At 38.8% G+C, this 139538-nt stretch overlaps 2 protein-coding genes across 2 annotated transcripts; one reads left to right on the top strand and one right to left on the bottom strand.

The window, feature by feature from the left end:
* The first annotated feature begins 4813 nt into the window (after positions 1-4813).
* Positions 4814-12856, top strand: dclre1b (DNA cross-link repair 1B). Its single transcript, XM_017468972.3, has 4 exons — positions 4814-5595; positions 7992-8157; positions 8305-8487; positions 10986-12856. Exons 1-4 carry the CDS (start codon positions 5404-5406, stop codon positions 12209-12211), a joined length of 1767 nt encoding a protein of 588 aa, XP_017324461.1. The 5' UTR covers positions 4814-5403; the 3' UTR covers positions 12212-12856.
* A 14724-nt stretch (positions 12857-27580) lies between these two features.
* cpne5a (copine Va) lies at positions 27581-126567 on the bottom strand. The gene is made up of 21 exons (XM_017467157.3): positions 126163-126567; positions 108299-108339; positions 107731-107777; positions 95933-96036; positions 94292-94331; positions 93346-93360; positions 93105-93181; positions 77997-78060; positions 69495-69598; positions 68721-68825; positions 61184-61225; positions 60997-61072; positions 52801-52854; positions 46653-46714; positions 41434-41480; positions 40587-40768; positions 39901-40028; positions 38685-38787; positions 33990-34047; positions 33554-33627; positions 27581-30709 (listed from the first exon to the last, which is right to left on the bottom strand). Exons 1-21 carry the CDS (start codon positions 126270-126272, stop codon positions 30521-30523), a joined length of 1722 nt encoding a protein of 573 aa, XP_017322646.1. The 5' UTR covers positions 126273-126567; the 3' UTR covers positions 27581-30520.
* Positions 126568-139538: the final 12971 nt, after the last annotated feature.

Genomic DNA, 139538 nt, shown 5'->3' with positions numbered 1-139538 from the left:
GTGACTGTAAGTGTTTATTTCTTTGCAAAAAAACAAAACAACAAAAAAAACATATATAATAAATATAAAGGAACATTAATACAAAAAGGCAAAATTGCAACAATTTCTTGTAATTTCTAAAATAAAAAATAAAAAATGTTGTTTCAGATGGCCCCCTTGGTATTTGTTCAAATCGAGCACCAGTACATCTTATTCACCATAATAGAAACTGGGTATGTAAAAAACAGAAAATCCAGTGAAACAGCTAAAAAAAAATATCTGATGAATGATAGCTGAAGGTAATTATGAAATCTAGTTAAATGCATTCTAAGCATCTGGCATCAATGTTCATGCTTCAGCTGTGAGCAGACGTCTTAGATAAATTATTTTGGAGGACAGTTTGCGCTAAATCTTTGGCAGAAAGGCACTGCAAAGTTTCATGCAGCAATTGTGATATTAGGCATTATTATGCATGTTAGAAGGACATGTAGGTGTTAGTGTAAGGCTGCATGTCTATAGGTTTGTATGAAGCACATTGACAGCCTGTCATGGTTTGGGGTATATTTTAGTTAATAATGTACAGGGCCTGGTTTAAAAAAAAAAAGTTGAATGTTCACAAAGGAAATCCAATTTTGACTCGGTATAATGTATGTTTGGCAAAACAACAGAGTTGTAAAAGCTCTCACCATGATAATGACTCCACACCACAAACACAATTAGGACCTACTTACAGCAGTAAGTCAGATAAGACAATTAGAGAGAGAAAAAAAAAAATAGGTATAACAACCCCTTAAGGAGGCTTGGAAATACTTTGCACTGTGCTAACTACTGTGCATTTAATTATAACACATATATCATAATATAAAGGAGGGGAAAAAAACAATGTTACACTTTCTTTTCTCAGGTTGCAAGAATACTGCATATTCTGGGAGGGCATAGGATTTTTAAAAAATCTGGAGGGAGAGAGAAATGGGAAAGGCACTTAACCAGGTTTTCTTTTCAGTCTCTCTGTAGTTACTCAATATTTTATAGTTGTTGCTTAAAATATTTTAAAGAGGCAGGAATTAAAGGTTATATAAGGTCTATAAGACAGCAGGGTCATTGGTCATTTATTTGCAAAATTTATACCCATTTAATTTAAGGTTTAAGGTTCCTCCAAACCAGTATTGTGTATATACACTGTATTATCCATTATTATAAAGGGAAACCTGGAGCCATGCATTCATCGGGTGATATTTTAAACCTTTTCTGTGCTATTTTTCGCATACATTGTACAAATCTCTTTTGTAAACATAAATTACAGTGTTTAATAGTGTTACTCACATGACTGTATGTGATGAGACATTTGCAAAAAAAACGAATAAAATAATCGCTTCTGTACAACTCATGTTTCAAATTAATCACATGTAGGACTGTAATTGTTTGAAAGCAATGGTCAAACTACCAATCATCTGTATATAATTTCTCTTGCTGCATAAATGGGAATTTTAATATTATTTATTATTTAAAATCTTTATTATTCTTTATATATATATTTCTATATAACAAAAAGAAATGTGTGTTGTTTTTTTTTATAAACATTGAAACAGACATTTAATCAAAATTGCCACATAATATTTTTCAATTAAAGTAGAGGTCCCATGATTAGTATGTTAGACTATAACAACATAAAGTTGAGGTAGCACACTTTGGGTCAGTGACAGTTCAATACAATATAAAAATGACCCTTAAAGAACAGAAAAAAGTGCATGTTAACAACATAAATAATAATTTTTTTTTTTTTTTTAAATTGGTTGTACAAGTGATATTTAACTGTGATCTACATAAACGCTTTGATTTACTTTGAGCCGACATGCATGGATGAGTCTCTTTTTTTTTTGTAGAGGGCTTTACGCTTGCAGTGTAATTTAAGCAAAATTATTCAATGGAAAACTCTTTTCTCCATCTGTTTTACTCTGTGTGAATGCGGCAGCAGGACAGGGAGCATATGCCTCTTCTAATATACTTGCCTACTGTATGTAGTGAACTGTAATAATGAGGTATATCATAAAAGGAAATGAATTTTCTTAATGAAGCACAGACACCACAGGGCACAAAGACATGAATGCATGGATGCTAAAAAGGGATAGTTCACTCGAAAATGTAAATTCTGTCATCAGTTACTTTCCTTCAAGTCATTCCAAACTCATAAGACTTCCGTTCATCTTTGGAACACAAATGAGGAGATTTGTAATGAAACCTGGAAGATTTCTGTTACAATCCAGTAACCAAAACATTCAAGTTCCAAAAAGTTAATAAATGCATCATAAAAGTAATCCATGTTACTCCAGTGGTTTAATCCTAATTTAATGAAGTGATAAAATTGTGTGCGCAAAAAAATTAAAATGAAGTCTTTATTCACAAAATATCTTCCCTTCCGCAAAGATCTCCGCTCTCGTGTTACAACCAGACCTGGAAGTCATTGCACTGTTTACAGCAGAGGAAGAGGGACACTGTACACAAACTGAATCACATAGAACAATCTTTGTAACAACAATGTCTGCAGATTTATCAACCGAGCCTGTGTGAAAATGTATTTGCCCCCGTAGTTACCAATTCCCCAGATCTATGAAACTGCATTCATAATGGGGTTCAGCTGGACTATACGCAGCCAGGCCTGATTACTGCAAACCCTGTTCGAGAAATTATGAAGGAGAAGGTGATTGAAATACATCAGTCTGGGAAGGGTTACAAAGCTATTTCAAAGGCTCTGGGACTCCAAAGAACCACAGTGAGAGCCATTATCTCCAAATGGAAAAAAAACAACCTCGGCATAGTAGTGAACCTTTCTAGAAGAGGCCGACCTTCCAAAGTTCCTCCAAGGCACAGCAACTACTCATCCAGGAAGTCACAAAAGAGCCAAGGGCAGCATCAAAAAACCTACAGGCCTCTCTTGCATCAATAAAGGTCACTGTTCATGAGTCAGCTAAAAAAAAAACACTGGGCAAAGAATGACATCCATGAACAAGTGACAAGGTGAAAACCACTGCTAACCCAGAAGAACATTAAGGCTCATCTGAATTTTTCCAAAACACACCTTGATGATCCTCAAACCTTTTGGGAGAATGTTCTTTGGATAGAGGAGTCAAAAGTGGAACTGTTTGGAAGACAGGTCCCGTTACATCTGGTGTAAAATAAACACCGAATTCCACAAAATGAACATCAAACCTACAGTCAAGTATGGTGGTGGAAGTGTTATGGTGTGGGGATGCTTTGCTGCTTCAGGGTCTGGGCAACTTGTAATAATTGAGGCAAACATGAATTCTGCTCTCTACCAGAAAATCCTAAAATAGAATATCTGGACTTCAGTCCATAAGTTGAAATTCAAGCGCAAGTGGATTGTGCAGCAACACAATGATCCAAAGCATAAGAGTAAATCCTAATCCTAGACGTAAGTGAAAGACTGATATCCAGTTATCAAAAGCATTGGGTTTTAGTTATTGCTGCTAAAAGTGACACAACCAGATTTTATATTTAAGGGTGCAATTAGTTTTTCACGAGTGATAACTTATTTTACTTCAATAATAAAAAAAAACTGTATTGTGTGTTTATTCAGGTTGCCTTTGTTTTATGTTGTCTTTCGTTTGAAGATCTAAAACTATTTAATATGAGATATACACAAAAACAGAAGAAACCAGTATGGGACAAATACTTTTTCACAGAACTGTATATCATATGTACAAAAAAAAAAGCTTGATTCCTGGAGACTTACTGATATGCCTTCATTAGTACACAAACCTTAAAGCACAGTCTTCAAAAAATATTTTGGCGAGTTACTATCCTGACATCAGATAACATACCGTATGTTGAAATGACACAACACCACTTCCATCGCAACTTGCAGTTCTTATGGAAAGTTATGCAATCATATTCTCATTACCACACCATTTATATATATATATATATATATATATATATATATATATATATATATATATATATATATATATATATATATATATATATATATATATATGTGTGGTAATGAGAATATGATTGCATAACTTTCCATAAGAACTGCAAGTTGCGATGGAAGTGGTGTTGTGTCATTTCAACATACGGTATGTTATCTGATGTATTAATTTGATTGGCGAAAAATTCAGCTGTGTTTGCCAGTCATGTGCCAGAAACGCCCAGGTCAAAGTCAACCAACTGACAGAAGGTGACCTTTTCCTAACCCCAACTGCATTCAGTTAACAATATGTCCCTATTACAGTGTCATTGTGGCAGAGATACAAATGTCTCCATACTCCCTATTTATAATTACACCACATAAGGTATAAAATAACAACGTTTACACCTTAATTAGTGCACTATACTGTATATACACCAAATCACCAAATAGAGTCATTTGGAAGGAAGCATTCGGCGCCGCTGTTATGTCTTGTCGCCCTCTTGTGGTTACTGCGAGGATTACCATACTGCAACATAAATATCAGATATAATTTGGTAATTGGTTTATATATATATATATATATATATATATATATATATATATATATATATATATATATATATATATATATATATATATATATATATAGGCCAGTTGTGTTTTACAATGTGAGTTTATTGTCAGTGGAATGCATGAAGTATATCATTATAAAACGTCTCATATTGTTTTGTTTTCCAGCTGTCACACACTGCCTTAACAATTCAATAACAAACAGTTTTATTAAAAATTAAGTCAGTAAATAATCAAATGTAACGAATTATTTAATGGCTCAGCTTCTATGTTACCACTGTGGACTTTTAGTGATGATGTGCCTTTAAGGGCTGCATCAGCCAACGGGAAATGTTTCATTTTTTTCTTGGCGGCCCAAGCAAATCAGTAACGCAGTGAAGCGATGTATTTAGTGCTTCTTATGCACCGGGATTGTGGTTTGTTTTAAATAAAACACTGTAACGATAACCGGATGCTTCAAACGTTAGACTGCGAATGCATGCTTATTGTAGCTGGCTAGTTTAAACCCGATAGACAAAGCTGGATTGTCACCGTACTGCAATGCTAAGCTAGTTAGCACAGCAGCACCTTGTTCTGTTCAATGTCATAACTTAAAAATGCGGTACTAAAAACACATAATATTCAGGCGTCACACATTTTTTGTTGTAAGTTTGTAAATAAATACACAGAATGGCACACAGTTAGCCTTCGCTAACTACAGCTAATGAGAAATGGTTGATGTTGACTAACTGAACGGCAAACCCTGTATACACTGGAGGGTTAAGTCTATATCTTTCTATGACAACGCTAGAGAAGTTTCTATCTGGTATAATCATTGAGATAACTAAACGGCTGCTGCAAATGCTTGAGTAAATGCTCTCTACTCAGCAGCACAAAATTGCCCTTTTGAAAGTCTTGGGGTTTCCCCAGCAGAAGAAGAGATGAATGGTAAAATCATTCCTCACACCCCTCTGGCTGTGGACTGCTGGCAGCTTAGAAAGTGCAGCCATGTCCGGCTTTTCTTCCTCTCACACATGCACTCAGATCACACCTGTGGCCTCACATCAACCTGGAGCCACCGGCCCATATACTGCTCTCCTCTCACCGCCAAGCTCCTCAAACTCAAACTACAGGTGAGTCCTGAGTTTCTGCATAGGGTATACTCTCAGACCTGAAAAGTCCAGTTTAGTCCTCTATCAAATACAGACCGAGCTGTCAGACGGGTAGGCCATCTTTGCCAGCTGGTATGTGCTTGTAGAAGAGAAACAGATTTGAATTACAGTTGCTACCGCCACGTCATGTACTCACTTTAATAAGAACACCTGTACTCCTGCTCATTCAGACAACTATCCAGAACTGTACAGTTGAAGACTGGATAAAGACCAGAGGACGTTTTTTTGATCTTCCACTGGCTGACGTCCACCTCAAGGTTCAACATGCTGTGCATTCTGAGATGATTTTCTGCTCACCACAGTTGTAAAGAGTGGTTATTTGTAGAGATGCACCGATACAAAATCTCTCAGCCGATAGTTCTGTCTTTTATGCCTTCTTTTAAATTAATAATAATTAATTCCACAATTCTGAAGGAAATGCAAATAAAAACTTCATTCTCTCCATTTCAACAAGTTGTTTCACAGTAACTGGTCTCATAAACAGAAAACACATTACTCAAATTAACATTAACATATTAACTAAATTCTGAAGATTAAAGTAAGATTTCTTAATTTATTGAATGTTAATAATTCATATTAATATTGACTGAATTCTAAAAAAAAAAAAAAACTGATAGTCTTCACATTCACTCACCACAAACAAAAGCATTTCTACTTAATCATTGAACATCAAACTGGTAATATGAACTTTTTTAAAATGATATTAACTCATATTAACATAAACTCAGTGAATGAAGTTTTTATTTATTTATTTTATTTATTTTAATTTAATTTCCTTGAGAATTGTGGAATTAATTATTATTAATTTAAAAGAAGTCATAAAAGGCAGAGGTATCGGTCGATATCACTCTCAATAATCGGTTATCGGTATCGGCTGAGAAATTTAGTATCGGTGCAACTTTAATGAAAACTCCATGACTTAAGCAGCGTCTGAAATACTCAAACTCAAAACAGTGATTGATTGATTGATTAATTGGAAGAAGAAGAAAAAAACTGCGTGAATGTGCTGGTGTTCCTAATAAAGTGGATGAAGAAAATGTAAGAAAATAACATTAAGGCGATTAGAAAATCTCAAACGTGTATTGATTTCTTTAATCAAATTAAAAGGAAGCTACAAAATAACATGGTCTACCAGTTTGTCCAACTCAGTCTGTGTTTTAGCAGCTGGCACCTGGTGAGACTAGGTTGGATTTTTCCGCAGGGTTATGAATCCACTGTGGGATTTTTCATATATGATATTATATTCTCTATATTTCTATAGTTCTCCACTCAGTCCTGTAGGTCCCCTTCTATGTACTGTACATTATCAAGTTTTTTCTGCTTTCAAGATCTTTTCCTGAGTTGACACTAGCACTGTTTCAGTTTAAAAATTTTACAGTACGATAACCTAGTCTAAAAATGTCATGGAATCAATTGACCTTTAAAAATACAGTAAAAAAAGGAATTTATTACAAATTCATGGATATAAACAACAAATGAAGAATCCAATCCCCTAATTGTTCTTCTTTCTTAGAAAAGATATTACTGTGAACAGATTTTCCATCAAATCTCTTACATGGTCAGTATTTATCACATTGTTATTACCAGTGGAAAGAGAAAGTGGCTGCATGGAAAGACGGTGTGCTGAGGTCAGAGGAAATTGATTGGCCAGATTGGTTCGAGCTGCCAGGAAAGATACAGCAACTCAAATAATCACTCTTTACAACTGTGGTGAGCAGAAAAGCATCTCAGTATGCACAAGACATCGAACCTTGTGGATGAGCTACAGCAGCAGAAGACCACACTGGGTTCCACTCCAGTCAGAGAAAAGAAATCTGAGGCTATCATGCAGACTCACAGAAACTAGACAGTTGAAGAAAAAGAATCACCTGGTCTTTTTCCAGTCTTCAACTGTCCCATGTCAGTGAGTCTGCATGATAGCCTGAGATTTCTTTTCTCTGACTGGAGTGGAACCTAATGTGGTCTTCTGCTGTTGTAGCTCATCCACCTCATGTTTTGATGTGTTGTGTGTTCTGAGATGCTTTTCTGCTCACCACGGTTGTAAAGAGTGCTTATTTGAGCTACTATAGACTTTCTGTCAGCTCGAACCAGTCTGGTCATTCTTCTCAGATCTCTTTCATCAGCAAGATTTTTCAGCCTGCAGAGCCTGTGAAGGGTCACAGGATGTTTTTGTTTGTTTGTTTTTCACGCCATTCTGCTCCTTTGTGCTGCTGCCACATGTTAGGCTGATTAAATAACAGCATGAATGTACAGTTGTTCTTAATAAAGTGGATGGTGAGTGTATAAACATACAGTGTTGTTTCTTCTGATTTAAGTTTTCCACAGTGTTGTTGCATTTGATGTTCTCTGTTATGCAGGTGAACGAAAAATGGATCCGGCCTCTGGAGGTTGGTGAGCCGCACCTGTTGCCCCTGGATGACATTGGGAAAGAAAAATTGACCGTTACCCTTATTGATGCCAACCACTGTCCTGGGGCTGTTATGTTTTTTTTCGAGGGCTACTTTGGCACTATTCTTTACACTGGTACACTTTAGTTTATGTTTAATTGAACACTTGAATTGTTGAATTGTTTATGTGAGAATTGTTGAATTGTTTATGTGAGTAAAGCAGTCTGTAAAACAGAAAGCTTATTTGTACTCGGTTCTTAACCATTTTTCCACTTTTTAACAGGTGACTTTCGGTACACTCCATCAATGCTGCGTGAGCCGTGTCTCAGAAATAATACTACTATTGATGTGCTTTATTTGGACAACACTAACTGTGACCCCACACGTTTGATTCCTACTCGCCAGCGAGCCTGTCAACAGATGAAGGAGATCATACGAGACCATCCAAACTACACTGTGGTCATCGGTGAGATTTAAAATGTGTCACATGCCGAGTTCATGCTGAGTTGCACCTTTTAAAGCTTCATTAGTTAGGAGCTTGGAAGAAAAAGAATAAGATTATAGGAAAATGCAAAAAAATAAAATAAATAAAATGCAATATATTATATACACACCATGCACTTAAATAGGAACACCTTTCACCTTTGCTCATTTATGCAGTTATCCAGTCAGCCAGTCATGTGGCAGCAGCACAATGCATAAAATCATGCAGATACAGGTCAAGAGCTTCAGTTAATGTTCACATCAGAGTGAGGAAAAAGTCTGATATCTGTGACTTTAACTGAGGCATGATTGTTGGTAACAGGTGGGTAGAGTATTTCAGATACTTCCGATCTCCTGGGATTTTCACACATAACAGTTTACACAGTCTGCATCAGAGTTTACACAGAATAGTGCGAAAAACAAAAACCATTGAGTGAGCGACAGTTCTGTGGGTGGAAACACCTTGTTAGAAAATGGCCATATTGGATCAAGCTGCCAGGTAGGATATAGTGATTTCATAAGAAATTAAATCTTTAAATGTCTAGAATCTTTAAATACAGTTTCTCCCTTTCCACTTTTGGGGGTAGCTAGATTTTAAAACTATAACATAATGAGATACATGTACAAGTATCTCATTACATACATGCAAAAGAAAAACCTGTACTTTTTAAATTGTTTTACATATAGAAGAAAATAGCTACATTTGATCAGGTGAAGGGGTTTTCCAGGCCACCACATTATCTTGTTGTTGGAAAGTCTGTGATGAATAATACATGTTACAGTGAGGGAAAAAAGTATTTGATCCCCTGCTGATTTTGTACGTTTGCCCACTGACAAAGAAATGATCAGTCTATAATTTTAATGGTAGATTTATTTGAACAGTGAGAGACAGAATAACAACAAAAAAATCCAGAAAAACGCATGTCGAAAATGTTATAAATTGATTTGCATTTTAATGAGGGAAATATGTATTTGACCCCTCTGCAAAACATGACTTAGTACTTGGTGGCAAAACCCTTGTTGGCAATCACAGAGGTCAGACGTTTCTTGTAGTTGGCCACCAGGTTTGCACACATCTCAGGAGGGATTTTGTCCCACTCCTCTTTGCAGATCTTCTCCAAGTCATTAAGGTTTTGAGGCTGACGTTTGGCAGCTCGAACCTTCAGCTCCCTCCACAGATTTTCTATGGTATTAAGGTCTGGAGACTGGCTAGGCCACTCCAGGACCTTAATGTGCTTCTTCTTGAGCCACTCCTTTGTTGCCTTGGCTGTGTGTTTTGGGTCATTGTCATGCTGGAATACCCATCCACGACCCATTTTCAATGCCCTGGCTGAGGGATGGAGGTTCTAACCCAAGATTTGACGGTACATGGCCCCGTCCATCGTCCCTTTGATGCGGTGAAGTTGTCCTGTCCCCTTAGCAGAAAAATACCCCCAAAGCATAATGTTTCCACCTCCATGTTTGACGGTGGGGATGGTGTTCTTGGGGTCATAGGCAGCATTCCTCCTCCTCCAAACACGGCGAGTTGAGTTGATGCCAAAGAGCTCCATTTTGGTCTCATCTGACCACAACACTTTCACCCAGTTGTCCTCTGAATCATTCAGATGTTCATTGACAAACTTCAGACGGGCATGTATATGTGCTTTCTTGAGCAGGGGGACCTTGCGGCCGCTGCAGGATTTCAGTCCTTCATGGCGTAGTGTGTTACCAATTGTTTTCTTGGTGACTATGGTCCCAGCTGCCTTGAGATCATTGATTCCTCACTGTTCTCATGATCATTGCAACTCCACGAGGTGAGATCTTGCATGGAGCCCCAGGCCGAGGGAGATTGACAGTTCTTTTGTGTTTCTTCCATTTGCGAATAATCGCACCAACTGTTGTCACCTTCTCACTAAGCTGCTTGGCAATGGTCTTGTAGCCCATTCCAGACTTGTGTAGGTCTCCAATCTTGTCCCTGACATCCTTGGAGAGCTCTTTGGTCTTGGCCCTGGTGGAGAGTTCGGAATCTGATTGATTGATTGCTTCTGTGGACAGGTGTCTTTTATACAGGTAACAAGCTGAGATTAGGAGCACTCCCTTTAAGAGTGTGCTCCTAATCTCAGCTCGTTACCTGTATAAAAGACACCTGGGAGCCAGAAATCTTTCTAATTGAGAGGGGGTCAAATACTTATTTCCCTCATATAAATGCAAATCAATTTATAACATTTTTGACATGCGTTTTTCTGGATTTTCTTGTTGTTTTTCTGTCTCTCATTGTTCAAATAAATCTACCATTAAAATTATAGACTGATCATTTCTTTGTCAGTGGGCAAACGTACAAAATCAGCAGGGGATCAAATACTTCTTTCCCTCACTGTATGAATAATACAATTTTATGCTCCAGCTGGGAGTTCATTTCTCAGGTGGATACAGGCTGAGGTTAAGCAGTGTAACAATTTTTAATGTATAAAATATGAATATAGTATTTTTTTTTGCACATAGGCATGTATGCTCTGGGGAAAGAGTCTCTGCTTGTAGAGTTGGCGAGGGAGTTTAAGACCTGGGTGGAGGTAGACGTGGAGCGTCTGGAGACCCTGCGGGTGCTAGAGCTGCCCGATGTGTTCTGCACAAAGCCAGGCTCGGGGCGTCTTCGTGCCGTTGCTCAGTCTGAGGTCACTGCATCCAACTTGTTGGCCTGGAATAAGGAGCGGCCTACCATCGCCATACTGCCCACCAGCCGCCCAGTGGTTTCCTACCATCCTAACGTCCATGTAGTGCCCTACTCAGACCACTCTTCCTACCAACAGCTGGAGGAATTTGTTTCAGCTTTGCGTCCTTTGTCCCTGGTGCCAATCGTGGGCAGCTGCATGCCGAACTTCTCCTCTCTTCTGTGCCAACGCAGGAATCGACACGAGGTGGTGATACCCGAGTCAGTACAACGCTACATGATGGCAAAGCCTAATGTTCAGCCTTTTACTTTCACACGAAATATTCTTCATCGTTCTTTGCACACAGTGCCTCGAGGGGTTGTGTTCGAATCACCTGGAAAGAATCCCAGACTCCCTAGCCATAATGATGTTGAAGATTCAGATGCTGTGGAGGCAGAAGATGATGTAGTGGAAGTCGATTCTGAACTGGATGGAGACTCTCATTGCATTCTGTTAGACATGAACACAGCCCTAACACATGATGTTAACACTCAACACCCTAAGAGTCTAAATCTGATTCGGGTCACATTGGAGGATGCAATCATGATTGACAGTCTCCCTCGAGATGAGACTGATTCCCTCATTGCCCTTGAAGGATCACGGTCGCCTGATGTTAATGGCACAAGAAAAATCACACCTTCACCCTGTGATGGCATTACTGCTGTGACCCATAACAAAAATCCCAGGAAGAGGAGCCCCCAGATGGGAAACATTAACTCCAGAGTGATGTGCTCATCAATGGACAGCATTAGTCTCCATGACAGGAGCTGTGTAATGGCTTTGGCAGCTTTAACACCATCTGAAACAGATCCTGATTCATCTGATGCATTTGATACAGTTGAGAGAGAGGAGACAGAGCAGTGGCTACTCAACAACTTCACTATTCCAGAGGAAGAACTCGCATGTCAATACGGAGTCATTCAAAGTCTACACAAGGTGTATCCACTCGCGCCAATCAATATGCCAAAAGCCGAGGGTGATCCGTTTGAGGCTGCAATACAGAGATTCAAATCCAAATAGGTATTGAAAACATTTAGGACAATGACAAAACCAAGACATATACTGCCCGTCATCATTACGAGTAACAGAAATTGTCAAATAGTGTACAAGACATTCATAGTGAAAATGTGATGTAAATGTATTCTAGTAATTATTCGCACTGTTTACCTTCTTCGATTCAGTTCTGGAGAAAGCTAGGGTGGCAGAACTTCTTTCTTCTGGCTTAATCTAAGCCTTTGTGTTGATTTTGCCACAATAACAACCACTACACACTCAAAAGCTCTCTAATACAACTTGCTTAATGTATAGCAGTTTTTACATGAAGTGTTAAAACTCTTCTGTGGTGTGTTCCGTATTTTTCAACTTATTATGACGTAGCATGATGTAGCACATTTTAGACTGTTCTTTCCTACTGCAACATCATGATTTAAATTGGGTTCTTATTGTACTTATTGTCAAACCAAATCCAGTATGTGTCTTGTTATTGTACCTAAATGGGTGTTAACCGATTGTCTTTTCAACAGTATGGAAACCATTATGGTATTAGCATGTTATGCTTTTGCTCTTTTCTAAGTTACTTACTATATATAATGTTGAAATTGTATGCACACAACGTTTTTTCCCCCAAAAACCTTCAGATTGAATTGTAATAAAATGTCTTATGTTTTCAGTTGTCATTTCATCATTACCATTGGTCACATGGTCAACATCAGAGGAATATTATGTTGATTGTGTGTATTGTGTTGTATGTTATATTAACTCAGTCATTTACAACAAATGAACATAAGGTGCAAAACTATAACTTGTTTTAAGATGTGAATTTCTAAGAGGTGAATTTCAAATTTCTTTAAGAGCATGGCATTTTTAATTCTAGTTCAGATTCTAGTGAATTTAATTTTACCCTATCATAGACATGGAAAGGGAAGTTATTTCATTCATTCATTCATCTTCAGTAACCGATCAAGGTCATGGCCTATCCGAAGTCTGTCCTTACATAGTAAAATCCCTAGTGTTGAATTAACACCCAGAGTGTTATTTGAGTCCAATGGACTTATATAAACACTATAGGGTGTGAATTCAGCACTGTGGGTGTTAAACCAACACTGATGATTTTGCTGTGTATAACACTGGGTACAAGGCTGACAGGACACCAGTCTATCACAGAGACATTCACTCCTAGTGGCAATTTTGCATAGCCAATCCACCTAACTACATGTTTGTGGACAGTATGAGGAAACCCACACGAACATGGGGAGAACATGCAGCACTACACACAGACAGTAACCCACACTCAGGATCAAACTGGGAACACTGGAGCTGTGAAGCTGCAATGCTAACCACTGTGCTGCCCTAGGGATGTTGTTTATTTATGTAAATTGAGTTATGCATTTATCTGGAAAAGTGCAACAAACTTGAATTTAAATCAGAGGTTTCTCAATTCCAGTACTGCAGAGTTTTTTTGGTGAAGGGTTACAAGCAAAGGGGCAAAGTGCGTGTGTTTTTTTTCTATGCACTGTTACTTTTTTTTCCAATTTAGTTGAAAAATCACTCAGGAGGTTTTTAGTGTCGCATGTTATAAAATAAAAACAAAAAATAAAATGGATTAACGGACAAGAAATATATGGTAATGCTTACTTAGAATTGGATTTAAATCAGTTATTAACAGCCCTGTTGCATAACTGTGCCAAGTATAAGCTGGGGGTGGATTATAGAAATGTACTAAATGTATAGCATATTTTTTTAAAAAAAGTCAGATTAACACTAGTTAAGTACCTTTTTATGAGTTAAAATTATAGAACAAGCAAGAGAAGGCTGGCCAGATTTGAATAGTAGGGAGAAAATTGAATCTTCTAAATATTCTCAATATTTTACATTTGAATTAACATCATTTTCCATGATTTTCAACTTTTGCAGCCAGCAACTTTTCTTTTTTTTTTTTTTTTTTTTTTGGCTTGAAAATCTGTAAGTGTAATGGTTTGTCAGTAGATGGCAGTAAATAACAGGCAATGTCATGATTTAGTCACCCTTTTCAGTCTCTTTTCCCCTTCTACAAAGAATAGACAAGTGTCTACATATTCTGTTCACCCCTTAATTATTTGTCTGCACATTTCACACAAGCATGTGAATGGTTTTTGGACACTAATTCCTAATTAGTGAAAAATAACTGTATTTATCTGTATTAGCTGTATTTGACTAGGAGGACAGACAGCAGGACAGACAGTTTATAAGCACTCCATAGAAACACCCCCTCTTTTTTTCCTGGCTTTCTAATGGATGTTTCATAATGCGTTCATTTAGCACAAGGCTCATTTACAGTTGTGCAGTGCTTTTGACTTCTAACAACATCAGACACTAATTAGTCTTTAGCACAACAGGACAACAAGCTCTGCAGAAGTAGTCCAAAATAACACCACTTATCTTTGGGGTTTTTTTTGTTTTTGTTTTTTGTTTTGTCTCTTGTCTGTCTCTTATCAGCACATAACTAGAAGTAGTGTGTAGTACTTTCAGACTATGCAAACGCTAACGAGGAGCTTTGTACTATAATTTTTCTTGTCCAACGAATATACAATACCATTTGTTTATTACTGTATTGTGCTGTATGTTTGTGTTGTAAATTATATGCAGTTATGCATATACTTGATCAGGGATTAGAAGTAGACTATATTTGTCCATCATTGGCATTCTGAGTTAAAATACACCATCCAGTGTTTTAATATAGCATCAATAATACATTTACAGTTTTTCCTGCTGAAGATATTTTAACTTGGCTGGCTTAAAATTTCACATGCAGACAGACTTTAGTTCAGAGTTTGTCGACTTGTCCCTCATTCCCATGCATTTTATATGCGCTGCTTATAAGGCCCCAGCACAGTCCCCCTGTGCTCATAAAGAATGAATGTGCTGATTCTGTCTTGGAAACTCTTTGCATTCTCTGTGAAGTTGCTTTCAGATTAACACACAGACCATACTTTGTGAGATAAGCTCATATATACATTGATATGCAGGGTCCATTTTATGATAATGTATTCTACTTGTGACACAGTATACGATTATCTTTTACTATTACCAAATGTGTACATACAGTAAAATAAGCATATTCAAATTTAAGTTTAAAATATACAATCACTGGCCACTTTATTAGGTTATGTAATAATCTAATAATCCTAATTACTTGGCAGTAGCACAATTCACACAATCCTGCAGATACAGATCAAGGGTTTCAGTTAATGTTCACATCAAACACCATGGGGAAATGGGGAAAATGTTATCTCAATGACTGTCTGGTGCCAGACAGGACTTTGTAAGTACTTCAGAAACTGCCGATCTCCTGTAATTCCGTTGAAACTGGACATCTTCAACTGTCCAGCTGCTGTGAGCCTGTACACTCTACTCTCCACAGTAGCACACTAGATTCCTGTTGTTGGCAGGCAAGTGTGATGTGGTTTTCTAATGTTGTAGCCCATTTGCCTCAAGGTTTTTACATGATGTGCTTTCTGAGATGCTTTTCTGCTCACCATGGTTGTACCATGGATTTGCACCATTCTGCAGACTATCGTGTGCGAAAATCCCAGTTGAGCAACAGAAAACCAGTCTGTCTGGCACCAACAGCCATGCCACAGTCAGAGTCAGTCAATGATATAATATGACAACCCATGCAAGTTCTCCCATATCATCACAATGCACCAAACTGGACCAGTCCCCACTGGAGCACCATGTTCTTCCCAAGCCTGTAGGATGGCTCAACTTGACACATTCCTCAAGGTACAAGGAAGACCAAACAGACTCACTGGTGTCATCAAACAAAGATGGAAGACCTACATCTTCATGAAGCAGTTAAATGAGCACAAATTTTTTTAAAAATAATAATAATTGAACCAATTTAAAAGCTAATTACAAGAATCTTTGGCTTATCGTATCTCTTCTCACTAAAAGGGTTTAGATTGATAGTATTAGGTTATGAAGTTATGCTTTTGATGGCCTCAGTATAAGGCCAGCTGCTAAATAATACAAAGGTCACTAATCATAAAGTTATGTCAGTTTTCTGAAAGAACTTATGTAGGTTTCATGTAGCTCTATGAATGCTGTCCTTAAGTGAAGTGTTACCCCTTTTTCTATTTTGTGTACAGTATGCACAGAAAGACCAGTCTGGAATACTTCAATCCATGGAGGACTAGATCTTAAGATAGTATAGTATTATGAGAAAAGATCAAATATCTCAAATTGTAAATTTTGGCTTAATAGTTTTGTTGCTTATTGAGAATAGTTGCTTTCAAACTACTAGAGTAGTATTTTAAAAAGTTCATCAGCACATACTGTCTTACTGTTGCTGTTTATTATATATTATATTGACAAACAATTAAATGGTATTGTTATTAAAGATTGTTTAAAAAAAACACCTAACATTCACCAGGAACCATTATAAATTTGTAATCTTTTGCAGAGTGTTTTTCATCACTTGTACTACACTGTTCGGAAGCCTACAGCTGTGTTTCAGCCACAGCATAACTCAATTCCACAATGATTGCTTTCTAGGCAGAGTTAGACATCTAAAGGTGTATTGGAGAAGTGGAAGATAAATGATGGCAAACTGCAGATATGGCTTTTATCCACAGCAGGGCAGCAGGGTGAAACCTAATGGCTTTGTTTCAAACCATTTTACTTTTCCCTTATTTTCATAGGCTGAGGGCCCAGCAGTCTGAATGCTTTGGGCAAGTGTGTGCCAGGGGAGGAATCCTTGCTAAATTTCAACCAAGCAAAATTAGCCACCAGAAAAATCTGATATTTGCTGAATATGCTGCGGATATGCTGCATTCAAATGATGTCTCCTGCTCCTGTAATAAAATTTCCATCTGAATTATGAATCCAGACTTCAGTATTCAAATATTTTTTTAATTAAATTTTTATATGATGATGCAGCAGAAATATAACAGCATCCAAAAGTATTTTTGCAGACTGAATTCCTCAGTATTATTCTGCCTATGAGTATGCTTCAATACTTTACATTGCATATTTAGAACAATAATTCTACCAACACTGCAGCACTGACAGTCTTTATCTGTACAGGGACCTCTGTCTGATCTCTAATTAGAAAATAATTTCAAGTGTCAGAATAACACATCAGCAGTGCTCATCCATGCATCGTCTCCCACCCCTCCTCTTTGCTTTGACAGGCACAGCGGCACCATTATCACACCCGGAGGTATGCAACTCAAGCCTTCTTCTGAAAATAGAACATCTTACAAAGCTAAAGTTGGGAGTGTGTTTATGGGCATATCAATAAGGCATAGAGCAGTGGCTCACTTCACTGCAAAGCCCTACGATATGCTGTATACTAGGGGTTTCTACATAGCATAAATTAAGACATAATACATAATGAGCAAGGATGCAAGGAATGAAAGGGGGGGAGAGAGAGAGAGAGAGAGAGAGAGAGAGAGAGAGAGAGAGAGAGATGCAAACGTGCTGCCCAGAAAAAAGCCTTTGAATGAGAAAAATGAAGACATTTATGCACTCATTATTAATGGCATTATTAAGGTCAGCATATGTTGGCACATTCTTTCTACTAACATTATTTATTAAGCAGTGTTGGGTAAGTTACTCAAAAAAAGTGATCCACTAAAGATGACTAATTACCAATTTAAAATTGTAATTTGATTACATTACTGATTATTGCATGTAAAAAAAGTAATCAGATTACTAATTACTTTACTTTCATGTTACATTCAAAACCTATCAAACCTACAAAAACACTACAAAGTGAAACTCATAGTTCTTTCAGTAATTTTAGCATGTATCAATGTACAACATGATCAGAAAAAGTTGGATTTATCAAAAAACTCGCCTTGGGTGTTGTCACTGTTTGTAGAAGTACCAGACTGACAAAATATAAAACTTTTCTAAAACTAGGCTATTTGGTGTCGCTAGCCAAAGGGAGGCACAGCTAAGCTATGGGTTTAGCTGCTACAGTGCTATGCAAAGCTCTGCTCATATCATATTCACATAAACTGGAACTCAAACAGACATTTACCTTGTTTTCCTGCTCAGCATCAGATGATGTTACTGTTTCAGTTTCAACCCCTTTACTTTTAAAAAAAAAAAAAAAAAAAAAAAACAAACATATATCCATTTTTCCTGACACTGACTGTGAGCTAGCATTTGTCTGAAATTGAGAGCTGTCAGCCAATAAGACACGAGTGTTTCAACGTATTTTCCTGTAAACCTTGTCTGATTGGTCTCACCTCTGTTCACTGAAGATATACACAGTGACAAACCGCTCCAAGTGGAGAATTATTCAAGGCTAATGAATCTTCGACTATCATCTTCTTTGAGGCTACAGCCCCCAATGGCGAGGCCAGGTTATGCCCCTAGCAGCCAGGCAAAACATCATTTATTTTAAAAATGCGTTTTACTTAATATTGTTTTCTTAACAATACATTCGTAATGCAAGTAATGTAATTTTACTGACATAAGTAACTGTAATCAAATTACATAAATTTAAAATGTAATGCATTACATTTACTGGGTTATGATGAAACGTAATTAGATCACAGTAACAGTTACTTTGTAACACATTATACCCAACTCTGTTAATAACTCCAGTGAAACTAATAAGTAAAGTGTGGTGTTACATTGGTGACTCACGCAAAAAGGTTTAATTTATAATTTAAATAAACAATATTCTAATTATATATAAATTTCTAATTTCAAATGTACTTTTCAGTAACTTTACTTCTAAGTATAAATTTACTGCTCAAACTCCAGCTGGACAAGAATTGTTGAGTTATGTATCTTGCTCAAGTGTATGGTTACAGTACCATGCACCTGTAGGTGCATTATACATTATCTAAATTTACATCTAAATTGGTGCTACCTCCAGGATTTGTATTAGCAACTTGGCAAATTTCAATATCTACATCAGCAGCACACTACAGCACAGCTTTGATGTAATCTCCTGCAAGCTCAACAAGTTTTACAACATTTCTATTCCCCAGACAGACTGCAATATCATAACAACATTGGGTGGTCCTCACCAACTTCTATAATCAAACAAATAACTTCAGGCAACAAAAAAACACAACAGATTTTAATATGTAGTCATTTCCCCCCAAATTTGAAATTCACCATTCTACAGTGAGAAGGATTGATTACAAATGGAGAGCCATTAAGAGAGTTGCCAGTCTTCTCAGGAGTGAGTTTCCCAGCAAATTCAGTCCAAGGTCAGACCAATTAATGCTCAAAGATATAAAGAACAACTCAAGAGCTACATCATGTAACCTACAGGCCTCTGAAAACACACTGAATGTTAATGTTCATGAAAGCATAATCAGAAAAACATGGAACAAGCCTGGCTTTCATTTAAGAGTGTGTTGGAAAAAGTCCTTTCTTTTCAAAAAGAATATAGGGCATGACTTAGGTTTGCAAAATCACGGCAGGAAAAAAATTCGGACTTAGAAAAATAACGGACAAAAGATAACCCGTCCTCCGGGAGGGCCACGAGAGACAGACACAGAAGCCGCCTTCACGGACTCGTCTCCCGGCCTCCTACTCACTCCCCTTGACGTTACCACCAGTGAGGACTTTGAAAAATGGGAGAGAAAAAAATCGGAAAAACGGTGAAAATTAAAAAAATCAGAAGCTCCAGGGGTATCCGAGCACCAGAGAAAGACACAGAAGCCGCCTCGGGTGTCTCTTCAATATCTCTCCAATATCCTTTGTACTGATGAGAACAATGTGTAGAGTTTTGTTTATGCACAGCGCCATGTTTGGCGAAAACCAAACACAGCATATCACCACAAACACCTCATACCAGCTGTCAAGCATGGTGGAGGTCGGGTGATGATTTGGGCTTGTTTTGCAGCCACAGGACCTGGGAAACTTGCAGTCATTGAGACACTTTATTCCAGAATATTCTTGAGACAAATGTGAGGTCATCTGTCCAGCAGCTTAAGCTGGGCTGAAATTGGGACATGCAACAGGACAATGATCCCAAGCACACCAGCAAATCAACATCTGAATGGCTAAAGGAGAACAAAATCAAGGTGTTGGAATGGCCAGTCCAGACTTGTTTATACGAGTTGGTGAGGACCACATAATTGTTATTTAGGCCCTGATAAATAAAAACAGAACTGAAGGAGGGTGTGCTTTCTTTTTCTCATACTTTCAAAATGAAGTACAAAATTATTTTTGTTTGTTTGTTTGTTTGTTTTGTTGATGATTCTATAATTTTTTCCTCAATATTGAGTGATTCCCTATCTGGAAAAAATATACCATTAATTAAAAGTATATAATTTAATTAGTTTGAGGTATGTTTCATGAAGCCATAATGTTCATATATTTGAAAAATTGTTTTGCATCATATCTGTGATTTCTTTCTTTGCTACAAAGTAAAAAAGCCAGGTGAGCATCCTTTATGTGTGGTGATTCCATAATTTTTGCCCAGCATGAAATTTGTAGACATATCATGTCTTTATGCTTAATACAAACTTTGCTAGCTAACTTTACTAACCTTACATAAATGCTGAATCTGTCCATCATTGTCATGAGAATCTGGGGTGGTTACTAATTCTTTTATGGAAAATTTACTAAATTGTTTACCAATTTATCAATTGTGTAGTTTGGATTGCATCATTCATACAACTGCCAAACAAGCAATTATGCAGGAATAACAGAATAATTTGTTACATAATATAATGAACTAGTAAAATAATATTCCCTAGTGAAATATCTGTGTCAATAATATTCAATTCAATTCAATTCAATTTTATTTGTATAGCGCTTTTTACAATAGACATTGTCTCAAAGCAGCTTTACAGAAATATCAACACGGTATACAGATATTAAAGGTGTGAATTTATCCCAACTGAGCAAGCCACTGAGTGGCGACGGTGGCAAGGAAAAACTCCCTAAGATGTTTTAAGAGGAAGAAACCTTGAGAGGAACCCGACTCAGAAGGGAACCCATCCTCATCTGGGTAACAACAGATATTGTGAAAAAGTTCATTATGGATTTATATGAAGTCTGTATGGTGTTAAGAGCAGCCGTAGTCCCAGCAGTCTGGAATTAAAGAAGATTTGAGCTCCATCCAGAGGCAGAAAGGATCTGGATCTCTAGTATCTCCATAAATTCGTGTGGGGCTCGGCGAAAGGAGAGAGGGAGAAAGTAGAACAGAATCTAGTCAGGGTAGGCTTGAGTAAACAAATACGTTTTAAGCTTAGACTTAAACACTGAGACTGTGTCTGAGTCCCGAACACTAATAGGAAGACTGTTCCATAACTGTGGGGCCCTATAAGAGAAAGCTCTTCCCCCTGCTGTAGCCTTCACTATTCGAGGTACCGTCAGATAGCCTGCATCTTTTGATCTAAGTAGGCGTGGCGGATCATATAAAACCAAAAGGTCGCTTAGATATTGTGGCGCGAGACCGTTTAGTGCTTTATAGGTTAATAAGAGTATTTTATAATTAATGCGAGATTTTTAATATGAACCCTTGATATCGGTAATAAAGAGTTTTTGTTGTTGTAGATAGCACTATGAAATGGTCATCTGTCTATGAGGCAGAGCCAGACCTTATTGATATTTTCAAATATAAAATGTATTCAGATTGCAAAGCTAAGCCACAGCAATGTTTTTGATTTAACAAAGCTTCTTTATTCTTATGTTTTAATGTCAAGGGTTATTCACAATGTCTGAAAGGTACTTAACAATCCAATATCTTCATTTTATGAAGATTCATATCTGTCAAAATTCATATTCATATCTTTCAAAATATCAGTATCAAATAAATTCAAATAAAAACACTGATTAACAACTACTGTTAATGTTCCAGCTGTACCATCTTCTAAACAACACTACCATGATCTCAGTTTCACTAATTACAGTTGACTTAATGGACTCTTTCAGAGTGTAGCATACAGTATATTCATGTAGTTTATGTTAGACTATGAAATCAGCACTCTCACATGCCCACATACTGCATCATTAGATTTATCATTATTCATAGACCTGACAGTGGCACTGCATTGCACAAAATGTATTTGTCTCTAGACATCATTATTTATTATTTAGATGACTTCTTATTACATTTTCTTATCATTGAAATTAAATGGATTTTAGCACCTATATTTTGAACTGTTTTGCGCTAAAACATTATCTGATTATATGTAATGTATTGATGTGCACTAGCCATACTTCTACAAAGCATAGTTGTCCACTTTCACATTATTAAACATATTCTAGGTACTGTTATTGTTCACATTTATTTAACCCATATCGATCGTGTACACCTTATTGTTATTCAGGTCACCTCTTGTCATTTTATACCCTATTACACAATGAAATTGGTATCTGAATTAGAGTAATTCTTCTGTGGGTTGCAGAAAATGAGTGTGCTGCTGGGCCCCATACAAAGGTATTGCATATCCAAACCCATCAGCATACACAAAAAAAAAGCAAAAAAAAAAAAAAAACAAAAAAAAAACCCACGTGTGAAAGATGTCACCTGATCTTCAATAGCGGGAGGCTGATTATCAACTCAAACCCACTCCACTGGCAGATAAAAGGTACTTATAGGAACAGTACCCGTTTGGATGGAAAGAAAGAGTCAACAGATGTTCTCCAGAGCATCACTGTCTCACATTTTAGCCACCGGATTTCATTTTCATCAAGCAACACCACCCAGAGCCTGTCTGTCTGTCTCTCTCTTGCCTCCTGCTACAAGATGCATAGGGTTAACACATCAGGCAACATCACAATTTTAAAAAATTAGACAAAGGGAGACCTTTGAATCACAAGGTACTATTTGACTAGTATTATGTACATGGTACTCAATTTATATATATATATATATATATATATATATATATATATATATATATATATATATATATATATATATATATATATATATATATATATTAAGCAAAAAACTGCTTAAGTATAATAAATATATATAAATATATATAAAAGTTTATATGTTGCAGTTTATATATACTTTTAAGTTTTATTAAGAGTCACATTATCATGGCTTAGTATCTTAAAATCACAGATATCTCAGATATAACCTTATAGAACTTAAAGGTTTTGAGTTATCTGCTTAGTAGTCTTGCAATTGAATTGTCAGATAAATCCATCCACCCATTTTCTGTACCGCTTATCCTACACAGGGTTGCAGAGGAGCCTGGAGCCTATCCCAGGTAACTCAGGGCACAAGGATGGGGTGCCAACCCATCACAAGGCACAATCGTATATATATTCACACACCCATTTACACACTACAGACTATTTGGAAATGCCAATCAGCCAGCAACACAACACATGTCTTTGGACCAGGGGAGGAAATTGCAGAACCCGGAGGAAAGCCGCAAAGCACGAGGAGATCATGCAAACTCCACGCACACAGGGTGGAGGCAGGATTAAAAACTCCAACCCCAGAGGTGTGAGGCAAGAGTGCTAACGAAGAGTGCCCCCTTGTCAGAAAAATCTCTTCAGTTAATTTTGAAATTGTGTCACTATAATCATCATTAATTCTGATTATATTATCTTTCTGTATCACATACATCTTATCCTTCAAATTTTTCAGAACATACTTTCCACTTTTTAAACAACAACAACAACAACAACAACAATGCAACAGAATAACAACTGAGCATAAACGTTGAGTTGATCAATGCAGACATTTAAACTGAGAGATATTTATGAGTACAGGAATGAGGTTTGACAACATGTATTACAGAGGGTTTAAGACATATCATTAATGTTTATTTTTAGAATTAGATTGCCCTAGATCCCAGTTTGCATTGGCCTGTTTCTTCCCTTCTCTATCTTTGAGTGCTTTTCTTTATTGTGCTTTAAAAGCACTAATGGCTCATGGGCATTTTGATAAGGAGCATTAGGGTTTTATGACATTGTGTATTGTTTGAAATTCTCCCCTTTAGTAAAACTAACTAACTGGGCCATGACACTACAAATATTACAGTCTTAAATAAATGTCAGTATTTCATATTTGCAAATACAGTGTTTATGTTTTGGTGTAGACAATATCACAGATCACAAATTAAATAAAAAACCAACATAAAGTATTTTAGGAAGGTGTTGAGACACTATGAGCCATTAGCAATTAGAAAACTTAATGCGCTGTGGGTTCTGAAACTGTTTTGGAGGGTCTAGCATGATTCTTCCTAAAGATATTCTCTCAAAGGTGGTGGAAAGAGCACTCAACAGCTTTGGTGTTTAATTGGATTGAGAACTGGTGGCTGTGAAAGATATGGCATATAATTTATACCAAACCATTTACTGAGCCACCATGTCCTGTAGATCTGGTTGCTGGGACTATGGTTGCTGCTATGGCCTTGGGACTGCAGTTACCACATGCAGTTTTGTACTCAGGTCTCCTTTGGTGAACAGAGGACTAGTTCAACAGACTTCATGTAAAACTCATAATGAACTTTCTTTTACTTTCACACCATCCGTTGTTACCCAGATGAGGATGGGTTCCCTTAGGTTCCCTTAGGTTTCCTTGCCACTGTTGCCACCGGCTTGCTCAATAGGGATAAATTCACACACTTAAAATCTGTATCCTAGTTTCTGTAAGGCTGCTTTGAGACAAAGTCCATTGTTAAAAGCGCTATAAAAATAAAATTTAATTGAATTGAACTGTAGATGCGGAAGGGGTCATGCTGCAAGAGCCCACTCCCATAAGGATAGACATGTTTCATCATAGTGTAAAGGTGATCAGTCATAATAACTTTGTGTTGATTTGCAATGACTCTTGCCTCTTATCTCTTGTTACCAAAAAATCTGCCCCCTACAGCATAATAGAACCTGCAGGTTTTATCTTGCGACTCATATATAGTATATGGGTTAATGGCTAACTGTTTATTATTTGCATAATTGATAATATGTAATCTATGCAATGTGGTTGTCATACAGTATCTCACAAAAGTGAGTACACCCCTCACATTTTTGTAAATATTTGATTATATCTTTTCATGTGACAGCACTAAAGAAATGACACTTTGCTATAATGTAAAGTAGTGAGTGTACATCTTGTATAACGGTGTAAATTTGCTGTCCCCTCAAAATAACTGAACACACAGACATTGATGTCTAAACTGCTGGCAACAAAAGTGAGTACACCCCTAAGGGAAAATGTCCAAATTGGGCCCAAAGTGTCAATATTTTGTGTGGCCACCATTATTTTCCAGCACTGCCTTAACCCTCTTGGGCATGGAGTTCACCAGAGCTTCACAGGTTGCCACTGGAGTCCTGTTCCACTCATCCATGACAACATCACAGAGCTGGTGGATGTTAGAGACCTTGTGCTCCTCCACCTTCCGTTTGAGGATGCCCACAGATGCTCAATAGCGTTTAGTCCATCACCTTCACCCTCAGCTTCTTTAGCAAGGCAGTGGTCATCTTGGAGGCATGTTTGGGGTCATTATCATGCTGGAATACTGCCCTGTGGCCCAGTCTCCGAAGAGAGGGGATCATGCTCTGCTTCAGTATGTCACTGTACATGTTGACATTCATGGTTCCCTCAATGAACTGTAGCTCCCCAGTGCCGGCAGCACTCATGCAGCCCCAGACACTCCGACCACAATGCTTGCCTGTAGGCAAGACAAACTTGTCTTTGTACTCCTCACCTGGTTGCCACCACACACGCATGACCCCAGCTGAACCAAATAAGTTTATCTTGGTCTCATCCGACCACAGGACATGGTTCCAGTAAAACATGTCCATAGTCTGCTTGTCTTCAGCAAACTGCGGGCTTTCTTGTGCATCATCTTTAGAAGAGGCTTCCTTCTGGGACGACAGCCATGCAGATCAATCTGATGCAGTGTGCGGCATATGGTCTGAGTACTGACAGGCTGACCCCTCACCCCTTCAACCTCTGCAGCAATGCTGGCAGCACTCATATTTCCCAAAGACAACCTCTGGATATGACGCTGAGCACGTGCACTCAACTTCTTTGGTCGACCATGGCGTGGCCTGTTCTGAGTAGAACCTGTCCTGTTAAACCGCTGTATGGGCTTGGCCACTGTGCTGCAGCTCAGTGTCAAGGTCTTGGCAATCTTCTTATAGCCTAGGCCATCTTTATATAGAACAACAATTCTTTTTTCAGATCCTCAGAGAGTTCTTTGCCATGAGGTGCCATGTTGAACTTCCAGTGACCAGTATGAGGGAGTGTGAGAGCGATGACACCAAATTTAACACACCTGCTCCCCATTCACACCTGAGACCTTGTATTACTAACAAGTCACATGACACTGGGGAGGGAAAATGGTTAATTGGGCCAAATTTTGACATTTTCCCTTAGGGGTGTACTCACTTTCATTGCCAGCGGTTTAGACATTAAAGGCTGTGTGTTGAGTTATTTTGAGGGGACAGCAAATTTACACTGTTACACAAGCTGTACACTCACTACTTTACATTGTAGCAAAGTGTCATTTCTTTTGTGTTGTCACATGAAAAGATATAATCAAATATTACAAAAATGTGAGGGGTGTACTCACTTTTGTGAGATACTGTATGTCTTCCCTCATTCTCATCAAGAGTTTATTCAACATTTTTCAGATGGACAAATCAACCTGGCAGCATTTCTCTCTTGCATATCAGGCTAAAGTTTCACAAAATGGTGTTGAAAAGGGATGCTTTTTGGAGCTTTTTCCGTGGATAAACAGTCGAGGTAATTATGCATGAATATCTGAAACTGCTTGGTTTTGACCTTTACACAATGCTAATCAAAAATCTTAGCCTTACACAGTATATCAACCACACTGTGAACAATAAAGTGTGATTTGGAAGAGCTTCTCAATACAGAACATCTGCAGAGAGACTGTGGACACCGAACTGGGATTTACTAACAATAAAGGCAGCTCACCATTCACTCAGACTCAGGGGTGTGTGTGTGTGTGCCCTGCGATGTATTGGCACCCTGTCCAGGGTGTACCCAACCTTGTGCCCGATGCTCCCTGGGATAGGCTCCAGGTTTCCCTGTGACCCTGAAAAGGATAAAGTGGTATAGAGGATGGATGGATGGATGGATGTATTTGGTGCAGCAGTGTTTTTTCTCTTACTTCTTCAGGTAAAGAGGCTGACATGAGAACTGAACCTTATTACATCCTGGAAGACAAGGAGATGATGTGGAGGAGGGGGCTCAGACTGAACAGGAAGATCACACTAACATGTTCTGAGGACACTACTTAACAATAATCACTGATATTAAACAAAAAGAAAAAAAATGCTAATAATAATAATTTATTATGCATTTCAAAAGTGGACCTAGTTTTGAACACTTCATTACATTTTAGAACATTGCTTCAAAAATTTCATTTGAAAAATGTTCAAAAGCATGGTAGTGGCATCAAGAAGCACTAGTGTTGTTTTGCAGAGCCCTTTTGTTAAAATGTCTTTTGATACCAAACAACTGGCACACCACATCTGAAAAACAGGCAATCCAATAAATAAGAATGAGACTATATTTATTTGGGAGACAGTGGTGTGATCCAATTTATGTTCATGTCTATGCATCAGCACAGTAGCTTTTCTCAATAAAAACTCAATTCTACAACTTAGCATGCTAATAAATGAAAATAGATTGAATGTATTGTACATGTGACACATTTATCTGAGCAGCTTAAGCAACTAAATATTGATTAGTATTGATTGTTGCTGTCTTATTAATGAACACACAACCAGTAATTATACCCTTGCAAAAGTTGCCACTTTTTTTTATTCCTTGTAAGGTAATCCATTACAAATTTCACAAAAACCATGGAAATGACAACAGCAATGCTTTAAGTTTGGAAAACTGTTCATCATGCATATTGACCGAAATCTAGAGAGGTGTAAAAGAGAAAAAAAGCACAGAAAAGGAAAATCAAGTCAAAACAATGAGTTGGGTCATGCTGAAAAGCTGCACTTTATGACCTCTCACTGTAATGCTGCACACGAGAAGGAATAAGCAGGTTTTACAAAATCCTTCAGATTTTTTAGTCCAACCATGCACATTTCATAAAACAAGCAATGGCACTTGATGGGTGGCACCTTGTCGAGGAAAAACTCTGGTACTAATTTGTCTCTACATGAAAAATCTCTTGTGTAAATTTTCAGTTCCTTATCTCCTCAAGCAGATGTTCTTGGTTTGAAAAGGATGTGACTAAGTTAGTATCTAGTGATGAAAGAATTGTTTGCTCTTATTAATTATGAACTGAATCTGGTATCAACCAGCATGTGAATTTATACAACAAAACTCATTAAAATCAAATTATAATACAACAAATTTGACAAAAAAAACCCCTCCAATAAGACTAAATTCGAAACAACCATAAATGAATCCAACAAAACAAACAAATGCACTGAAATGACTAACGATTCATTCATGCGTTTCCCATAGTAAAGGTTTACAAAAATAATGTGCATGACTGCTTAGTATCAGTTGGCCAGGTAAGTTAAAATACTATACATGCTCACTGTGACTGAAATGATACAAAATTGATTGCTGAAAAGGTACCCTCAAAAATAAACCTACCACTTTGATCAAACACACTTTCTGAAGTTTACCAGATCATTTTCAGGACTAGGCTAACTGCAAATAGTAACAACATAAGGCAATTTAACATGCATATCCTTAATAAACATTTATGAGACATCAATTATTGCACCCAATTTATATCAAAAGATCAATAAAGATCATCACATAGGGAGGGGGAAAAATCAGCCATTGGGTCAGGATCTCAAATGCACAGGTCACTCTATCAAGCAGACCTTTGATTTAATGGGCTAATTGCAGTCCATGAAATCAAAGGCCATGCTAAACCATATGAAGCCAGTGTTGAATGGAATTGGGAAAATTCCATGCAACTAATTAAATTATCATAATTTATGTTCACTAATAGATTGAGTCTAGCTTTCCATAAATCAAGAAAAGAGCCTCTGTCCAATCTCACAGTCTATCTCACAGATAACACCGAGGATTTTAATAGAAAAATAAGAGCTCAAAGTTTAAAATGCAAAAAAAATCAGGGGCAAAATTCCAGAATTGTTGGGGATGCACATCAGAATACGGCAGTGAAAGCGATTAAGCCCTGCTGTTCACCAAGAGTGTTGATGCACCAATAAGTCACCCAGTAAGCACCTATTCTAACTTAACACTGATACTGTATACTTAACTGTCAAAAACTAGAAATAAGAGTATTAACAATTATTACAGTTTGCCTAGTGAATTCAACATGGGCCTTTGAGTATCCTTAAATATTTTAGATGAAAATGGCCAAAGATACCCAGAACCTGCAAGATTTTAGTTAATCTGAACTAGCTGTGCCTCTTGAAGCATATTCTTTGATTTATAAGGTTATATGTATATACTTTATATTTATGTTGTATGTATATTTATGTTGCTTCAGACATTAAAAAAACAAAAACAAAAACAAAACAAAAAAAAAACACGTGCTTTTCATGCACTTGGGTTTATGGGTTTTGAAAAAAAGAGAGAGAGAGGTCAGGGAAGAGGGAAAACAAAGGAAAACTTCCAAAGCGGTTTTGTTAAATGATCTTTTGATACCTGAATGCATTTCCATATTTCTCAAAATTGTAAACTAAGTCTGCATTGAGATGGCACTTGGAACATTTTACTCATAATTTCCCAAATCTCAGAAACACCATTCCCCAAATGTATCTCCAAATTAACACAATGTGAACAATCTACTATATTGCAAGCCTATCTAGGGCATTGCACAATTAAAATAATCTGACATGACATCTTTTTGCAACCACTAGTGGTTATCTAAATTGTTCTCTTCATGGCATATATTTACAAATCCTATAGCTGGATGAAATGCCCTGGAACAGTGATATTGTAAACCTATCCTGATGCTGCTGTGATGTGCAAGCGAATAAATAAATAAATAAATAAAATAAAGAAACAAGGCAATTGTCTCTAGAGAGTGTCTCTTATTTAAGCTATACATACTCCTAAAAAGAAGTCTATAAGTCTCAAATTTTGTACAGGTAGTGAACAAGCTCTAAAATGACAAAGTAAACTACACTCAAAAGAATATCCAGGGCTTTGTCCAAGTATTGACATATTTTTAAAACCCAAAGGTGTTCTTACCACTGAAACAAATCTCATAAACTCAAATAGAGTGTCACTTGTTGTTGTTCAGACTCTGAAAGGAGTGTTAGCCATACCCTGTGGCCATTGCTTGATTGTTTGTGCTTTATAGCATGTTCACCTGTAGAGATACTGCTGAATTGGTTGTGAAAATATCCAGATGTGGAGAGGGAAGCCTGTGACTACAGCCTGTTTTCCCTGGTCTGAACTGAGCTAGTAGTATAAACTCAGATAGTAGAGGTTGGGCTAAGCACAGCAGGGCTACAGTCTGGTGGAGTCTGGTTGGGTTTGATGCCTCTTGATTTCATGTAAGAGATTAACTGATCGGGGATCTCCGCCAGGACATCTTTGGCTAGCCGCGCCATGCTGAGAACATGGTTCCCTGTCCGGTCCATGTAGTCCCGGAATGGCACAAACTGTTGTGACACAATAAACATTAAATGCAGTTTATTCCCACATCCCTGAATTCAAATGAGCAAGGGCAATGTGGATGGATTTTGTTCTGCGTCTCAATTCCCCTACTATTTATTCTAAATTGTAACCAAGATTAGAATTAATCCCAAATCGTATTATGTTGGAATGAGTATCCGAAAGGTACCTGGATTGTCTACTATTTCTGGTAGATTTTCAATGTGTGGCTCTGTGGACACTTTTTCAGCTAATATTGCTCACAACTCCATGTGTGACGGAAGGAGGAGGAATTTTTTGATGGTTTGCGTCACCGGATTCAAGGACGCATTTTAGAGAGGTATAAATGAAATGTGGAAAAATAAATCAAGGGAATGATACATTCAATTATAAAGTATAACTTTTATAATGAATAATGAATAATGAGGAGCTTGTTTACGGTGACAGTGGGCGTATCTAGGCAACAATGTTCTCATCCTTTACACAACATGTTAGTATGTCCCAGTACTTGCATACTCTTTTGCTACACACTCAAAAGTATGTACTTTTTCTTCACAAAAAGAGTACATACTTTTAGTGCATAGTATAAGTAGGCGAATTGAGATGCAACATAAATCTTAAGCAAATAACAGAATGCAAACCCCACCCCAGTAGCTGAAGGTATTTTTAATTGTTAAAGGCAGTGGGCACAAAAAACAAAACAAAAACAAAAAACTTCATTTGATGTTTCAAATGTTGTATGCCTAAGAGGCCCCATTTACACCTGGTCATTTGTATCCTGATTGTAACCACATGTATTTACACTTGTAGTCAAATGCATTTCTGGTCAGCTTGACTAAAATTCAACAGCTGTACATTATTTAGCATTGACATGCAAATGATGTCTTTATAATCTAACAGGTGGCATCACCTATTGTGAGGAGTCAAATGTCACTTGGAGATACATGGAGACAGATACAGTATAACGTGACTAAAATGCATCTCAGACCTCAAAGTGTGATCAGATTTAGATCTCTTTCAAATGCACTATGGGTGCATTTTCTCTTTCATTTTTATGTGGATATTCTCTATTCTGATATAATCTTGTTACTTAAGATGCAAGAAATCATCAGGTGTTAAATGAGACAAAGGCTTACACTTAGAAAACATTGTATAACCCTGCTGAAAGACACAATAGAAACTCTCATAAAACGTGTAATGGTTTTAATTATTATAATGGGAATTATATTGGTTTTAATGGAAAGTGTTACGGTCCCTGTGGGTCTGTACTGGTAATTTGTTGAATTCTATTGCTGGAATGTCTAGTTGATACTATTAAAGACCAATAATGGTAATGGTTTAAATGGTTAATAGCTGGTTTGTAATGGAAACGGAAATGGAAATGGAATTTGTAGTGGAAACCACTAGAATTTCATTTTGTTTCTGTTGTTTTTTTCAATAGGAAAGTTTCATAATGTCATCATGGTCGTGATAATTTCACTGGTGCAATTTGAGGGCTTAAGGATATGTGTGTGCATTCTGTGAATCTTAAAAATAAGAAAAAAAATGGGGGGGGGGGGTATTACTATTATTTTTTATTTTTTTTAACTTATTTTTAGACTTAAATACAGGTTCTCTGACAATTGACTGACAAGTGTAAAGTACACCTGAAGCTGTCATTTAAACTTTTAAAACCACCACATATTTAAATTATTACAATATTGTCTTAAGAAATGTTACAAGAAGGTACTAAATCCACATCTTTATCTTGTAAAATATAAGGATCTATGTATATGCATCAACATGCAAACTGGCAGCTTCCTTATGTCCTCTTTTTACAACAATTCCAGCCTACTAATATGATTGGTCGAGTTCCAAGATTGTCTATATTTCCTATAACCACACTGAGACATTTCGCTGTGTGTATCACTCCGCTCGTGTGCTCGCCATGTAAATTTCCACTTCAGTCATTGGACACGGCAAACAATACTTTTCAGGAATATAATTTTTGAGTTAAAATATGAACGCTCATCAGATGAAGATGAAAAGGAAGAAGGGACACCAATTTTGCCAGAAGCATCTTTAACGGGAATGTACAAATCAATGTGAGCTAGATAGCGAGCTAGCCAACATGGTATAAAGTAAGTGTGGCTTCTTCGGGATCTATTTCCACTAGTGGAGCAAAAATAAACATTTGGTCAAACTGTGTCTGAAATGTCACTTACTCGCACATACATTTTGGAAATGCCAATCAGCCTACAACATGTCTTTGGACTGGGGGAGGAAACCCCCGAAGCATTGGGAGACCATGCAAACTCCGCACACACAGGGAAGAGGTGGGATGCCAACCACCAACCCCGAGGTGCGAGGCAAACATGCTAACCACTGAGTCTCCATGCCCCCCTTCAACTTACATGTATCATAAGTGAAAATAAGTAAAGTTTCATTATCTGAATCCTAATTTTACATTGTCTCAGAAGTTTATATAATAATATCCAAAATCTTTATATAATGCCTGAACTGTTAATATTACCAATAGGTATGCAAACTAGCTTTTAAGAACATTTAAGAAGCTAAATTTTCCCAGTTACCATGGTGTTATCCTCTAGTAAGTATCGTATTTTACAAGGCATTGAACCTCTTTTGTGAAAACACAAACGCTCATATGCAGTTCTCCCTAATTAATTTTATATGGCAGTACTTAAAGTCAAAGTAAAATGAAAAATTTATGCTTCCTTTTTTTTTTTTTTTACACAAATAACTATCTATCTATATAGAGACAAAATAGCATCCAAGAGGAGTTAACAGGTTCAAAAAAGCATATTTTCAAGTGGCTTTATGTAGTAGAAACTACTGTATATGAGCAATGCTACCTGAACAATGTCCCTTTCTGCCAGCTTCCCTCTTGAAGATATTCGGATGTCATCACCATCCAATTCAACCATGGCTGAAAAGATAAGATTATTTGTTATCATATTACCATGTCAACATTATTCAAATTTAAAAAAGAAAAATGCATTTTTCTCCTGAATGTAATGAAAATGAGCACTGGAGGCAGATGGTGATCCATGCTCATTAGATTCAACATCTGTGAACAGCAGGTTGACATCTGCTTATTTCCCAAAACCCTCAAATCTCCACAATTAGTGGATATCTAACCCCCAAAATTCGTCTTTTTTTTTTTTTTTTGGCTACAATTGTGGGAGCATGACTGCAAATCTCAAGTTTTAGCTTGGAGTCCTAAACTTTTATGGAGACTAATGTCTGAAGTGACAAACTTTAAGGATGCAAAGGGATCTTCATTCTTACCATCAAACTCAGCCTGGCCAACTCCAACAATTATGATGGACATTGGGAGTTTAGCAGCCTGTAAGGGGAAAGAAATTAAGAGTGACAGAAATGTACCGGGCAAAAACGGTGATTTAAGGCAACAACTATATAAATGGTAATAATTTTAAAAAAGAAATAATCATTAGGAACATCCAATTGAATTCTAATATAAGAACACATTTTACGTTGGATATTTATTAAACAAATTGTTTAATCGGTAGTTGGTCAATGTCACAATCAGTGCACAAAATTTAGCATTGTAACTATAAAGTTGAGATGTGGATTAGAAAAGGTTGCCAGATTTTTCTTGAGTAGAAGGATCAGAAATGGGGTCTTTCAATAGCATCTAGACCACTGCATTTAAACACAAGCTCTGGCCTTTAAGCCCAAAATTTTTTGAGAGATAAAACTATTTCCAAATGTAATAAGATGTAACATAAATGCAAGAGACAAATTATAAATAAAAAAAGAAAAAAAGAACAATACAGTGATATATGAATGATAAGAAACAAAACATTGAAATAGCACCTAATAAGAGTCTAGGTTATTGCCAATATATTACTTCACAAATAGTTCTAGTTATATTTATGACATTAATAAGCTTACAAAAATCCAGCACATTGTATTATGTTGCATTTTAATTTTTTTTTATGTAAATAAGCTGCAAGATACGAAATCCAGTTATGAAATCGCAATGTGTACCTAGGCTATTTTATCATGCTTTTAATTCACTATTTTAGTTTTAATATTATAAAAACAATACCAATGTTTTGGTTAATTTGATGCATTCTCCTGTAAATAAAATGTGATTTGAATGATAAGCAGACCTATCATCTGCTATGCTTTCAGCTCACTTTAAGTATGGTTGTGCACCTTCTATCAACTGAGGAGAGCTGGAAAAATCTGGAAACTAGACACATAAAATCCATTAGCAATTTCCCCATTAGTATTGATTCTATTGGGGATTGGGGATTGGGGAAAATCCCATTAGGAGGTTTTTTTTTCAGAAGTATTGTCACTGATCACACCCGCGCTGGGCGCTCAGAGATCTCAGTAAATATACCATTGGCAAAAGACGAATGTATTGAAATAATTCTCATGGCTGGATTGGGAAGCTGTCTCAAGGTTGCGATGGACTTTAAAATGAAACATGGCAAGCACATCACACAAGACACTGTTGCCAAACTGGGAGCCAAAGTTGGGAGAGATGACTCAGTGTGGGTTTACAAAGACATGTCAACCATGTAGCAGATGTTTTGAAAATAAAGCTACATTTTGCTAAAAAAAAATGTTCAAGAGCTCTCATAATGTACAATTTTGTTATAAAGAATGAATAAAAAATCATTAATAAAGATTAAGAATAGCAGTGGTCATAGAACTGAACTGTAAAGCACACCATGTAATGTGTGCATGAATATTCGGCTGGGGGTTGTCATTATTAATATGTGCAATTTGCTCTCTATTAAATGTTGTTTATATTTATATATGACATACTATAAGTAACTATAAATACTAACCAGTAAATGTAATACTTCTTTTAATAATAATAATAATAATAATAATAATAATAATAATAATAATACAAATATTACTACTACTACTACTACTACTACTACTACTACTAATAATAATAATAATAATAATAATAATAATAAAAATAACAACAACAACAACAACGATACTACTACAACTACTACTACTAATAATAATAATATGAGGAAGAATAAATGTATAGGCCTATATAAATAAATGCTAACTGCATGAATTATAGTTTGAACTACACAAGAACTAATCTCAGTATATGCACAACAACAACAACAACAACGATACTACTACTACTACTACTACTACTACTACTACTAATAATAATAATAATAATAATAATAATAATAATAATAATAATAAGAGGAAGAATAAATGTATAGGCCTATATAAATAAATGCTAACTTCATGAATTATAGTTTGAACTACAGAAGAACTAATCTCAATATATGCAGAGCTGCAGAATTTTACAAGGTACAGGTGATTTCCAATTTCCAGACCTTTTCATATGAAATAAATATTATGCTTCTTCACAATTATGCTTGAAAGCTTGCAATTACTTCTAAAAATGATAATTGACGGCCAATAAAAGAGAAATTATACAAACCAAGTATATGACAGGTCATAAGAAAATTGAGATATATGCACAAGTTTTGGACTGGAGTTTTACAGACATTGCCAGAATACTTTTTGGCAAATGAAACAAGAAATTATGAGGGTTGAAGTAGGTCAGTGTTCTTGGAAAAGCTTTCAGGGGCTAGAGCTCAACACAGAGAGGAGAAAGCACGCACACACACACACACACACACACACACACACACACACACACACACACACACACACACACAAATAATCTTTTACTATGGCAATGCAACAAGCTTTTTCATTGCTCGAGCTATCTTTTTCTTGGTATTGAAATTCTGAATCTCACACAGTGAACTTTACACATCAAAGTTTCAATTCATTTACACCATTAGTACAATAAGCATAGAGTAATTAAAAAAAACCACATTCGAATCATGACCATGGTATTATAATGTATTAGAATTCATTCTTAATTCTTAACCCAGATAGAATCTTATAATACTAAGGTTACCAAATGTAAAATACTGACATGTACATGAGATACACAAAACCACGATTCTGCTTATTCATCTGATCAACTGCTCCAAGCTCATCAATAAGTGAGCACAATGGACAAATGACAGCAGAGCAATCCTTTTAAATAGGTTGTGAAGCAGCAAGGTTTTTCAATCTTAGGAATATAAATGAATCCTTGGAAGAGCGGTCTCTGTGACATGTGGGGCAGTGAGAAAAAGAATGAGAGAAGAAATAGGAGAAAAAGAGAGAGAGAAAAAGAGAGAGAGAGAGAGAGAGAGAGAGAGAGAGAGAGAGAGAGAGAGAGAGAGAGAGAGAGAGAGAGAGAGAGAGAGAGAGTTTCCAACTGGAACAAATGAATTAGGGTGCAGTCACTGATTCTGTCACCTCGGACTGTCAGGTCAGGAAATCCGTCTGCATAATTTAACCAACAGCTGTGGAGAAGAGAACAGCTTCACACAAAGTGCCCAATTTAATGTACGCTACATAAAAAAGACTTGTGAAAGGAAGAAGAAAAAGAAGACAAATTTTATTAAAAGCTTACATTCTTAAAAATAAAGGTTCCAATTAGAACTAAAAAAGGGTTTTTCAATCTGATGCCATAGGAGAATCCTTTTATGTTGCACAAAGATCCTTTTACTCTCAAGTTCTTCAGAGAACCATCTATTTACTGGTGCTTTAAAGAACCCAAAAATGGTTCTTCATAACATACATAATCATGTTGTCATATGTTCATATGTTCATATGTCATATGTTCTCTAAAAACCCTTATTTAATTAAATCCTTATTTAAGGAATCAAAATAAGGTTATAAAGAGATGTGCCAGGAGAATCTTTTCAAGTTACACAAACAACTCACTCAAAGGGTTCACTTTAACCTGTTAAGGTACAGTAAGATACCTTGAAGAACCAACACACTGCTCTGAAGAACCAATTTAAAAATCCCATAAAGAACTTCTTTAATCTCCAAAGAATCATATAACTCAAGAACCCTATACAAAGAAAAATGGTTCTTGACAAGAAGAAGGTTCTTTGCAGAAGAAGTGTTGTGATGGGGTATTGAAGAACCCTTATTTTTAAGAGTGTAACATATTCAGAATGTGATCTGCCCTGATCTAGGAACATTGAAGCTGTTTGTTATATAAATATAAATATAATCTAGTGGCCTAATTTAAACCACCAGGCAATTAATAAGGATTGCCACAGTTGCATGTTAATGAACACTATCTTTGTTCCACAAACATCATGCTTGAGCCTGCATCACAAGAAAATGAAACTATTGCTCCACTCGTGTGACTTTTTTGTTCCCACAGGATCTAGCCTTAAATTAAATTAAATTAAACCCTTAAAGTAAATTCCATTTCTAGCATGCTTTCTAAAATAAAAAAAAAAAATAGTTTGCCTACTATTTGCAGCTGTATTTGTGTTTGTTTAGGATGCATTAACTGTTCAATCCGAATAACATACTTGTCTCGGTTATATCCTTTATTGGAAATGTTCTTGCTCAAATATGAATATTTAATATGTTATTTAAAAAAAATCTGATTCACCATCTTTCAGATCTATAAACCTTAAAAATGCATGGATCTGTTCATCAAGGATGGTATTAAATTCCCTAGTCTTGCAGAAAAGCAAGGTTGATGGATGTGAAGAGAAAGAGCAGCAGACAAGATCTTAAAAGGAAGGTGTGGCTGTTCTAATGGTTTGACTAACAGTCGCAAATTCCCTTTAAATCCAGTCTGCTGGGTAACTGATGGTAGGGTAGCAGTTGTCATGGCAGATGAGCTTCTGAAGATGTAGAAGTTGAGAGAGATTTCGATCCTCCCAAAGATAATTTGGTGTAAAGGCCTTTTTTTAAAAAAACAAAAAAACAAAAAACAAAAACATAATGCAATAAACTCAGAAAACACTGACAGTTTGGTAAAGAAAGAGAAACAGACAGACAGAGGTGTGTGTGTGTGTGTGTGTGTGTGTGTGTGTGTGTGTGTGTGTGTGTAAGACGGAGATATACACATGTAATTAGAAAGATACTCACATTGACGATGGCTTCTTTGGTCTGAGCCATGTCTGATATAACTCCATCTGTGATGATTAGGAGCACAAAGTACTGTGAGCCATCTTCCACTACTGCTGCATATCTAATACACACACACACACACACACACACACGAAAACAAGCATCAGCACACTCCAAAGTATAGCAATCTACCACACCTAAAAAAAAAAGGAAAAAAAAAGTGAAAGACTTAAATTGCGTAACAAATGTGTTTAACACCCGAATGATTAACCATTAATAAATCACATGGACAAAAAAGGATCATGAAAGAAACCAATGAACAGGGTTATAATCTATTTTTGCAGGCAGCCTAAAACCCATGCATTTCCTCTTGGATGCTTGTTGATCTCAGACGCTGTATTGTTTTATTATCATCAAATTCTCTAAACCACTTTGTGATTCAAAACAGTTCGTGCAGATTACAAAAAAATAACGGATCATGCTGTAGATTAAACCTCTCTGGTGTCACAACTTATGGCAGTGATTTTGTCTTATGCGCTTAATGTAAAATCAAGCAGCTAGGTTTGATATGCATGCTGTCATTTGTTCCTTGAGCATTAAACTGAAACGAATGCAACTCAGAAATAATGTCAGCTTGTCTCATTAGTGTACAATAATGACCTTCAAAAAAATGGACACTGGGTCCCATCAAGTCCCATGGGGTAATATCTTTTCTGTCTTGTCAAGGACTGGCACATAATGGCATGTTTAATTAAAAGCTAGACAAGAGGATTAGGCACTCTCATTCCCTCACAAGCCTCTCTATTTTTCCCTCTTTGAAGGTAATTAGACATGCAGATTGTCAGGTTACAGAGAAAACGTGAATCTCAAAGTTCTCCATCCTGAAGGCTTTCCTGTGGAAAACTTAAACAAACAGCTTTACCTCTTATCTGACTGTTAGAAAGCACTGACACTGGAGAGCCCTTCCAAAAATCTCTTCAGAGAAAGCTGCACCATTTTACTGATTACATGCATTATTTCTTAACTATCTATGTGGTGCATCTACAATAAAAAGTCCCTCAGTAAGTGATTACAGAAAATGGAGCAATAATATATTCTTACTAGCGCATTAATTTAAACCTTGCAGCTGGAATTACTCTCAGAGATGCTGTTTTAGAAAATTAATCAGTCATAACCAAGCATTTAACAGCACTATGGTATAAATTGCTGTAACAGATTTTTTTTTTTAACTCACCTCGCTACATGATTGATGACTGGGGCAAAGTTAGTTGGTCCATAAAGCTGAACCGTCTTCAGACTCTGGTGGTATGCCTCTAGAATGCCCTCCATGCCATTACAGTATGGGTTATCTACATTACCGTTCTTTAATTAAAAACAAGAGATCAAACAATATCATAAACTGCATACTATGTAAATAATTTGGAAAGTGAGTTAGAATGTCAATCATTCAATCAGTCAAATCGTCAGAAGGCATAGGACAATAATAAAACAATCTGTCATAAGGCATAAGTTAAAAGTAGAGTAATGCACTGTGAGTGAATACAGATATGAGCATATTAAAAAGTGCCTGGAATGGAGCAAATGATGGTATAGTGAAAAGAGGGAGGGAGTGTATTAGTTCACAGATTTGAAGAATGCTGCATTGAGAGTACTATGCAATATACTGTAAGGGATTTTCACAGAACTGTACGCATACATTAAAGATAAACGAAGAAATGCAGTCCTGTAACGCAGTACATTAACATACATATTTAATAAACTGCAACCAAAATCTACAACATCAAACATTAAAAGATAACAATGGCATGGAAACGCGAAAATTAGACTAAATGTACAAAATATCGTAAAACTATGCAGGGCTGTAAACATTACATTTTAATACTATGGCCATAAAGTAATGATGAGCAGTGCAGCTCTTACCAGGGGGAATTCATGAGACACTCTGCCATCAGGAGGGAGTTTGGCTCCAAAACCCAATGCAGGGAACATCTTGTCACTGTCATAATCCTGGATGATCTCCCCGACAGCCTTTAGTGCCATAGCATAGGCGTTCATCTGGTATGGGTTCATATAATGCAGAGATGTGGACTGAGATGGGTTCCCTTAGAGGAGAGAAATGAGGGGATGTTCTGTTTTACAGAGAATAAAAACTTGCAGAAAATGGCAGAATACACACCCCAATAATAGTATTATTATTATTATTATTATTATTATTATTATTATTATGCAACTGTCTGCCAGTAATATGACATCTTTTTAGAATGGAGTCACAAAGAGCACACATCATTATAGAAAGAAGAACCGATAGAAACCAGTGAGATCAAGTAGCAGCCACATCTTTGCACAATTGTTTGATCCTTTGTAGGTTGTATGCATTTTCTATCCAAACTAAAATACCTTCATGCATATTTATTAACTAAATGAAAGTGACTAAGCTGTAACAAAGGGGAAATAATTCAGCATAAATCTTCTCAGACAGAGAAAAACCATTAATCATCCTTTCTTTAGTTAAATACAATGTATTACATCTAAATTTGCTCACATGCATTCTTTTGTTTTGTTTTTTTGTGGTGTAAGCCTGACTCAGCATCATTAACAGCGCTTAATTAACCATTCTAAGTGCTTGGTCATATACAGTAGATGCACATTTGCCTGAAGAAAATTACTTATTATCTATAAAGCTGCACGAGAGTTAATGAACACCATTAATAAGTAAATCTAGAAACAAGTAAGAAAATACTATAAAAACACAAGAAGATATTCTCACCATTGGAAGCTGTGAAATCAATAGCCACAGTGAAATGGATCTGAGTGCTAGAAAACAGGGAGCAAAAGTTGGATAAAAAAGAAAAGAAATTACCAGAAATAAAAAAGAGAGAAGAGTTCATAGTTAAAAAAACAAACAAAAAAAAAACAAAAAAAAAACCTTGAAAATGAGCATTAATATCAAGATCTTGCAGTCCAATTCCTCTGAAAGCATAAACTCTCCAGACATCTCTTCAGCACGGAGGCCATCTGATTGAGCAAACTAGTGCAATCAGAGGCTCCCTGTGGACCTACATTGTGTTAGTTTGTTCTCCCGCTGTGCATTCTCTCTTTGTTCATCTCTGTCCTCTCATCCTTCAGAATCTGCTTTGGATTTAGGACAGCTTTCCCAAACCAAACCATTATTTAAGCTGTTTTGATAGTGGCTGCACAATGGATTCTAACCAAATCAGCCTGCAAAGGGCAGTCTGTATCGACACCTGCAAAATCTTCCTCTTTCATTCCAGCCAGCAGGGCACCAGTGTCAGGTCAGCAGGAGCTACTGATTGCAGGTGCTTGTCCATCATTTATTCCCATCACCTGTCACAGCTAGCTGCCCACATACTCCTATAACAGGCCATTATAAATGTATGAGGATGTCAGAGCTCATGGAGACAGAATACTGCTGATGGCTGTTCAAAGTGCAAGCCAGTAGTGATTAGACCTGTAGAAAGAGTCCATGTACCTCATAAGTGCAGTGTTTTTATTTGTTGAGAAAATGTTTCTGACTACAAGATGGCTGCTATTTAGGTTTGTTAGGTCCATTTGTATAGACAGGAGTGTATCATATCAGAAACAACACAAGCATGTCTATTTGAAATTACTTAATACCTCAATACAGTTTGAGAGGAGTGTGTGATAATTTAGCCATGCTCTTTTCATGATGGTAAACCAGAGACTATAATCTTCTTCTCCTTGCTAGCTTTAATAGCCTTGTACATAGGGGTAACATCTGCTGAGGCATGGTGAGAACTATTTTCTGATATGCCCAGTTTTGTCCCCATGTGTTTTTTAAAATCTTTTATATAATAGGTTGGGAGTTCAATTCTGGCCTCCGCCCTGAGTACATGGAGATAGTATTTTCTCCCCATGCTTCAGGGTTTCCTCCAGGTACTCTGGTTTCCTTCTCCAGCCCAAAGACATGAACTGTAGGCTGATTGGCATTTCCAAATTGTCCATAGTGTGTGAATAGGTGTGTGCATGATTGTGCCCTGCGATGGATTAGCACCCCGTCCAGGGTGTCCATGTGCCAAAAGGTTCCTTGGGCTAGGCTCCAGGCTCCCCATGACTCTGTTTAGGATAAGTGGTACAGAAAATGCATGGATGGATGGATGGATGGATGGATGAATAAGTTCCAAACACATCATAAAAAAAATCACATCATAAAAAAAGAACTATTCATGTTTGTTTCTTACGGTGGTTTATATATAGTTCAATGTCTTCTCAGTAATAAAACTCACACAACTGGACAGCTTTAACACAAAAAAAATCAAGTTTCAAGATTCCTTTTCTGCAAGTCCACATATCTGTGTGATGTGATTGCTGTATCACATTTTGCAAAACAGTCAAATGGTATTGCAGCATATATAAACAAAATTAAAGTGAGGCTTTATACTGGCTGTAGCTCATTATACACAGTAAAATCCCTAGTGTTGAATTAACACCCAGAGTGTTCATTTGAGTGCAATGGACTTATATAAACACTGTAGGGTGTAAATTCAACACTCTGGGTGTTAAATCAACACTGGCGATTTTGCTGTGTACTGGGCTATTTAAGCATCCCATGCTCTTTACTTTCTTTTTTAATCTAACAGGCACATGTTAAGTTATGGAACTAGATAATCCACAGACCCTTCATTATGATCATGATCCAACTATTCAAATATGAGGCTCAAATTTGTTTATTAAACTTTAGTAACTGCAATTTGGATTAAACCCATTCAGTGACCAGACAAATAGGCTAATAAATAAACAAACTCAACAGTAAATATAATGACTTTGATAACGGTGGATTGATATTTCTACCACTGTAACAATTTTTTTTTAAATCGTGGAGCCTCTGGTTATGTTGGAAGTCACATGCTGCTGCTGAGGATGGCCCCACATGGTGCAGCCAGAGATCACCGAGATTACTGAGGGTTGTACAACTTAAAAACCATAAAGATGGCTTTGGACCTCAATTCAAATGAACCATTATGATATGATGGCTAGGACTACAATTGCTATGACAGCTTTAGGACTGCAATTACCACAAACAGTTTTGCACTCAAGTCTCCATCAGTGAACAGTGGATAAGTTCAACAAAATAGACTTCATGTAAAAACTGTAATGAATTTTCCTGGTTACATAACTGCACTATTTGACCCTATAGTATTGGCACATTTATAGAAGGGATTTATTTATTTATGTGTCACCCAGATGAGGATGGGTTCCCTTTTGAGTCTGGTTTCTCCTCATATCGTCTCAGGGAGTTTTTCCTTGCCAACGTCGCCTCTGGCTCACTCATTGGGATAATCTATATCCTGAATTTATATATAACTGTAGAGCTGCTTTGGGACAATGACCATTGTTAAAAGAGCTATACAAATAAACCTGTTAAAATGTTTCACCCATTTTACTTGGAGAATCATGGGTGTTGGTGTTGTAAAGCATATTTCAAAAGACATCTAAAGTATCCTTCAATTTCTGAGTGCCTTAAGTGCTTAAAAAGCTGGTGCGCATTTAAACACTGGTTGAAATTGAAGTTTTTTTTTTTTTCTTCATTAACCATAATTAATACAGATGACTAAAAAGTAATTGGCTCAGTATTTCATTGATCATTCAAGGTTTCCCATCATTGTTTCCTGTCAGCATTCCTGTCCCTAGCACATTTGAAAACAAAGTTACTATTGTGGAATTGTAGCACTTGTACAAAACAAAGATTTGGCTGATTGGCTATGTTTAGGATTAAAGGGTGGTTTATTTTGCCCCTTCCTCAATGCAAAGCAGTTAAGATGTGATGTTAGCAAAATGGTGTTTACTTATGGTATCTTTCTTACATACCTTCAATTCTAACACTCAGCCTGCTTCAAAGTTTTTGTGTTATTTTGAATTTATTACAACAGAGAGTTCACGCTTGTGTATTAATCTGTGTCATCTGCAGCTACCATCAAGCTGCTCTGAATGAAATGAATTGTTTTAGGACATGGCGCTACTAGAATCTTATTATGACATTTATTTCACTGGGATTATTTATGAATGTCACATTCTGTATAAGCTCTGCACCAGTTTAACACAGAGCTTATGACTGTGATGTTGGAACAGAGTAAAGTTTTATCTGTACAGAGCAGCCAGAGAGTTTTGGAAAAATGTACACAAGATAAATACGGGGATAAGGAATGACCTTGACTGCCTATTCGTCATCATTAACTGGAGGTTGAAGTTCTTATACATAACTCTCTCTCTCTCTCTCTCTCTCTCTCTCTCTCTCTATCTCTCACACACATACACACACACACACACACACACTTACAAACATACATAATACTCAATTGGTTCAGCTTTATTGTGCACTTGTCATCCATCCAGTTTGCTTTCTGAACGAATTAGGATGAATTATGAGTACAGATCACAGTACTCAACCTCCGTGTATGTGGTTTCTGAGCCCTTTTGACCTACATTTTACCCACCTCCTTTTCTCAATTTACTCTACCACCCGGTTGAATGAGAATTATTTTAACAAATTGCACTGGTTTGGGTAAAATCCAATATAAAAAGAAATTCAACAGCATTTTTAACACAAATATCAAAGGTCATGGGAATCAGAAAAAGGGGATACAGGGCAGGAAGTGGTTTACTAGCGGATTAGATCATGTTCAAACAATGCACGTGGGCGACGTCAGTCCGCAATGGATTGTTTGAGCCTGAAAGGTCAATCGTATCACTCACAGTCAAATTTCTTTCGTACTGTCACACATTTCTCAAAACTCCCTCCCACATCCCATTTTAAAATTGACTGAAAAAATGAGAGCACAATTCTGTCATTAGGTGAGGTATAACTCTGAAATAGCTCCAGACATGGTTATAGAAATCAGGACAACTGTTGATCATTAAGGAAACACATGCAGCACTGAGATAGCAGAACCATTATGGCACATTAGAGCTGTTATCAACTACAGTAATGTGAGGCCAGTCATCACCCGCACACTAATTAAGATAAGGTTGGTGTGTGGTTTGTGTACATGACTGTGTATAATTAATTTTCTTTGTTTGTTTTTATCACACACTGCAAAAAATCAATATAGTCAATATAGTCAAACTTTAGTATTTCCTATTATACGATTATTGTTAATATGAAGCAAATGTTGTTTTGGTATGTTGGCAGATTTTTTTTCTTTTCTTTTTTTCAACAGCATCTAAAAACAGGCTGAATAATCTTAAATTTGACTTATAATAGTCTCATAATAAGAAATATTAAATACATTTGCCCATACTGAAGCTATGTTCACTTGCTAAGATACCATTTTTGCAGTGCAATACCACTGGCAGGTGTAACAATTTCTAGCTCTTTTTAAAATCCTGCATATTACAAATAATACAATTTGATTATTCTTGCTTATTATTTATTCAGAAGGCACAGGTGAAGCTAGGCCATGGCATATTGTGAAACGAAAAATGACTACATTGCATTTTAATGTATTGTCTTGTTAATGTCTAGTAGAAAATGATGTTCTACATAACACTGAGCTGTAGGAAGGTGAAGGCGGGTAGAAAAAAAAGCAGCATAGCAAATAATAGCAATTTCACAGCACACCAGTGTGTTAGGAGGTGTGAGGCAAACCGATTAGTTTTCCTGTAATCAAGGCCTCTATTTTGAAAGTCTTTTCATCTTTTTATAAGGGCAAGATAAAGAAGACCTGGCAACACAAAATGATGATAACTGTACTAGTAGTAACAGTTCTGTTTGTTGTGTCTGGCCTTGCATAGTGTCTGCTCCTTATCAGGGATATCCACACAATGTCAGCTATGTCAGTGACCTTCAGCTATGGAACTACTGTATAAAAGTAGAAATTAATATTTTTGGGTTCTTTATATTCCACCATTAAAGGGTGGTCTTTTAAATGCTCAAACCTGTAAGAAGACAAAACTAAGGATTTTATTTCCTCAGTATGTGCATTTGTTCATGTGAGCATTTGTACTCACCCTGCTTTGATGTAATCTAGGAAAGTGTGTTCCGCCTCAACAGAGAATGAAAGCAACGTCACCTTGGGAATTAGAGAAATCAGAGCATTTACAAGACCTATGGATACCATATGTTCCACACGGCACACCTGCTTTATAACATGCCTTCAATCAGTAAACACACAGACACCTCTAACTATCACAGTAGTGCATTGTTGCTCATTAGTATAAGAGCTGCATAGTATATCTCTTTTTTTCTATCATTATTACAGAAGGCTGCAATGGCTAAATGAATCTCCTAGCACAGCTAACAAAAATATTTTCTGTGCTTTGAGAATTCTAATCAATCTCAAACAAAACAGATGCTAGCAAAATCCTGGCATTCACCTTATGATAGCAGATAATTTTGCTCAAAATAATCTTTAGCCATATCACATTATGGGTTCTCTCGTGTATTTTAAGGCATCTCATTCTCTATCAAGAAATGATAAAGTTGGATTTTTATTCATTTTGTGCAGCTTTAATTAGTATGGTCATGATTACAAAGGGAGCCACAAGGTTACTATGCTACTGTAAAGCCAGATGATGGATTACTCATGCGTATAATTATACAGTGGCTTTCCCTCTTTCAGATCAATGCAGGGATTCTAACTGGATTAACAGCCTAACCAGTGTAAACTAAAAAGAGATTTATTACCCATAATAAAGGGGTAGACAAATCACTAACCCAGGAGGGACTTTACGTCCAAGTGGAATTTATATCCAGGCTAGTAGTTTTTTTTATTTGTTGTTGCCTGACTGACAAATGGGATTAACAAAAAGAAAGAAAGAAAGAAAGAAAGAAAGAAAGAAAGAAAGAAAGAAAGAAAGACAAAATACTATTGACTTTCTTAGAACAAAATTTTTCAAACAAATTTTCATGTCTACATTTAAACTTAATTCATTTCATGGTGGTGTGACACACCTATGTGTATAGCTCATGCTACTGATTCCTAATCCCAAAGCCACTACACACATTGGCTAGCACATTCTGGTTGATGGCAGAGCTTTTTTTCAGTAGGTGGATTAATTAGCTTGCATGATGACAGATGACCTTTTCTGTATCAGGAACATGCAGATATGTCAAAACCATCACGAAACTGAGCAAAATAAAGTTGGATGCAAAGCAACCATATAAATCTAAACCTGCTTAAAACATGAAGTCACACTGTGCTTGAACATAGCAAAAGAAATTTAACATGCTACTTAGACTCGAATATCATTTACATGTGATTACAAGAGAGAATACCAGTTTTCAGAGCTAAAACCTTAGCCAATAACTTGATGTGCGACATTAGAAACTTTGTTAGACATGGATAATAATTGTACTGATTTGTTTCACTTTGTCTGTATTAATACAGTTAACAATAGTCTTGCTTGAAGTTTGTGAACCCTTTAGAATTTTCTATATTTCTGCATAAATATGGCCTAAAACATCAACAGATTTTCACATAACTCCTAAAAGTAGATGAAGAGAACCCAATTAAACAAATGAGACAAGAAAATATTATACTTGGTCATTTATTTAATAAGGAAAATGAGCCAATGTTGCCTATCTGTGAGCGTCAAGAGTATGTGAGGCTTTGCTTTCAGTATCTGGCGTGACACCAGATGATGTATCTATTGTGCAGCAATAACTGCAACTAAACGTTTCCAGTAACTGTTGATCAGTCCTGCACATCAGCTTGGAGGAATTTTAGCCCATTCTTCAGTACAGAACAGCTTCAACTCTGGGATGTTGGTGGGTTCCCTCACATGAACTGCTTGCTTCAGGTCCTTCCACAACATTTCTATTGGATTAAGGTCAGGACTTTGACTTGGTCATTCCAAAACATCAACTTTATACTTCTTTAACCATTCTTTTACCATTACTTGTGTGCTTAGGGTCTTGCTGCATGACCAACTTTCTCTTGAGATTCAGTTCATGAACAGATCTCTAGACATTTTCCTTTAGAATTCACTGGTATGATTCAGAATTCAATGTTCCATGATGGCAAGCTGTCCTGGCCCAGATGCAGCAAAACAGGCCCAAACCATGATACCACCACCACCATGTTTCACAGATGAGATAAGGTTCTCATGCTGGAATGCAGTGTTTTCCCTTCTCCAAACCTAACACTTCTCATTTAAACCAAAAATTCTATTTTGGTCTCATCCATTCAAAAAACATTTTTCCAATGACTTCTGGCTTGTCCATGTGATCTTTAGCAAACTGCAGAGGGCAGCAATGTTCTTTTTGGAGAGCAGTAGCTTTCTCCTTGCAACCCTGCCATGCACACCATTGTGGTTCTGTATTCTCCTGATGGTGGACTCATGAACATTACCACTAGCCAATGTGAGAGGGGCCTTTGGTTGCTTAGAAGTTACATTGAGTTCATTTGTCACCTCACAGACTATTACATGTTTTGCTCTTGGAGTGATCTTTGTTGGTCGACCATTCCTGGGAGGGTAACAGTGGTCTTGAATTTCTTCCATTTGTACACAATCTGTCTGACTGTGAATTGGTGGAGTCCAAACTCTTTAGAGATGGTTTTGTAAACTCTTCAAGCTTGATGACCACCAACAACTCAGAAATTGTCCTCAGAAATTGTGAGGTCCATAGAATTTGTGATACTCTTCCACAAACATGTGTTGTGAAGATCAGACTCTCATAGATCCCTGTTCTTTAAATAAAACAAGGTGCTCACTCACACCTGATTGTCATTCCACTGATTGAAAACACCTGACTCTAGTTTCACCTTTAAATTAATCCTAGAGATTCACATACAGTGCACAAAAAATTAAGGGAACACTTAATCATCACAGTATAACAACAAGTCAATTAAACTTCAGGGATATCATTCTGTCCAGTTAGGAAGCATAAGTGTTTGTGAATCAGTTTAACCTGCTTTGGTGCAAATAAAAGTTACAACAGTGCACTGGAGCGGCAACAGCAAGACAACCCCCAAAAAGGGAATGGTTTTGCATGTGGTGGCCATAGACAATTGCTCTCTCCTTATCTTTCCTGACTGATTTGTCTCTAGTTTTGTGTTTTGTTATGGTCCTTGTCACTACTTGTAGCTTGAGGCAGTACCTGCAATGCAATCAGTTTGTACAGGTAGTCCAGCTCCTCCAGGATGGCACATCTATACATGATATCGCAAGGAGGTTTGGTGTGTCTTCCAGCACAATTTCAAGAGCATGGGTGAGATACCGGGAGACGGGCCTTTACATTAGGAGAGCTGGACAGGGCCATAGAAGCGCAACAACCCAGCAGCAGGACCGGTATCTGCTCCATTGTGCAAAGAGGAACTGGAGGAGCACTGCCAGAGCCCTACAAAATGACCTCCAGCTGGCTGCTGGTGTGCATGTTTCCTACCACACTATCAAAAACAGACTCCAGGAGGGTGGCATGAGGTCCTGAGGTCCTCTAGTGGGACCTGTGCTCACAGCCTAGCACCGTGCAGCTTGATTGCCATTTGCCAGAGAACACAAGAATTGGCATGTCCACCATTAGTGCCCTGTTCTCTTCACGGATGAGAACAGGTCCACACTGAGCAGGTGACAGACGTGAAAGAGTCTGGAGATACCATGAAGAATGTTATGCTGCCTGCAATATCATCCAGCATGACCGGTTTGGCAGTGGGTCAGTGATGGTCTAGTGAGGAATATCCTTGGAGGGTCACACAGACCTCCACGTGCTAGCCAAAGGTACCCTTACTGCTCTTAGATACCAGGGTGAAATCCTCAGAGCCTTTGTCAGAGCCTTATGCTGGTCCAGTGGGCCCTGGGTTCCTCCTGGTACATGACAATGCCCGGCCTTAGGTGGCCAGAGTGTGTAGGCAGTTTCTGGACGACGAAGGCATTGATGCCATTTACTGGCCCTCATGTTCCCCAGACCTGAATCCAATTGAGAACCTCTGGGACATTACGTACCGGAGCATCCAAAGCTGCCAAGTAGCACCACAGACTGTCCAGTAGCTCACTGATGCCCTGATCCAGGTCTGGGAGGAGGAGGACACCATTCACCATCTCATCAGGAGCATTCCCAGATGCTGTCTGTAGTGCATACAGGCACATGGGGGCCATACACACTACTGATGACATTATGAGGTGCCTTGATGAAATTCATGCAAGTTGGATCAGCCTGTAATTGAAATTTTTTTACTTTGATTTTTGGTTTGATTTTGAATCTAGCCCACAATGTGTTGATGATTTGGGCTTCCATTGACCATTGTCACATCATATTGTTCTCAACGAATTACACGATGGATGTAAGTAAAGATTTTCAACTTGAATATTCCGTTCATCGAGATCTAATGTGTGATTTAGGTGTTTCCTTAGGTTTTTGAGCAGTATACTTTTGCCACTCACAGATCTGTATTACCGTAATTTTCGGACTATTGAGCGCACCTGAATATAAGCCGCACCTATTAACTTTAAAAAGAAATTTTTTTTTGTACATATATAGGCCGCACTCGTCTATAAGCCGCAGGTGTCCACGTTGTAACATGAGATATTTACACAGAAAGATGTTACACAAAGATTTTTTTTTTTACTTTTAATTAAATACGTACCGTAAATGCTTTTTTCCGAACAGTGCCTGTAACACGGCTGGTTAAAAAAATAAAAAATACAGTTGCCTACCAGGAAAAGTCATTGATCGCTACCTTCATCTTCCTCCTGCGCACTAAAACCACTAAAGGCGCCTTCTTCAGTGTCGGAATTGAACAGCCTCAGAATTACCGGTACTTCGTCACACACTTCCTCAATCTCTCTTTCGTTGTCGCTCTCAATGTCACTTACGTCTCGAGGCAAATTTGCCCTTGAGCTTGTGCTATCCTCTTCATCACGCAGCAGTCCAGCCTTTCGAAACCCGCTGGTGATGGTAGATTTTATGACACTGCTCGACGCTGTTAGGATCCACTGGCAGACTGGAGCAAAAGTTGCTCTTCGCATGCTATTTCCTTCTTCGACAGCCAGATCGATCGCCTTTAACTTGAAAGCTGCATCATATGCATTTCTTCGTGTGTTTTCCGTGATGAGGGGGTGTGCATGAAGCGCAAAATGACTGATCTGAAGAATTTAGTGTGAGTGCGTTTGATTTAATTTGAACCACTGAATCCACTGTGACCTGTTCGGTAATTTCATTGGTCTGATGTGACGAGGCTAAATGTTTTGGCAGCATGAAGCGCGTTAGCTTGTAAAAATCCATAAATTAGCCGCGTCATTGTTTAAGCCGCAGTGTTCAAAGCGTGTGAAAAAAGTAGCGGCTTATAGTCCGGAAATTACGGTATATAAGTAAAATATGTTATTATTATTATTATTATTATTATTATTATTATTGTTGTTGTTGTTCATTCAGGTTCATTTGGTATTATATCCATATACCATATATATATATATATAAGTATATACCATATACTTACCATTTTTTGCCTAGTCAGTTAGGTTTCCAGACAACCAAGGGCCCACCCATGTATAAAAATAAACATCACATCCTGGATATAAACAATTGTGAATACTCCATTCTCTAAACTGTAACACTGACAACGAATTGATGCAGGCCAATGCTGACAGTGACCATAAACCAATGTAGTTTTTTGTTTATGTGTCATATTTGCTTCCTTTTTCTATCTAGAAACACTGGATCTATTTAATGATGTTGGTCTTGTGTTTAGAGAGCAAAAGTATGGTTTCCTAAAAGTCTCCATACATAGAGGAAATTAACCCTTTTAAGCAAAACGTCTTCTAAAAATATTCATACTTAGTTTATATATAATTTTCAGATAGCCTTTAAAAATCCCATTGACAAAAAAAGAACATATTGAAATCATTCTCATGGCTGGATCAGGAAGCTGTCGTAAGGTCATGATTACACATGATGCTGTTGCCAATATTATTAACAAATTCAAAAAGATTGGAAGTGTTGTGGACGAACTGAGAATTCTCTGTCCACAAACATCCACTGACAAAGGCACAGCTGACGTGGTGCTGGTATACAGTCTCCTACTGTATGGAGACTTTTGAGACACCCTGTACAACAAGAATCAGCAGCTACCAAAATAAATGTATAGTTGTTGTAAGTAAGTATAAAGAAATGTAAGTATAAAGACAAGAATCTTTAGACATTTGCAGGCCAGAGACTCACTGTTCCAGAGTTTATGTATCTTCTCTTCTTTGTTTTCTTTTTGGCATTCACCACCTGAAATCCCCAAATTAAAAAAATTCAAAGTTATCATTGTTAACAAGAGATCAAACAAAATATATTACTGAATACAGCATGAAAACACAAATAATCTCTACAGAAAGAAAATCACAGATGTAAGACATGGCAGAGCTCAGAGTGTGTTGATCTCTCTGGTCCTGCTGGGACTGTCACACTCCATTACAATTGCTTTCACATCCAACATGGCCCCATAGGGATAATACTGTAGGACACCTACTACACATACTCACATGCTGCCTCTTTTTCGCCATCCTTGTGAACTGTTTCACTGTTTCAAATTCTGATATGCCCAGCCTTCAGTCTTACTTCCTGCATCCTTTTAAATGTATCTTTTCTGTATGCTTTCAGATAAGCTGGGAAAAATTCACCAGTTCTCTAGCTTGTAATAGTGTCTATGCTCTATTTGTTCTTATTCAGTAATTTTCTCTCTCAGGCCCTGTATTAAATGTTTGATTTTGTAAAAATATTAACAAACTTGATAACACCTGAAAAAAATTAGCAAGCTTAGTTACTAACAGGGTCTGCAGATGATTGTGTTTTTCACATAAACTAGCATGTCTCCAATTTTTATGCTTGCTTAATGATGTATTCTGGGGCATTTTAACCATAAAGCTGCAATACATAACTTTTTTTGGTTAAAAATGTACAAAAATCAATTATGTATCGATTATACATAAAAAATAAATAAATAAATAAATAATAAAAATCAGTGTTCGAAACTTAGCTTACCCTGATTCACAACAGTAAGCTTATAGTAATGATTTATAAATTTAACAGTCAGGTCAGATTTTGCGGGAAATGTCATTCGTCTTTGCATGGTTATGTCACATTCATAAACAGATAGAAGAAGAGCTGGTTACTATATCGCATGTGTGGGGGCTGAGGATGGCGGAGTGTTTGTAGCTTGCTTTTACAGTTGCTTAGAATTTAAACTGATGGCTAGATGGCTGCTTTAATCTGGATCATTCTAAATGCAATCATCACTGACATCTGGGGAATCAGCTTTTGGCTGTTGTGAAACCCAGGAACTTTGAAATATGAAGGGATTGAAGAAATGGCTTTTTTCTGCTGAACAGGTAAGATATTTCAGTGGCTCAATAGGTAGCTAGATAACATTAGCACACTTGTTTACTTGATTCAGCTAGGTATCGAGTTTCCTATGTCTTTTTTTGTTGTTGTTGTTTTGCTACGGTCAATGTGGTAAATTGCACTTATTTTTGCTAGCTATGAGAGAGAGCAACTCACCTCTACTCCAAGAAAACCGTATCCAACTCCAGCTCCGTTGTCAAGTATTGGAGCTAATATACACATACGAATACCTCAGTGTTGCCAAATCACGCAAGACAAATAAGCAACAGCTTCAATAACAAGCCCAAAATTATTATAGCCTGTTACGACCTCAGTGTAAACAGACTCAATAAATGAGCCTGCAACATATTAAACTGAACTTATTTTATTTTAAAAAATCATCGAACAGCAACAAAGCTTATAAGGAGGACAGACACATTTCACTCATCTTATATCACCTGCAGAATATGATTGGAGAGATGGAAAAGATTACATTAAAACCATAGCTACTATTAGTATATATGAGTATGTTATGTTTTTTTTTTTGCTGTTGTTATAATCTGTAATAAGTGTGAGGGGGAGAAATACAAAACAGCAGTGATATTATTGTGAGACTGTGAGCATAAATGTAAAAAAACAAACAAACAAACAAAAAACAATAAAGCAGCTTGTCAGATATTCCTAACAAGCAACCAAATTTTTTAAAACAAGCCCAAAAAACGGCAATTCGCGAGCCGTGATTTTTTCAAGCAACTTCAGAAAAAAAGAAGCCCAAAGTCGCTTATTATAAGAGGACTTGGCAACTCTGATGAGTATACCTCAAACCATAAGATTCATCCACACATACGAGTAGTATGTGTAATATGCTGAACCACAACCCACGTAAAAACCCACGTAATAATAACTCCGCAAGTAACTTGCAATTTTATGTTTCAAACAGAGATGGCGAGGGGGAGGCAAAAGTTCGGTACTGCAGCTTTAACCTTAACACTATTCATTTCAAGTGAAAAACATTTGGTATCAATGAGAATCTACTAACATTACACCCAAAATGCAATTTACTTAGCCTGAAAGTTACTTTGGTAACTGTATTTGTGTGTGCAAATTAAAATTTTTGAGCATATTTTTTAATTTGTGGAAAGGCCATTCCTGTTTGTGTGACAACCATTTACTAGGAATTTGATATAAATTATGGCATTTTAAAATAAACTGAGAGTGTCTCAAAATAATAACTTAATATTCCTATGGTGAAATTTGTTTATTAGATATTCACTGCACATTTGCACCTCTTTAAACAGAACCTTAGAAGTCTTCACTAACACATGCCTTATTAACATAATACACACTCATGTTGGCACTCTTTTATTCATTTATTCATACCATATTTTTAACAGGTTTTCAACCTGTCATTCTGCCTTAAGCTGGTCTTATACTTGAGTTTCAGTTTCAATTTACTTTTCAGTGAGCCTGCTTTACATTCTAGATATGCTTGAGGCCACACAGGCCTTGATTGTCACTTGTCCGGGCACAATGATGGTTAGAGTTTTTTTTTGTTTGTTTTTTTGTTTTTGCCTGACTTCAGCAAATTCCTCTGGTGTTAAGTGACCTCATCAAGGAGTTGAGAGAACAACAGATACAAGTGCAGAGTCCTCAAGGAAAAAAGTTCCTTTGACATCTTGCAGTGGTAGGAACAAAAGCAGGCAGAAGACACCACTGAGTAGTCCCACTGAAGAGAAGACAGTGCTTTTTGATGATTATAGGAGCTAGCAGTGGAGCCAAATGCAAGAGTTGTTAGCAGGAAAGCAACAGTGCATTGAAGTATGGAGCTCAATGGAGCCTAGTACAGCCTCCTCACATACAGAGATAGCCCCTGATTTGCTATAAGTGTGTCTCATTCTCTAAACTTAAGGCCCTTTTTGGCAGAGAGCGCTGATAGCTGGACAGCAGAGCAGACTGAAGATTGTAATGAAAGGCAAGAGCACAGCTCAGCATCAGCACTGAATGTGGTAAAGTCCAGATAAGTGCCTAATCCATTTTGTAGTACATCTGTAATACATATGGATGTGGCTGAGCGATTCCTTAATGCACTGAGTTCATTGATTAGCTCTATGCATACTGAAAAGGGCAGGCATACTGGCTGCAATGACAGATGCAGAAACACTAGGCTTGAATGCAGAAACACTACCCCAATTGCTATTTCACTTCCTCGGGGTCACGTACAGAGCTTGCCAAAATTGTAACAGAATATCAAATTCCTTTGCGTTTGCATTTCCCATGCCTTTCACAGAAACCTGCCAATCAGTGTTGGGGGTGGGAGTATACTATGGGGCGTGTTTGTATTTGGAAGTGTCGTCAGTTACAGTCGTACAGTGTACAGATGATTGTGCCAGTGCTTTATTTTAAGATAAAGAAGGATAAATCTATCATCATAAAACTAGAGATTTCAGCGGAACACTGTTCGCATAAAGTATTTCTAATAAGTTTACTGTTGCACCTGCGCTCTAAAAAATACACATTTCTTGAATATTGTATTGACGATTAATTACCCTTCAAAACTCAACATGTGTCACATCAACATTCTTATCTTTGGTAATTTTTTTGCAACTAAGGGAATCCCAAAAAAAAAATTTTAAATGAAAATTATATTCTTCTCAACACATTTTTTGTTAAATTTGGTCTAGTTTCTATGCAAAACATGCTGCTTATTCTACACAATACATCCGTGGGATGAAAAGTTGTGTTTAAAAGCCAACTTCCATGACCCTAAGGCCTGTTCCACACTGGATGTGTGAGCAGAGCAGAAGCAGCGTGCTTTTGTTTTGGCGCCTAAGGGTAATTGCTATTGCTATTTTGCTATGAAAGGATCATAAGACATGGGATGTGCAATTGCAAATGGATTTTATGTTTCCATTTGAAATTTGGCAGACACTGTACATTCATGTAAATGAAAACGCAAACACGATTTGCGTTTTCATTTGCATTATGTTACAATTTATGTGTTCACACTTAGGAAATGCAATTGCAAATACAGTTTGCAACTGCTTTTGACAATTGTCTGCAAAATACTTCCATATTAGTGTACTACAGGCAGATAGTTAAGAATGAAAAGCTGCACTGCGTGTACACTGAATGCTGGTTTGAAAGGATATGATACATGGGTGAACACTGCATAATTTGCATCTTCAATACAGTGGAATACTTAATACTGGCCACAAAGGAAACAATCCATGCATCAAACCATGGGAGCCACAGCAATAGCAGCACATCACTGTGCCTGTTTACACAGTAGAAGAGACAAGTTTCAGTCCATACAGGAATTTGCGGATTTTTTTTTAATGATTGTTACAGATTGTTTAATGATCTTTTTTGCAGAAAACTACTTGAATTGACAAAACTGCAGTTGCTTGAAATTGCATTGCACGGTCTTTCGCAATGATGTTTGTTGTACTCTGTTCAATGCATGTGAATCGAAGACTGAATGTGCATTGTGATGACATCACATGATGTGTCTTTGCCAAAATCTGCAGAAAATCTATGGTAATTTTGACCTCCAAATATTGCAGAGTTTGCTTGATTTTGCATTAATTTCTGCAATCGCAAAATCGTGATATCCTGGAGGGACTGCAGTTTGGTTGGTTTAAATTCCATTGTTGGAGCTCGGTACAAACATTCTGCACCAGCTGTCATTAGTACCTACTGTAGACAGGTCTTTGGTGCACAGGCTCAAAAGGCATTAAATGACAGCCTCATGTGATGCAACAGACTTCACTTAGATGCTGATCTGCACTGGAAGATTATTCCCATGGAACTGGGCTGCAAAGGCTGCATCAGCGAATGGAAGGTGCTCAGGGAACACATTGTTGCTGGTGCAGCAACCCAAAACACAAAGGTGGTTTTGTGCCAGAACACAGCATGATCAACCCTTTAAAAAAATCATGATTTACTGAAACTGCCAGAGGATCACGGCATTTGTTTTGAAATGACTCAGCTAATGGTGGAATAGATTTTAGAAGTAGAGCTTAATAACAACAAAGTAGAGCTTAATAACAACAAAGCAGTGGCTAGTGAACACACTGTCCACAGGGTATCATTTACAGTTTTCACTATTGGCCAACATCAAACAGACAAAGGTTCTAGATCCAAGCTATTTGGTTATTCTGACTGTGGAATTGCAGTTGCTGCTAAAAAAAAAACAGGCAAAATAAATCTTACTTTTGAAATAGGATTTTACATTGTACATTTATTTTGTAAATAACTGTCATTCCATATGCAATGCATAACAGATGTGAAATGAGTGGTGAACAAACAGATCTGAAGGATGTAAATTTCCATTTTCCAATTTCTTTGGAACACAGATGATTTCTCTATTTGCCCATAAGCATAGAGAAGCAGAACATCTTCATTACTGAGAAGAAGTCCAGCCACCAAGACTTACTGCTGAGAGAAATGTATTCCTTTGTTCTTATATTATATATATATATATATATATATATATATATATATATATATATATATATATATATATATATATATATATATAATTAGACATTATTATATTTGAATTGTTGCTGCACATTACATAAGTATTTTTTTTTGTTTATTGTATTGTTTATAGGACTTAAGTGTACCCTGCATGCAATGTAATGCAAAATAAATCAATTAAGAAATGTAAATGAAATGTTGCAATTGGTTGTGGTGTTTAAAATTACACTGTAGTCTTTGCAATTTTACATGGAGGAACATTATTCTGAAATTGTTCCACAAATTGTAGATGCAGTTTTTCACAGATTGGTGAACCTCTGCCCATCATTACTTCTGAAAGACTCTGCCTCTCTAAGATACTCTTTTTAAACCCAATCGTGTTACTGACCTATTGCCAATTAACCTCCAGCTGTTTCTTTTTAGCAACACTTACTTTTATAGCCTTTTGTTGCCCAGTCCCAACTTTTTTAGACATATTACGGCCATCAAATTCGCAATTAGTGTACCTTATTTTTTCCCTTAAAATGGTACATTTCCTCAGTTTAAACAGATATGTTTTCTATGTTCTATTGTGAATGACATATGGGTTTATGAGATTTGCAAATCACTGCATTCTCTTTTTATTTATATTTTACACAGTGTCCCAACTTTTTTGGATTTGGGGTTGTATTCATTTGCGTCCATAAATATATGCAAAAAATAATTTTTAATCTTTTTTTTTTTCTCACCTGTCCAACTTGACAGCTGTCTTCATCTAAGTGCAACCAGTTACTCTCGCCAACACTCAAGACAAGGTGCACCAAAACTCAAACACATCTAGTGTTTCCTCACCCAAATGTACGTGTGATATAATTCACACAATTGTTCTTTGCTAATTATTTGCAATTTATCCTATAGCACACACAAATACAGTAAGTGCTCATTATATAGATTCAGTACATCAGAGCCTCAGTGTATAAATCATAATGTATTAAAAGATAATGAAAACTCACGCTCTGTATAATCTTAAACTAACCTTTTATTGTACAGTCCATGTTTTTGTATGGGGTTGTACGCAAAAGTTGCCCTTACAAAACCAACCAACTAATACATTTTTTCTGTCGTGTCAGTGATACAGCAGTGCCGATTCACCTAACCCCTTTTACACACACACACACACACACACACACACACACACACACACAATTTTCACTGATGTTCTGTCAGCTATTGAGACATGACAGTGACAAGGACCTCCTTCACCACTTAATCCAGTGACACACTCTCTAATGAGTCTGAAATAGGGCCGTTAAAGGAAGAACAGGTATTATCACATACTAGCCTCTGCACAGCGGTGAAAGCTGCTTTAATTACACACCAACCGAGCCCTGTCAAGGTGTGTTAGTCAATATTAGTCACAATTTGCCAGGATTAGGTGGATTCAAGGACGTTTAAATGATTTTTTTTTCCATTTGAAAAAAGAATGAATCCACTCCCATTTCCAGCACATAAACAAAGCTCCACCGCAGAACCTGGCTTGTAGCGTTCAATTAGCATTAGCATGCTATCTAGAGAAATCATTAGCATGGACTGTCTTGACATCACTTTCAAGTGCACTCAGCCATTAAGCTGCTTGAACACCACAGTATAACACAATAAACATGGAAAATTCAGATCATACTGATTCATGAAAATGGTCAAGAGTGCCTTCACTGTCTTATTTTTCCTATTAATGAGGTTTTGAGCTTTAAGCGCTGTTGGTAGCATTGTTAGCATCGCTAGATAAATGATGGGCCATTCACCCACTTAAAAGCCAAGTTATAACACTATAAACATTCAGCTAATACTGATTTATGAGAATGGTCTAGAGTGCCTTCACTGTCCAGTTTCTTTTTTTAACGTAATAGAAATGTTATGTAAAGCAGGTCATTCAAACGATTCAAATATTGTCGCAACGGACCAACTGCTGCGCTGGCGGTGAAGAGACGGCCCCGCTTCAATGTTGTGGACAGTCAGGAAGCACCTGGTGGTGGGGCGGAGCCGCCGACACACCCTTGGCCGATGAATGGTGCACCGCACGGGAAAATTCCACCATCCAGCAGACGAGGGGAGAGTATAAAAGGCCGCTCTTCTGCTCGACAGGGGAGAGTCCTCTCACGTGACATGTGCAAAAACCTCATTTTTGTAACGTTACAATGGCCTCCTGTGCGTCTGTGCTCCACCCACCGCTGGCTAATTTCCTTACAATATATATAAAGCTATATTTTAGGTTTTCTCTGCCGCATAATGTACTTTTAAACAATTATTGTTTAATCCTGTTCTACACATTTTCCAGGTTATTTGTAGGTAGGAAATAAAAACAATAAACTGTTGCACCTTTAATATAATTAAGAGCATTATAGAATTAAATGGAAGAAATGTCTAAAATAGTTAAAAAAAAAAAAATAAAAAAAAAAAAATACAGTGTTTTCCAATGATGACAGCGGGGCACATGAGGGTTTTTCATGGTAGCTGAGCAGCACTTGACCTTCCTTTATCAGAAGATTAAATAATATATTTGAATAGTAAATAAATTGTAATTCTACTGACCTCATAAACATTGAACTGACTCTGGCCCCGTGACAGCTCCCGGTAGCTAGTGGAAAATTCTCCAATGAAGTCATGGCTGAAAGGCAAAAAATTATAATAGCTTTATGTAAAAATGGGTACTTTAATTTCATTCATTCATTCAGAGAGAAATAAGAGACATACCTGCCAAGAGAAAAAGGAGACATACCTGCCATCCCTGTCCCAATCATATATTTCCACCTTAATTGACCTAGAATACATACAACATGGGTTTCAAGAAACATAATTGAAGAGCAGGAAAAATAATTTATTTGTGTCATTAGCTGCTTTCCAGACACTTTTAAAACTGAAAAAGCATGATGAGGGTATATCAGGCTACATACAAAACCAAATAACCATACTAAATAGTAATAGTAGTATTAGTAATGTTGCCCTAAAACCAGCCAATAATCCCATTAGGTAGAATGTTCAGAATTGCTTGCTCAGAAACCAGTGCCTGGCATGAAACATGGTTTAATTACATTTCATAATTTATTATTATTACACTTTGAATAATTAAAATCTCATTCTTTTCATGGAACAATAATTTTGCCAATTACACAGAGACACTCTTGATTTGTAACCTTGCTACTGCAAATAGGTAATAATGAAGCACATGCCATTAAGTATCCAACAAAACAAGCCTATTGTGATTTGCAAGAACTTGCAGAACAACAAAAACAAGTTGGGATAGAAATCTTGCTGCATTCCGTCTGTCAAGGCATGTTCAATTCTTTTTGAAGAATTATCTCAAAATAGCCTCAGGGTATGTGAGGAAAGTCAGCAATATTTGAGAATTAACAGAACATTTTTGAAGTGAGAAGTTAGCAGCCTGAACTGGGAAAATCGTGTGTCTGGTTGTTTATACTTTCCAGAGAAACTTGACACATGAGATTAACAGGAACATCATAGGTTTTAATACATAAGCAATTAGACTGATTGACAGAGTTAACCACTGTGCCAGTGTCTTGCTGGGAGACACATTAGCATCAGTGCACAGAATAAAATGGTTGCCAATCAAATTAATACATACAGTTGATATTAAAATAAAATGTTTTATTAAATGATCAGAAACGTTTTAGGGAAAATAGGAAAAATAAAAAAAACTTACAAAACCTTGTTGCATAAGTGTGCACACCCTTCTATAATTGGAAATGTGGCTGTATTCAGAATGAACCAATCACATTCAATCTCATGTGCAAAAGTAATTATCATACAGCTGTCATTGATTAAATTAATCTGATTATGACCAAATAAAGAGCAGATGTTTCTGTAGGATTTTCTTGACACCTTCTTGGTTAAATCTAACTTCTGAAGCCATGGTCCGCAAAGAGCTTAAAAAGCATGTACGGGATCTCTCTTGTTGAAAGATATTGATCAGGAGAGGGGTATAAAAGAATTTCCAAAACATTAGATGTAACATGGAACACTGTGAAGTCCATCATTCACAAGTGGAGAAAATGGGTAATCACAGTGACATTAACAAGATGTCACGTATTGTGACGGAGTGGAGATAGGACGAATGCAATTGCAGTATGAACAGTTTATTTTAAAAGAGAGACAGGCAGACAAATCCAAAACGCGATCCAAAAACGTAATCCACAAACATGCAAGAGGTCAGGCGATCGGCAAACAGGCATACACGGGGCAAAGCAGGATTCAAGGTCGTGGTCACGGAAAACAGGATCGAGACACAAAACATGAAACTAACAAGGACTATGAACTGGGAGCAGAGAAACCAGCGTGAACTAACTCTAAACATGGAACGTGACTATGACTACTAAACAAACTAATCTAACTCTATGATACTATAGCTTATCTATTCTAATATTCCACGTTGTGTGCTGGGAGGCGCGCCGTATATAAGCGGACAAGATCAGTGTCGTAAATGCTCACAGCTGAGGGCGATTCAGACACACGTGAAAATCCCAGTCAATGACAGAACAGGGAGGAGACATGACAGAAACATAAACAAAACACACGTGTACAGATGTCATTACTGTCAACAATGGAAAAGCAGGTGCTCGCGCATTCGCGCTTAGAGCACACTGCTTCAAGGGGGAATCATGACAGAACCCCCCCACAAAGGCACCCCTCCCAGAGTGCCTTTTCATTTGCGGCCCCAGCCCCCTGGGCTGAATGTCCCAAGCAGAGCCAGGAAACCGCACGGTGTTCTTGGCGGCGCAGGGAAGTGGAGCGACGTCCCTGGCTGAACAGGGAGGCAGAGTAAACGACCACAGCCGGGCAGACAGGCTGAGCGACGTCCTCGGCGGAGCAGGGAAGCGGAGCAACGTCCTCGGCGGAGCCTGCAAGCTGAACTTGGCTGGTCATGTCAGCAGACTGGGATGTGAGCAAAGCTTGGTTGTCCGTGTCAACAGACATTTGGTTGTGCATGTCAGCAGACGTGGACGTGAGCAGAGCTTGGTTGTCCCCTTCAGCTGACTTGGGCGGGAACATAACTTGGTTGGTTAGGTCCTCAGACGGAGACATGAGCAGAGCTTGGTTGTTTGTTTCAGCAAACTCAGGCGTGAGCAGAACTTGGTCGAACGGTTCTTCTGACTCTGGCGTGAGCATAACTTGGTGGGTCAGGTCATCAGACGGGAACATGAGCAGAGCTTGGTTGTTTGTTTCAACAGAACTTGGCTGTGCGTGTCGGCAGAGTCGGGCGTGAGCAGAACTTGGCTGTGCGTGTCGGCTGAGTCGGGCATGAGCAGAACTTGGCTGTGCGTGTCGGCAGAGTCGGGCGTGAGCAGAACTTGGCTGTGCGTGTCGGCAGAGTCGGGCGTGAGCAGAACTTGGCTGTGCGTGTCGGCAGAGTCGGGCGTGAGCAGAACTTGGCTGTGCGTGTCGGCAGAGTCGGGCGTGAGCAAAACTTGGCTGTGCGTGTCGGCAGAGTCGGGCATGAGCAGAACTTGGCTGTGCGTGTCGGCAGACTCGGGTGTGAGCAGAACTTGGGCAACCGGGTCGGTCGACTCGGGCGTGAACTGAACCTGGGCGACCGGCTCAATAGACTTGGGTGTGGGCTGAACTTGGACGACCGGGTCGGTAGACTTGGGCATGGGCTGAACTTGGACGACTGGGTCGGTAGACTTGGGCATGGGCTGAACTTGGGTGACTGGGTCGGTAGGCTTGGACGTGACATCAGGAACTTGAGACTTGACTTGAATTTCAGAGACTTGAGACTTGAGTTGGACTTGGACCTCCGGGACTTGAGACTTGACTTGGACTTGGACCTCCGGGACTTGAGACTTGATTTGGACTTCAGAGACTGGAGACTTGACTTGGACTTCAGAGACTGGAGACTTGACTTGGACTTCAGAGACTGGAGACTTGACTTGGACTTCAGAGACCAGAGACTTGACTTGGACTTGGACCTCAGGGACTTGAGACTTGACTTGGATTTCAGAGACTGGAGACTTGAATTGGACTTCAGAGACTAGAGACTTGACTTGGAATTCAGAGACTGGAGACTTGACTTGGACTTGGACCTCAAGGTTGAGCTCTGGTGCTGGAGCCTCCTTGTTGACCTCCATGTTATGGCGGAGTATTCTGTCACGTATCGTGACGGAACGGAGATAGGACGGATGCAATTGCAGTATGAACAGTTATTTATTTTAAAAGAGAGACAGGCAGACAAATCCAAAACGCGATCCAAAAACGTAATCCACAAACATGCAAGAGGTCAGGCGATCGGCAAACAGGCATACACGGGGCAAGGCAGGATTCAGGTTCGTGGTCTCGGGAAACAGGATCGAGACACAAAACATGAAACTAACAAGGACTATGAACTGGGAGCGGAGAAACCAGCGTGAACTAACTCTAAACATGGAAAGTGACTATGACTACTAAACGAACTACTCTAACTCTACGATACTATAACTTATCTATTCTAATATTCCGCATTGCGTGCTGGGAGGCGCGCCGTATATAAGCGGACAAGATCAGTGTCGTAAATGCTCACAGCTGAGGGCGATTCAGACACACGTGAAAATCCCAGCCAATGACAGAACAGGGAGGAGACATGACAGAAACATAAACAAAACACACATGTCCAGATGTCATTACTGTCAACAATGGAAAAGCAGGTGCTCGCGCATTCGCGCTTAGAGCACGCTGCTTCAAGGGGGAATCATGACACAAGAACAGGACATCGCTCCAAAATTTATAAAAGGACAAGACAAAATCTTACCATTGAGACTGCCAAGAAACCACCAACAACATTAAAGGAGCTGCAGGAATATCTGACAAATACTGATTAATCTGTAAAATAAATCAACCCAAAACATGTGGCAAAATGTTTTATGGTCTAATGAGACCAATTCCAAAAGGTATATTTGGCACAAAAAAATTTCCACAAAAAGAACACCATACCCATGGTGGAGGAAGCATTATGCCTTAGGGCTGCTTTTCTTCAGCTTGAATTTGAGCTTTTTTTTTTTTTAAGGTTGAGGGAATCATAAATAGCTACAGTACAAATAGCAGTTGATTTGAGTGTAAAAATTCAGGTGTCTGCTAGTAAGCTGAAGATGAAACGGAATTTCTCCTTTCAGCACAACAATGACCCAAAGCATACACGCAAATCAACAAAGGATTTGTTGATACTTCATTTATAGAAGTAGGTTTTACACAACAACTGGGGAAAATATCCCAGCTGAGCCTGCCAGCAGCTGAAAAGAATCAAAACCAAATCCAAAATCCAACCTACCAGCCACTGATCAAATGACAATACAAGACCGAGAGAGTAGGCTTCTGTAACATCACACGCTTCAGTGAGTCAAAGGGCTGAGCAAGAGAATCAAATCACATCTAAATCAAGATAGAATCTATGAAAGTAATAAAAAATCATTCATGCTGAGCGGGAGCTCTTGAAATCTTCTGAAAATTAATGGTGCATTGTATGCCCTAAGACAACTTTAACTTGGATTACATTGATTAATTCTAAAACCATTTGAAAAATAAATGTAACCCAGGTAGGGTGCTATATAGACTAAATAGTTATGGCTATCTCTCTGCTAAATGATTCTACCTTCATGTTTCATCTAAGAGGTTTTTCATTTGAAGTTTGAGCAGTAAGTGTAAGTGGTTGGAAACTGCTAAAGAATTCTGAAAATAGTAGATGATGGTTAGAATAAATACTGAGCACAATGTAAATGAATACAGCATTCTACAAGGCTTTGTTTGATACTGCTTTATAGAACTGTGTTATGCTGCTGTTTACAATTGCTGACATTTGCTGTTGCACTGTTCTATGTTTAACACACTTCTACTTCTTTATGGCAGTGGCTGTTTGATTTATAGCTGTAATATATTCTTGTGTGTGTGTGTGTGTGTGTGTGAGAGAGAGAGAGAGAGAGAGAGAGAGAGAGAGAGAGAGAGAGAGAGAGAGAGAGACAGACAGACTATCTTTGCACTGAGTCAGTGCCTATGTTCTACTACTTCATGTTATTTTTGTACCTATTGGGAAATTTTTACAGTGCTCAGATGTAATCTGGGGTTATAAAAATACACATTTGCTGTAATCAAGCTTAGCGCAATTACAAATGCAACTCTTGAGAGTTTGCGAGTAACACCTACGCCATTTGCAAGAAACACCTTCACCAATTCCATCAGCTACTGTTGGATAGAAGGTGTAAAAAGGTGTAGACGTCAGAATTTTCATTTCATTATAATTCATCCAATATATAAACATGGCACAACTCTTCCCGCTGATACTGATCACCCTGACTATTTATGCCATCACAGCGTTTATGTGTTCTGACCAGTAAAGTAATTTCTACATGAAATTAGTTTACATGCCAGTTATTTGATAGAGCATATTGGTTGATATCTGAATGTACATCACACGGGTTATCGATGATGTCTACACAGAACGCTGCACAGGTAGATCGATACCTTACTTGGAAGTAACAAAAGCCTGATGACTACACTATACTAGAAGCTGTAGTTTGTTTTTGGACCCATATCCAACATTAGTATAGCAGCACATAGTATATTTGTCTCTGTAGGACTTAAAAATCACTTACAACTGTCTTATCATTAGAGGTCATCTTTCATCCTCATCACCATCCATACATGTTCAGGGGTTTCTGCTTTAGACGATTTAGTTAAAGGTACCAGAGTGGCACAACTGAACAACGATGAGCCATGTAGCCATGCTCTCTAGGTGGGAGAGATGGCATACTCTCTCTCCCCTGTCAATCACAGTGATACTAAGTATTCATGGGCATCTGTTGGCCGATGTAGGCTGCGTTGGGCAGATAGCACTTTCCTCAGAGTGTGTTATGCTACCCTGTGACACAGCATGAGTAGCAGTTTGAAAAGATGCAGTTGGCTGGCATCACGTGTCTCAGAGGAAGTATGTGATTATGTGATAGTGTTCAGCCTCCCAGGTTGGTAGCTGTCATATGATAGAGCAGAGTTGGCTGGAAGGTGGGTATTGGCAGGTGACCAAATTAGAGAGAAAAGGAGGGGGTGGGGGGTGGGGTATTGGAATGACAGTACTGTCAGCATGTATAAACCCCAACACACACACACAGTTACACACACTATGGGTTAAAATGTATGATTTAACCGATTATGACTTTGTACTTGTTGACAGACAGCATTTTAGCCATTCAAGATAATTTTCTTTTGATTTTTTTTTATACATCGGCCAACAGATGCCCATGAATACTTACATGGTACATCAACTGCTTTCGTGTAGCAAAAGTGTTGTGTTGTCTTCCAATCTCATAGATTAATAAATAAGATGCTGCAGTGCAGTATAAAAATTAATGTTGTTAATTTATCCATTCATAATGTTCGATATTATTTGTGACATAACTATTCATTTACTCAATTTTTTCTTATTGATTCATGAAGGCCTTTAATTGTAATCATTATTGTTTTAGATTTATTCATACATCATTAGTACATTAATTAGTCTACATTAATTAGTCTAGTTTGGTTTAAATGACAGTTGGGCAGTAACAAATCTAAATCAATACTGTATGTCGAGTGCCTGAGATGTCTTGACTTGACCTCTGACAGTCTTTGCCACATGAGTTGTTTAGAGTTACTGATGTTTAGAGCTACATGCCAAATTGTCAGCCTGATCTCCATCAGGAACAGATAAATGAACTGTGCTCAGAAACATTCTGGTGTAAGTGGTATGAAAACTTCTTGCCATGGATCATCTGTCCATTTTTAGAAATTGTTTGTGTACAGTATATAAGAATCCTACATAGCATGCCAGAAGAGCAAGTATATGGATTAGTATGTACACAAAGACACACAGAAATGGGATGGAAAGCCAAGTAGGGATTATGAGGCAGGTGTCTCTGACAGTATCGGACACCACACAGCTGCCAGAGTGTCTGTCAGGTTTACCTGAATCACAAACCCTAAAAAAACACATTTGGGCTTTTTTTTTTAAATCCCTTTCCAATGTGTCTCTCAGATATAATGGCAGATGCAGCTGGTGCATTTAGTGAGAGATACATCAAGACCAGGACTGTTATTTGTAACTATCAATCAAAAAAGACCAGCTTTCTCTGCAGGAAGCCGCATAATACCTCCCCTTTACACTCTTGGATACAATAACACTCGCAAATCATTACTGCCTGGGGCACAGGCATTTGAAGATCATCATACTGCCGAAATTATACATACCAGGCTATTGTTGGTAGGAAATAATCCTGCTGTTGAGTGGCACTGTGTGTGCATACCTATCATAGTCTCCATTGCAGAGGGCTCTCACAGGGATGCTGAAAGGTTTCCACACAGGGTTGAGTGTGTTTTTCATCACGTCTGTCTTATGGCAGATAGTAAACCTGAATACAGAATAAAAACAAAGATGAGATAATCTCATCTGTTAATGGGCTAGTTATGCATAACATATAAATATCAGGATGTATATCCATCCATCCATCCATCCTCTATACCACTTATCCTTTTCAGGGTCACGGGGAACCTGGAGCCTATCCGAGGGAGCATCGGGCACAAGGCGGGGTACACTCTGGACAGGGTGCCAATCCATCACAGGGCACAATCACATACACACTCACACACCCATTCATACACTATGGACACTTTAGACATGCCAATCAGCCTACCATGCATGTCTTTGGACTGGGGGAGGAAACCGGAGTACCTGGAGGAAACCCCCGCAGCACGGGGAGAACATGCGAACTCCACACACACAGTACCATGGTGGGAATCGATCCCCTGGTGGTGTGAGGCGAGTGTGCTAACCACTAAGCAACTGTGTGCCCCAGGATGTATATCCATATATATTAATGAAACCAAACATAGTATAAAAACAGGCAGGCTTTTCCCCATGCTGTGATACTATGCAGAGATGAACTGGCCTGCAAATTTAGTCTTAGTACATTTTAGGAAGTATCATCTGTACACTTACTCTGTAAGAGATCTCTGATGTGAATAACATATTCAAAAACACTCACTTAGTACTCAGAGTGAACATGAATTGACTAACTCACGTTCCGTCCTCATTACTCCGGTAGAACACCATGAAAGGGTCTGAGCGACCAAAGAAGTCTTTCTTGTCCAGCTTATTGGCACAGAATTGCATAGTGACACAGTCCTGGGGGAAGTTGAGAAAGCAAGAGGTTGTAAATCCAATAGGATTATAGTTACAGCTTGCATTGCTACAGAGAATCAGCTTGTGTAGACAGAAACAAGATTATCAACCAGACCTTGTGCATGAAAATTTCCATCTTAGTTTCACATAAAATAATATTTAGGGTTTTCAGCTACAGTATAAGGACACAGAATAATGTTTTGTTTGTTTGTTTGTTTGTTTTTTTGTTTGTTTGTTTTTTTTTTTATCTTTGCCTAACTTATGTTTATGTGCAGAAGGCCATACAAAAACAAAACAATGTGTCTTAATGTCAACTGGAATGGGTGTGATTATAAATATATATATATATATATATATATATATATATATATATATATATATATATATATATATATATATACACGTCTGTGTGTATATGTATGTGCACTGGGGGATCCTTTCTGCAATAATCCTTACAGCAATAATGATGCATTAGCACAGGGTTACGGATATTACTACAGTTTATAAGGCATTTCCATGTTTCATTCTCATCACTGGCACAATGAAAATGCTATGAGTCCATTAAAGCATATGATTAGATTGAGGTCTGGAGCAGAAAAATGGAGAAGGATAAGGAGGGGAGAGATAGAAGGATAGAGGGAAATCAATGATTGAGAAAAAGCAGTAAAAAAGGGAGAGATGAGGTAAAAGAAAAGGGGGGGGGTAGAACAGCCTGCCAAAGGTCTGAGCTAAATGACAGTTTCACACATGTCAAAGAGACCGTTATAATCCAGCACACTTCACTAGGCAAGATAACTAGCATTCTTGCAGATGCTACTCTTTTAACAGAGTGTAGCTGCCATATAATTCCTTTGAGATTGCGAGAGGTTTGAAGCTGCACTTGGGAGTGACAATAAAATAGGGATAAAGTTTCACTTGTTAAAATATGGACTGCATCAAATGTAATTTCAACAAAGAATGAGTGTTCATAACATGTATATGGGAGAGGGGGGAGGTGATGTAATAAAATTAATTTAATTTTGGTATGCAAAAACAATTACACAATCAAAGTGTAATATTTGAACATTGCAATTACACTTAGTGTTAGAACCATTGTGCAGTGTTACTGCAGCTGAGCTCTGTACCACACACAAATCTAGAAACAAAACTGTAATACTACAAGCATTCAAATACCATTTTCTCTATTATGCACAAAGATGAACTTTGCTCCGCCACAATAAATTAATACCTGCACACTTCGGCCATCTGTACATCCTCTGGCTCTAGGAATACAATTAGCAATGCAAAGTTCATCATCATTTGTTATAATAGTGAAGACTCATATGAACACTGGCAAGAATTGCACGAATATGTGCATTGTACCCCAGAAAGACTACGTTTGATGTTAAATCTTTACGACTGGGATGAAGGAGATTTGTTCTGACACTGAAATGAATTATGCCTTAAACCAGTGAGACCAAGCATTCTGATGCAAACTTGTCTGCATTATCTATGTCAGCTTTCACTAAACATAGCACACATTCCGTCTGGGAGGGAACAGGAATATATTTTGACAAACAGAGTACAAAAAACTCTGCATAATAAAACCACCTTTTTTTGTCTTAACATCCATATGGTCTAAGCAGAGAGACTACAAAAGTCTTTGTGTCATAGAGTGCTCTGAATCTGTGTCTTACTGATCCCTGGTGGACTATAATGTTCTCTCAGCTGCAGAGTTTTATTGAATGTCATAACACTGGTGTGGCAGTAAATTTAACGGGACAACAGAAAGAAATTGAACTTATTTTCTAGAACATTCTAAGTGAGAAAATCTTTATTCTTATTATTTGGTCAGAGACCATCTACAGTGAGGGAAAAAAGTATTTGATCCCCTGCTGATTTTGTACGTTTGCCCACTGACAAAGAAATGATCATTCTATAATTTTAATGGTAGATTTATTTGAACGGTGAGAGACAGAATAACAACAAAATAAAATCCAGAAAAACGAATGTCAAAAATGTTATAAATTGATTTGCATTTTAATGAGGGAAATATGTATTTGACCCCTCTGCAAAACATGACTTAGTACTTGGTGGCAAAACCCTTGTTGGCAATCACAGAGGTCAGACGTTTCTTGTAGTTGGCCACCAGGTTTGCACACATCTCAGGAGGGATTTTGTCCCAGTCCTCTTTGCAGATCTTCTCCAAGTCATTAAGGTTTTGAGGCTGACGTTTGGCAACTCGAACCTTCAGCTCCCTCCACAGATTTTCTATGGGATTAAGGTCTGGAGACTGGCTAGGCCACTCCAGGACCTTAATGTGCTTCTTCTTGAGCCACTCCTTTGTTGCCTTAGCCGTGTGTTTTGGGTCATTGTCATGCTGGAGTACCCATCCACGACCCATTTTCAATGCCCTGGCTGAGGGAAGGAGGTTCTCACCCAAGATTTGACGGTACATGGCCCCGTCCATCGTCACTTTGATGCAGTGAAGTTGTCCTGTCCCCTTAGCAGAAAAACACCCCCAAAGCATAATGTTTCCACCTCCATGTTTGACGGTGGGGATGGTGTTCTTGGGGTCATAGGCAGCATTCCTTCTCCTCCAAACACGGCGAGTTGAGTTGATGCCAAAGAGCTCCATTTTGGTCTCATCTGACCACAACACTTTCACTCAGTTGTCCTCTGAATCATCCAGATGTTCATTGGCAAACTTCAGACGGGCATGTATATGTGCTTTCTTGAGCAGGGGGACCTTGCGGGCGCTGCAGGATTTCAGTCCTTCACGGCGTAGTATGTTACCAATTGTTTTCTTGGTGACTATGGTCCCAGCTGCCTTGAGATCATTGACAAGATCCTCCCGTGTAGTTCTGGGCTGATTCCTCACTGTTCTCATGATCATTGCAACTCCATGAGGTGAGATCTTGCATGGAGCCCCAGGCTGAGGGGGATTGACAGTTCTTTTGTGTTTCTTCCATTTGCGAATAATCGCACCAACTGTTGTCACCTTCTCACTAAGCTGCTTGGCAGTGGTCTTGTAGCCCATTCCAGACTTGTGTAGGTCTACAGTCTTGTCCCTGACATCCTTGGAGAGCTCTTTGGTCTTGGCCATGGTGGAGAGTTTGGAATCTGTTTGATTGATTGCTTCTGCGGACAGGTGTCTTTTATACAGGTAGCAAGCTGAGATTAGGAGCACTCCGTTTAAGAGTGTGCTCCTAATCTCAGCTAGTTACCTGTATAAAAGACACCTGGGAGCCAGAAATCTTTCTGATTGAGAGGGGGTCAAATACTTATTTCCCTCAGTAAAATGCAAATCAATTTATAACATTTTTGACATGCGTTTTTCTGGATTTTCTTGTTGTTATTCTGTCTGTCACTGTTCAAATAAATCTACCATTAAAATTATAGACTGATCATTTCTTTGTCAGTGGGCAAATGTACAAAATCAGCAGGGGATCAAATACTTTTTTTCCCTCACTGTAGGTTCCCTTTCAAAGGGAACTTCGACGTTGCGTTTAGCATAACACTATGGGGAGCGCCTCTTGCGCGCAACCGGCATCTGAAGTTTGTGTAAAATCATGCCTATTTATAGGCCTGCCATGATCATGTGATGTGGCAATTAAGCGCATCGAGTGATATTAATATGGCACCTATGAACTGCCCCATCAGCCTTTATTATCTTCAGCGAAAAACTGCATGTCAGTTATTTGTATAAAGAAACAAAAAGACGCTTCATTTTCTCGCTATCTTTTTTCAAAATTTCAGAACTTTCCTATCCCTTTAAAAAAAAAAGAGAAGAAAAAAAAGGGAATGAGCGAGAGAGACAAATATGAGTGAGAGAATTCAGGAAGTGTGTTACGGCTTGCTCCTGTTTCATCACGGGGAATAGTGCACACTTTCTGGATGAAGTGTCTAGGGGTGTAGCATGCGATGGCAACCTAGAGAGGCTGCGCATAGTAATGCCTACATTAAGCATCTCAGTGCATGGATGTCACTCTGGCTCCATTGTGACTCCAGGGCATCCGTGTACTAAACTACCTGGACGACTGGTTAATTCTAGCACATCTCGGTTCAACATCGAGATGTTGTTCTTGCCCACATGAAGAGCTTGGGGCTCAGGTTAAACCTCAGAAAAGTATACTTTCCCCAGTGCAGTACACAACTTTTCTAGGGGTTATAAGGATTCTACTACGATGAGGGTGTTTCTATCCCCAACATGCATAGGGTCAATCCTATCAACACTGAGCAAGATAAAGCTGGATCTTGGGAGACTATTGGCGCTTATGGGCCTATTGCACAGAAGATCGTTCAGTGGTGGCTGAGAAGTTGGGGGTTTCGTCCGAGGATGAAACCTCTGAGAATAATCAGTGTCACACGGCGATGCCTACGTACTCTGAGAATTTGAGTGTCCCCGGTTTCTAGCCATGGGTCACTCTCTAGGAGTGTCTCCTTAATGCAATGTCTTTGTTTGACACACACCTCCCTCACGTCTCGTTCAATTCTCAGGGAACAGGGTTACATGCGTAACCCAGACGTTTCCTGCTCTTTTTCAGTGTGATAACAGACTATTTGGATTTGCTGGATTGCTATGGACATGACTTGAAGACACAGCCTAGTCCTTAACTAAATTACTGGAGACAAATTAACATGTCCTCAGTAATCTTATCTTGAGCTTTGTCATGTCTCATGTCTGTTTTTGTTTTGAAACATTTCCCCAAATCCAATTCCCTGAATCCTCAGCAAAGTAGCACAAACATTTCCCAGAATTCTCAGCCAACCCATGTGCTCCAAGCCACATCACCTCACCAGTCACAAGTGCCCTCTAAGCACATCTACCTGTTTATCAGTAAGTATCCCAAGTTCCCTTTAGTCCATGGGCACAAGCAAAACCACAAAGTCCAGGTCTTTTATCAGAAATAGAATCAGAATGTTTTTATTCTCCAAGTACAGAGTGTACAAGGATTTCATTTATTTATTTATTTTGGTGCAGAGTGACAAATAGAGGGCTGCACATTGACCAAAGACTACAATACAATACAATACACTATGATACAATACAATACAATATATCTGTACAGGAAGACAGTACAAATATTTAATGTGTTATGTGGATAAGGCAGATTGTTGGGGTGCAATATAATTATTACTACGACTATAATTAGTGTTATTGTGCAGTTACTGCAGGTGTTAGTGTAATTACAATTGGATTTTACTGGTCTATTAAAGGGACTTGTGTTGCACGTCAGAGGGGAGAGATGTAGGGAGAGTTTTATTTAGAGGAATTGTAGCTTGGGGTAAGAAATTGTGCAGGTGTTGACTAGTATTGGGATGTCAGGACTCTTCTGGGTTTGTGCTGTGAAGGAAAATTCTGAAAAAGAAAGTGAGATTCTGCCATGATTTTCCCCACTCTTTTCTTCACCTTGGATGAGATCACTAAGGGTGGGGAGCTGACAGCCAATAGTTTCTTTCTGCACTTCTGATGATGCTCTGTAGCTTGAATTAGGAGTGTGAAGTTGCAGAGCTGAACCAGGCAGAATTGGAGAATGTGACTATTGATTCTGTTGTAGCTCTGTGGAATAGGATCAGTAGCTTCTGTGACAGCTTAAATTTATCAGCTGTTGCAGAAAATGCAGGCATTGCAGGGCCTTCTTGGTGATGGTGTTGGAAACTCTGTACCATTTGAGGTCCTGGTTGATGATGGTACCCAGGAATTTGTGTGTCTCTGCTCTGCTGACTGCTGAGCCATTTATTTCTAAAGGAAGGTGTGGTGGATGCTTCCTACTGAAACCAATAATCATCTCCACAGTTTATGCAAGTTCAACTCTAAGTTGCACACCTGCCATCAGATTGGACTTCTGTCCAATATGTGAACTCATCTTTGTTTGATATGAGTCGCACAAGGGTGGTGTTATCTGCGAACTTGATGGGCTTGATGGAGTCACTTTCAGAAGCACAGTCCTTGGTGTACAGTGAGTAGAGCAGGGAAGAAATCATGCAACTTTGTGGAGCACCAGTGTTGAGTTAGAGCGGGTCTGAGAACTGATCATCCATTCTCACGTACTGTTTCAGGACAGGAAATCGATAATCCAGCAGCAGGCAGGTGGAGGTATGTTAAGCTCCCTTAGTTCATCCAATTGAAGGTCAGAGATGATGTTATTGAATATGCCAAGGTTTGTAACAAGACCAATGCTTGTGCACTCTCTCCAGACAGACCCTATGGCTGATTCATAGACCTGTTATGTCTATCCTATGTTGGCCACCTAAAGGAGGAAGAAACTGAAAGCACACATTGAGGAGTACATCACAGGACCTCAAGCTGAAGTATATCCCCTTCCATGGAAGCCCATGTTAGTCACATTAAGACTTTCCTAAAGTGACACCTGAAGAACCAGCTATGTATGAAATGTGAGAAATTTGAATTTCACATCCCTAAAGTTGTTAACATGGAGGTATTGATGATATTGAAGTTCAAGTTCAGCACCATCACTGGGTGGCCAATCCCTCATATTTTTCATAAATTCCTAGGCATCACCAACCCACACCTCATACTTCCCATTATCATGGAGGTTGATACCAACAACAGGGACCCTTAAGACCCTTAAAACTCCATCCAGTGACCTTGTTTTCCAAAAGCATTTCCAGCTGAGTGCAATTATGTCTTTAGGTACACAGAGCTTCTGGCTATAAAAATGGTGCTGGAAGAGTGTCATCAATAGCAGAGTACCCCTTTGTCTAAAGTAGCTGAAGACAGCTAAGTGGTTGAACCCATGACAAGGGTGATTACTCTTTTACTCACATTTTAATTTCATGTATTTTTCTCAACCTGGTTCCAAGGAAACCAACATGGACACATTCTAAAGCCTTTATCCCACTCCTCCCTTAGATGAGACCGCAAAACCTATACAGAACCTATAATTTGTGAGTCCCACTTTGTTGGTGTCATACGATGGGACATTGAACAAGAAATAGCTCAAACACTTAATAAGCAACCAGCCCTTTCATCATGGCCTGCCAGCATCTCTAATCCAAATTGACCTTATCAATACCGTAGACCACCTATGGTGCCCTCCACTAATATCGGCACCCTTGGTAAAAATGAGCAAAGAAGGCTGTGAAAACATGTCATTATTGTCATTTTGATCTTTTATTCAAAAAATTCACAAAAAAATTCTCTGCTCTAATGGATATCAAACAATTGTAAACACAACACAGGATTATAAAAAAAATAATCTTTGTTAAATATAGGTGTGCAACAATTATTGGCAACCTTTTAGTCAATACTTTGTGCTACCTCCCTTTGCCAAGATAACAGCTCTGAGTTTTCTCCTATAATGCCTGATGAGGTTGGAGAATACATGGCAAGGGGTCTGAGACATTCCTCCATACAGAATCTCTCCAGATCCTTCAAATTTTGAGGTTCATGCTGGTGGACGCTCCTCTTCAGTTCACCCCACAGGTTTTCTATGGGTTTCAAGTCAGGGGAATGGGATGGCCATGGCAGGACCATGGCAGGATTTGCTTCTACTCAGACATCCATGAGAAATCTCCACCTGCATGAAGCCTCAATAATTTAATTTTTTTTTTCTTCTATTCAGGTTCCTTCTGATCCTCATGATTTGTATAATTCATCTTTTTTTTAATATATATTAGAAGTAATTTTATCTTTTGATAAAGAGCCTCTTATCCTTCCATCTAGTGTTGTTCACTGTGACTTGCAATTACAGTAGATGCATCCACACATAGGAAATGCATAAGCCATTATACTGAATAATCTCTCCAGTAATTCTAGCTGCTAATCATCCTTATCACAAATGATGAATGCAAGACCTAAAGCAAAAAATGTACTAGAAAGTTCTCAATGCCCCATAGGTCTCCCAGCATGTCTCAGGATTCTAAACCTGTCAAGCCTTTGAAATAAACTTCAGACTCAAAGTTGCACTTGAACTGACCAAAGAGGAATGCTGACATATTATAAACTATCCTACAAGGTCTGAAGAAACACTTTGATTAAGTTTTGTTAAAGCTTTATGGCACAAAAGCAGAACTGAAAAATACTGTGCCAATCATTGTGTTGATCTTTATTGTCATGTTAATAAATACTTGAATGGCATCTCTTGGTCTGGAAAAAGTATATATATATGCATCGTGTGTGTGTGTGTGTGTGTGTGTGTGTGTGTGTGTGTGTGTGTGTGTGTGTGTGTGTGTGTGAAAATGACTATTCTGGGGTTTTTTTTCTGAGCCTTGGCTTGGAAAATGGCTTCAGCTATATGTTTAATCTTCATTACATAATAGGAAAGCTGAGTACTACAGTAAAGAAATAAACTACCTAGTATAAGCTTCACTTTTAAAAAGTTAATTGAGCATCACAACAAATTATGTTTAGCAGGGTTGTACTCTGTTAAATTATTTACATAAATGGCACACTTACCCTGCAGTTTCCCAGTTCCTCTGCTGTTAAAATGATAGTGCCACATTTTTTCCCTGGAATGCCCCTAAAAACAAGCCAAAAATAAGTGTATATCAATCAACTGTGCATTCTTAATCAGAATATAGTAAAGAAATTAGTGAAGAAATTAGTAACACAGTGAATATTTTTTGTAATAATAGGGTATAGCAAATATATTTAATATACAGCTAATATATTTATCATATTGTGTTTTATAACTATGCCACATTTATTGGAAATCAACAATAAGAGGATACTGCAGCAACATATCAGATCCCAGCTGAATGTACTCTACATTATTATTAAGTTAGCATTTATAATAAATGCCTCCCTAATGGGGATGTATTTGCTTTCTCCTTACAAACACGCAGGCAAAAGTAATGGATAGGATGAGAATTGCATACACTGCATACATTGCAAGAATCAAATATAGAAAAATAAAATAAAATACAATTAAACAGTGAAAAACTAATTAAGTCATTTTAAATCAGTATTTGGTGTGAGCATCTTTGTGTGTGTTTTTAAAATTGCAATAGTTTTCATACGAACACCATTGTGTAGTTTTATAAGGAAATTGTACAGTAGGTTATTCCAAGAATCTTGGAGAAATTGCCCCAGCTCTTCTGCTCTCTTTGTTCTTTCATTTGTCTCTATCTTTGCAGATCCAATCTTCAATTATGTTTTTGTGTGAAAAATTCAATATCCTTTTGTCTTTTATGGCATACAAAAAAATTCTCTAGTGTGTTTTGAATGTTCAGAAATGGTAGACCAAAGTGTTTTTGTTTCAAATGTTTGGAAATATGAAATTAGCTTTTTCCCGCTGGACACACTAATGCAGCACTGCAGAAGACATAAAATATCAACAAAATTTAAATTTAAGGCAAAAAGTATTATAAAATTTTAAAGAGTTCACTAAGTCCTGACCCTCTTGAAGAGGTAAGGGATTATAAGGGTATGGTTTATAAACAACTGTGAATATAGATTAACCCATTTCCTCAAGATCCAACCAAGAGGCCTGAATATTGCACCCTAAGAAAAGTTTCAGTGATGGGCCATTGAAAGGAGCTGTTATAATGATGAGAGTTATCACAAAACACTGAATCCTCAGTCTGATGAATGTTCATTGTCAAAGAATACAGCTACTGTAACTATTTCCTTCACATTTTGAAGAAATATGAGTTCACAATTTAAACTCTGGAATTATCACCTAAAATTATTAACCTTCACTGTAGCTAACCTGTAATTGAACAAAATGTCTCAGTAGTTGAAAAATGAGCTTCTGTGATACTGCATTAATTCCCAGAAAATGCACCATTTCCTTCTGATGGGACACCAAAATGTTGGATGATGAAACCACTCGAAATGACCCATCTAATTTCCTTTTACAACCTCCACCAGTGAATTGGGTTTTTTATTATTAATGTAGCTTTTACTGCTCTCTGCTCCCAATGCTCCCCAGCACAGCCAAACAGAATCAATCATGTTCACACATCCTGTGTCCTATTTCGAATTGATTTGCATGTGATCAAACATCAGAACTCCCACTGGCCTTGCAAGTGTTGTGTAAAATGCTAAATAAATAAATCTTTAAGAAAGTGTGTTTTTTTAATATTATTATTTATTTATTTATTTATTTTATAGTAGGGCACACATGCAAATCAAACTAGTTAATGCTGTGTATAGTTTCAAATTGCAACTTGAAGACCAGAGTTTCCTGTCTGTCTGTGGACAAACATGAGTTGGTCAAGCTCAGTGAAGTTGTCGTTCATGAGGAAACTCAATAACAGTGAGTCAGGAAGAATAACAACAGTGCAATACTGGAATAGTTACTGTATGTCATAACTAAATTAGTGATTTGTAAATGGAAGATCATGTCCTCTATGGAGGACCAAACCTGCAGAAAAATAAGAATTTTCAGCTGACTGGAACTTCTTAATTATTATTTTGTGAAGCTCAACAACGTTTTGCTGTACATCACAGCTATATTCCTTGGTCTTACCCATTGTTATGAATGACTATTGGCCTATGTGTTACTTCATATTTATATCCCTATGAAACAGGAAGTCATCATTGAACAATTTCCTGTTCCTAGTCACCCAGGTGGACTAAAAGTTTGTTTTTTTTAAATATCAGTGGGAATATACTTCAAATATATTTTAATCATATGAATTCATAGGGGTACCAATAATTGTTGCACACCTGTATTTAACAAAGATTTTTTTTGATAAACCTGTGTTGTGTCTGCAATTGTTTGATATCCATGAAAGCAGAGTATTTTTGTGAACTTTTTTAACAAAAGATCAAAAGGTTAAACAATAAAGAAAATTTTCACAGCCTTCTTTGCTCATATTTACCAAGGGTGCCAATATTAGTGGAGAGCATTATGTTCAACTGCACAAAAGAAACGCTGATCAAACAAGGTTTTAACAAAGCCTGCTAACCAAGCCAGAGTCATAATGCACAGGGTAGAATATTTTTACATACTAATCACACATGAAAGTGAGGAGAGCAAGTCCAGAGATGTGATTCAGTAGTATGCTTGTTATTTACCACCACTATTTACAGAGCTTTTTTTCCTTTTGGGCCAGCCATGCTTTAGCATCTAATTTTGTATGGGCAGGCTGATTGTAGATGAGGATGTGATTTATGACAGCACTTCTGAGCCTAATAAGTTGCACTCTGTTTGTGTGGCAAATTTTGCATTCTACATCAGGAATCATTTAAATTCTGGCAGAGCTTTGGGCAGATCCTGGGATTACAATTTGGTTTCTGCTCAGGCATGTCCTACAATAGGACACAACATTAAGTTCCAGGCAATAAAAAACGTTCCAATTAAATGCAGGGTCAAGCAATGCTTTTTGCTGCGCGTTGACATATCCCACAACGTGCAGATAATGTCCTTCTCTGTGACTTTGGAAAAAATAAAATAAATAAAAACATAATGCAATTTAACTGGAAACAGAATTGTCATATGAAACGTCAGGGAGGGGGAGGCATCTTGGGAGGTGTGCACACGTACTGATTAGGATGAAAAATGGTGCTGGTATTTAAACAAGAGTGCAAACTGTCATGTATCAGGTGCAGGAAAATTGGTATTTGGACATACAGCTCAGGATGTGATGCAAGAAGCTCAAAGTAAACATCACTATTAAGGTCATCAATATGCCAATGCCCATCGGATCTCACTAAAATACAAATGAGAAATGGGAAAAAAGAGGAAAAAAACATGTTTATAGCCAGAGTCAGGAACAACAGCAGTGGCAGAGTGATATAGTGGGACATGGAAACTCATGTGTTTTCAGGCAGGCAAAGGGTCTACTAGAATGTTCTGAAATAAACACCAATTTTTCAGTGAGATAAGCTGTGCAGTCACAGACCATTGGTCCATCAGAAGCATTAAATATTCAGTTTAGACCAGAATTAAATGAAAGAGGACATTTGACTCATCATGTGAAACTAAGACAATTAAAGCTTTTAGTGAAATGTGCTGGATGACAGCTATTCTAAACACAACACATGGCTAATCACAGTGACAGCATTAAGAAAACTCTATCAGCATAGAGTCAGAAACATAATCATGTTGATTTTCAACACAGCCACTGACAGTGATTATGCATAGTAGGATATAAACTGACCTAATCTTTCATATTGATTTGTGATTTCAGTGCTTGCAGAACTTGCATGTTATTTTTGATAGTTCACTTTAGGCTCTTTATGAACCATCAATAGACTATCCTGAAACAGCCTTGAAACTAATTCTGAACAACATGTCAAATTATCTTTATCTATCTTTCCACAATATAAAGTGTATCACTAAATCCCCCTGAACTGAATGCAAAATCCTGATAGGGCTAGGAACCAGCTGATATAGATCTGTCTATAGATGATCGACTCTTTATCAAGGTCTATATACTGGGCCAACCAAATAAAGTGAAGTTGATAGTCTATAGAATGTGTATAGATTTTCTACTAAACATCTACAACCAAAAAATGTTTGGGCTAGCTGATGACAGTCACCTGACAGTTTGTTATTTTGGTGACTGGTATAGTACAAATTGTGGCAGTAAGATGATGTTGGACTGGTCAGATTAAAATGATCAGAAATGTAATAAATCTGGTCATCTAAATTATTTTTAAGTAAAATATTCCTATTCCTCAGGTAAGCAATGTGGTGGCATCATAAGATATGATAACATATGATCATATGATGCAAGTTTACAAAATAACGTTTACAGTTTACGATTCTATATTTTATAATTCACACACACACACACACACACACACACACACACACACACACACACACTGGGACAACCTGGTCCTCACGAGAGACCTTTAGACATTGTTCCACAGACTCATTCCCATGAACAAAATTAACATGCAACACCTTATGGTGAGCCTACCAAGCTGGAGGTCCATCCTGCCATAAAACACATTGTGTCTCTCCCATTTGATATTCTGGTCATTATACATTACACAAAGAGACTCAGGGGTATAAAAACATGTAGCAGAGATACGATCCCATCTGCATCCCATGCTGGCGACTCAGTCCATTGACTTTATAAGCTCTCTTTATTTTTACTTTCTGTATATTGTGAATTTGTGCTTTGGATAATAAACCCATTTATTACTGTATCCCTAAATACTGAGTAGTTCTTCTGAAAGAAAGTATAATTCATTAAGAGTGCATGATTTGTATGATTTATATGGTAAGTTTGAGTGCGTTAGACGTGCTTGAAAGCAACCTCTGACAAGCTATTATAATAGGCTAATACTTGCAAGTTTAAATAAAAACCTCTGACAAGTAAGTCGGAAAGGCCTAGGCTTGCATGTTAATAGAAACCTCTGCACTAATAGAAAAATTGAACACGGATATATTATATTACTAGCACTGACTAAAAGATTATTCTTTGGAATCAGGTTACCTAGCAAATTGGAGTCAGATAATTACAGTATCTCACAAAAGTGAGTACACCCTCACATTTTTGTAAATATTTGATTATACCTTTTCATGTGACAACACTTAAGAAACGACACCAGTATGAGGGAGTGTGAGAGCGATGACGCCAAATTTAACACACCTGCTCCCCATTTACACCTGAGACCTTGTAACACTAACAAGTCACAAGGGGAGAGAAAATGGCTAATTGGGCCCAATTTGAACATTTTCACTTAGGGGTGAACTCACTTTTGTTGCCAGCGGTTTAGACATTAATGGATGTCTGTTGAGTTTTTTGAGGGGACAGCAAATTTACACTGTTACATAAGCTGTACACTCACTACTTTACATTGTAGCAAAATGTCATTTCTTCAGTGTTGTCACATTAAAAGATATAATTAATATTTACAAAAACGTGAGGGGTGTACTCACTTTTGTGAGATACTGTAAGTTAAGAGTTATTATAAATTGGAGTCTTCAATTAAATGTATCGTAGTCAGATATTTAAGTCATACAGTTAAAACATGCATTTAAGCTTCAGCTTCAGTAATTTCAGTCCTTGATCATAAGAGAGCAGTAGACTAAGATAGCTTTTTTTTCAATCCTACACTGGACAGTGCCTTGAGTGGATTTTTCAACTAAGATGTTAACAAAGTTTACTCTGCCTGTGTGAAAGAATTATCACTTATATATAACACTTACTTACTAATAATTACTTATGAATGCTACTTATGTTTAGGATGAACTATGTGAGATGGTAATAAGTCGACCACATCTAACCTCAAAAGAAACACCAACACATTTGCTACAACTCCTTGTAAAATACATTCACAAAACACATTGATGCCACTGTGTTAGTCATTCACCCCATTATCTTAATGCGTGCTCATCTAATGCATCCTGAAATACTTTACCGTTAAATGAGCCTTACGCATATTAAAATGCAGCAGCATAATTTATTATGGAAAAATGCACTTATTAGATTTCTATTTAAATTTTAGACAGAGCTAAATTGAACCCACTGGTACCAGATCTCAACCAAGGGACTAGAATTAATTAATGAATTAAGAGGTAAATTGTAAAAGGCAGTGGTAAGGCTATTTTTCATTAATGCTTCCTTTAACTGTGAAGTCCTGCATAGCAATGAAATCAGATGCTCTGGCCCCTTTGCTGCCACTGCTGCTTGGGTATAATGGCAGTTACCATGTACAGTGAGCGATAGCATTCATATCTGTAATTCTGTTATATATCCACTCAGCTATGAGCTTCTCCAGTGACTCTAAAGCTCACAAGGGTTTAGCTGCACTACCACAGCTAAACACAAACTGCACAACAAAACTCACTTACATTTACAATGGGGCTTGACCCACTATAGAGGTTAACCAAAAACTGCCTGCAAGTTAAGCAGATTAGCTAATGCTGAGGTGGCAATAAGAGTAACACACTTCAACCAGCATTTGAACTCAGTAATGCAGGGTTGATTTTATTGCTGTTGTTGATTTAAAACTCAGAGCACATAAATAATTGTGTACTTTAGGAAAATAAGCAGTTTTGTTTTAAAGAAAATAGAGACATTAGATATTCATAGAATGTGAGCAAATATATCTTAAAATGTCTTAAAAATTAAAATGTCAACTTGTGGAGGGCATCTCTAAAAATCCATAAAGCACTGAATCAGTTTATGCATTTGCATAATATGGGACCCTGATAAATTAAAAGCTAACCTTTGTGCAGCACATAAATAACATATGCATTTTCTTTATTCTGATCATCTATTCTTGTCCTGGTTTATATAATCTTTATACTGGTCCTTTCAGTTCCCATAGGTTAGCATGGTAATACAGTGCTTTTAAACATACATACAATATTGTAAGGGTCTATTTAATATATATAATTTTTAATAAGATGGTGATCATATGGCACAACTAAGATGACCATTACATGTGTCAGGCGGGTTCTATCAATAACCACAAGGGGCATTGAAAATCACCTGGATAATGAATTCCACAATGTCATAAGGAACCAACCCACTTTATGACTGACTGGAAAGGTGTTCAAATAAACCCCACACTTATGCCAGGGTAAAGTTACCTCTGTAAAACTCGAAGAAGGTTCATGGTTATGCCCATTTAGCAGCACAACCTTAGAGTGTTATGCATCTACATAATGCCCATGAAGCAGAGATGGCAATTGTAGAGTGGCATGTCACAATGTAGGTCATCGTGTTGATGTCTTCACCCAGTGGGCCAGTCTCTGTATAGACATTGGAGCACCCCAGATATTTCCTCCATGACAGACAAACAGTTGATCTGGTGATCAGATGGCAGCCATTCACTCCACAAAGTACCATAGGGCATGTACTGGCCATAACAGGGAATGATCTGCAGGTTCACCCTCATGAAGGCCCCAAGATCAATAAGTTGCCTAACAAAATTGAGTGATATTACCTGGGGAAGAAAACCTGGCTCACTCAAGCTCACTCCATAATCATCGGTCATCTAGTGCGCACATGGTGGTCTTAGTGCCAAGGCATGCAGTTCCCTCACTCTTTTTGCTTTTGTGATTGCTACCCAATGGCAGTCTTTAGAGAGACCGTTTCAATTTGGCATACAGCATGGGCTCATAAGGAGCAGCCTTAAAGGGCTCTAGAACAAGAGGGAGATCAATTCCCAGGCTTTAGGAGAAGAGGCAAATCAAAGCACCTTGCCTCCAGCAAGACACCATCAATGGTGCTGTGATGCATTACAATGGCCATCGCATACATCTTGAGCATAGTCCCTGCATTAAAGCTAGTACTCTAGGAACCAGGCAGCACACTGGATCCAATGGATGGGGTGCACACCACCTGAGAAAATAAAAGCCCTGTGTATTGGGTCTCTTGAATTTATGAGTGTTTCCTAGACTGTTAGGTCAAAGTAATCAACTTAACTTTCACTCCAAATGGCCAAACCAGGAAGTAGATAGGTGGCCATAATGTGGCTGATAATCGCTCTGTCCATTTGGGACAACAAATCGCTCTGTCCATATGGGACAACAGATCTTCTCAGGGAGCAAGTGGTGTTCTTACCACAAGTAGTAGAAAGAAGCAGTAGAAACAAAGGCTTTGATGACTTCTTTTTAGCCACAAACAAGACCCTGTCACCTAACTGGTGAATTATCTTGAATCAGTGCTAGAGGTAGAGACTGTCAGCTCACTGTAAGCCTTGAAAAATCCCCAAGTCACTGCAACCAAAGATAATAGGACAGGATAAGAGTGTATGGTCAGCTTTAGAAGACAGGTTACCTGTAGCTCAGACTAGTTCTATAGTGCTACGGAGATAGTTCTATAAGTTTTACACAAGGTCTGACATGTGTACAAGGTAAGAAGAAGAAAGAGAAAGATGGCTGTATCACAAGTGTATTTATTGCAAATACTATATCATATCTTCACTACATAACCTTGTTGTGCAAGGTATCCATGTGATGTGAGCACACTTCAGTCTCATTGTAAAGAACATGATGTGTTATAAATGTGTCATGATGTGTCATGATGTGTTATAAATAAGAATGTCTTTATCTTTACTCTGGAATGAGTCAATTAGTGTGAACTTTAGGGAGTGCATGCACACTAAGTTTTCTCAGTGGGGGGAAAAATGTATAGAGTTTTTATAAAATTGTATAAAGCTGGCTTTGTAGTTCCAAAGCTTTTTAGTTCCCTTCATTATTCATTTTAATGTGAAAAAAATAAAATCCTTTGACTCTCCCATTCCTGTCATTGCTATATGACATTAATAGCTGCCTAGAGCCAAAGTATATTTGTTCACTTTAATATAATACTTTTGTCTGAGAGATAATGACTTGGTTTTACATGTGCATTAATCCTTTCACCAGACAGGGTTAGTTACAAAAACTACAGCATGTAGATTCTCAGTAATACAGTTCAAACAAAATCAATATAACTGGGATGAAAAACACAGTGTATATCACAGGTAGGGCTGAATCTGTGCTATGAATGTACATGTGTTAGACAGTTGAGCAAAATATCTTGAAAACTGTTAGAGTCCTATGTGCCTGTGTTTGCAAAAAACAAGAAGGATGAGTAGCACTAATTATAGAGAAACCGATATCTAAATAAGGGAAATTTAGCTGTGAGAAGACAGCAACAACAATGCTATTTGCCTTTATTATTCCCATGACAATTGAGTACACAATGGAGTTGTCCAGCAGTTTTATCAAGTGCTTGCAGAAACAAAGGCCAAAACTCTACCTTGTAATTTGTCATTTAATGACAGTAAACAAAAAACAAAACAAAACAAAACAAAACAAAAAACACAAACAAACAGACACTAATGAAGAATTCACATTGTGTGTGTGTGTGTGTGTGTGTGTGTGTGTGTGTGTGAGAGAGAGAGAGAGAGAGAGAGAGAGAGAGAGAGAGAGAGAGAGAGAGAGAATCTGGTTAATAATTATGTCAATAGAATATCCTTACAAGGGGTGTAACCAAATAAAAATACATTCTTCAAAATGACAGATAATGTGTTCCTAACAAATACAAAGACAGATATGAATAGCAGGCATATTGTTTGTTTTTGTTTTTTTATAGAGCACTTGTCAGAAAGGGTCATCACAGGGCATCTAGTTGAGAATAAAGGTGTGCATAGGGACTGGGATCCCATAGGATGCAACAAAAATGTTATTTGAGTAGGAGGTTTTTACTTTCATGCAGACACGTGCACAAGCTCAGACATGAAGCTTAGAGGACAAACAAAGACCACCGTGCATTATGCATTTCCAGCATTTAATTATGGTGTGCTGACAGTGCTGACCAGTGTTTTCCAATGTTTCTGGGAGCATTATCATAGGGTTCATATTTAATTAAGAAAAACCTTTCTCATTTAGGCCAGGCCCTTATGGATTAGTGGTACACCTCTAACTGCTACAAGGATAGCAAGACAAGTGTGTGTGTGTGTGTGTGTGTGTGTGTGTGTGTGTGTGTGTGTGTGTGTGTGTGTGTGTGTGTCTGTGTGTGTGTGTGTGTGTGATGAGTTAGTAAGCTGACAGATACAGTATGCTCTAGGAGAGTAGGTCATTCACTGTGCTGAGAGTGAGAGAAGTCTCATTTAGACAAAACTAACAGATGTGCACAAGCCTCCAGATGCCCTTTCTTCTCCTCAGTCTCTTTGCTTTAAGGCACTTACCTACATACACAAGCAAACAGTACACACACAGAGTACACCTCCCTTGTTCATAAACAAACAGAGAGATGGCTAGGCACTAGAAGGTGGATCTGTACAGAATGTTGTGGCAGTGAAGCTGAAATCCCCTACAAAGCTCTTAAATTCCTGTAAGGTCCTTCAGTCTGTCCCACCGGTACCCAATCACACTCCAACAGATGAAGGGATTTCACACATTCCTAGCCAGAGTGGGACAGAATTGACTTTTGTATTGGATCAGTTGAGATGCACACCCACACATACTGTACACACATACAAACACAATCCCATGCCCTTGCAACCTATCACAGAACCTTTCTTCTAATTTTTTTTCCCTCAGTTGCTGTTGTGGTTCCACCTTGGCCATGATCTCTGATCATTCAGTTAGCAAGCTGCACATATGACTCGCTTCTACTGTATAAATGTGCTATACTGGAAGTAACGTTATAATCATTTGTCACAGCTATGAGTGGATTTGGTCTGAATTTGCATTGTCAAATACTCAGCGGTTTATTTAACAGCAGAAATCTGTCACAATATATACATTAGTGATAAATATATAAGTTTATCACTATCATTAGCTAATTACCTTGCTGGCTAGGTTGGTGCGCAGTTTCTGTGGCAGTTTCTACAAGTCGAGGTCACTTAGCATCCATCTAACCAACCTAGCTAAAAAAAAAAATTATAATAAATAAAATAATAAACTAAAATAAATAGACTGTTTGAAGCTGCTAATTGTTGGGTCAACTCCGTCCATGGACGCAGTTTCCCAGAACACACTGCGGCTGACAGACATGGCCACCCCGGACTACGCTTTCCCAGAATCCATCACCATTAACACGTTCGTAATCCCCAGATTTTTGTTTACACTTACCTGTTCTCAATCACACACAAATAAAAAGACTCTCACTCGCAAACACATTGCAAAGTAAACACTCAGTTGGTTTGCTGCTTCTGACAGTTACCAAGCCGTATATTCCAGTGATTGTTGTTCTGGTTTGTCGACTTTGTTAGCGTCTTGGTTTTCAAGTTTTTGTCGTAGCCTTGTTTAGCCTGTTTATGCCTCACCTGTCCTATGTCTGTTTGTTTTTTTTATTCGGAACTTGCCTAACATTTTTTAAATTGTCTGCCTGCATTTTATTAAAATAACTGCTCAATTCTAACTTTTCAGCCTCCCTTTATACGACACCAAACCCATTTTGTGAGATCAAATTGACCTGATACACAGCACTCCCTAAATAATTTATTATACACAGATTAGCCATAACCTTAAAACCACCTGCCTAATATTGTGTAGGTCCCCTTTGTGCCATCAAAACAGCTCTGACACATTGAGGCATGGACTCAACAAGACCTCTGAAGGTGTGCTGTAGTATCTGGCACCAAAACATTGGCAGCAAATCCTTTAGGTGGGGCCTTCATGGATGGGAATTGTTTGTCCAGCACATCCCACAGATGTTAACTTGGATTGAGATCTAGTGAATTTGGAGGCCAAGTCAACACCTTAAACTCTTTGTCATATTCCTTAAACCATTCCTGAACAAGTTTTGCAGTGTGGTAGGGCTCATTATCCTACTAAATGATTCTGCTGCCATTAGGGAATACCGTTGTCATTCACTAATGGGAATGTACTTGGTCTGCAACAATGTTTAGGTAGGTGGTATGTGTCAAAGTAACATCCACATGAATGCCAGGAACATTGCCCAGAGCATCACATTTCCTCCGCCAGATTGCCTTCTTCCCATAGTGCATCCTGGTGCCACCTCTTCCCCAGGTAAGCATTTACTGCGTAAATGACTGTTCACCTATATGTACGGTTTTCAAGCACTTACAGTTAATTAAAAACCCTTTGCAACACCTGCTTTCAGGGTCAAAACAAAATGAATAACTAACGGTGCATTCAATAAACCTTTCTAAGTGATTAATGTAAATTAATCTGTAAAAATACAGTAACTCGTGAATTTATATCGAACACAATTTCAATACGTTGGGCTTGACTATTATGCCTTCATTTTGCCTTCTCTTAACTATGAGCATGGCTCCTGGGGGCATAAACAGCTACTCAGATGACTAATTGTAGAGTGGACATGTCTGGTTGTGCACCGTTAACATTCACACTCATCTAAAACATGAACGCAGACTGCAGATGGTAACACTGTAAAGAAAAATCTTCCAGTATTCCACAGTGAAACAGAAGCAAGATAAAAGCCACTCTATAGCTGGGAAAATATAGTGTATGGACCAAATGGTATTTGTGTTTGTTGTACATTAGTGCTTCATAAATAAAATAGGAACAATGTGTTTTGGTATAGAAAAATAAAATAAAATTGAGAATAGGATTATGTAAGTGGGTTATGTACAATGTATTACGTTTGAAATGTTGTAAATGTTTCTGAGTTTGTTTGCTCTGCTTGGCTATGCTCTACTGTTGTGGGCTGTTCCGTTTACATCACGTGTAACAGAGATTTATGTGACGCAGCAGTTTTAGTATAGCAGGAGTACATGGAGCAACAGTTTTTTGACCATTGTGCACTATACTGAGCTTACAGTGGTGCTTGAAAGTTTGTAAACCCTTTAGAATTTTATGTATTTCTGCATAAATCTTAACTAAACATCATCAGATTTTCACACAAGTCCTAAAAGTAGACAGCAAGAACCCTATTAAACAAATGTGCAAAAATCTCATACTTGGTCATTTATTTATTGAGAAAAATTATCCAATATTACATATCTGTGAGTGGCAAAAGTATGTGAACGATCGCTTTCAGTATCTGGTGTGACCCCCTTGTGCAGCAATAACTAGTTTCTAGTTTCTGGTAACTGTTGATCTGTCCTGAATTTTAGCCAATTTCTCAGTAATATTGGATCATTTTCCTTAATAAATAAATCCATCCATCCATTTTCTATACCACTTATCCTACAGGGTCACAGGGAACCTGTAGCCTATCGTAGAGAGCATCGGGCACAAGGCTGGGTACATCCTGGATTGGGTACCAATCCGTCGCAGGGCACAATCACATACACATTCACACACCCATTCATACACTACGGACACTTTGGACATGGCAATCAGCCTACCATGTATGTCTTTGGACTGGTGGAGGAAACTGGAGTGCCCGGAGGAAGCCCCCGCAGCACAGGGAGAAAATGCAAACTCCACACACACCGGGCCATGGCAGGAATCAAACCCCCAACCATGGAGTTGTGAGGCAAACGTACTAACCCCTAAGCCACTGTGTGCCCCCTAATAAATAACTGACAAAGTATAATATTTTTGTCTCATTTGTTTAATTGGGTTCTCGAAGTCTACTTTTAGGTTTTCAATTGTATGAAAATCTGATGATGTTTTAGCTCATCTTTATGCAGCTATACAGAGGGGGAAATAAGTATTGAACACTTCAACATTTTTTTCAGTAAATATATTTCCAATGAGGTTATTAATATGAAATTTTCACCAGACATCAGTAAGAAATCTGCAAATATAAAGAATTAACAACAATAAAGTCCATAAATGCAGTTATGTGTAATAAAGTGGAATGACAATGAAAATTCACAAACTTTTCAGCACCACTGTAAGTTCTTTGCAGTTCATTATACGCTTAGCTATAACGTTCTTATTTTATGCGCATGCAGCTCTTTGTCATGTAATATATTATTTTATAGGAATAAATGAACCTGTAAGCACCATCATCTGTCTGTTTATTGAGTGGAGATTCAAGCCAAAAACACAGTATACTTTTAGTTATTTAGACAAAGGGTCTTCAATCTTGTCCACAAAGGACCGGTGTGGCTACAGGCTTTCATTATATCCAGGCAGGAGTTAAACGTTTCGTCTTGTTTAATCATTTTATCTTGGGCTCCGATCAACTATAAAGTGTGCCTCCTATTTGGCTGGAATGAAAACCTGCAGCCACACCAGCTCTTTGGGGATAGGATTAAATATCCCTTCTCTAGACCTCAAAAAAGGATTACTTTTGCTAATTTATTTCAAAACAACACTTCATACTTTTAAAAAAATGTATAGTTTCATTCAAACTTGTGGACATTCACAAGAGAAGTTAGTTCCTTGTTTCACTTTTGTTATAGCAGCTATAAACAAGCATTCCCTCCCCTCACAAGTCTTTCATTTGTTTCTCTCCCTGAAGTTAATAAGACAAAAAAAAATAAAAAACACAGCATAGTTTTTTATGTCACTGATAAACCTGAAAGCACAACCTCCTCTGTCCCAAAGACTCTCTCCTGACAGAAAACCTACTGACTGTTACAAAGTTTTGACTTTCAAAAATGTTAAATAAACATCTTTAACAGAAAGTTTTAACATATCAATGATTAGACATTATTAGGTTATTATCTGTTTATCATTACTTTTAAATTGTGCTCTGCATTTGCCATACAAGATCCTATGAACAAGCTTTTACTAGAGAAACAATGGCATATTAGAATGATTCTTGCTGTTCGAATTACCACCAGCTCTACACTCAGAACCAGTTACCAGTCAGAATCAAGAATTCAACAGTCCTGTCGTATAAATGCTCATATTCCTGTCTAAGAGTAAGCTGTGTAAACTCATTATATTGCTTTGAATTATAGAACTGGGGTTAATTTCCACCTTGTTCAACATGTACTTCATTTAAAATGTTCAATGACAAATTAGTTCAGAAATACTAATTCTATGCAACATTGCACCTTGAATAAACTGTGCTTCTTTATAAATTTGTGAATATGTCCATTGTGTTTAATCACAAACCCAATCAAAGTGGAGGCCATGACTTTCAAAAGTGGCATGAGTGCATGAATTGCTATCTGGTCTCCTTCTCCCTTTAGTTGTTGATTCACTCAGACCATTAAAGAAGGCAACCTCATCTGTTCCACAAATTTATTTCAGTGCAACTGATGTAACCTCTGCCATTGTGCAGCAAGCAAGCATGTGCTATAGTTCTTAGTGCATTAGTTTCTTACCCCAGAGGCTTTTCTAGTCGACTGGCTGGAGATCCCACTATCTCACCCAGAGTGCAGAAAGTCTGACCCAGGAAGTCCTGCAGAGGTTTGGCATGAAAAGAAAAAAAAAAAAAAAAACAGGACCGGAGGCCGAATCCGGAACACGGGAAATGGAGTGGAGAGAGAGCACACTGAGTCAGAGCAGTGTTTTACCAAGAAATGGGTTGTACAGCTAATAAAGTCAAGGAAGGCATCCACGTACGTTCAATTCGGAGGGCTTCCAGAAGGGAGAACGGGCAGGCACCATCATTAGCAACAAAAACAGAGTACATCATGTAACAGAAAGGATGAAAATGAGAGAAAAAATAAAAAATAAAAATAAACAAGGCTGCTATAGTCAGGTATAAGAGATGGTGGAAAGAAAAGAGAGAGTGAAAGCAGGAGAGAGAAAGAGAGATAGAACGAGGAGTGGGGGTGAACCACCGCCCTCGATAAGCTTTTTACACACATTAATGTGAATACCAAATCATATATCTTAATCTGAAATAAAAATGGAAATGAACATGTTTTGGTGATATGCAAACCAGTGGCAGAGGTTAAATAAATCATTAACTAATACCCTGGGGTGAAAAATAACAAACTATCAAAGCTTCCACTTCTGAAATGTTATTAAAGTGCCCCAATTTTAATACAGAGTTTAAAAGTCTTAGACTTAAGTGTTATACTTAATTAATCCTTTTCCACCTTTTTCTGGCAAAGCAAAATAAAAACATTTTATTAAAACAAACTCTGAAAGCTTTGATAAGGGCATCGAAATATGGAAGATTTCATTTCCTATAGAAATGAACTTGCACATTATGTGTGTATCATGGGCACACATAAATTATGCTAACCACACATTAAAAATGAATTGCCATGAGTAGAGAATAGCTGGTTAATAGTGTTGAGCAGATGTTACTTCATTAGTTAATAGACACTGATCCAAAAAAACATTCATCTTTGTGCACACAGCAGTGTTATTATGATTTAAAAGCACATTTCACCATGTTGATGAGTGAGTCTCATTTGCATAAAACCAAAGTTAAAATGGATGCATACATGTTAAAATAGATGTGGTCAGTATTTGAAGCACAAAGGGGATTAAATGCACTCTGAGTCCATGTTTGCCAACAAGTACATGCACATGCAGAAGTATCTCATAAACTTACATGCTTGGCCAGGTCAGGACTTTTGGAATCAATGTCATATCTGAAATCAGGGAGTTAAAAACATCGCTTTCAAATATAGATTACTAACATCCTGATGTACTGTGATTTTTCACTGTACTATTTGACTAAATGATTCACAGAGGACACCATATGCAAATATGAAGCCTGTACATGCCGTTTGTTGGTTAAGAGTGAATATTAAATGTCCAATATATATATATATTAAAAGTATGGGGGGGGGGGCATTATGACTCTTTATGATCTGTTTGAACCATCCTAATATGAAAATCCATCATGTTAAAACACGTCCCATGTTTGAATATCAACTCACATTCAGTGAAAATACATTCAAAGCTAGCATTCTGCACTTTACCATTATAGAAGTATAAAACAATTTGCTGGAGAACAAAACATTTAATATTTAAATTATCGAATAACTTACGAACTCAAGGTATTAGCTGTAATATTTATTTTAGCTATTACTTGTACCTCGCTAATGACAGGATAGCTAGTCAATCATAGAGATGAGTCTGAGTGAGATGCAAGGGTCTCTGAGGCCCCTGACAGCTGCATATGCTTATAATTAATACTTAATGACAGGAGCCACAGAATCATAGTGTGGAGAAGTGTGATATCTACAGATCTATTCTAATGCCCTCACTCAGGCTCTCAAAGTCCTCTTATTAAGCCATTATATTAGTCACTGAATCCCTGCGAGATGAGCATTAATAACTCACAATATTAAAAAGTTGAGTCATATTCACTAGCGCAAGAGGTCACACAGCCCTGACCATATGTGCCTTGTTAAGAAAAATTGTCTCCCAAGAGCCCTAGTGTGATTCAGAGGCAAGTCTCTGAGGTTAGCAATTATATCTCACACCTCTGGTCATGTGTATGTGCTTTGCTCCTTCAACTGAGAAAGAGCTATTTAGGGAAAAGAAAGTGAGATGGACGGATGGGTGAGATTGGGAATGAGTGTCAATGTCTTTTGCTGAACATTTTGGTGAGAAGAATGAGAATTTTTATAAGGATTTTTATCACTTCTTTTATCAATCTGACTTGCACGTATACACATGACTATCTGGGTATATAACAGGGGGCACCCAAAAATTCCTGGAATTCAAATGTGGCATTCATTGAAGTGCTTAGGCGTCTATGGGAAAGCACTGGAAAAAATGTCTGGAGAAGATGGTACACCCAGAACTGAATCTTGCACCATGACAATGCTCCTGCACACACTGTGTTGTCAACCAAGGAATTTTTAACCTGAAACAATGTGGTTATCACTTCACATCCACTATATTCAATAGATCCTGCTCTTTGCGTCTTCTTTTTGTTCCTGAAATTTATAAAAGAGACTGAATGGGAAAAGATTTGCCACCATAGAAGAAATCCAGAAAAATGGGAGAAACGCTGGGACAAATGTATCACATCACAGGGAGAGTACTTTGAAGGGGATTAAATGAGAAATGCTGTAAGTTTTATAACACTAGTTTTTTCAATTCCAGGAATTTTCGGGTTCCCCTTGTATGCATTAATAATGACCAAGAGCAATAACAGGAAAGAAAGAAAAAAAGAAAGAAAGAAAGAAAGAAAGAACGAGTCTATTCCTCTGTGTAAAGATCAAAGAGATTAGCTTACATGTCAAAACGCAGATTTTGCTTCTCCTCAAAAAAATAGTCCAGAATGTACTTCCTCACAAAATCTGGGTTGAGTGTGTTGTCAATCACTTCTGTCCTCCCAAACTATGAGAGAGAGAGAGAGAGAGAGAGAGAGAGAGAGAGAGAGAGAGAGAGAGAGAGAGCGAGAGAGAGCGCAGGGATGTGGGCATCATGGCATTGGTTAAAATCTCACAAGAAGAGGCGCTAGACACATCTCTATTTTCCACTCCATCTTTTATGGTACTATTGACACAGAGAAGTCCTCAGCAAATGGAGAAGCATTAGATATGCAAATACAGATATGAATAGGAGGCGCACTATGCTTTTTTTTAAAGAAATGTTTACAGGGCATCTGATTGAGAATAGAATGCTTCATGACACATAAAAATTTGTGAGAGCAAGAGGTTTTTACCAGAGGCATTAGCTGGAATGTTAATGATCCCGGGGTGCGCCCCGATTCTTCTCCACCAAAAAAACTTCTAAATAGACTGTTTCCAAGCATTTTTGTCTTGCATGTGAGGTCTAATTGCTTAAACGTGAAAATTGGACAAAAAGTTGGATTTATCATAAAACACTTTTTGCAGGACTACCAAACAGATAAAATATAACACTTTTTGGCTATCTAAAATGAGACTAGGTTAGTTTGGTGTCACTAGCCAAGTGGAGGCACAACTAAGCTATCAATGTATGGGTTTAGCTGCCACAGTGTCATGCGAAGTACGTTAGCTGTGTTGGTGAGCACTCGCTATTAGCATATACAGTAACCTCTGAAACTATTGGAATGGCACCGCCAATTTATTTATTTTATTTGTTGTTCCAGAAGTTTTTTGGCTCATCTCTGTATTTCTTTGCAAACTCCAACCTGGCTTTCTGATTCTTACTGCTGATGAGTGCTTTGCATCTTGTGGTATGGCTTCTTTATTTCTGCTCTCGAAGTCTTCTTTGAATGGTGGATTGTGATACTGTCACCCTTGCCCTGTGTCGGTTGCTGGTGATGTCACTGACTGCTGTTTTGGGGATTTTAGATTTTACAGCTCTCATAATGTTTCTGTCATCAGCTGTTGTTGTTTTCCTTGGCCGAGCAATTTGGTGTCTGTTGCTCAGTATACCAGTGGTTTCTTACTTTTTCAGGACATTCCAAATTGTAGGGCTATGCCCAATGTTTGTGCAATGCCTATGATTGATTTCTCCTCTTTTCTCAGCTTCAAAATGGTATGCTTTTCTCCAATAGCCAGCACTCTGATCTTCATGTTGGCTTATCCTTTTTAACAAATGCAGTCTTAACAGGTGAAACTGACGAATGTCAATCTCCAGAGCTATTTACTGTTTAGAATTTCAATCTAACAGGACACATCTGGGTAGCAAGAAAGATCTGTCGGTCACAGGTTCCAATATTTTTGCTCAGCTACAAATTGGGTAGTCTCATACACAATGTGCTATGTTCTATGCAATTTAACACATCTACATGTAAATACCAGGAAATGAAAGCTGAAATTCTAAACTCTCTTCACATGTTAATCTTTTGATCTCAACCCCAAATGTCTTTAGTCTAATGCAAAAAATTTATTGGCCTAGCTGTTCCAATAGATTCAGAGGGGACAGTATCAAACCACAAAGTTCTCTGCAAAAGTTCTGCATGTGTTAGTTGTTGTATATTAACACCCCTTGCTAATGAAGTTCACGCACAGAATGAATGCTCTAATATTTCTGACACACTGTGTTCTCAGCTTTATTCTGGACTCACACCTGTGACAAAACATATGCTCTACTGTGAAACTTTCCGCCTACTTTGCCACCTGGACAAGCAAACAGTGCAACAGCTTGGAGAACATATTCAGGGTGTTTGTCATATCTACATTGTACAACAGTCACTGTGTAGCAGCACCAGCAAATGCGAGGCACCTCAGAATGCCACATCTAAAGCCAACCCTTCAGTCCTTCAGGCTACAAAGGACTCTCTGCTGTTATTAGAACACAACAGCTTGCCACAGCTCAGAGCACTAAACTCTATGATCTCTGTCTGCAGGGAAAGTGAGAAAGAGAGCAACAGTAGAGGGTGTGCTGCTCCCCCCGCAGAAGCTTCTTGCCAAAAGGTGGCAATTCATTCCCTCGTCTAATTGTGTTTACCATGAATAATTAAATTTAAAGAGCAGCTTTTCAGATCTGCATAAATAAAATATCTCTCACAAGTGTTAGAGTACAGTGACAGTGTGAACTTCTAGTCAAAGGTTTTCGATTGTGTTGAGGAGTAGAGTTGAAAATGGAACGCTGATGCTGCAAGGTCTGACGGGAACCTAATGATATGCTTGTTACGTTGCAGATTATGAGGCAGCTCTGAGCTATTCATTAGGATCTTCTGGATAAGTTCTACTCTGTAAACTATGAGCTAAGTCAATATGGTTTGATATATGCTAATAGTGTTTCTCATTTATTATTTATTCAGCCTATAATGAAGCACTCTTCAACTGCTTAATATATAACACATCGCCTGAGCTTAGTTTGATTACCATTTAATTTGTGCCATGATTTGCAACAGGTTCAGAATTTCTGTTTATATATACAGTATCTCACAAATGTGAGTACACCCCTCACATTTTTGTAAATATTTGATTATATCTTTTCATGTGACAACACTGAAGAAATGACACTTTGCTACAATGTAAAGTAGTGAGTGTACAGCCTGTATAACAGTGTAAATTTGCTGTCCCCTCAAAATAAATCAACACACAACCATTAATGTCTAAACCACTGGCAACAAAAGGGAGTACACCCCTAAGTGAAAATGTCCAAATTGGGCCCAAAGTGTCAATATTTTGTGTGGCCACCATTATTTTCCAGCACTGCCTTAACCCTCTTGCACATGGAGTTCACCAGAGCTTCACAGGCCACTGGAGTCCTCTTCCACTCCTCCATGACGACATCACGGAGCTGGTGGATGTTAGAGACCCTGTGCTCCTCCACCTTCCGTTTGAGGATGCCCCACAGATGCTCAATAGGGTTTAGGTATAGAGACATGCTTAAAACAGACTTGTAAATAAAGTTGTTGTTGTTGTTTTTTTTTTTTTAACAGTGTAATTTAAATTGGTTTAACCATACTATTATGTTATGGGTCAATTTGAGCCATTTCCACATTTGAGATGTCTGAAATACTGGTTAATCTCTCCTTTTCTCTTATAATTTTTTTTAACTTTCCTCATTTAGGGTCATGAACTTATATGCAAATATTTCTTTTTATGGCTTGTCTCGGGCAAGCCATAATAAAGGTTTACTGTTCTTTGCTGTTTTTGTGTGTATTTAAACTGTGGAAGTCATTTTGACCCAAAGTATAAAATTTGCTATTTCACTCAAATCTTACCTAGAATTATTAGATATTCCTTAATATAGAAACTCTGTCTTAACGCAATTATAATATGCTATTCTGATCATTCTTCCATGAGTGCAATATAAAACTCATGATAGACATATTGTACTACACACCCCTGTAAAATAGCAGGTTTTGTGATAAATCATGACAGATATTTTACACCTGTAATGTGATATAGCAACCAACCAAATTCAAGTGAAAACAAATAGTAACGTGTTAGGGAAGAAAAAGAAAAAAACACCCCTTAACTAATACTTAGTTGTTGTTTTTTTGCTTGCAATAAAGCACTCTTGTTTATTGATGATGTGACTTCAGAATTCATCCTGCTACTTCTATCAGCAGTGTATAGAGCAATACTTTCTTCAGTTCAGTCAAATGGTGCAAAACTGACAGGATGGTGCTTCACAGTACAGATGGATAATGACCTAAAACGTATTGCAAAAGCAACCCAAGAGCTTCTTAGGGCAAAGAAAAGGAATGTTCTTAAATGGCCAAGCCAGTCACCTGATCTCAACCCATTTGAGCATGCTTTTCACTTACTGAACACAAAACCGACAGCAGGAAGACACACAAACAAGGTGCAACTAAAGGTGGCTGTAGTAAAGGCCTGGCAAACCATCTCAAGGGAGGAAACTCAGCATTTGGCAGTAAATGATTGCAAAGGATTTGCATTAAAGTCTTAAAAGTAGCCCTAATATTTATAATTATGATAATTTGTTTAATTACTTTTGAGCCTGTGAAACTGGAGGTACAACGTAAAAAAATGGCTGTAATTCCTAAACAGTTTTTGTTAAACCCCTTAACTTCAAGCTGAAAGTATACACTTCGATCACAGCTTGATTGATTCATTTCAAATCCAAAGTGGTGGTGTACACAGGCAAAATGACAAAACTTGTGTCAATGTCCAAACACTTATGGACCAGAGTGTATCTTGGTTACATTTTCTCACGTCACAAAATTATGACACATGCATAGTTACAGCCTATAAAAATCCAAGACTATTTGCTCCTCTTCAACTCAAAATGTCGTAATGGCATCAATACTATAGTGCAGTTCCTGTAGGGGCTAAGTTACATATACTAAATCTTGCAACCATTAGGTGAAATGTAAGAAACACAATCCTGCTCATTTGAATGGACTAACTATACTGCAAACCTGGCATCAGCCTCCTGCTGTGGTGGATATTTTCAGTGCAAGTGCAATTTCACATTTTGTCAGGACACAAACTATAGTGCTGATATGTATGATTTCCTGCTTAGAGAAATCTAAATACATAATGGAGTAATAATGGGGTAATAATTTCAACACATTCTTTGGTGTTCTTTTGCAATATTCCAGAGCAGGACGTTTCTTCTTGGCATCACTATAATGCTATAAATTCAGTGTTACCCACACTAAAGTTTTACTAAATCTGATGTAGATACACAGAATCCAATAAACACAAAGTCTGAGGATGCCTCAAGATTGATTGGACAGTTATAGCCTAGGACATACGGCTGAGTTAAGATATGATGTTCAATATTTCACATTTAGGGTCTGATATTAGTTATGTAATGTTTGTTATGTAATATTATTGCTGTTCATTGGAGCTGAATATAAAAAGGGGGGGGGCGCAAATGAGAAATGAAAGCAATATTATTGCAATAGGATAATTTGCAAACTACTAAATTAAAAGCATTTCTGATATAGTGGTAGAAAATATGAGAAGAGAAAAGAACAAAACATAAGGAAGATTGGAGAACATCTGGTCTGTCAGGCAGTCTGTGGTTCACACAGTTTTAATCGTTAGTGTTGGAGTAGCAGAAGAGATATAAAACTGTGATAGTGGATGAAAATATTGGACTATGTGGGCTGTGGACATGTCTTCCTGTCTCTGAGCTAGAGCAGCGTAATTAAGGAGTTTCAGTGCCACAGAGGGAACGCTGACAGTATTTACTTCTGCCTGGACAAACCTCCTTTCACCCTAAGAGGGAAACCTAGCTTTATCATTCCCACACAGCTTAAAAGCTCTTACTGCTATCACATAACCACCTCTTGCATTGCAGACACAGTAAACCAAAGTATACAAGGTTGATCTGAGAAAGCAACTTGTTTCGCATTGTGTCAAATTGCCTCCTTATAAAAAGTCACACTTCCATCTCTGAAAAGAATCATGCTGTCTGTAGGGTCTTTCGTTAACAATACTGTTATCTGATATGGTAGGATTTAATTAAGATTATATTCCATGGATTATGAGCACACATAAAATGGTTAAGACAAATGCATATGCTTATCATTGCAATAGATTCCTACCCAATTTACATTCTCATATTCAGTGGCTAATTTTTGCTTAGCCATCAACTTGGCTGAACTGGATTCCCCACAGGAAATGTGTTGGCTAAAGGTCAATTGATTTTAATGCTAATCACTATCAGAATGTGTACATTCATCTCAACAGTCAATCACTGGTGCAGGGCTGAGGGTTAAGACATTAATATTCAGCAGTGAAATCAATGGTAGTTGATGGACATATGTATGATGGTCACGTCTGGAGAGAAAGAGAGCAACAAAGGAAGGTAGACTAACGTCTAATGGAGACTGCATGACTTCATGAAATCAAAATCTCAGTACACTCTCGGGATCTCTCAGCCCACTTATGAGCATGCATTCCCTTTGAGCCACAAGCATGGCTCAACTTGACCCACCATCCCTCAAAGCAAAACTAAGACAGGCATAAAGACTATTCTCTGTCCTTGCACACAGGTGGTGGAATAAACTTGGAATGGTTTGAGCAGCTGAGTCACTGACTGTCTTTAATGAAAGACTAAAGATCCACCAATTCACTCAACATTTAAGCAATAATAAAACTCACCTTTGTTTATGTTGCTGTACTAACTCCATACCAGCTCCTCTCTAACAGGAGTTTAGCTTAATGGCATTCCTAGAGCCTGTCTTATCTGTACTAAGGCATATCTGCCTTATCCTTCTGAATCACCAATTCCCAGAATATCCAGTCCAAAACCACACCCATATCAATAGTTTCCTTTAACTACAATTGCTCAAGATCTCCTGCATTCTGATTGTTTACTCATTGGAGTACAGTCTAATGGTATTTGGATACTGCTTTTGCTCACCATCTTTTATTGTTTGGTGCTGCCTTTTTGGATATAAAGCCCTGGTGTTTAACTTTACCCTGCACACATCTCCATTCAACTAGGATATGATTTAGACAGAGGCTACAAAGCACTTCTGTAAGTCAATCTGATAAAGATATGCCCATTCAGAAACCAGAATTAAATCCAGTCTAAAAACCTGTCAAATGACTTGAAGAGAGATATGCAAGGAGAGCCCGTTGTAATTTAAAAGATCCTCAGTATTTTTACAAGGAAAAGAGGAATATCTTTGCCGAATCAAGATGTGCAAATGTCATAGGCTCTTACCCAGAAAGATTGAATGCTGTATTACAAGCAAAAAGTGCTTTAACAAAGTATTAGATAAGGAGTTGTACACTTGTGCAACCAGATATTTTTCAACCAAGTTTTTTTTTTTCACTGTTTTTCATTTGAATTTAGTTGGTTGTTATGTCATATTAAAGGTGGGAAAAGATCTAACATGATATATCTTGGTTTAATTTTGTTACATCACAAAATGCCATTTTAACATGGGTGTGTAGACGTTATATCCACAGTATGTATTTTATTCTTTTTTAGAATAGCATGTACTTTTCACACTTCACTTTTCACATAGCATTTAACACATGTGATTTTTGTCTGTTCAGTATAGCAGTGCAGATACTACATGATTACCTGATGCTATACCTGGAGGGATCCACAAACAAAGAGCAACTAATTCCTAAATCCCTTTAGCTTACAGAATTAAATTTGTGGAATGTTCATGTGACTATAATGTGATCAAATGGTGCCTGAGAAACTTAGTAGTTGTTGTGTATGCATTCATCTGTGAAAAAAGAAAGTATTAAAAAATATTTATGGGCCATATGATTCTCATGGTTTCTCATGTCACTGCTATGCTGACGACACCCTGCTCTATTTGTCCTTCCAGCCAGAAGATCCATCCATCTAAGCACGCATGTCTGCCGGCCTGTCTGACATCTCGAACTGGATGAGGGAACGCCAACTTAGGCTCAACTTGGCAAAAACGAAGCTACTCGTCATCCCTGCCTGCCCCTCAATCAACCACAACCTCACTGTACAGCTTGGCCAAACCACACTCAAACCAACCAGGACAGCCAGAAACCTTGAGATGACTTTCGATGACCACTTGAGCTTTACCGACCACATTTCAGCAACTGCACAGTCCTGTAGGTTCATTCTGTACAACATCAAGAAAATCAGATCCAATCTTACTGAACAGGCTACACAGCTACTAGTCCAGGTGCTTGTTATCTCAAACCAGGACTATTGCAACGTACTACTCCTGGTCCTCCCAGCCAGCTCCATCAAACCCCTTCAGATGATTCCGAATGCAGCAGAATGCCTTGTTTTCAAGCAGCCCAAAAGAACCCATGTCACACCCCTCTTCATCTCCCTCCACTGGCTTAATGTAGCTGCCTGCGTCAAATTCAAGGTCTGGATGCTCATGTACAAGCAGGGGCGACATAATGGGAGGGAAGATTAGGATGATTTAAAGGGCCCTGATCAGACAGGGGGCCCAGCAAAACCATATATTTTCCTGTATGATTTTGGAATTTAAATGGCCTCTTTGCACAATAATCTATTAAGAAGCATGCTATAATGAATGCCCTCAGACTGTGCCAAGTGCATGTGTGTCTCCCCTTAAGATGTTAGTTGATTATTCAGAAATGTGGCACTTCACAGTTGTTAGTCTTTACATGCATCAGGTAGATGGCAAGAGATGTCGCAGACAAAATTGGGATATCAAAAGAGGAAATAAAGACATGGAAAAGAGGAGAGAGCAAGACAGGGAAGACAGCCCAGTATCCATAGTGGCACCCTTGCTTACAAGACATTGTCTGGAACAGCACCCACCTACCTCAACACTCTCCTTGAAGTTTATGTTCCCTCACACAGCTTGTGATCAGTTAACAACTGATGCCTGGTAGTGCCTACTCAGCTAGGCATGAGGTTCCTTTCCAGAACCTTCTAAGTGACTGTCCCACAGTGGTGGAATAAACTTCCAACCTCATTCAGGACAGCAGAATCTGTCACTATCTTTAAAAAATGGCTAAAGACCCACGTCTTCCATGAACTCAGAACTAGGGCTTAGTGGTTAGCATGTACGCCTCACACCTCCAAGGTTGGGGGTTCGATACCCACCACTGCCATGTGTGTGTTGAGTTTGCATGTTCTCCCTGTGCTTTCCTCTGGGTACTCTGGTTTCCGCCCCCAGTCCAAAGACATACATTGTAGGCTTGTCCAAAGTGTCCATGGTGTATGAATGTGTTTTTGTCCTGCGATGGATTGGCACCCTGCCCAAGGTGTACCCCGCCCTGTGCCCTATGCTTCCTGGGATGGGCTCCAGGTTCCCTGCGACCCTGAAGTATAAGCGATATAGAAAATTGATGGATGGATGGCAGCACTACTATTGTTCTCCGCTTGATATATCACTTGGCTTGTATTTCCTCATGTGTGAGTCGCTTTGGATAAAAGCGTCTGCTAAATGAATAAATGTAAATGTTAATGTATGAGAGATTGGGGCTTTTTGTACTTAACATCAAATCAATAATCATCTTCTTGCCATACACTGTAAAAACTTAATCATTGCAAAATTACAGTGATTTACTGGCAGTAATTTCTCAAGGAATTTGCTGTTTCTCTTTAGTACTGAGTGGATCCCAGAGAACAAGTTTGAATATGTCTCGCATGTCCATGGCAGCCACACACACACACACACACGCACACACACACTCATTCACTCATTCACATGTAGGTGAAATTTAGGAAAACAGACTACCTACAGAAAACCCGCTTGGTCATAGGGAGAATATGCTCTAGGGCTTTGGTTCAAACATGAGGCAAACAGTGTATTTGATGTTTTAGTTGAGGCTTAGCTTTGTTGGGTGCCATGAAAACTCGCATTGATCATAGAGAAACCATTCAGGATCTCTTTTTCTGCTAAATTTCCAGGAGTCAAATGCTTTTTAACAAGTTATAATAATGGCTCAAAAAATGTGTGCAGCAGGATCACTGATATTCCCATAGGTTTAGAAAATTTCCATATGGGGAAACCACTTGTTCAAGGATGCACTAATTTGTCTCCACTGTCATATTACAGGTGCAAATTACAGGTACTTACTGTGAAATCCAATATTTAGCTCTGTGTCACCAGTGGATTTTAGCTGTTGATCTCCTCAGAGTCTCCTCTTTTACTCTCATTGACCAATGCTCATCACTGTCCATACAACTTATTGCAGATAACACAAAATATAAAAAATTTATAAAAAGATATAAAAGATTTTATCTCTCTCCCCCATGGCACACCACACAGATATAAAGAAGAACTTGATGTTAAGAAGAACATTCTGAACATACTGAACACTGGTAGAAATGTTCAGTAAAGTTAAAGCCTCCCAGAAACTAACTCAAGCTAAAAGAAACCATGACATCAGAAACAGCAAGCTGTTACCCATCAAAGCCGCATTGCAAGAACAGAGACATAGGTTAAAAGGTGCAGATTATCCATTTTTAATCCTCACACATCACAGAACTCTCAAGTCAGCAAAAAGGTTGAATCCTCATCAGGCCCAGAGGCCCTTTCCTTCACATGATTTAAATTCACACTCACATGTTGACCAAGATCCAAGAGCACAAAAGCTGGTGCCTGGCTGCATGAAGGAACTTAGGAAGGACAATCTAGTGAACCTATTCTTCACAAAAGGCAGAACCTACATGAAGCACAAGAACCCACATCAACAGAATATACTCCAGGCAAAACATTTGTTCCCCAGACCAAGAGAGCACTCAAGCAGTGGGTACATACATCATCCTCTGGATGCAACACACAGTAAATTTGGTGAGCAGCAAATTTTGGTCAGCTTCACTTTGAATGTCAAGGCGTGTGCTGTCTACACACAATCTTGAATCTTGAGACTCCTACCCACAGGCTTGCTAGAGCCCCTGCCAATACCGTGTTGTCCATGATCACACATCTTTGTCATAAACAATGACTCTTGTCATCAATTGCTTTTCAAAGTCCTGCATCTTATCTAGTCCCTCTGCTAAAGCTCCCCACATCCATGTAAACCATATCAGTAATCAGTGGTATTCAGACACTATGATATCCAAGAGGGCATTGTATTGGACAGGAGAGTACAGTTCACCTCATGTACATTCAACAATTTAACATCAATGTGAATTTGTCCTCAGGTTATCATCCACTTGTCCATTGGACTGAGGATTATAACCTGAGGACAAATTGATTTTTATGTTAAATTGTTTCATCAACAAACTGGAATATTCTTCAAATACCACTATCCTTATTGACTGATACATCCAGGACAGATGGTTTAGCTCTCCACCCAAGACCTTTCAAGACCAAGGTCCTTTCAATATTTTAAGACAAGTTAACCTTGTGTTAACCTTGTTAACACAAGTTAACAAGTTAACCTTGTGTTAAACTTGTTTGACCATTGCTTGCATTTTTTATTTTGATATTGTATTTTGTTTGGGATTTTGTAATAAACCTCTCACACATCGATCACCACACAGTTGTGCTCATTACAAAACCATGTATAAGAAATAGCAAGTACAGTGATGAATAATAGCTAATGAAAGTGAGAGATGGTAAACTATCAGGAGACAAGATGGAAACATCCAGAATAACAATCACAACAAAGAGCACAAAAGTTTATCTGATTTTTAGTCTAAAATACCATAAGCTCTCTTCCATAGTCACATGATAAACAGTAGTCACGGTCTGAAATGGTGGAATTTTCCAATAATATATGATCCTAATGTCTGCTTGATTGCATAGTACTGATACCCACTGCCAAAACAACAAATCAGAAGCAATGAGTGTTCTGTAATGTGAGAAGTAACATCCATCAATCCATTTTCCATACCACATATCCTACACAGGGCCATGGAGGGCCTGGAGCCTATCCCAGGAAACTTGGGGTACAAGGCAGGGGACACCCTGGACCGAATTCCAACCCATCGCATGGCACAATCGCACACAGTCTCAAACAAACATATACACACTACGGACAATTTGGAATTGCCAATCAGCCTAAAACTCATGTCTGGACTGGGGGAGGAAACGGGAGTACCCGGAGGAAACCCCCGAAGCACGGGGAGAACTTGGAAACACCACGCACACCACGCTATGAGCAGTATATAATTTTTTATGGATTTCCAATGTTATTCCATTTAGCATACAACATGGACTGTCTGCAAAGCATAACAGCAATGAAAGAGGTTTAGGACAAGCTGATTCTGAATTTGTCATTCACTCACCTCTCGCCACTGCTTCGACTCTGCTCCCTGAGTATACATGATACATACTGTTGGAGTGTGAGAGAAAACCAGATAAGAGTTATACATTTTTTAAAAACTTTACATTTTTATCATATTAAAGGGAAAAGTAAACAACATCAAAACTGAACAATCACACTCAATTCAATATATCAGTGAATCAAGTGAATCAAGTGTCCTTCTTTCTATGTCCTGAGGGGAATACAAACCAGTTATTACTGATAAACTACAAAATGCATGTGCCACAGATTCAAGAGCATCTCCCTAAGCTCACATTAATATTCAAAAGTCCAGGTTTGGGCCCTGAATACATTATGGCATTCTGTTGATACTGAATAAAACCTGTCACATTACTATGCAAATGTGATGTGTTGAGGGAACTCTCTGAAACAGCTGAGTAGACTGTTTCAGAGTGTACTGAAAAGTGCAAGAAAGTTAGAAGAGCACATGAAAGAGACCAAGCCAGAAAAATAGTCAGTGCTGATTTTCTGTCCAGACCAGAAAACCTATCTGCAGTATTTGAAAAGACAAATAAGTCTATTGTACTTACATGGATCTGATTTGGAGAATGTATCTCGATCTAGCAGGTTTCTGCAGAAAAGAAGAAACATGGCATATGTTATTCTAAACATTTTATATGCACAACATGGGGAAATAAGTTTTCAGACACTTTTGTTTTTGTTATTTAATATGCTTCCAGAGCATAATGTATATCCACTTCAAATTTACACCCATAATGAATTTAGACTCTGTATTTATACATATTAACAACAAAAAAGTATGTACTCATAAGCAAAGATATTTTAAAAAATGACATTTGTAGGGAACAAAGTATTTGGAGAACACAAATTACCAATATTAGTACTTAGTTGCAAAATCACTTTTAGCAATTGCAGCTTCGGCACATATATGGTAAAAAGTAATTCGCATTTTGCAGAAGAGTGGTTCAATTTTAGTCCATTTCTCTTGACAAATTGTCTTTAAAAAGGTTATGAGGGTTCACCTGACTGACTTGCAATTTCAGAATTCTCTATAACTTTTCAATGGGTTTCAAGTCAGTAGATTGGTACACAATGCAACACCATACAAGTTATTTTTGCTTTATGCCCATCTTCTCCCCAGATTCAGTCTCTTTGCAAATGAGATTAAATTCTCCTATATTAAATCTTCCCATCCAATAACAACATCTTTTATAATGACCAGGTGAAATCTGTTTTTTCAGCATTTATATCTAGAACTATATTGCTGTAAATACAAAGTCAAAAGACCTTATATGTGTAAATATGAAGTGGATATATGCACTGGATGTATATTAAACAACAAAAACCAGGTGTCTGAATACCTTTTTGTCCCTCACTATACATAGGACATACAGTGTATAGGACATACAGTGTTCCTCAGTACGACATGGTGATGATCATAAACCATCCATTTATTTTTAGATTTCATAAACTAACACATATCTTTACAAGACCAATATACTGTACTATTCTTCAATGTGAGTGCCGCCCTTGTGTTTTGTGTGTGTGTGTGTGTGTGTGTGTGTGTGTGTGTGTGTGTGTGTATGTATCTGTGTGTGTGGGTAGGAGAATCTTTTCTTCTGGGGGGGGGGGGGGGGGGGGGGATTGCAGACAGTATTGCATCTTCTCCACACTTATTCTCTCAGTTACACAAGCACATTGCTGCTGTGCTTCATTAACTCTAAAGATAAGTGAGACAGAGGACCAGGAATATGAATAGCAACACCCAAACTGCGCAACACCCAAACTGCAGTCCAAACAACAGCACAGGCCAACTTTATGCATTGGAGTTCTGCAGGTATCCTTATCATTCATGTTAATTGTAATCACATGTATCCATGTCTAATATATTGGTATGATTCACCTCACTGAGTTCATGAAGAAGTGTACCTGGGAGCTCCCAACTGCTAATCCATGGCTCCCCCATGGAAATAATGACAGACTGCAAGTTTCTAGGAGTGAACATATCTGATGATTTCACCTCACACGCATCTCAACATGTCCATAGCCAATAAAGCCCAACAGTGTCTCCACTTCCTGCACTGACTGAGGAGAGCTAGACTCCCCCTCCCGATTCTCACCATATTCTACAGAGGCATCATTGAGAGTGTCCTGACCAGCTGCATCACTGTCTGGTATGGGAACTGCAGAGTATCAAACTGCAAGTCCCTGCAGCAAATAATGAAGATAGCACATAACGTTATAGGAGTCTCTCTGAATCCAATATAGAATCTCTATCAAAAACACTACCTCAATATAACCATCAGTATAGTGTCTGACCCCTTCCCCCTCTCCCATTAACTCTTTGTCCCGCTGCCATCTGGCTAGAGTATCCAGACCAAGTACAGCAAATTCCATAACTTTCCACAAGCTGTCAGGACCCTCAACGACAAACTGTCTCCCACCTACCTCCCTCAGAATGAATGGGGGTTACAAACCCTGTCAGCATGCCCTAGCCACATCCTTCACTATTCATACACCATATCTCATTCGTTATTATAAAATATTTTTTTTTTAAAACAAAAAAAACAAAAGCATTAGGTTACTCAGGAATGTAATCATGCACTGACCACCTATACTAATATTGCCTGTCATCCAGGAACATCACAATAGACACTTTACTGATAACACTCAGGGAATGTTAATAACTTTATTCATAACACTCAGGGAATGTTAAACATGTTACTCATAACGCTCACGGAATGTTAAACACGTTACTCATAACACTCGTGGAATGTTAAACACGTTACTCATAACACTCATGGAATGTTAAACACGATATTTATAACACTCACGGAATGTTAAACACTTTACTCATAACACTTAGGGAATGTTAAACATGTTACTCATAACACTTAGGGAATGTTAAACACTTTATTCATAACACTTAGGGGATGTTAACCACGATACTCATAACACTTAGGGGATGTTAAACACTTTACTGATAAAACTCAAGGAATGTTATATACTCATAACATACTGTCATGTCCACTCCGTGTCACAACTCCAATCACCAGAATGCCCCGCCGCCTGCAAACATGGTGGAAACAGACTACAAATCCCAACTCCGTGCACCAGCACTCTCTCAGTCTCCAGAGTACTAATGACTATCAGCTGTTGACAATGACAATCACACACATACACATACGCACACACACACTACCCTTTAAAAAGGAACTTAATTCACAAAGACATTGTGAAGTAATGCTCAGTTGTTCTCACTCTGGCTTACTATGCCATTGTTTATCTTGCTGTTCTGGTTTACTGATTTTGAACGTATCCTGGTTTTTGTGCTCTGGTTCTCCCCTGATATCCTGTTTGCTGATTGCCTGACCCTTTTTGCCTGCCTTGACCTTGATACTGCCTATTGTATTGGATTTGTTTGATGGACATTGTGTTATTAAACTGACTCAACTGCACTTGCATCTGTCTCATGTTACAATGTTACATTTAGAATACTATAAAATAAAATACTTTGTATTTTGTATCAAAGTCAAGGGACAAAGCCAAGGACAGAATCAGAATAGCGATCACGTAAATCAAGGCTTGGATAACGACAGAGAGTAGGTAACCGATCATTTACTTTACAACTACTATGCTGTGTGTGTGTTTGTGTGTGTGTGTGAGATTGGCTGCAGGTGTCTCTAATTAGAACTCAGGAGATGGTGCACGTGTGCGTGCTTGGGAAGTATAGTCCTCGTCGGCCATATTTGTAGTTTGTGTTGTATTCTGGGAACTGTAGTTGCTGGTTTGCTGTGACATGACAGAGCCCCCCCCAAAGGGCTCACTCCGGGAGCCGAGTTCTTTCTAGGTCTTCCCCTACTCCAGGGTCCTAGTTTATCTGGATGAGCAGCATAAAAGTCTCTACACAGATCTGGGTCAAGAATGTCCTGAGATGTGAAGCAGCACTGTTCCTCTGGTCTACAGTCCTCCCAGTCGATGAGGTACTCCAGCTTGTTTCTCCTGCACCTGGAGTTAAGGATGTTCTTAAGCTGGTAGGCCGGGTGGCCGTCAATGTCCAATGGATCAGGTGGGGAGTGGTTTGAGGCACGAGATATGAAATGATGGGGCGATGCGGCTGTGTTTGGATAAGTCCAGCTTGTATGTGACCTCATTGATCTGTTCGATAATCTTGAAGGGTCCTATATACCTGTGGTTTTAGTTTCTTGCACGGATATGTCTGCTTTAAGTCCTTAGTGGAGAGCCACACTCTGTCACCTGTTTGGTACTTAGGGTGTTCTCTCCGGTGACGATCGGCCTTTCATTTGTAGGTGTGTGTGGCTTGCACTAGGTGTTGGTGTGTGCTTTCCCAAACCTGCTCACTCCTACGGAACCATCGGTCGACCGGTAGCGAGTCGGTGGGGTTGCCGTTCCATGGAAATAACGGCGGCTGGTAGCCTTAGATGCACTGGAATGCTGTCGGGAGTTCTGAGCATATTCCGCCCATGGGATAAATCGACACCGATTTTCTGGGTTCTAGGCACTAAAAGTCCAGAGAAACCTTCCTATTTCTTGATCGGCTCGTTCCACTTGACCAGTAGCCTGTGGGTGGTAACCTGAGGTGAGGTTGATGGTGATACCCATCTTTTTCATGAAACTGGACCAGACTCTGGACGTCACCCGATCGCTGACAATCTCCTCCGAGATCCCAACGGACCTGAAAACGTGCTGGAACAGCATTTTGGCTGGGGTAAAGGCTGATGGGATGGCGGGCAGTAGGATGAAACGTAGGGACTTCGAAAATTGATCGACGATCACTAGGATGGTAGTGTTCCCCTGTGACTTTGGTAGGTCAGTGATGAACTCTATGGACAGGTGGGACCATGTGTGTTCCGGTATGGGTATTATCTGAATCTTGCCGGTGGGCAGGGTTCGAGATATCTTAGCCTGAGCACATGTCGAGCACAAGGACACTACCCGCTGCACCTCCCTTGACATGTTGGGCCACCAGTATTTCTCTGTTAACAGGCGGTAGGTACGGTGTATTCCCGGGTGGCCCATGGCCACCGCTATATGGGCCCAGGAAATAAGCTGCCACCGGTGCTGCTCTGGAACACTCTGCTTAATGGGTGGACATGCTGCAGGGATTTGCAACCTCAGGATGCATGTCAGGGCCTGATCCAATGCCCACTCGATGGCGCTGACTACACAGGAAGGTGACAGAATGTAATCCTCATGGTTGACTCAACTGTCTGTGCTGTGAAGCCGTGACAGGGCATCGGCCTTGGTATTCTTGGACCCTGGTTTATAGGACAAGGTGAACTGGAATCGGGGGAAGAAAAGGGACCAATGGGCTTGACGAGGCGTTAGACGCTTGGCAGTACATAGATACTCCAGGTTCTCATGATCCGTGAAAATGATAAACGGGTGCCTGGCTCCCTCCAGCTAATGTCTCCATTCCTCCAGGGCTAGTTTGTCCGCCAAGAGTTCTTGGTTCCCCACATCATAGTTGCGTTCTGCAGGAGACAATTTCCGGGAAAAGAAAGCCATGGGGTGAAACTTTGGTTTGTCTCCGAACCTCTGCAAGAGGATGGCTCCCACTCCTGTTTCCGAGGCATCTATCGCCACTACAAAGGGCTTGGAGGGATCGGGGTGCTTGAGGATGGTGAAGCAGTGGTGAGTGTGTCCTTGAGTTTATTCAATGCTTCTTGGGTGGCTGGGGTCCAGGCTAGGCGCTTCGGCTTGCCACGTAGTAGGGAGGTTAAGGGGTGTGCTATGGAGCTAAATCCTCTGATGAGACCTCGGTAAAAATTGGCAAAGCCTAGAAATTATTGCAGTTCCTTGACAGTTCATGGAGTGGGCCACTCCACCACTGCCTGTACCATGCTTTGGTCCATGTTGACTCCCTCCGGGCTGATAATATAGCCCAAGAATGAGATTGTGCGTTGATGGAACTCACACTTCTCTGTTTTGACATAAAGCTGCTGCTGCAGGAGTCGGTGTAAGACCTGCCATACATTGACGACATGCTCTTCAAGGGAAGCAGAGTAGATTAGAATATCGTCGATGTACGTGATGACACTCCTCTCCAGCAGGTCTCTTAGGACGTCATTAATAAGGCATTGGAACACTGAGAGGGCTCTAGAGAGTCCATAAGGCATGACCAGGTATTCATAGTGGCCAGAGGTGGTACTGAAGGCCATTTTCCACTCGTCCCCCTCCTGGATGCAAACCAGGTTGTAAGCACTACGAAGGTCCAGCTTAGTGAAAATGGTTGCTGACCTTAGTTGTTCGAGGGCTGCGGGTACAAGTGGCAAAGGATAACGGTACTTGACGGAGCATTGGTTTAGGCCCCTGTAATTGATGCATGGTTTGAGGCCACCACCCCTATTCTCCACAAAAGAGATACCAATTGAGGCGGGGGATGTGGAGGGTCTGACGTATCCCTGTTGGAGCGCCTCCTGAATGTACTCCTCCATGGCCTGCTGTTCGGTCTGTGAGAGTGGGTAGACAGAATTCGAGAGCTTAATCCACAGCACAACGTGTACCCTGCATCATGGTTGAGAGTTCTCATCCCATCTCCTATCCGTCGGGAGAGTGATCAAAGGCGTGCTGGAAACATATCGTAAATTGCTCCAGAAAAGAGATGGAATTGCCGTCCCGCACCCACATCGCTGTAGCCCCTAATACAGTTTGCCCGGTTAAGAGCTCCAAGAAATGGGTGATCTTATGAGTCTCCAGCATGTTCGGGTAGCTAAAGAAGAACGGGGAGCACTGTAGCCGGAACCCTTTACATCGTGCCAGCTCCCCAGCATACCTTTCCGGCCTCGGCAGCGGAGCAAACTGAGCATGGGAACGCATGGCGTGCGGCACGGGCTGAGAAAGATGACTAAGCTGCTCCGTTAGTGATCACTTAATCAAGGCTTGGATATCAACAGAGACTAGGCAACCGAGCGTTTACTTTGCAAATTCATAATGCTCCAAAAGTCACATATATGCTGTGTGTGTGTGTCTGTGATTGGCTGCAGGTGTCTCTGATTAGAACTCAGGAGATGGTGCACGTGTGGGAAGTGTAGTCCTCGTCGGCCATGTTTGCAGTTTGTGTTATATTCTGGGAACTGTAGTTGCTGGTTTGCTGTGACATGACACATTGATTATATTTTCCTTATACAATTTTGATTTCACACCACTATATTTATTACAAAAGTTTTACTACAAACTGTTCAGTTACCCTTCCCCCCCACCTTAAGCAAACAGAATTCTTAACACTAGTTGGCTCATGCAAATTCTTACAAATTTGCAATCGTGAGACCATGTTAGACATGCCACATTAAAACACCCCATTTTGCAAATGTGCCTCTTTAAGTCTGTAAATGGTCATTTACTGTAGAAAAGAACACAGATCTGTCCACCCACAGCCAAAATGGCTTTTCACTTTCAGCTTTACATCTTTTTCTTTGATGTTGTTGTTCTTTTTACTTAACTAAATACCGCTATTATTTTTAATTAGCAGCTTTGGAAATGACAACTCCACATACATTTCTGCCCCCCAAAACATTGCTGTCTGACAAGCCAAATTACTGTGTATAGTGGACTAGTGAGTTAGTTATACTAGGGCTATTCTGCTATTTCTGTTATTCCAGTGTTCAAATTACAGACTCAAGAGGACCTGCAGCTAAGTGTAACAGTAGAAGACAAGATCTATCTCAGCCTATCATGGCCACTGCATTCGAGTTTATGGAAACATTCACCAAGTAGCATCATTTTAACATTAACTTTAAGTTATCTTAAGACTTACACTTACTTTCTAGATACAACATCTACTATAAATCAAACTACTCTGTACAAGGTGCACCATGTGCAGTAAAACATGCATTTTAACTGACTACAATAGCATTCTTTTCTTTATGTAGAAAGTATTTTTGTGGTCTATGATTAATGGACATGACCACCTCACTAAAATATATTGTTTGTAGCAGGACATATACGTAAATGTAAGTGGTCACAAGAAACATCCTGGGATATGCAAAGAAAAGTGTTTCACTGTACTGTAATGTGTATGTGACAAATAAAAGCTTTTTTTTTTCCTTGCTTGAAGAAAGCAAACACTGAGAAGAATGGACACTATCCCTGTGTCTTGATCATGGATGTAGTATTTGCTGTTCATGTAGGATTGTGATTTTGATTGGCTGGTGTGAAAAAGTTTGATCTTTAATCAATTCATGCACTAGTAGTTGTAACATAGATCAAATGTCTGTGGTGTAATAAAATTTCAACACTACATCTCACTAAACTACCTACTCGCAAAGTATGGTTTAGTAATAACATTACATCTTGATTTATAATCAAACTTACATTCAGCTGCATCTGGCTACTGAAGCTCTACAGCAGAAACAAATAAAAACTAAACCACAGGGGTCAGAAAAATAATATTATTTAAAATGATTAATGAATTAATGACAAAATGTTAGTCATTATTAATTCACATAGAAATAAAACTGAAATGAACTCCAGTGGGTTATCTCTCACAAATCTCTCTGTTTCTCTAAGATAGAGCAGTCACTTTTTCTTGGAGAGTCCATTCATCAAATCGTTATAATCTGTTCAATGAGAAAATACAAGTATGGAAATGTACTACCAGAAGCCGGTCTCACAGGGTTTGTTTATGAAAAAATGTCAAAGCTAGTTAAGAAATCCAAATTCAACTTTGTTATCCACTGCAGCAGGTCAAATGTAAGCACCAAACCTTCAGCACTTATGGACCCATACTGTAAGCAGAGCATTTTTTAACAATTGTACCCATACTTACTGTAATCTCATAGGTACTGTGTGTACATCACTATATCACCTAAAGCATGTGGACACTTGAAGATTACACCCATATATGGGTCTTTTCCTAACTGTTGCCAGAAAGTTATAAGCAGTCAATTAAATAGAATTTCTTTGTATGCTGTAGCTTCACAATTTAACTTCAATGGAATTAAGAGGCCCAAACATGTTCCAGCATGACACTGCCCCTGTGCCCAACGTGAAGTCCATGAAGATGTGGTTTACCAAGGTTATAGTGGAAGAATTTGTGTGGCATGCACAGAGCCCTGACCTCAACCCCACTGAACACCTTTGGGATGAACTGGAATGCCAATTATGCCCCAATCCTGCTCACCTGACAGCAGTGCGTGACCTCACTAATGCTATAACCGCAAAGAGGAACTAAATCTGTGGGTGTGATTTTCATGTACCCACAAACCATTGGCTACATAATGCAATAATATTTTTCCAAATCATTACATCCACTAGTCTTGACCTTCTGTAACTTTTCTAAAATACTGTTAAGTTAAAAACACAGAGATATTTCTCAATACATTTTTCCATTTGTTGTGCACAGAAAGCCACTCTTTGAAACTGTGTGACAATATTCATTGGACATTTTTTTGTATTTTTATGCCCTTGAAATACAGAGAAGAGATATTTTATTGCCATCTTGCCACCCCCAAAAAGCCAGAGTCTAATTTGAACACTGCTGTGTATTATATTGCAAGTAAGCATTATAATAATTATGGACACCAGGGAAATTTGCAGGAGGTACTGCAAAGTCAATAACCGCATTCTGTTAAATCTTGTTTTAATGCATCTAATTTAGATTGCTTTATTGATTTTAGAGAAATGAATTTCCCATTTTTCCCTCATGTAACGGTGCTGACAAAGGAGAACATCAGCTATTCACTAGTTTATCAACCTGTCAGTCTTAATCTCTTCGTGACAGACACTGATGGAAACAAAGCCCTGTCACTTCTCCCTTAAAGCATTTTAAATACTTTCAAATACTTTCTAAATTCTTCCATATTTCACTCATGGTTACACCCAGACAGTGCAGCAAGTTCATCTTCAGATGGAACCAACTGACATTTTAATGAGAAACAGAAAACACTGTAGTATTTCAGATTTTAATTGCAAAGAATGCTAAGTGAATATTTTGACTGACTGAAGTGTCGCAGACCATTACATAACTTGGATAAACATACCTGTCACTACATAAACACAATAAGTGTACATTTTGTAAAATTTTCAATAGTAATTCATTAATAATTGTGATAATAGTCACGCATGAATCATGAATCAGTTTGAATTTGCCTTTATTCATAATGCTCGCTCATTAAGCCTAAACCAAGAGATTTCTGAGATACCAATCAGACATTATTAATTCATAAAAGATGAGTGCCTTCAGGAGCATTGTGTAAATTAATAGATACAGGAATTAACAATTTTTTTTTTTTTTTTTTTTTTTTAAATGAGCAGTCAACATTACATGTCTAACAGATAATATAGTCCTTCCTTTTCATTTCATTACAAAATAAATCTTGGACACCATTGAAGATTGCATGTTAATTAAAGATTAACATGCATGTCATGCAGAGTGGATTTTCCTTTAGAATTAAATAATAAGCATAGCAATAGAACAAAAATCAATCAAAAAATAAAAAAAACTAAACAGTACAACTCAAGGTAAGAAACTTAAACTTATAATCAACAATACAATTGGCACAAATTTCTTCTCTGATGTTTGTATCTTCTTTTGACAATATAAATTATTGATGCCAAGCATATTATAACATATTTTGAATGTTAAAGGTGATTTTAATTTTTTTTTTTTTTTTTGCAAAGCAGTTCTTTTCCACTTAACAGCCTGCAGTTTCACACCACTGGACCTGCTATTCAATTCCCCTCTCATCCACACTCTCCAACAACCCAGTGGCACAGTAATTGGTACCCTCACACTGGAGAAGCTATTTCAGCCAGAGAGATCAAAACAGACTCCAACCTTCTCAGCATGCTGTTGATCTCTCATTGATTTAAAGACACATAAGGCATTATTTGAGAGTTGACCAGTTAGGGATAACTGCTCAAAGCCTAACAAGCTGACAGGAACTTCTAGAATCAAGTACAGCAGAAAGTCAGAGGTTAAGGTGTCAGAGTGAGAGAGATTCTATTTCTTGTCTGGAATTAAATGCTATAATAATAATAATAAACTTTATTTAATATAACACCTTAAAGCAGCTGCTCAAGGCACTTTACACAATAAAAATTACAAAGAATAAATACACAAATACAAAAAAAACCCCAAAAAGAACAGACTTGAATAAAAACAATAGAAGAAAAAGCTTTTAAAAAATTAGTTTTAGGTTAGATTTAAAAATGCTTAAATTCTATGCAACTCTAATATGCACAAATACTGCAGATGTTGCCACAGAAAGAGATTCAGCAGAACTGGATTTGTCACCAAACTGATTTGATCAATATTGTATGAATTGTAGGGCAAGGCTTAGGCTGAGAAAGCCAAATAGAGTGTTTCCCCAGGGGGAACACAGAGGATGAACAGCCCAGCACAATTTTGAGCCGAGTGCTATCATTTTGTCAGAATGTTATTAAGATATTTTAATGGGATGGCAGTTTCTTTTCCACTCTGGCAGAAGGGGAATTCCCATTATAAGGTTTCATTAACTAATATGAACAAGCAGTGTATTGCCTTGGTTTTCAGTACTACAGTGAAACAACACCATCAGCATTTCATCAACTAATCAACAACAACAGAGGTACTGTATACACAGCGCAATTAAAATGTAATCACCAGTAAACAGTAGCTTAGTTCATATTTAATCAGAAGGTAAAAATGTCCATTGTTCATTAGCAATTACCATGTTTTATAAAAGTGCATGCTCGTGAATATAAATGGTATCAAATATGGTGATGAATTATTCTTAGAGCGATATTAGTAAATATTCTTAATATAAACAATTAGGCTACTGTCATGATTTATCTGATGAGTGTGCAGTACTGGGGTTAAGAGTAAGACTTGTGGTCTTAATGGCTTAGAGGTAAAATAAATAAATAAACAGTTAAAAGATTATCATGAGAGTGAGAAAGAGCTAATGACTCTAGTGTAATGTATAAGTTTAGAAGAACCATAATTTATCTGAAGACACAGATGAGTGAGTAGTTTCACCACCGTCCCTGATGTTTTCAATTTTCAGTATTTATTTCTAAATAAGCAGACTATTTTGACATGAGTCAAAATGAGAAAACAGTGGAGTTTCAACCAAAATCAGGACCGTAGATCAAATATTCATTTGAATTCTCCCAAATCTACTGTTGGGCCTGTCAGGATGTGCACCATTTAGAAGACTTCACATAGGGTTGGTACAAAGAACCATCATTACTTAAATTTATCTGAAGCAACACACTGTTGGATCTAAACCCATGGATGCACAAACTCACATTTGCATTCAGTGTGTTCACAAATGAACACACACATACAATCTGTCAGCTCTATTAACGACTACCCCAGCCTCACCCCGCCCATCATTTCTTTCAACAGATGCTTCTTCCTACCATCTGGTTGTTTACTCACCATAACCTAGATGAGTGACACTCATAAGGGAATCAGACAGATCCACAGCTTACTAAGTGCCAGAAGTCAATATCTAGATGTAATTTCCTTTAAATAAAGCAGCTTTGTCACTCTGGGACCTGTTTCATGCCCTGCACAGTGTGAGGAGAGAACTCCCATAATGTTAAATAACGTTACGCTTACTGACATGCATTCATCTTATATACATATTGGGTGCTTCTCATGACTAAAGGTTTCTTTAATATTGTTCTAGCGTTTTAAAGGGATACTACTTGAGACCTTTTCTGAAATGGAAAAGGTTGTGCCCTCTGTAGAGTTCTACATAAAACCCCGGAGAAACAAACCAGAGAACAATTTAGGTTACATTACAGAGTGCTAGATGCAACCTTTTAACAATGACTATAACATATACAGTATACACTCAAATCCAGTTTGATTGGAACACCTGTACACATGTACATGTATGCATTTATCCAATCAGCCAATAATTTGCAGCAGCAGAATGCATAATGTCATGCAGATACAGATCAAGCGCTTCAGTGAATGTTCATATCAAACATCATAATTGGGGGGAAAGTGTGATCTTAGTGACTTTAACTGTGGCATGGTTGTTGGTGCCATAAGGGTTGGTATGAGTATTTCATAAACTGTTGATCTCCTGAGATTTTCACACAAACAACAGTGTCTAGAGTTCACTTCCTGTTAGCTCAAACCCAGACTGGAACCAATCTGGCCATTTTCCTCTGAGCTCTCTGGTGTTATGTGTCAAAGTAACATCCACATTAATGCCAGTACCCAGGGTTTCCCAGCAGAACATTTCCCAGAGCAAACACTGCCTCTGCCAAGTTGCGTTTTTCCCATAGTGTTTCCCAGAAAAAAAGTTTGTACCCTCTGTAGAGTTCTACATAAAACCCTAGTGAAACAAACACTTTAGGGTGCATTATAATATAGGGTGCTAGATGAAACCTTTTAACATTGACTACAGCAAATATACAGTGGTGTTTGAAAGTTTGTGAACCCTTTAGAATGTCTATATATATCTGCATAAATATAACCTAAAACATCATCAGATTTTCACACAAGTCCTAAAAGTAGACAAAGAGAACCCAATGAAACCAAATATTATACTTGGTTATTTACTTATTGAGGAAAATGATCCAATATTTCTTAATAATGTGTAAGTGGCAAAAGTATTTGAACCTTTTCTTTCAGTATCTGGTGTGACCACCTTGTGCAGCAATAAGTACATCTAAATGTTTCCAGTAACTGCTGATCAGCCCGTCTTGGAGGAATTGTAGCCCATTCCTCAGTACAGAACAGCTTCAACTCTGGGATGTTGGTGGGTTTCCTCACATGACCTGCTTGCTTCAGGTCCTTCCACAACATTTCTATTGGATTAAGGTCAGGACTTTGACTGGTCCATTCCAAAACATTAACTTTATTCTTCTTTAATCATTCATTGGTAGAACGACTTGTGTGCTTAGGGTCATTCTCTTGCTGTGTGACCCACTTTCTCTTGAGATTCAGTTCATGAACAGATTGTCCTGATATTTCCTTTAGAATTCGCTGGTATGATTCAGCATTCATTGTTCCATCAATGATGGCAAGCTGTCCTGCCCAGATGCAGCAAAACAGGCCCAAACCATGATACCACCACCATGTTTCACAGATGGGATAAGGTTCTAATGCTGGAATGCAGTGTTTTCCTTTCTCCAAACATACAGTGCCCTCCACTAATATTGGCACCCTTGGTAAATATGAGCAAAGAAGACTATGAAAAATTGTCTTTATTGTGTAACCTTTTGATCTTCTGTCAAAAAAATTCACAAAAATACTCTGGTCTCATGGGACACACGGTGGCTTAGTGGTTAGCATGTTCGCCTCACTCCTCCAGGGGCAGGGGTTCGTTTCCCTCCAGTTTCCTCCATGGTAGGAGGTAGACATGCATGGTAGGCTGATTGGCATGTCCAAAGTATCCGTAGTGTATGTGAGTGAAACAAACAGAGCCATAGCAATCTGTCAAACAGGGCATGTACTTTCTCAGCTGTCACATCAAATTCATATTCATTACACAGATAGAAGTGAGGAGTAAAAAACTACTTATAATGTGACTCAGGTAGTAAGGCAGAGAAGACATTTGGGTAGAGGCAGAGCACAGCACTGCAGTAACAGTAAACAAAGTAAAGCAGGAAGAGGAGGCAAGCTCACTGATTCTTCACACCTGCAAGGTCAAGGCAGAGGTAGCCAAGAGGCTGCAGTGTAACTGAGGAATACCAGCAGACACAAGAATCTGCCAGAAGATGTAATGAAATCCCTTAGCTGTGTTGTTCAAACTTCCGCTGTGAGAATAACAAGTAAATAGTGTCAGTGTGGTGCCTGTAGTCTCTTTTACACAGTATTATTTTACCCTAATAAGAACTTTGAACCACTATGCCTGTGTAAACACTACAAGACAATTGGGATAAACCCAGAGGTAAATAATGTTGAGTTCCTCAAAATCAGCTACATCATTTTAGTTCTAATTTAGTCACAATTAGTGATGTATTCCAGAGTGTTTTGTTAATTCTGTTTGCACAGTTATTATTTATGTTTGTACCTGTCTGTGATACTTTCAATCACATTTGTGGTTCAATTTCCCTATATCCGTGTTAATAAACATGGTCTATTTTTGTCCTGCGAGTTTCATATGTGACCACATACCAGCATGAAAGTATAAAATTCACATTTAAGCACAATTTTTAAGTATCTCACAGAGTCCCAGTCCTTTCTATTAAAAAAAAATCATACAGTGCACCTCATATAGTGCACATATAGCTATTATATTTGTATCAGTTTAGAACACATCTGTTCAATCTGAAAAATCCATTCATATTCAGTTATATCCCTTTTGCACATAATGCTATCAGACTCTGCAAAATAGGGAATCTATGGCGCACAATTTGATGAAATACTGTAGTGAAGTAACACCAGCCACACACCTTAAGTGATGTGTTTTCATTTGTCACTGCTGAGTATTTCCTAAGTATGAGTATGAGTATGTCCTAAAATCAGACAGAGGTGGAAATATTACTGAGTAGTTGAATGATCTGGGCCAATACATGACATTTTCATTTGAAACTCAAGCACTTCAACTCAAGCAAAGGGAAACAATAACATAGCTGGCAATAGACTAAAGATAAAAATAGCATTTAAAAATTGCAGTGTTTTTGTCATGGCATTCCTTTAACTGAGCTCTATACTGCATGTACTTGCATGCACATGGAGGTGGAGCTTAGTCGTTGGTGGGTTGGCTCTACTTAGCAGATAGGTTTGAAGTGTTCATGTGTCAAATTCCAATTATAGCACCAAGGAATGGAGCAATTTTGCTGCTATGATTGCTGCTATGATGGCACTGGGTTTAAAGCAGTTTGGGGGGTTATCTTATGTTTCTAAATCTCTCAGATTAGCATTTTAGTTGATGTTCAAGTCATGCACTCCTACTGGGATTTTTATGGGTCCATTGGAAAGCTGATATGTCTAGTTTTTTTTATTTTTAGAAAAGCGTTCTACTTTTTAATTTTCCTGAAAACAGCTCTTCAAAGAGCATTAAGGGTTTTTCCAAATGGTGCTAGATTAAAACTTTTTTTACTACAAGCATGGGACAGTGTAACAATCCAGCAAGTCCACAGAAAGCACACATACCCAGGGTTCATCATTATATCACATTTTACATTCAGAAAAGAGCCACATGAATTATTTACTCACTGTTTATTCATTCACAGCAGCAAACAGGACAGCTAGTTCCACATGAGTGCCCTATCCACCAGATTCAGCATTTTCTGTGCAGATTCATGTACTTATCACTGTCTAAAAAGAGGTTTACAAAGCTTATAGATAAAGATAACTTTAAAATCTTTAAAATATCTTGGAATGTGCATATGTTTGGCAAGCTAAGAACTCCAAACCTAATCAGAGACTACATTTTCATGCACATCAATATTTCAATATTAATTGGAATTTGGCAATATTCTAATTAGTATGGAGTCATGTAAACGCCGCTATCTGATTCAAATTAAGACAATACACTGATTCCCCAAATTCTGATTCCTATACAGGAATATTCTGATGTCTGTACGCATATAAACCTCGTATTTGGAATATGGCTGCAACCCGAATATAGACCTTGAACGGAATTTGATGTGCATGTAAGCATAGTCACTGTCTTAAGCTTGTCATTCTGTGAGAATTTGAACCTCCTTGAGCCCAGAGTATAATTACTGCCAGAAAATGCCTGGTATCACTACATAACAAAATGACCTTTTGAGAATATCTGGAGGGGTTATAGTGAGCAATTTTATTCCACATAGGCTCATCTCCAGGATCTTCCCCTGCACTAAATCAGTTACAGGAAACAAATGCATGGAATCCTGGACCCAACTGGCAAAAAATGCAGGTTTCCAGAGAGGGTGGTGTTACTGTGCAATGGCATTTTGTTATTTAGTTAAGTATGAAAACTACAATTAATATGATATATAAAGGATATGATTTTGTTGTTGCTGTTTTTGATATTCAATCAATTTTCTCTTTCGATGTGAAGCTCAACTATATTTCTAAACAACAATCTTTCTATTTGGCTTGGCATATATGGTTTATAATTTTTTAATTTACATCAAATTACATCAAGTAGCACTCTATCAGTAGCATCCCAATTGCTCAGTGTACATTAAGCTGAGTTGATGGTCAGTTTATTAGCACCTACTATTAATTTGCATTCTTATTGTACTCTTGTTGTGTGGTTCAGTAATTATCATTACGTCCAACATAGACTGGAATACATAATTTACTGTAAGTGTTTGTTTGGGCAAAGCCTAAATCTGCCAGCTGATGACTCCCCAAGATGACTGAAAAGCACACACCACCAGCCCACCCCATTACGCTGAGCAATTTGTCTGACTGAGGTCTTGATGGCAAAGCAGCATGAATGAGATTGAATTTCTTATCTACCCCCATGTCTGACATTTATCAAGACTTTTAATTGAAGGTGTATTATTAACCTGTAACCTATTATGGCTATTAAGGCTGCAACATGGGGTGAGATAAAAAAAAATATCTAGACAAATTCAATGCTGCACGTAGACACAAGTGCCGTAGAGAAAAATAGTTTGATCTGCAATTATCTGGTTTCATCCAGTGTATGCAGATCTAATAAACAGTGCAAATATAGGACATGAGAAAATATTCTATTTCCCCTCTGGCCTGGAGTGTATTTATATTCAATGAGCCCAATGAGCTTTATGGGAAATGTGTTGTTATCAGACTCATAAATATCAAAGCCATTTATCCACACAGGATCAGAATTTAAGGATCAAATGAGAAGGGGTTATAGCTAAAAATAAATATTAATTATATGAATTATTTGCTTCCTAGACCACAGAAAAGTTTAAGAGCTTTATTTACACACTCATTTCATAGAGATAATGCCTTTGCCGTTACTGAGTAATAATGAACAGATATTTTGTACAGTTTAGTTTAACTCTGGCTATAGAATAGGCTAATTTATATGCTCTAAAGTGAATAACAGAATAATAAGCTAGGTTTTAATCAGGTTAAAGCCAGATGACTACATCAAAGGACATATAGTTCATTGATGCCTTATACTTGACTAATTACAGCTCCATTTACCAAAGACAGAAAACAACAAAATACATAGCACTGAAATTACACCTACCGTGTTTATAGTTCAGCTGAATGCACACTGGACTCTAATGTTAATTAGACAATAAATGTTAATTCAGCAGGGAATTTTGTTTTCCCTTCACATCAAGGTAGATGTTTTATCGCCCGTGTAACACTGATGATGAAACCATGAGGAACTAATTGCGCATACAGATACTCATTAGGAGTCCATAGTACTAAATTAACACCTACAGTGTTCATACGAACTCTAGAGATAATTAGACATTAACTGTTAATTCAGCACTTGGGATTTTGCTGTGGAGGCTTTCCTTAAATCAATTGTGAATCATCCTCTTGAGGTAAGTGCAGCAGGAGGGTTATGGTTTGACGTACCTGCATGAGACACTGATTTCCACTTTGGTGGCGGGGATGTTGCCTGTGACTGGGTCGAGCTCGCACACGGAAGCCATGCGCTCCAGCTTGTCCATCCCGTCTCCCTCCATGGGCGCGGGGAAGCTGGCTGCCTCCCGCAGCTTCACTTTCAAAACGAAGGCTTTAGCGCAGTAACACAGCGAGCAGAGATGATGAGCGATGCGCTCTACAATTCCAAGCGGACTGATGGAAAGTGGGGCTGCTACAGAGCGCAGAGGATTGCGAAAGTGCGCGCATGCAGTGAGAGCTCTGTGAGCAACACTGGAACACTGGTAAAGTGGAGAAGACGAACTCCGCCCCTTTCGCCTTTTCCCACATGCTCAGTATCGCATTATCCATGCGCGGCTACGGGATCGTTACTGCTAAACCCACTGGTCTCACGAGTATTAACACTGCGCACTAAATGCTTAGAAATCACCACACATTGTATAGCCGAACTTTTCCTTATAGTACACAAAAATGCAAATTAAATCTTAAGGAATCTGCCAATTTATTCTAAAAGCAGGGCTACGCCTTACTCCGTAGCCTGCTAAAAATATGACACCTTGTTTAGTTAAAAGAAGAACGATCTCTAAAACTGCATGGAACATCTAAACATATGACTGCAACATAACAACTAAACATCAACTTAAAGTAGGTCTAAAGGGAAATACGGTTTTGGTTGCTGATGAATATTCCGTTGTGTTCTCCGACAGTCTGCAGCTTAGTCTATTTTCAGCACCACAGGTTTGGATAGCTCCCTATCAGCTCTCTGGATAAACAGCAGTGTGAAAGCTGCTCACAACCAGCTGGCAAGTTACTGCCTGTTAGGTCCCGAGAGAAAAGAAGTTCTAGCTCGAGGCTTATGTTTAGATTGTTTTCAATCCCTTTATTTTTCCCTTTATTGTGAATAGATTTACACGATCACTGATCCTGTGAATGAGGTAAATAGCTTGTTTTCCCCTCAAGCTATGTTCAGTATGTAGCACTGACAGTGAAAACAGAAAGAGCTAAGTGTGTACAGATCAGGAGTTCAGCAGCTCATCTGAGAAGAACAACACCCTACTGCAGTACAGAGTAAGTTGCCTACAGTGAGGACCCTGGAAGAAGAGAGGAATTTGCTGCAGCTTCTGATGACTAAGATGAACTGCCTAGCATAATGTGTGTGTGTGTGTGTGTGTGCGCGCGTGTGCGCGCGTGTGCGTGTGTGTATGTGTTTGTGTGTGTGTGTTCCGCCAGAAAAGAACAGGGTAAAATAGGAAAACTCACTACACTTGTTAAAGAAATACCACAGAAATGGCAAAAATGTTTTAGTATTGGGTGTTGCTCATTTAGATCACTCATAGATAGACCTTGGAGATTACACATGCATAATAGCCATCCATCCATTTATAATAACACTTATCCTACACAGGATTGCAAGGGAGCTTGGAGCCTATCCCAGGGAACTCTGGGCATGAGGTGGCGGACACCCTGGATGGGGTGCCAGTCCATTACAGAGTACAATCACACACACTCACATACTCATTCACACACTACAGACAATTTGAAAATGCCAATCAGCCTACAGCACATGTCTTTAGACTTGGGGAGGAAACCAGAGCACCTGGACAACATGCAAGAACCCGGAGAACATGCATACTCCGTGCCCGGAGGTTTGAGGCAAAGGTGCTAAGCCATTATGCCCCCAACCCCTCACATGCATACAATTGGTTAATTAATTAATTAATTAATTAGTTCACTAACACTGTCTAATGCACAATAAATTCATTTTTGGTGAACCAATTGCTAGTTGATTTGGTTAGCTTGTTGGGTAATTTGCCAAACTTGTTCAGCTTGTACTTCAGACACACCTGAATAAACTGATCAGCAATAATACTTATCTACTGTTTAGAGATTTTTTAAGCTTCTTTTTTTAAATATAATGACTCTGCTGCTTTCATTTTTTTTCCACAAGACCATCCCCTCTTGAGTGCCCATGTTATATAACAGCAGCTGATGGACTCATTGTCAACACAACTGGGCTCTCTCACCAGTACCATAACTCCCATTACAAAATTTCTGAACTGTCTGAGCTAAATGCCACATTGGTATTAACTTTCTCACAGGTAATAAACAATTTAGTTAATTTGTCCTCTGTGGCCAGATGCTCCATTTTAGGGGAGTATAATTATTGCATTAGCCTACGATACAAACCCTGTCAGCATGTTTAATTGAGTATTTGCTTATGCTTTTGGTGTCAGATGGAATAAACATAGTCAGACTAATAGAATATCTAATAGATATCTATTTAGTTTTCTTCCAAATCACTGTGCTTCAGATGTCATCAGTTATTTCATCACTCATATTGTCATGATTCCCCCTTGAAGCAGCGTGCTCTAAGCGCGAATGCGCGAGCACCTGCTTTTCCGTTGTTGACCGTAATGACATCTGGACACGTGTGTTTTGTTTATGTTTATGCCATGTCTCCTCCCTGTTATGTCATTGGCTGGGATTTCATGTGGGTCTGTATTGCTCTCAGCTGCTAGCAGTTTAGACGCTGATCATGTCCGCATATATACCGCACGCCTCCCAGCACACAAAGCGGAAGATTAATATAATAGTTAGTTTAGTTCGTATCGTAGTCTTAGTCACGGTCCAAGTTTAGAATTAGTTTAGAATTAGTTTAGAATTAGTTTAGAATTAGTTTAGAATTAGTTTAGAATTAGTTTAGAATTAGTTTAGAATTAGTTTAGAACGTATCGTAGTCATAGTCACGTTCCATGTTTAGAGTTAGTTCGCGCTGGATTATCCGCTTCCAGTTCCTCGTCATAGTTCGTTTCTCGTTTTGATTATCGACCCTGTTTCCCATGACCACGACCTAGATTCCAGCCTTGCCCCGTGTATGTCTGTTTGCCAATCGCCTGACCTCTTGCATGTTTGTGGATTACGTTTTGGATCACGTTTTGGATTTGTCTGCCTGCCTCTCTTTCAAATAAACAACTGTTTATCCGGCACTTGCATCCGTCCTATCTCTGCTCCGTCACGATTCGTGACAGAATCTTCCGCCACAACATGGATGCAGCACGAGGACGAGAGAGAAGTCACGCCACAGAAACCAGGGAAGTAGTAGGACAATACCTCATCGGGGAACGCTCGGATTACTGGCCGCATTTTTCGTCCGTGCAATTTCCCCAAAGGTACGCTGTTGAATTGCCACCAGAGACAGCGGGATTGGGGAGCTACCCGCTGGAGTTCCTCTTCAGCTGCCAGGAGTATTTCTGCAGCTTGGCGTTTCCCAAGCCTACTAAGAGAGAGTGGCTCGGGTTCCTGGTGTCCAGGTTTTGCGGTCCGGCCCGTGACTGGGCGGAGCAGCTGGTGAGTGCTGGGTCGCCAGCCCTCCATGATGTCACTCAGTTTGCAGAGCTGTTTATGGAGGAGTTTTCACAGCCTGGACAACTTTGTGGTCTTGATTTACTAGGGTGGAGAGTCAATGGACAGCCCCAGGTGGACCCACCATTCAACCTCTATTATGAGGAGATGGACAGGGCAGTAACCAGTGATCCACTTCAGTTTCCAGACAACGCGGGGGCGAAATCTCCGAGATGTATGACCAAGGGCTGCGGGAGAGAGACTCTGCTTCAATGTCCCACCTGCAAGAAGCTGGGCCTCCAGGAAGCTTTCTTCTGCTCTCAGGAATGCTTCAAGAGCAGCTGGCGGGAGCATAAGAAACTCCACCGGAGAGCCCGTGCAGAGACCCAGCCCGGGATCAACAGGGTGACCTCGGAGCGCCCGTCGGAGGTCATAGCACCAGAGCTCAACCCTGAGGTCCAAGTCCCAGTCAAGTCTCAAGTCCCTGAAATCCAAGTCCAAGTCAAGCCTCCAGGCTCTGAGGTCCAAGTCAAGCCTCCAGGCTCTGAGGTCCAAGTCAAGCCTCCAGGCTCTGAGGTCCAAGTCAAGCCTCCAGGCTCTGAGGTCCAAGCCAAGTCTCACGTCCCTGAGGTCCAAGCCAAGTCTCACGTCCCTGAGGTCCAAGCCAAGTCTCACGTCCCTGAGGTCCAAGCCAAGTCTCACGTCCCTGAGGTCCAAGCCAAGTCTCACGTCCCTGAGGTCCAAGCCAAGTCTCACGTCCCTGAGCTCACGTCCAAGCCAAGTCTCACGTCCCTGAGCTCACGTCCAAGCCTGCTGATCCAGTTGACCAAGCTCTGCTAATATCTCAGCCTAATGACCAAATGCTGCTCACGCCCAAGTCTACCGACCTGGTCACCCAAGTTCCGCTTACGCCCCAGTCTGCCGGCACGCCCAGCCAAGTTCCGCTCACGCCCCAGTCTGCCGGCACGCCCAGCCAAGTTCCGCTCACGCCCCAGTCTGCCGGCACGCCCAGCCAAGTTCCGCTCACGCCCCAGTCTGCCGGCACGCCCAGCCAAGTTCCGCTCACGCCCCAGTCTGCCGGCACGCCCAGCCAAGTTCCGCTCACGCCCCAGTCTGCCGGCACGCCCAGCCAAGTTCCGCTCACGCCCCAGTCTGCCGGCACGCCCAGCCAAGTTCCGCTCACGCCCCAGTCTGCCGGCACGCCCAGCCAAGTTCCGCTCACGCCCCAGTCTGCCGGCACGCCCAGCCAAGTTCCGCTCACGCCCAAGCTTCGCCTGGTGACCTCAGAGCCTCCCTGTCCAGTTGAGGTCGTCGCTCAGCCCCCCTGTCCAGCTGAGGTCGTCGCTCAGCCCCCCTGTCCAGCTGAGGTCGTCGCTCAGCCCCCCTGTCCAGCTGAGGTCGTCGCTCAGCCTTCCTGCTCCATGGCAAACATCGTTCCCACCTTCTGCTTTGAGGAGACCCACGCTCCTCTCCCTGGCCGCACGGAGACCCACGCTCCTCTCCCTGGCCTTACAGGGGACTTCACTCTGCCTTCCAGTTCAGCTGGGGACGTCGCTCCGCTTTCATGCTTCAACGAGGACGTCACCCTGCTTCCCTGCTCCGCCGAGTACAGTGCTCTGTTTCCCTGCTCCGCCGAGGACGTCGCTCTGCCTTCATGCTCCGACGAGGACGTCGCCCCCGCTTCCCTGCTCCGCCGAGTACAGTGCTCTGTTTCCCTGCTCCGCCGAGGACGTCGCTCTGCCTTCATGCTCCGACGAGGACGTCGCTCTGCCCTCATGCTCCGCCGAGGTCGTCTCTCAGCCTGTCTGCCCAGCCGAGGTCGTCGCTCTGCCTGTCTGCCCAGCCGAGGTCGTCGCTCTGCCTGTCTGCCCAGCCGAGGTCGTCGCTCTGCCTGTCTGCCCAGCCGAGGTCGTCGCTCTGCCTGTCTGCCCAGCCGAGGTCGTCGCTCAGCCTGTCTGCCCAGCCGAGGTCGTCGCTCAGCCTGTCTGCCCAGCCGAGGTCGTCGCTCAGCCTGTCTGCCCAGCCGAGGACGTCGCTCAGCCTGTCTGCCCAGCCGAGGACGTCGCTCAGCCTGTCTGCCCAGCCGAGGACGTCGCTCCGCTTCCCTGCTCAGCCGAGGACGTCGCTCCGCTTCCCTGCTCAGCCGAGGACGTCGCTCCGCTTCCCTGCGCAGCCGAGGACGTCGCTCCGCTTCCCTGCGCCGCCAAGAACACCGTGCAGTTTCCTGGCTCTGCTTGGGACATTCAGCCCAGGGGGCCGGGGCTGCCAATTAAATGGGATGACTCATGGCACTCCTGGAGGGGTGCCTTTGGGGGGGGTTCTGTCATGATTCCCCCTTGAAGCAGCGTGCTCTAAGTGGGAATGCGCGAGCACCTGCTTTTCCGTTGTTGACCGTAATGACATCTGGACACGTGTGTTTTGTTTATGTTCCTGTCATGTCTCCTCCCTGTTCTGTCATTGGCTGGGATTTCACGTGGGTCTGTATTGCTCTCAGCTGCTAGCAGTTTAGACGCTGATCATGTCCGCATATATACCGCGCGCCTCCCAGCACACAACGCGTAAGATTAATATCATAGAGTTAGTTTAGTTCGTATTGTAGCCATAGTCACAGTCACGTTCCATGTTTAGAGTTAGTTCGCGCTGGATTATCCGCTTCCAGTTCCTCGTCATAGTTCATTTCTCGTTTTGTTTATCGACCCTGTTTCCCATGACCATGACCTAGATTCCAGCCTTGCCCCGTGTATGTCTGTTTGCCAATCGTCTGACCTCTTGCATGTTTGTGGATTACGTTTTGGATCACGTTTTGGATTTGTCTGCCTGCCTCTCTTTCAAATAAACAACTGTTCATCCTGCACTTGCATCCGTCCTATCTCTGCTCTGTCACGATTGCAAACAAGTCTATGACAAGGGAAGCAATTTCAAGAAAAATATTAAGAAAAAGCAGTCGGTTGTCAAGTGAAAAATTGTTGTTCACTGCAAATTTGGCAGACTTGGACTGGAGAGGAGAGTAAAATTATCAGTGCAATGTAGAGGCCTCAGGACCCAACAAAAAAAAGTCAGAAGAGTGGGCATTTTTTGTTGTCATGCAAGGAGGAGCAGGCAGTAAGATATAAAATGTTTGGGACAAAGAAAGGCCATGCTCATTAAAGCCTATTGGATGCATTGGGTTGCTTGCATGCAGATCACATTCATTCATTCATTCATCTGCAGTAAACGCTTTATGGCCATACTCACTGGAGTTTATATTACCAATTTGCTTATATTTTAGGAAATAGAGCCAAGTAAGTTTTCCCGGTCCCTGCTTTTAATCAGCAGAGACTGGGTATCTGATCAGCATTGAGGACAAGATGGATGGAACCAAATACAGGGCACAATAGCTAGAAAACCTTAGACCTTTTTTATTCTGAAAGAGATTTCAAAGTTGGGCTTAGGTTTATCTTAACAGGACATTTATCCTATTGTAACCCAGCCAAGGTTATACAATTATAGAATTATTCTGGAAATTATTTAATTTGACAAGTAGGGCAATTATTATGATTACTTTATTTTCCTTATTGTATTTTGGTTTATTTCTATTTTTTCGTTATTATGGTCTTGATGCTGTTGATTGAGATTTGAGCCCATAGGAAGGGAACGGGGAGCGGAAGTCTCCGTGTAATATTTCTTATTTCCCTCATATAAATGCAAATCAATTTATAACATTTTTGACATGCGTTTTTCTGGATTTTTTTGTTGTTATTCTGTCTCTCACTGTTCAAATAAATCTACCATTAAAATTATAGACTGATCATTTCTTTGTCAGTGGGCAAACGTACAAAATCAGCAGGGGATCAAATACATTTTTCCCTCACTGTAGGAAGGAGCTTGATTATTAAGAGTTTTAAAAACAAACATCAGAATCTTAAACTGAATCCTAAAACAGACTGGGAGCCAATGAAGCGATGCTAAAATTGGGGTGACATGATCAAACTTCTTTGCCCTAGTCAACAGCCTTGCAGCTGCATTCTGAACCATCTGAAGACGAGCCAGAGATGACTGAGGGAGACCCAAGTATAATGAATTACAGTAATCTAAACGAGATGTAATGAAAGCATGAATAACCTTCTCCAAATCTTGGAAAGACAAAAGTGTTTTGAGTTTCGAAATAATCCGTAGTTGATAAAAACTAGTCTTAACCACCGAATTAATCTGCTTGGTTAAGCATAATTCTGAATCCAGAATGAAGCCAAGGTTCCTAACTTGGGAAGAAATTGAGGGGAAATGATTATGGAGCTCATTAATGAGACCATCTTTCAATCTCAGGGGGCCTAAAACAATTATTTCAGTTTTGTCTTCATTAAGTTGGAGAAAATTATTTGTTAACCATTTTTTAATGTCGTCCAGACAGTCCAAGAATGGCTGAATGGAGTCACCAGCTTTCAATGGAATGTACAACTGGGTATCATCAGCATATAAATGAGAAGAGACATTGTGTGCCGTAATAATATTCCCCATCGGCCGCATATATAAGCTAAAAAGAAGTGGGCCCAGAATGGAGCCTTGAGGAACACCACTAATAATAGGACTAGAAGAAGAGGAGAAATTACCCAACGCTACCGAGAAAGATCTGTCCTTAAGATATGAGCTGAGCCATTGTAGGGCGGTACCCTTGATACCAAACAGATGCTCTAAGCGAAAGAGAAGTATGTTATGGTCTACAGTATCAAAGGCAGCTGTAAGATCTAGTAGCATTAACACAGTATTTTTTCCAGCATCCACTGTGAGTAAAATGTCATTGGACACTTTTAACAAAGCAGACTCCGTGCTATGAAAAGCAGTGAAACCAGATTGTAAAGGTTCAAATAACATAGCTGAATTTAAAAACAGGAGCAATTGTGATTGTACTACTTTCTCTAGCAGCTTTGACAGAAATTGTAGCTTAGAGACAGGCCGATAATTATTAAGGCAACCTCCTTCATCCAAACCCTGTTTCTTAAGCAAAGGTTGAACAATAGCATGCTTAAAACAATTTGGGACCACCCCAGCATCCAAAGAAGAATTTATCAACACTTGGATACTGGGGCCAATTTCAGAAAAAGTTGCTTTCATAATCACAGCGGGAACAATATCAAGTGGCGTGGATGATATTTTCATCTGGTTAACCAGATCACACAGTTCCTTTAGAGAAACGTGTTGAAATTGATCAAAGGAAACCGGTAAAGCCAGTGAATTCGGGGACAGGTCTGAGAACTCTGAAGTGAAGGAACAAGGAATGATAATTACTTTATCAGCAAAAAACTTTAAAAACTTCTCACAAAGTTCAGCCAAGTGTTCCCCATGGAATTGGCAGCTCAGATTAATAATTGAATTTATCGTGGTGAATAAGATCTTTGGTCTATGACAGTGTGTAGCAATTAAGTCAGAGAAATACCTAGACCTAGCTGACTTTGCTGCACTCTGAAACTTAAACAAACAATCTTTAAAAATCTGGAACGACACAGTTAAATGATCATGCTTCCATCTCCGCTCAGCTTTACGACAAGCCTGTCTGAGAGAACGAGTATTATCGTCCAGCCAGTAATAATATTTACGATTTGGTTGTTTCAGTTTAAAAGGGGCAATGGAAGCTAAAATATTGGAACAAAATGTGTAAAATAAGGCAACCAAATCATCAGGGCCAGAAGAAGACTCTGCAGCACTCAAGATAGATGTTTCAACAGCATTAGCTAGATAACTTTCACTAAACTGAGAGGCAGTGAAAGAATTAATAAAACGGGAGTAATATTCTGAAGGCCTAGTCACAACGGCAGAGCTCACAGCAGGGACATTAAATACAATAGGCATGTGATCAGAGAAGGAAGCATCTTCAATATTAACATCATCAACAGCGGTTTCATATGACAATATAAGGTCTAGAGTATGACCAAGGATGTGTGTTGCCTGATTTATATGTTGAATAAGACCAAAGGAATCCAAGATATTACAAAATTCAGTAACCAAGGGTCGACCAGGGCAGCAGACATGCACATTAAAATCACCCAATAATTACATACGATCATATAATGGAACAATAGAAGTTAAAAAATCACAAAAATCACTTAAAAAGGCATTGTCCAGGTTAGGTGGCCTATAGATCAAAGCACAGAATAACGTGGAAGAGGTCGACTCCAACACAACACACTGTACCTCAAACGACAATTAAAACCCCACAGAAACTGTCCGGATGTTCATTGACTGTTTAAAAACCATAGCAACCCCACCGCCCTTACCAGAAGGCCTTGGGGTACTAATAAAACAACAGATCGCCAGACAGAGTTCCTCGAAGACTGTTGACTCACCAGGACTAACCCAGGTCTCCGTCAGGAATAAAATATCCAAGTTATGTCTGGAAGAAAAGTCATTTAAAATGAAAGTTTTGTTGCACACGGACCTAGCATTAACTAGGGCCATATTCAGAGGAGACTGAGGTAACGAGGTCAGATCCGGTGAAACGAATTCCAGTTGGCGGAGATTTGAACAGTTCACTCTTCTCTGACGAATCTGTAATCATGGTGGAGCAGAACAATTGGACAAATGTAGGAAGTCTGGGAAAATAGGCAGATGAAAAACATATCTGTAATCCCATGACCATCGTGTCAAGTAGAGTCCCTCCAAGCTTAAGGGAAACAGTCGATTGTATGGAGGAAGTGATTGTCCGTCTGATTCTCACCCGAACCCCAGCACGATTCCCTCTCTTCCTGCGGCGCTTCCTTAGAGGAGGAAAGCAGCAAGGTAGCCAGCGAGCGCACTCCACCGCGGGTCGGCTGGACGAGGATTGAAAACGAGAACGCACAGTAAGGAAAAATCGCAGATGAGCTCCCATACAGCTTCTGATGTTAAGCAAAGCTTGACGATCGTAGGTCAACACTGAATCTACATGATACCAGTGTGGCACAATATACAGTAAAAACAGCACAGATGCCAGACGCACAGACATAACAGATAGAATAAACTGTAATAGACGGGAAAGATACGAGAGACGGCATGCCAACAGGTACAATGGCGGCATTATTAAATAAACAATAATAAACAATAAAATTTTAATCAAGTCCGTTTCCATTCCATGCTGTAACACTACAAAATGTGAAAAGTTTAATGGGGTGAATACTTTGCAACACACTATGTGTGCTCTGTGTCTATTATATTTTATAAAATTTAGTTAGCATGTTAATGATAGCTGGCTTATGGCTACTGGTGGGTGTTTAGTGTTTCTCTCATATTATTATAAGTTAGTTGATAGATAAAAACAAAAAGTTTTTATTATTATTTAGTATTATTTTGTTCAGGATGCACATTTATTCAGCACCACAACATCACAGCATGCAAATTTATAAAAAAAAATCAATCAACACTGCAATGAATGTTGGTTTTGTGGTTTTAAAAATCCATGTGTATGCTATAACAAAAAGAAAATTAATTAAACAGTGTTTCCAAGTTGCAAACAGAAAAAGGAAATCTGAGGGGCAATGTTGGTAACAAGAAGGCTCCATACTTCCCCCCAAAAAAACCTTTTTTTTTATTTATTTATTTATTTTTTGGTTCCTTCTAATACAGCAGTACTGGGAAGAAAAATAGGCCTACTGTGAGCAAAATTGTGTGAGGAAGTAAATTGTAGCCTAAAACTGTCCTTACATAACAATTCAATTGATTCCCCCATGTGTGTGTGTGTGTGTGTGTGTGTGTGTGTGTGTGTGTGTGTGTGTGTGTGTGTGTGTGTGTGTGTGTGTGTGTGTGTGACTTATCTCTTTGTGTGGATGTCCTTCTAAGGGTAATTTTATGTTTGCAATGACATTTGGATGTTCCCCATGTTTTGTTTTGTTTTCTGTTGTGGGGTCGCAACAGTGGGGGGATTCAGTGTGATCATGTTCTCTATGTAGCTCCTTCTTGAATATCAGTATTGTTGTGAATGTGAGCTATCTATCACAGCTATTTGATTGCACACATTTCTGTGCCTCTTGAACTGAGAGCAGAGAGAGACCAGGACTGATATAAAATGGGTTGTGGGGATTGTGGGGGCTGAGGGGGATCGGTTTGAATCCAATTCCACAGGGATTTAGGAGATACTCTGTAGCCCCACTCAAAAGTACCTCTGTCTTTGAATGGTCATTCCTGGAGTTAAATTTGTTTCATGCAAATCACTTGCAAATAGTAGGGTTCTAATAACTAATCTAAACTACGTATATGAATAATTGCTGCATTGTGTACATCCTACATTAAACATAGAATGGTTAAATTTCTGGATATATTGCAACCTGGGAGCAGTTGGTAGACATCGGTACTCCAAACAGAGCTCAATCACAGCACAGCAGCCCATTAAAGAGGAGGTAACCGTCCATTTTCTCTGCCCTCTCAATCCTTAACGCTTGGATTACCCGAAACTCTATACGTAAGGACAGAAATTGAGGGTGCCTGGCTGGAAAATAACATGGCCCTATCAAGCATGCCAAGGTGAGTGGGGAGTAGGCTGCATCCCAAATGACTGTGTAGCCCACTAGAAAATGTATATAAATAAATATTTAAAACAATATAGATTCATTAAAAATAAAGCAGAATGTAAACCACTATACTTTCAAATATGTTATTTGAACCAGTTAAAATGTTTCATGTAGATAATTTCGACTAATTAACACCATTCTACATGTAGCTCCCGCCTTGATTGACAGGTGACAGCGGGAGAGTTCTTTTTTTTTTTACTGCTCAGACGGCACACCCAGCCAAAGCGAGGAGAGAAAAGGAGACAGAAAAAAATAGAAAAAGCCTAAATTATAATTATATATTATAATTAACTGTTTGAAAGCATGAAAACAAAGGTCAAAACAGTACTATTTCCAGTTGGAGTGCTGAGGAACTTCGGTTTGCAATTTTATCCAACATGAAACTTGGTCAGGGTTTTTGATTCCATAAGAAGAAGTTTACAACAATTTTTCAACAGTTTGATGGCGAGCCACCCAAACAGAACCACTGTGTCTTGAAGGACAGTATTTCTATTTTATATTATTTTGATTTTTCTGCAAAGGACTACAACTGAAAATACTCTAGAGGAGTGCCTTCATTCAGAGTAAAAGAAATGGCAGAGACATTAAAAAAGACATTTAAATTCTGGATGTGATTTTATTTTATTTAAGTTTTGTTATATTCCGTGTATTTATATATTTTATCTTAGGCTTAACTTAGAGGGTGCACCTTAGGGTATTATATATGTATTGTACATGTTTAATTTCACTCACTCTAAATTGTATATAAATCATTCTATATTTACCTTATCAGTTGTGCTGTCACTGTTATTCTTTCAATCCCCTACCTCCTACATACCCTTTAGTCTTCTGAAATCAGGTCTACACATCATCTATATAATACATATTTAATATATGCTACAATTTTGGCAAGCCAGCCAGAAGGTGGTGCTATTGAACTAATAACAGTTAATCTTGAACATACACACCACTGTGAAAGCTATTATACCTTAATAACATGGAAGTAATTGAAGAGCAGGGAATTAAAATTTCAAACTCAGTGATAATCAGTGGATTAACTAGAACAGAGGTAAATGAAGAACTATTTGATGTTTTGAAAAAATATGGTTCCATTGCTAGACAAATTATTATTAGTAAACCCGGTTCACCGTTTCACCGAGAAGAAATGCTCGAGTTTTAAAGTGGATCAGCCCTAACATCTCTTGATCCCGAATTACCTTACATTCATCACTTGTCAAGTGATCCTAATGTAACTTATCATGTAAAATCACTGTCGAGCGTCTACTTAAAGCAGGTCGGATGCAGCGCCACCCAGAGTTACATTGCCGAATTGAAGGAAGTTGCAAAACTTAGTGGTAAAGACTTTGAAGTAGTGTTCAAGGAGATGCTCACTCAGATGAGTGAGGCTGTCACTCCTACTGAGTCCGAAGATGATGCTGGTTTACCTGAGGTGTTGTCGGGGCCATCATCAGTGGTTACATCCATGACACCTGCATCAGCTCCTAGAACATCTTA

The sequence above is a fragment of the Ictalurus punctatus genome, chromosome 5, assembly GCF_001660625.3.
Source record: "Ictalurus punctatus breed USDA103 chromosome 5, Coco_2.0, whole genome shotgun sequence".
Lineage (NCBI taxonomy): Eukaryota > Metazoa > Chordata > Actinopteri > Siluriformes > Ictaluridae > Ictalurus > Ictalurus punctatus.
This window is presented reverse-complemented; position numbering and strand designations above follow the sequence as displayed.

What these genes read in the sequence shown, in the direction of transcription:
- cpne5a (XM_017467157.3), bottom strand. Translation starts at nt 126,272, where the DNA reads ATGGAGGGAGACGGGATGGACAAGCTGGAGCGCATGGCTTCCGTGTGC. An exon ending in GAAATCAGTGTCTCATGCAG is followed by an intron (nt 108,340 to 126,162) that starts GTACGTCAAACC and finishes TCTTTTCTGCAG; the next exon opens with AAACCTGCTAGATCGAGATA. An exon ending in CAGAAAGGGACATTGTTCAG is followed by an intron (nt 30,710 to 33,553) that starts GTAGCATTGCTC and finishes GTGTCACAACAG; the next exon opens with TTTGTGCCATTCCGGGACTA.
- dclre1b (XM_017468972.3), top strand. Translation starts at nt 5,404, where the DNA reads ATGAATGGTAAAATCATTCCTCACACCCCTCTGGCTGTGGACTGCTGG. An exon ending in TCCTCAAACTCAAACTACAG is followed by an intron (nt 5,596 to 7,991) that starts GTGAGTCCTGAG and finishes TCTGTTATGCAG; the next exon opens with GTGAACGAAAAATGGATCCG. An exon ending in TGGCACTATTCTTTACACTG is followed by an intron (nt 8,158 to 8,304) that starts GTACACTTTAGT and finishes ACTTTTTAACAG; the next exon opens with GTGACTTTCGGTACACTCCA.